The sequence below is a fragment of the Ailuropoda melanoleuca genome, chromosome 4 (genome assembly GCF_002007445.2).
Source record: "Ailuropoda melanoleuca isolate Jingjing chromosome 4, ASM200744v2, whole genome shotgun sequence".
In the NCBI taxonomy this organism is placed as follows: domain Eukaryota; kingdom Metazoa; phylum Chordata; class Mammalia; order Carnivora; family Ursidae; genus Ailuropoda; species Ailuropoda melanoleuca.
Window position 1 is genome coordinate 120,173,014 of NC_048221.1, and position 110,448 is coordinate 120,283,461.

General features: G+C 46.2%; 1 protein-coding gene across 1 annotated transcript; it reads left to right on the plus strand.

The window, feature by feature from the left end:
- The first annotated feature begins 22,981 nt into the window (after positions 1 to 22,981).
- CAPN13 (calpain 13) lies at positions 22,982 to 101,041 on the plus strand. Its single transcript, XM_034659684.1, has 23 exons — positions 22,982 to 23,135; positions 41,377 to 41,609; positions 51,010 to 51,088; positions 51,658 to 51,773; positions 57,912 to 58,045; positions 62,105 to 62,276; positions 63,200 to 63,274; positions 66,193 to 66,278; positions 69,882 to 69,956; positions 71,124 to 71,269; positions 72,921 to 73,060; positions 76,790 to 76,801; positions 78,978 to 79,180; positions 80,184 to 80,220; positions 80,579 to 80,635; positions 83,597 to 83,654; positions 83,740 to 83,798; positions 85,347 to 85,415; positions 87,287 to 87,362; positions 89,390 to 89,518; positions 90,657 to 90,712; positions 91,301 to 91,358; positions 100,013 to 101,041. The coding sequence occupies exons 2-22, from the start codon at positions 41,412 to 41,414 to the stop codon at positions 91,325 to 91,327; spliced, it is 2,004 nt and encodes a 667-aa protein (XP_034515575.1). The 5' UTR covers positions 22,982 to 23,135; positions 41,377 to 41,411; the 3' UTR covers positions 91,328 to 91,358; positions 100,013 to 101,041.
- Positions 101,042 to 110,448: the final 9,407 nt, after the last annotated feature.

The following is a 110,448-nucleotide window of genomic DNA, read 5'->3' on the forward strand; positions in this document are numbered from 1 at the left end:
GCAAAATCCTTTCAGTCTTTCAAAGCCCAACTCTACGGCACCTCTGCAGGAAGTTTCCTTGACTTCTCCGCCAGAAGGAATAAATTTTTCTTCCTTCAATCTACATCTCCTTTCTATACCTCATATATATACAGGTAGGTAGGTAGGTAGATAGATAGATAGATAGATAGATAGATAGATAGATAGATATCTCTATATAGATAGATAGATGTGTGTATATATTTGTGAGTGTGCATATAAATATTTTTTCCTTGATTCTAGGACATCATTCTTCCTGAGTGTGCATGCTGAATTTCTTCACTCATCCCCTCCATGAGTTTCATCAGTGTGGCTTAGTCTTCTTCATTCTTTTCTGAGTGGACTCATACATTTCCATGACTTCGGTTTATATCCCTGGATTGCCAATTCTCCTGGACTGACAATCACTACAATACCCTGGATTGACAATCACTAGCCCCAGCCTGGATGGTATGAGACCAAAGCTGACACTGCTAACTGGGAACTTACTAGCTGTCTCATAGGCACCTCCAATCCAAATGCATGGTTTTCCTTCTGTATTCTCTATCTTTGAGAATGGTATAAATAGTTCCCAAGTCACTCAGTCTGTAAATGGTACCAACTCCGCCTCGTTCTCATTCACTGCTCATGTCACCAGATCTTGTTTGTGCCTCTGAAATGCCTTTCAAATCTGTCTCCTTGTCTTCATTACCACAGCTATGGCCCTACGTCCATTCTCATCATCTTTCTCTTAGACTACAGTAATAACATTCTAATTGCTTTCTCGGCAGCCAGCCTCGTTCACGCTAATATATTCTTTGCTTGGTTTTAGTTCTTGTTTTAGTTCTAAAACATAAATCTGGTAGTGTTTCTCCACTAAAAAAAAAAAAAAAATCTTTGTTAGTTTCCTGCTACCTAAAGGACGAGCACAAGCTCCTAGGCACTGCGCGTAAGATCCTCCACAATCTTTTACGTTTGTATCTTATCAAGTTCATGTCCAGTTTTTCCTCACTATGCACCCCACACGTCGAGCACATGGGATTGTCCATTTCTTAAGACCACCTTATTCCCTGATATACTTGTCTGTTAATACCCGTCTCGCTACGCACTTGTCCGTAAGCTCCATGAAATCAGAGGCCGTCTTATTTACTATTGTCTCCTCAGTGCCCCAAACCATTTCGGGCACGTTGGAGGTGAATGAACACACTTCCACACTTCTTCACCTTTGCTGTTCCCTTTACCTGCCCTCCCTCCATTTTCTCCGTGGTGAATGTCTCTTCACCTATCTTCAAGGCCCAGCTCAAATACCAATGTCTCCATCAAGCCTGACCTAAACACATCCTTCCCCAACTCAAAATGAATGACTTTCCTTCTCTATGCTCCTAAAACGCTTTCTCAGAAATGCCAGTTCAGCATTTAACTCTCAAACTATAATTATTGAAGTCTGTGTCTCCTATTTTACTAGATTTGAACTCTTAGTGGGGAGGGGAATGAGTCTCATTCATGTGCAGTTTGGAATATTGAACTGCACATTGAATAGATAGGTATTCGATAAATGTTTGAACTGAAAGAAGGGAGATTCAGACTTCTGCCTTTGGACGATGTAAAGTCTTACCCCAATTCACAGGAATTCTCCTTTATAGAGCACCTCTTCTGACTGTCTCTCTTGTTCACCTGCCATCCTCTTTCACTGAAGCATTAAACCAGTGTCAGAACTGGAAGGGGAAACTGAGGCCCCACCACTGAGGTGACCAGTCCAATGCCGCACAATAAAGGTAAGGGCCAAGGCCAGGACCAGATCTGCTTTCTTTTAGGCTAGTATCTTTCCCATTTTGCATCACTTCCACCCAGTTCCCTCCCTAATGGGAGACAAGGCAAAGTGTCAGGGAATGAGAGGAAATCCATGGGCCAAGGGTAAGTAATGTCATGAACTGTGTATGTGTGTGTATGTGGTTTCTTATCACCATTTTAATCCACCCTCAGCTCTTTGTGTATTTGCACTGGGCTCCGAGAAGTGAGCAGAGAAGTCCCTGATCTTGACAGGAGCTACGAGGAAAGAAGTAGTCACTCCTGACTCTTCCCAAATCACTCACCTTCTAGAAGATGCCCAAAACTCACCCAGCATCGGCTGTGACATGCTGTACCACCCCAAGGTCAGAGGTAAGCCCTAAACAAGAAGCCAAATAGCCTTGTAATGTCACTGTCCCCAGGAACCTAGATCCCCAAACAGCATGGAAGATGACGAGCCTGTGTTCCATCTCACTCCACCAGCCTGGCAGACTCAAAATGGCAGCCTCTGACCTCTGCCTTGCCCCCTATGACCCAGACAGAGAGCAAAGAATAGCTGAAAGGGGTGTCAAGTACCAGCATCCTCCAGTATCAAATTAAAAAAAAAAACACCTACATTACCCTCAATAGACATGGTTTTATTGTAATTGCTTGGAATTTGAATAGCACGCCGTAGCCACCCCCATAAATTGGACGTCTTTAGATTTATTAAGCTATTTATTGAATGGTGGGTAATAAACATTCAGGATTAACAGCTCTGCAACTGCTCTGAGCCAGTTACATACAGAGTTGCTAAACTCCCATAAAATAATTATGAATCAGTTACCATGCTGACAAACCACAATTGTCAAAAGTTCAAGGCAGACTCAGGGCCTTATTTAAAAGTTTGTTCTTGTTTGCAGCTTCGAATCTCATCTTCTTGTCTCCTGCCATTCTCTTTCATCTCTCTTGCTCTCCATTCTTCCATTCCCTCTGTCTTCTTCCCATTCCCTCTCCCACCATTCCCCCTCCTTTCTTTCATTTATAATGGGTGAAGCTACCTCCTATCAGTGGAATCATATAGTATTTGCCCTTTTGTGACTAGCATAATGTCTAAGGCTCATTCATATAATTTGTGTCAGATTTGAAAGGCTGAAGAGTATTTCATTTTACATACACAACACATTTTGTATTTTCCTTTATGCATTGGGAGAAAATTGGGCTGCTTCCATTTTTTGACTTTTGTGAATAATGCTGCTATAAACGTGGAGATACAAATATCTGTTTGAGGGACACGTGGGTGGCTCAGTCAGTTAAGCGTCTGCCTTTGGCTTGGGTCGTGATCCTGGGATCCTGGGATCCTGGGATCAAGCCCATGTAGGGCTCCCTGCTCAGCAGGGAGCCTGCTTCTCCCTCTCCCTCTGCCCCTCCCCCCTGCTCAAGCTCCCTCTCTCTCACTCTGCTCTCTTTCTTTCAAATAAATAAATAAAATCTTTAAAAAAACAAAACAAAACAAATATCTGAGTCCCTGCTTTTAATTCTTTCAGGTATATGCCCAGAATGGAATTATTGGATCGTATAGTAATTTTATATTTAAGTTTTTGAGGAAATGCCATACTGCTTTCCATAGTGGTCAAAAATATTTTCTAAATATCTTTTCATTGACTTTAAGGATAATATACATGTTTTATCATTTATAAAATACAGAAATGACTACAGAAGAAAATAGAAGTTACTCATAGTATCACTGTTCAGAGATAAACAGTATTTACATTTTGAAATAATTCTGTCTAATCTTTGTTCTCTTTAACTTTACCCTCATGGGCTTAGCCTGATTTGATTTGTGTTTCTCAAACAGAATTATTTAGTTAATGCTATCTATGCAATTATAATTTTTTCTTTGACTCCACATTACACTGTGAGCATTTCCCAGTGTTGTTAAATGTTGTGCGTGTGTGCATTTGTGTGTGTATGTGTGAATGGCTATACAATATTTTATTGTATAAATGTTCTATTATTTATAGGCTATAGCTTAATTAGATCAATAAAAGCATCTCTTTAAAATGTGTTTTTGTATAAAATGTTTTAGCTTTATTAGGTTATAATTGACATATAAGATTGTGAAAGTTTAAGATTTACAAAGTGTTGATATGATACACTTATATTTTGTGAAACAATTACTACTGTAGCATTAGTTAACACTTTCATCAACTCACATAATTATCATTTCATTTTTGTGGCAAGAATATTTAAGATCTACTCTCCTAGCAACTTCCAAGTGTATAATACAGTATTGTTAACTATAATCACCATGCTGTATATTAGATCCCCAAAATTTATTTGGCTTATAACTTTATAACTGGCACTTTGTACCCTTTGACCAACATTTCCTCATTTCTTCCAGCCCCCAGCCCTTGATAGCCACCATTATACTCTCTGTTTCTATGAGTTCAGCTTTTTTAGTTTCCACATATAATATTTGTCTTTCTTTGATTTATTTCATTTTCCTTAATGGCCTTAAGGTCCATCCATTTTGTCACAAATGGCAGGATTTCCTTCTTTCCTGTGGTGGAATAATACTCCATTTTACATACATGTGTACGTGTGTGTGTGTGTGATATATATATATATATCTCACATCACTTTATATATATATATATGTATATATATATAAGATATATGTATCACATCTTCTTTATCCATTTATCCATTAATAGGAATTTGGGATGTTGCAATACCTTGGCTATTGTGAATAATGCTGCGNTGAACATGGGAATAGAGATAACTCTTCAGGATCCTGATTTCATTTCTTTTGGATCTATACCCAGAAGTGGGACCTCCGGATCACATGGTAATTCTCTTCATCATTTTCCGGGGAACCTCCATACTGTTTTCCATAGCGGCCAAACCAATTTACATTCCCACCAACAGTGCGCATTTCTCCACANATATATATATATATATCTCACATCACTTTATATATATATATATATATATATATGATATATGTATCACATCTTCTTTATCCGTTTATCCATTAATAGGAATTTGGGATGTTGCAATACCTTGGCTATTGTGAATAATGCTGCANTAGAAGAAAATAGAAGTTACTCATAGTATCACTGTTCAGAGATAAACAGTATTTACATTTTGAAATAATTCTGTCTAATCTTTGTTCTCTTTAACTTTACCCTCATGGGCTTAGCCTGATTTGATTTGTGTTTCTCAAACAGAATTATTTAGTTAATGCTATCTATGCAATTATAATTTTTTCTTTGACTCCACATTACACTGTGAGCATTTCCCAGTGTTGTTAAATGTTGTGCGTGTGTGCATTTGTGTGTGTATGTGTGAATGGCTATACAATATTCTATTGTATAAATGTTCTATTATTTATAGGCTATAGCTTAATTAGATCAATAAAAGCATCTCTTTAAAATGTGTTTTTGTATAAAATGTTTTAGCTTTATTAGGTTATAATTGACATATAAGATTGTGAAAGTTTAAGATTTACAAAGTGTTGATATGATACACTTATATTTTGTGAAACAATTACTACTGTAGCATTAGTTAACACTTTCATCAACTCACATAATTATCATTTCATTTTTGTGGCAAGAATATTTAAGATCTACTCTCCTAGCAACTTCCAAGTGTATAATACAGTATTGTTAACTATAATCACCATGCTGTATATTAGATCCCCAAAATTTATTTGGCTTATAACTTTATAACTGGCACTTTGTACCCTTTGACCAACATTTCCCCATTTCTTCCAGCCCCCAGCCCTTGATAGCCACCATTATACTCTCTGTTTCTATGAGTTCAGCTTTTTTAGTTTCCACATATAATATTTGTCTTTCTTTGACTTATTTCATTTTCCTTAATGGCCTTAAGGTCCATCCATTTTGTCACAAATGGCAGGATTTCCTTCTTTCCTGTGGTGGAATAATACTCCATTTTACATACATGTGTACGTGTGTGTGTGTGTGATATATATATATATATCTCACATCACTTTATATATATATATATGTATATATATATAAGATATATGTATCACATCTTCTTTATCCATTTATCCATTAATAGGAATTTGGGATGTTGCAATACCTTGGCTATTGTGAATAATGCTGCAATGAACATGGGAATAGAGATAACTCTTCAGGATCCTGATTTCATTTCTTTTGGATCTATACCCAGAAGTGGGACCTCCGGATCACATGGTAATTCTCTTCATCATTTTCCGGGGAACCTCCATACTGTTTTCCATAGCGGCCAAACCAATTTACATTCCCACCAACAGTGCGCATTTCTCCACATCCTCACCAACACTTATCTCTTGTGTTTTTGAGGATAGTCATTCTAACAGGTGTGACAGGATATCCCATTGTAGTTTGAATTTTCTTTTGCTGATGATTGGTGATACAGGACATCTTTTGATGTACCTGTTAGATGTTTCTTTGGAAAAATTTCTATTCAGTACTTCTGCCCCCTTTTAAATTGGGTGGTTTAGTTTTTTGCTATTGAGTTGTATTAGTTCTTTTTTTATATAATAATATATATATTTTTTATATTATGTTAGTTGCCATACAGTACCTGCACTGGGGAGTGGGTGGACTCGCGGACCGGCACCCGTGAGAGAGCAGACTGAGACCGTGAGTTGTATAAGTTCTTTAAATATTTTGGGTGTTAACCCTTATCAGATATATGATTTGCAGATATTTTTTCCTATGCAGTAGTTTGCCTTTTCATTTTGTTATTTCTTTTGCTGCATAGAAGCTTTTAGTTTGATATAGTTTCATTTATTAATTTTTGCTTTTATTGTTTGCATTTTTAGTATCACGGTCACATCCAAAAAATTGTTGCTAAGTCCAATGTCAAGGATCTTCCCCGCTATGTTTTCTGCTAGGAGTTTTATGATATCAGTTCTTATGTTTAAGTCCTTAATTCCATTTCAAGTTGGTTTTTGTGAATGGTGTTACAAATTTCATTATGCATGTGTTATTCAATTTTCCCAACACCATTTATTGAAGAANAGGATCTTCCCCGCTATGTTTTCTGCTAGGAGTTTTATGATATCAGTTCTTATGTTTAAGTCTTTAATTCCATTTCAAGTTGGTTTTTGTGAATGGTGTTACAAATTTCATTTTGCATGTGTTATTCAATTTTCCCAACACCATTTATTGAAGAAACTATCCTTTCCCCATTAAACATCCTTGACTCCCTTGTCAAATATTAGTTGATGATATTTGCATGGGTTTATTTCTGGGCTCTGGGTTCCATTGGTCTGTGTGTTTATTTTATACCAGGACCATACTTTTTTGATTTCTATAGCTTTGTAGTATGGTTTGAAATCAGGAAGTGTGATGTCTCCAGCTTTGTTCTTCTTTCTAGGATTTCTTTGGGTATTAGGTGTCTTTGTGGTTCCCTACAAATTTTAGGATTAGTTTTTCTATCTCTATGAAAAATGCCAGTGGAATTTTGGCAGGGACTGTACCAAATCTATAGATAGTTTTGGATAGTATGAACATTTTAACAATATTAACTCTTCTAAGTCATAAATACAGGGTATCTTTCCATTTATTTGTTTCTTCCCCAGTTTCTTTCATCAAAGTCTTAACAGTTTTCAGTATACATATCTCACGTCCTTGGTTAAATTTATTCTTAAGTATTTTATTGTTTTTTGATGCTATTATGTGTGAATGGCATTGTAGCTTTTTATTTCTTTTTTAGATATTTTGTTGTTAGTGTATAAAAATTCAAATGATTTCTATATGTTGATTTTGTATTCTGCAATTTTACTGAGTTCATTTATTCTAACAGTTCTGGGGTGTAGTCTTTAGGATTTTCTACATGAGATCCTATCCTATGCAAAGATAATTTTATATCCCTTCTGGTTGGATGTATTTGATTTCTTTTTCTTGCATGATTGCTCTGCCTAGGATTTCAGTGCTATGTTGAATAGGAGTGTGAGAGTAGGCACCTTTGTCTTGTTCCTCACCTTAGATGAAAAGGTTTCAACATTTCACCATTGAATATGATGTTAGCTGCAGGGTTATCATATACGGCCTTTATTATTTTGAGATGTGTTCCTTCTATGCTCAATTTGTGAGGAATTTTTAACATGAAAGGATGTTGCAGTTGTCAAATGCTTTTTCTGCATCTATGGAGATTATCGTATGATTTTTATCATTTATTCTCTTAATGTGGTGTATCACATTTATTGATTTACATGTATTGAGCCATCCTTGGATCCCAGGGATAAATTCTACTTTATCATGATATCTGATCCTCTTAATGTGCTGTTAAATTCAGTTTGCTAATATTTTATTGAGAATCTTCACATTTATATTCATGGCAGTTATTTGTCTGTAATTTTCTTTTTCTTTCTGTCTTTTTTTTTTTTTTGTAGTGTCTTTATCTATCTGACTTTGGTATCAGGATGATGCTGGCCTTGTGAAATTAGTTTGAAGTGTTCCTTCCCCTTCAGTTTTTTGGAAGAGTTAGAGAAGGACTGGCATTAATTCTTCTTTAAATGTTTGGTAGAATTCATCAGTGAAATAATCTAGTCCTGGGCTTTTCTTTGTTGAGTGGTTTTTAATTACTTCTTAAATCTCCTTAGTCATATTGGTCTGTACAGATTTTCTATTTCTTCATGGTTCATTCTTGGTAAGTTGTATGCTTCTAGGAGTATATCCATTTCTTCTAGGTTATCCAACTTATGGGTATATAATTGTTCATAGTAATCTCTTATGACCCTTTGTATTTTTGTGGTGTCAGTTATAATGTCTCTTTCATTTTTTTATTTTATTTATGTGATCCTCCTCTCTTTTTTTCATAGCCTAGCTAAACTTGTGTCAATTTTACTTATCTTAAAAAAAAAAAACTTTTAGTTTGGTTGATCTCTTCTATTTTTTTCCTGGTTTCTGTTTTCTTTTCTTTTTCTTTTTCTTTTCTTTTCTTTTTCCTGCTCTGATCTTTGTTATTTTCTTCCTTCTGCTAACTTTGGGCTTAGTTTGTTCTTGCTGTAATTCTTTAAGGTGTAAAATTAGGTTGTTTATTTTATGTTGTATTGTCTTGATGAATTGACCCCTCTATCATTATATAATGACTCTCTTTATCTCCTGTTACCATTTTTTGGCTTAATGTCTATTTTGTCTGATAAAAGTATAGCTAGCTACCTCTACTCTATTTTGATTTTCATTTGAATGGAATATCTTTTTCCATCCCCTCACTTTGAGCCTATGTGTGTCCTTAAAGCTAAAGTGAGTCTCTTGTAGACCACATATAATTTAATCTTTTTGTTTTTTAATCCATTAGCTGCTCTGCCTTTTCATTGGACAATGTAATCCATTTACATTTAGAGTAATTATTGATTGATAAGGATTTATTAATCCTATCTTATTAATTCTTTTCTAGCTTTTTATAGTTCCCTTGTTCCTTTCTTCCTCTGCTGCTGCCTTCCTTTATGAGTTGATGTTTTTCCATAGTAGTATGTTTGATTCCCTTCTCTTTACCTTTGGTGACTATTATGGGGTTTTTGGGGCAGTTACCATGAGCTTACATGAAACATGTTATAGACACATCAGTCTAGTTGACACTGATAATGACATAACCTCAACTGCCTTAAAAACACTATATTTTTGGTGTTGCAATTTACCTCTTTTTATGCTGTGTATCCACTAACAAATTATTGTAGCTATAGATATTTTTAATACTCTTGTCCTTTAATCCTTATGCTAGAGCTAAGGGGTAAATATAACACTGTTATTACAGTATTAGGATATTCTGAATTTGACTCATACTCATTTTTATCAGAGTGTTTTACATTTTCATAAATTTTCATGTTACTAATTAGTGTTCTTTCATTTTGGCTGGAAGAACTCTTTTCAGCATTTCTTGTAGCAGGTTTAGTGGTGATGAATTCCATCCTTTTGTTGTTGTTGTTGTTGTTGTTGTTGTTGTTGTTATTGCTGTCTTGACAAGTCTTTACTTCTTCATTCCTAAGGATAACTTTGCTGGATAGAACTTTTTGGTTGGCAGGTTGTTTTTGTTTTTTTTTTTTCCTCTCAGGACTTTGAATATATCATCCCACACTTTGCTAATCTGTATGGTTCCTAATAAGAAATCCACTGAAAGCCTAATGGGGCTTCCCTTGGAAGTTGCAAGTGTTTTTTTTTTTTTCTCTCTTGTTGCTTTAAGATTCTCTCTTTGTTTTTGATTTTTGTTGATTTTATTATAAAGTGGCTTGGAGAGGATCTCTTTAAGTTAATTTTGCTTGGTGACCTGTGAGTTTCGTAAGCTTGGATATCCAGATCTCTCCCCAGATTTGGAAAGTTTTCAGCCGTCATTTCTTTAAATAAGCTTTCTGCCTCTTCTACCTCTCTTCTTTTTTTGAAACTCCAGCAGTTTGCGAACTGGCTCACCTGAAGGTGTCCTACAGATCATGTAGTCTTACTTTACTCTTTTTATTCTTTTTCCTTCGTACCCCTTGGACTGGATAATTTCAAAGTCCCTGTCTTCTATCTCACAGATTCTTTTTTAGGCTTGACTCATTCTTCTGTTGGTGCCTGTCTATTGCACTTTCACATCATTCAGTGTATTCTTTTGTTCCAGAATTTCTGTTTCATCCCCTTCTGTGATTTTCATTTCTTTGTTTAACTTTTCATTTTGTTTGTTTATTGTTTTCCTGGTATTGTTGAATTGTCTTTCTGTGTTTTCTTGTAGACCATTGAATTTCCTTAAAGTAGCTCTTTTGAGTTCTATATCAGTTAAATCACAAATCTCTATGTTTTGGGCTAGGTTACTGGAATATTATTTTGATCTTTTGGTGTATCATGTATCCTTGAGTTTTCATGTTCCTTGAAATTTTGCATTGTTGCCTTCACATATGAAGTGTTTTCACTTCCTCCAGTCTTCACTAACTGCACTTTTCAATACAACCAACTCTTTCTTTCTCTCCTTCTTTTTCTTTCTTTTTCTTTCTTTCTTTCTTTCTTTCTTTCTTTCTTTCTTTCTTTCTTTCTTTCTTTCTTTCTTTCTTTCTTTCTTTCTTTCTTTCTCCCCTCCCCTCCCCTCCCCTCCTCTCCCCTCCTCTCCTCTCCTTTCCTCTCCTTTCCTTTCCTTTCCTTTCCTTTCCTTTCCTTTCCTTTCCTTTCCTTTCCTTTCCTCCAGTAGTGTCCTGGAGCTTCTCTTCTGGAAACCTGGACTTCCACAAAGTGTCTTGTCAGTGGATGCTTGCCTAAGACAGTGTTTACTAGGTTTGCAGGGGTTCCCAGACAGCAGCTGAGAGGGACTGGAGTCAGTTCATGGGCCACTAAAGGTACCACAGCCAGGACCAAGATCTGTATGCATATTACCTAACACACAGGTGGGCAAGACTCCTCCTAGTTTTCTTGGTGTATGGTGCTGGATCCCATAGCTCCCACAAGGCCATCTTTGTCCCAAGATAGATGCTGAATTATTTTTGTTTGGAGGGAGGACAAAAATGAGGGACATCTTATTCCACCATGATGCAAAACAAAGTTCTCTTTCACAGACTCTCCACCTAAGGGATTATACACGTATGAACAACCCCAAACACCTGAGATCATCCCAAGAAGATAATCTAACAGTTAGAAAGGGATTACCTGCATGTTAAGCAGTGCTGCATCTTAACTATCTGCATATTTGTCTCCCAAGGACCCAACTAGATTAAAAAACACATTTTTTAAATAAGGTGCAGAAATTGAATATTGGGAAATCTGCAAGCTTCCAACCTGTGCTCAAATTCAGTCTGGCAAAATCTTACCATATCTTATAAAATAAATAAAATGATATAAAACCAAATATAATAAAATAAAAATGATTAAAAATTTAAAAGTATAGTTTCTCTCCAAAAAGTTTAAATCAATAGATCATAGCTCTGTGAGTTGTCATGCTTACACTCAGTTCCACACTCCTTTTTTTTTTTAACAGAAAAATTCTTGATATGAAACCTTCGAGAAGCTTCATTCTCACATAAAATTTTGAAACCAAGAGAAATTCCTTTCATCTTATAGTCCATAGCCAATTTTATCCCAGTATCAGCCGGGAAAAAGCACACCTTTAAATTATACAGGTCCCTGAGGGGTCAAGATCAAACTGTTTGAAGGTCCTGCTGTGATCAGTCTGGTTAATTGGTTCACCTAAATGGTGAACCAGCCTCAAAAAGAAAAACATATTTACTGTTTATATAAGTATTTCTCAGAAGTAAGGTGGTTGCATGATCTTGTTTGCAAAGTAAGTTTAATCTTATGACACATTTTCACTTTTGATAGTGAATTTCTTGAGAAAGGGTGTTTTATTTCATTATAATTCTTTGTATGGACTTGTAGCTTGGAAAGCAGAAACACTGTATTTATTAACTAGAGAAGAGGAAGCAGAGAACAGCGTAGAGAAGGAAAGGTCTAGATTACAGTATTTGATGACATATACCAGAGACAAAGTGCTCCTGGAGGGGAAGGGTTGGGAGAGGTCATGAACTCTTGTGAGGTCAGAACCGGAATGAGCTTCTGGATCCTGGAGTCCAGGGTTTCTCAGATATATTCCCTTCAGGTCCTCCTGACGTGCTTCAAGGCCTTGCATCTAGGAAGGGGCACAAGGGGTGAAACTTATTTGGAAGCCCAAATATATAAACATAAATTCAATAGTTCCACGAGAACAGCTTGTGTGTGTGTATGTGTGTGTGTATGTTCACGCACGCACGTGTGTTAAAATTGACCACTCCGTGTACCTCATGCCAGTGAAATCATATTGTATTCGTCGTTTTGTGACTGGCTTATTTCACTTAGCATCATGTCTGTAAGGTTCATCTATGTTGTAGCATATGTCGGAATTTCCTTCCTTTTTAAGACTAAAGAATATTATGTTGTGTAGGTATCACATTTCTAAGATCTTTTCATTCATCATTAGACATTTGGGTTACTTCCTCCTTTGGCTCCTGTGGATAATGCTGCTGTGAAGAAATATCCATCTGAGTCCCTGGTTTCACTTCCTTGGATCTACACCCAGAAGTAGAAACCCTAGATTATGTGATAATTCTATATTTAATTTTTTTGAGGAATGGCTTTCTACAGTGTTTTCTGTACTGTTTTCTATGGTGGCTGCACCATTTTCCATTCCCACCAGCCATGTATAAGGCTTCTGATTTTTCCAAATCCTTGCCAATACATGGTATGTTCCTTTTTTATATATAATATCCACTGGAATGCATGTAAAGTGGTACCTTGTTATGGTTTTGATTTGCATTTCCCTGAAGACTAATGATGTTGAGTATCTTTTCTTGTGCTTATTAGCCATTCATATATCTTCTTTGGAGAAAGAGCTATTCAAGTCTTTTGCTCACTTTTCAAACAGAGCAACTCATTTAAAAAAAATTATTAATTTTTATTTATTTGGGCTTCCAATTAAAATTTGAAGAGACAGTTCCACTGATTTTATTTTAAAGAAAAAATATATTCAGAATGACTAATCTATTCCATCTTCCCTTGTATAGGCCAGGGCTCTTCAGGTGGGTTCAGATGTCAACTTTCAGAGTTGTGCTTTGCCTTACACACAGATGTGTGCCTTACACATCTCTGTAAAGACCATCTTTCCAAATAACATCACATTCTGAGGTACTGGGTGTTAGGACTCCAACATATGTTATTCTGGGGCAGATAATTCAACGCACAACACATTCCAGCAGCCATTGCAGAATGTTGGTCTTGATTCAGACAGAGGCCACTCCAGGCTCATTATTAACCTCTCTGGGGCTCAACTTCTCCCCTGTAATGGCTAAGACAAGGTGATCTTAGACCCTCTTCCAGCTCTAAAATCTCTCTTCCCTTCATCAACACGTACCCATGTGCCTGGCTCTCTGCTAAGGAATCTCTCAATAATGGGTTAAACATTTGAAAAACACTTGAAACCAGTGAAATGACACCTGTCTCTAAAGGTCCTAAGGCTCACAGTGTTGCCAGGTAAACTGGGGAGACCTCGGGCCCTGAAGTCTCAATCCAGCCTGTCTCAAAGATGTCATCAAAGGCTCGTGGTCTCATTTTGAGAAAGAATTCAAAAACAGACACAGCATGGTGGGTGAGCAGTACAAGCCAGAAAGTTTATTTCAGTGAAAGTACACACTTAAGATGTGAGAGTAGGTGTGGGGGGCAGGGAGAGAGAGAGAAAGATGGGGGAGGGGGGCTGCATGCACCAGAGTTCGGGTTTCTATATGGTTTCTATAAAAGTATTGATGTTAACAAGAGGGTGGAATATTCATTGCTTGCAGTGGGGATTTCTTGGAAGCAGGGTTTCATGCTTTTTCTTCCTTATTTGGTCAAGGGTTTCCTGTCATGGCACCCGCCATCTTGGGCCTGTCTGGTTTGATCTTGTTTCTCGCTGCTTTGTTTTTGCGGGCTGCCAGGACAGTCTTCTAACTTCCCCAATAGCCAGTCATGTCTTCCTCTTTGCTGACCTCCAGGTATCCTGGCAGTGGGCCATCAGAGGTGGGGTATATTCTGAGGACAGATGGGCTGACCAGGACCCATCTAAGCCCAGTTCCCATCATCCTGGGACTCCACATGCCCCTCAGCCCTACTTAACAGCTTCCCATCTCCTCACACATCTGGAATACCAGCCTTTTCACCTCAGCTCTGGTACCTGAGCCACAGCGGCCCCCTCAGCCTCACCAGGAGAGCTGCTGATGCAGAACTACAAATATTGTCCTTAGTGACAAAATTATCCAGTGACGGCGGGGAGACACACCCACACCGCAGGCACCTTGCAGCTGACAAGTCTCCCCCAAAACACCCAGCAGCCAAGCTCCCAAGGGCTTCTTAGCACCAGTGTCTGCTTCACTAACATCTCCTCACACAGACATCTTGAGCCCGGGGAAGTGAAATGGACACACAGGTTTGCAACACCCCTACAGGCGCATCGTGGTCCATGGGAAAAGCTGGTGGAAAACATTGGCATGTGCCTTCCCCCTGGTGGGAGTGCACGATCCATTTTCTTTTTCCTTTTCTTTCTCCACCCACTGCTCCTCATGAAAAAAATTTAAACTACAGAGACATGTAAAGAAGAAATGAATATAATCAGCCACAGTCTTACCATACAGAGGCAGTTATTGTGACATCTTGACATTTTTGCTTCCAGAATTTTCCTGAACCATTGTGAAACATAGTTGAAATCATATTGAATATATTATTTTGAGTTCCATTTTTTATTCATTTGATAGTTTCATAGCATTTTGCTAAAGTTGGTTATTAGTCAACTTCATCATGGATATCATGGGGGAGACTGGCAACCCCATTGATGAAGCAGAAATTCAGTGTGAGTCAGTTCTTTGGCTCCATTGGTGGTTGCCTTTCACGTTGACTTTAAGATTTCTTCAGACCCAGGGGGCCGTCGTTTACCATGACAACACTCCCCTCAGATTGCAAGCCCTCCCGCCAGGCCGCCAATTAAAGAAAAACCGGGCAAGGCACCTGTTGTTGGTTGGTACTTCAGTGAGAGAAGTGAGCAAGTCTGGGTCTAAACATGGGACAACCGTCGCCCCAGGAACAACGCCAGTGTTTTCTCAGTATCTTAGCTACCAGGACAATCCACATGAACTGGGGACAAGTCTTGTCCTACGTGTCCTGTGGGGTCAGAGATGGTGAGAGACAGCTCAGGTGGGCAAGGTCCAGCTTGCACAAACTCCACCACCCCAGATACGGCCCACCCACTGCATTTAGTGCTTAGTGACTCTGCACGGTCCTTACTGATCCGCTCCATTACAAAGACAAATTAACGGAGGCCTAGAGATTTTGACGACCAAGGGGCCAAGCTGAGATTCTAATCCAAATCCAGAGATTTTTACACCACAACCATATTGCCTCTGGAGGTCACTGAGAAGCCTCCCTTCCTCAAGTAAACTAATAAGATTTTCATTCCTACTGAAAATCTTCTCTCCAAAAATAAAGACCCCTAGTACGGTTGGTAGAGTGGATGAAGTGGTATGATAGGTAGGTCCTGGCTCAGGACTGGGACATGCAGTCTCTCTACTCGACTGAGAGCCACCTGCTGGCACGTTGAGAGCCGATGGTTCTGCCAAGTAAGGAGACTCCAGGCATTGCCCTGAATTGTCCTTGACTGAAGAGTCACGCCATCCAAGAGCACGCCACCTCCCCAAAGACAGCTTGCATTCAGTTACTGGGCCATGTGGGGGATATGAAAGGCTTGCCCTCATGCCTCAAAGTGGAACAATTCTGAAGGTCCATCCAGAGTCTAGACCAGCCATGGGGGTCCACCGAGACCTTTGTTGTGATAGCTTCTATCTGGGTCCTTCTGCCTAGCACCTCCCTCTTCCCTCATTGCCCTGCAGGCACTGATCCCAGCAACACTCCCCAGTAAAGCTTCTGCACATAAAGCTCCTTCTCGGAGTCTGTTTCTCAGGAAGTTGCCCTAAGACCTTAGACGATTAATCATTTGCATGCTATGAATGAAGGGGATATAGAGATACACATTTTCCTTCCACGACTACTGGAATCTAGCATACTCCCCTAGTACCACACTGAGGGAAGAGGGTCTTCTCTGCAAGAGAGGGCTGTGGTAGGGGGGATAGAGCACTCTGAGAAGGAGCAGGCTGGGTGGGGTGGCAGAGCTGGGGCCTTTCAGCTGCCAGAGGGGGTGGCGTGTGCACTGAGCAATTGGAAATGCCTCCACTCATGAGGGAGCAGGAGAGAGGGACCCAGGAGGTAAGAAAGAGATTAAACCCATGGCTCTCAATCCAAGCTACACATTACAATTGCTCAAGGACCTTTATTTTTTTTAATTATTTTTTTAATTACTATGATATGTTAGTCACCATACAGTACATCATTAGTTTTTGGTAGTGTTCCATGATTCATTGTTTGTGTATAACACCCAGTGCTCCATGCAATACGTGCCCTCCTTAATACCCATCACTGGGCTAACCCAACCCCCTCACCCCCTCCCCTCTATTACTGCCAGGAGTGCCGTTACTCAACCCCAGGTGTCCAACTTGACTGATCTGGGGAGGGTATTTTTTAAAAAATCTCCCCAGGTTGTTCTAATGCACAGCCAAGATCTCGAGAATCATCTGGCGAACAGAGGTGGGCAGAGGTGGCCTCTATTATCTACAAGTTTACTCTGACCACTGGGAGAACAGCCCTGACTTACCACGAAGATCCCCTCCAGGGCCCCTGGCATGTTCACAGACGGCAGCCCTGCCTCCGAACCCTCTGAAGGCCCCACGACCCTCTGACACCACCAGCATCCTGGCAGGGCCCATGCGTGCATGTGGGGCGGGGGGTGCCTTTCCTAAGCAGTGGGCCAGCGGCAACCAGGGCTGCTACAGAGATCCGTTCTCAGAGCAGTCTCCTGGGACGCCTGTTATCCTGTGGATTCTCGCACCCTACCCCAAACCTCCTAAATGGAAATCTCTAGATTTTGTAACAACCCCTCCCCCAGCGAACCTTAGGTATCTTAAGTTCGAGAAGCACTGCTGAGAACTCACCACCGGAGAGCTCTTTCTCGCATCTCGTACGCCAGTTCACTGGGGTGGAAGTTTCGTTTTTTATGCAGAAGAGAGGTCTCCCAACTCCTTCCTCGCGCGCACTTGAGTAGGCGTGAGTTCAAGTTCCCCGGTGAGCCGATCAGCTTGCCGATGAGTATCCGAGTGTCTGAGCCGAGCGGGAGAATCCTCTGCCGCGGAACCTTTAGGGTTAGTTTTTTTCCTTTTAGCAGCTACGGTAAACATCGCTACATCGCTGAGTGAATTGTCCCAAATATTTTTTTTTCACATTGTGCAGTTGAATTGACAGTTTTGCATAATAAAAGGTTAACATGATGAGCAAACAAGAAATGAATAAAGCTTGATTGTTCAGACGCAGAATTTGCAACGGAACACACTGTACTTATCTCTATGCTCGGTCCATGGTCGTGATTGTCCTCTCAAGATGTAAGTATGGCTCTAGGATGGATAAAAATAGATATTAATAGGCTTGTACACAACCTCCCAGTAGCATCGCCTTATCAAGGAGGCATGACTATTTCTCTGACCTCCCATCTTGGCTTTCTGTGATCATAACCGGCATATCTCTGTTCCTCATCCACGGTAGTGCTTGGCAGTTTCAGCTTCCTCATTTCATTACTTTTTGATGGCGCCAGCGTCCATATTAATGAAATTATTTTAATCATCTTTCGTAGCTAGTGTGTCAGTCGGCAGTTAGCCGCCCTGTCAAGGACCCCACAAGGATCTTCAGTGGCCTCAGACCCCAGGGTCTCCTCCTTTCTCTCTTCTCTAAGGCCCCTGCCTAATTTCCTCTTTCCTTTGGGGATTCATTTATTTGCCCTCTTGTAATATTTTTGTCACAGCCAAGACTGGCTTAGATGCAGACAGTCCCTTCGAGACACCCCCTTCTTTCGGTCCCCCCAACTGGGCTTCATTAGTTTTCTTGTTCAGTATGTTGGGGGACAGATGGAGAAGCCCAGAAATCCACAGGAGGAAGTTATACTAGTTTAACCAGACCCTCCAAGAACATTTTCTTCGAGGATCCCGGGGGTCTCTCCCATCGGGCAGGACGGGGACCTCTATTCAAGGCAACTGACTCAAAACTAAGAGCCCGATGTGAATTTGGTGATTTAGATCCGCTGGATTCTCAGTCCCTGCGAGAACCTGCTTGTGACTCCTTTGTTCTGGGCACGTCCCCTCTTCCTCCTCAAGGTCTGCTCACCCCAGAGATTGGTCACAGACTTTTCTGAGCAAGTGGGATATTCCCCCACGTGTTCACCAATGCCCTTCCCCTGTCTTCAAGCCATTCTGCACCAGCTTTGCACACTTATTATTTGTACTTGGCCCCACTCCACCCCATTTTTGTTTTCCTTTCAGGAGGAAGGATGGGTTTTCTGCAGGGCCCCAGCTTAGCTAAAGAATGAAAGTAAGCAATAAGGCTTATTCCAGCCCTTCCTCATCCACCCACATGCATTGACTTGCCTAAGCCTCGTTGCCTCAAATTCCTGAGAACTTGGTTCCTGGAGATAGAATCAAAGAAGGAAGCAGCCATGACAGTCCTCTCTCCTGGCCCCTCACCACGTGTCATCCCAGGACAGTCCTGGTCTGTGCGTTCTCCTCCGGTTACGGTGATGGTGACCACCCTTGGACTGTGCTTCCTCCCGCCCCGGGGGTCCACCCAAGGAGCTCACCCCGAGGGATGCTGGAACGTCGAAAGGGGCAGAGCAAGCGCCCAGCAACCCTGCCCTGACGTAGAGGCGCATCTCCCAGAGCGTTGCCTTCCTGCCTCTTCAGCACAAGCAGGACATGGTCTCTCCGGGCCCTCTCCAAGAGCACAGCAGAAGGCAGGGGAGGGGGGCGTTTCTCCCAGCGCACCCACGACTGAGGATTCTCCATCAGTAGCAGAGCTCGGCTCTCCTGGGCCAGACGCTTCTCTTTTTCAGTTCAGCAACACGCGGCAACACCAGAAACAAACCGCGTGCACCCGTCTCTGTTGGTTTCTTCAGGCAGGACTTACACGGTGCAGACTGACTTGCAGTTGAGACAGAGCTTCCACGCACACGCGCACACGCCTTCCTTCCCCTCTCTGGACCTTCTCTTTGTCTGCATTGGCTTTCCCTTTCCGGCCTGGGTTATCCCCTCTGTCTTTCCCGTACGTGTCCCTGGTTTCCAGCTGAGAAGTCCCAGCTCTCTTCTCACCTGGCTCTCCTGAACTTCCACCAGCCGGGTACTATGTCTGGTTGTACTAACTCGTAGCTGCCACTTACTGACTCGCTCCTGGGAACCGGACGGAGCATGAAGCACTCGAGCTGCCTTTGCTTGTTTTCATTCTCACGATGCCTGCTGAGTTCGAGTCTGTTATCGTCAGCATTTGGGGGTTGAGGAAACAGGTGTGGAGTTAAGTAGCTTGTCCGAAATTCCACAGGAAGTAAGTGTTGGGGCCCGGACACTATAATTTGAAAACTCGAGGGCGTATAATGCTTCTCTTGAAGATAATGCTGGATCTGTCACCTCTTGACCTGAGCCGAAGAACGTGACTGGGGCAGTTCATAACCCACCCAGAACACAATCCGTGGCCCAGCAAACTCAAGCTGGGTCAGCCTCTGGCCACTTCACACTTTTTGGCACTAACAAAAATCAACCCACTTTGTTGACTTGGTTTTTTCACCCACAGAGAAATGTAAAAATAATGAAATGGTTAGATGATCTTTTAACCATATGGCAAACTCTGCGTACCTGTCTGCCCTATCACAACAGTCCCCTGTCGTACTTTGAAGGGACATTTGATTTAATCCCCTAAATCAACACTGTATTTGTTATCTTATTTAAAAAAAAAAAAAGGATGGAACTTATCAAAATGAACAGGACTGGGGACAGCTTACCTTGAGGACGTCCTGGAGGAAGGTGATGGGAAAGGGCTACAAAGGGGTCTTTGGGGTAATAGTAATGGCCTGTCTCATCATCAGGGTGCTGGTAACTTGGGTTTCATGCCGTGAAATGTTCATCAAGCTGTCCTCTAGGATTTGTACTTTCTCACCACTCTGACCCCTGCCTGGACCACCTCCACCACTCTCTTCTCTTGGTAGGGTCCTCTTCCATCCGTCCCTCTTTAGGGGCCTCCCATGACTCCTCCGTCAAGATGAGGTGCCCCTGCTTTAGGTGCTCATAGATGCACATACCCCTCCACAGCTCTGATCACAAGTAAAATCCTCCAACTATTTTTGTCACACCTGGCTTCATGTACGTCTCTCTTGCTAGACTCTAAGCAGCCGGACTTGCTGTGTCTCCCAGGCCTGGCACAGTGCCTGGCACAGGTGGCCGTCATGGAGGCCTCTATAAAGGAATGATGGCGGGGGGAGGGAGGGAAGCGGGGGGAGGGAGGGAAGCGGGAGGAGAGCTAGAATAGAGGGGCGGAGGGAAGAAAGTGAGAGGAAGGAGAAGCCGCAGCAGGGCGGGGAAGAGCTGCGTTTCCCGGGACCTGGCATCTTGAGGTATGGCTAGAGATGGGCAAGAGGGAGCCCTTGGGAGTGTTTACTTGAATGGATGAAGACGCTTCCGAGGGTGAAGTCACCCCAAGGGAAGGCAGACTCACTGTGGGCGAGATTGGCTCCAGGACTGCAGCCTGGGTTCACCAAGGGAGGGCGGAGACCCTGAGCGCAGCCTGGCTCAGGGATTCTCCTGGCTCAGAGGAGGGGGCATGCTAGAGCAATTTCTCTGCCAGTTCTGTAGGACCCAGAGCAGGGGAGCAGGGGGAGTCAGCTACAGGGTGCAGATGGCAGCTTCTGGGATGGCCGTGACGCTGGCAGAGGTGACTGCAGCCCTGGGGTGATGCCTGCATTTCCTACATCCAGCGGCCCCAGCAGGGTCTGCGCATTGGATGTGATGGTGGAGGCCGGGGTGGGCCATCCTATGCCCTGAAGGCAGGCCTGACTCACTGGAAGAGGAGGCGGGTCCTACGTGGGGACCAGAGACTGCATCTCCAGGCAAATGCGAACTGCTCAGTGCGGGAAGAATGTGAGGGGCTTGCCACACTTCCTTCTCACCTGGAGGAAGACCAGCCAGAAAATTATGATAGAGGTCACCCAGTTTACAGCCCCAGGCTGGATTTCTCTGGAAAACTCATCCCTGAGGGCTGGCTTCCAAAGAGCACGTATGAACGAGGAAGGAGAACACCAAAAAACCAGTGAAGCCCCAAAAGAAAAGAGCCCCTTGGATTTGAAAAAGTCTTCTTTCCAGAATCCCCCACTCATCCCCAGTGACTTGTGTGTCTCCTGGCATCAAGAATGCGCCTTTGGGAGATAATTCTCCTCCCCCATTTTAAAAAGATTTTTATTTATTTATTTGTCAGAGACAGCACATAAGCAGGGGAAGCAGCAGGCTCCCCACTGAGCAAGGAGCCCAATGCCGGACTCGATCCCAGGACTCTGGGATCATGACCTGAGCCGAAGGCAGACACTTAACCAACTGAGCCAGACAGTTCCCCTTCTAACTCCATACTCCCAAATCTTGCCTGGGGCAACATCAAAAAAATATTTGATGACATGAGGGAAAACAAAATCATCACCAGTAAGCAGAAAAACTCCCAGTTTTCTTTAGGCACTGTCTCAAGATACACTTACGTGGGTAGGACCTTCTGAAGCATTTTTACACCGTATTTTTCTGAAACTCTGGATTTCAAGTGTTTTTGATCGCATGCCCTATTAGTAAAATCATTTTGCATGCACACCACAAATAGAGATCTATTTATTCATTAATTATATTCATACAATAGTGTGTTTATTGCTGCTGTATTTACAGTGAAAGTTCCAGCAGCGTGTATCCTCTGGGGTGCAGGCGTTCCAGTAAATAAATAGGAAGGAGACCAGGCAAGCCTCATAACCCTCCTATCACATAGTCAACCGTGACTCAGAGGACAAGGGACTAGCCCAAGTCAGACAGCTAGGAATTGTGGAAGTGGGATTAAAGCCACTTCCAATGGTTGAGGGACCCCTCCCCATCCACCGGGCTGCCTCCCTGGGGCTCGATCTCAGCCACACTGCGCAAGTGCTCCAATTCTTCCTTCCCTGTTCCAGATGCATCTTTTCCCCACCATCACAGTCTGAGGATGGACCCAGTCACATCAGTTCCTGGTGATTTCCACATTTTTTTTTTGCTTTCCCTATTTTATCATCCTCACCTGGAACACAGGGTGAGCCGTGCTATCGGGGTTCTCGTCTCTTTCCTTGGGATCTGTTAAGCAGCAAGGATGCAGACCTTGCCCTGGGGCTCACCAAGCCCAGGGGTTAACGTGTTCCTCCGCCTGTTTGTGGGAAGTAGATGCCCCCTCCAGCAGAAAGTCCGCGTGATATGACTTATTTGATACGCAGCACACGGTAACCGCCCTGCACTGAGAATGCTCTGAGAGGGCTTCTGTAGAAACACGCATTCTCCCATTCCTGACTCCTGGTGTCAATACTTGGAAACAATGAAAAAACACACCCCAGGCAGGCAAGAAATTGGCTGCTGCTCGGCTGGGGGCTCCAGGAAGTGAGCTGGGATTAGGAGGGGACGGGGAAGACCTTGCAGTTGAACACAATATCCTCTCTCCTGGAGGCCTGGAGGTCTGTTCCAGGAGTCATTGTTTAACTAAGGCGGGGCTCTCCCTGGTGAGCCCTATATAAGGAGGAGCCTGCTGCGGGGAGAAGCATGGACTCTGCCAACACTGCTGGCCTGTGTCTTCACCCGAGGCTGCGACCTTCCTCTGCCACCGACACTCACCATCCCACAAAGCTGCTGCTGCTGAACCTGGGGAACCTGGCCAGCCCTCACCTGGCTCCGAATACCGCTGACCTCAGATCGCCCATCCAGGAAGCAGGTAGGATGTGAGTGGTGACCTCCCGGGCTTTGGACCAAGGTAATGGTCCAAACTGCAGTAAGCATACGAATTCCCCAAGAGAGCGTCTTAATTACGTAGATTCTAAGTCTCCCCAGCAGAGAGATGTATGCAGAAGCTCCAAAAACTTGGGACTTCTGGTGCAAATGGTCCGAGGTTGGGCTTGAAGGAAAACTAGGGCGAAAGACGAGTTGACTCCCTAAGAGAAGATCACCTAAGCCTGTATATGCCTCTAACAGCCAGTCACCTTTGCTTTTGTGCTCCAAGTCCCAACCTCGAGGGCTACCCTGACCATAAGGGATACTCTGATGGGAATAATCCTGTCTCCTTGTTCACCTGTGTTCACTTTCTGACACGTAGTACATGTCTCATATTTGCGGAAGGAAGGAGTGGGACCCAGGCCTTGCCTTTTGTTTCCGAATGATCTAGCTTAATAATTACAAGAACAAAGGTGAAAAATCTGGGTTAACCATGAGCCTGATCTCTTCGGAGATTGAGACGGCTCCTGTGACCCTAAGAGCTCACAGTCAATGCCTGTGCCTCTGGGGCGGCTCTGGTGGGGTCATCCTGGAGATGTGATTTTGCGCTTAGGGAGACAGAGCTCTGGCTGTTGGGCTTGAACCCAAGCTAACCAGACTAGAGTAAGTGCAAACATTTTCCCTGTGCAGTTACAGTTGGGTTATGACCTGCCAACTGCCCTGCTTGTCCCGGGAAAGACACAGAACGTCGCTGATCCCCAGGTGGCATCAATAAGAGTGGTTTCAGCCTATCTTCTTGAATTGTTCCACCTGTCCCAGATGTCCCAGCTGGACCTAAACTTTTTTTTCCCCCTGGGTGATATCTTCAGGAGGACTCAATACTTAGCACATTGGGTGACAAGAATCTAACCCATCACAGGTGTTTGCGCCTCCTTCTCCCCCTTCCTTCCCCGGGACAGTCCTGACGCAGATTCGCATAGGAAGGCTCTGAAAAGGGCCAAAACAAAGAAACTGGTCCTACTGAGTAGGCCAGCACTTCCCCTCCCCACAGCCGGGCTGTAAGCACTGCTTCGGGCCCTGGCCATCCTGGGTGCCGTCTGGCTTCTGTCTTGATCCCCGAATTCTCAGGGAATTCTTCTTTACCATGCACTGCTTTCTGTTTTACACAAATCATTTTGAATAAAAAATTCTGTGATCTAATGGAAAGGCTGTGCACGCCCACCAGTCTGCAAAGCTGGTTCCTCCAGTAAACAACCAGGAGCCCTTGGGCTCTGGATTAATGTTCTCACTCTGCCAAAACAGCCACAAGGGAACTTTGATTCATTTCTCTCTGAAATGATGGCCCCTTGGGCAGTACTCTGCCTTCCAATCACTGGCTGGGTCAGCCCTGTGGTGTCCGCCTCTCATACCCATGGCTCAGGCCTGCCCAGGACCTCCTGAAGCTCCGAGAACTGAGCTGGACCCCATCACAGTGTGTGGACCACAGACCCCGAGAGGTGTGTCTCCATCGGAAGTGACCACACGCCTGCTTCAGGAGACATGGCCAGTGACCCACATCTGGATCAGTGCTGGGCACAGGAGACGTCCTAGGTTCTCCTCGCCCAACATCACGGCTTGTCCCCAGTCTAATCCTTCGCCAGAAGTGGCTGCCAACCTGTAGACTACATCATGATGCTGCATGTCCCAAATCCCCAGCATCCTGCCAAGTACTAAAGTTCAACTTTTAGATGGCCTTACCTTGGGGAGAAACTCGGGGCAGAGGCCTTCAGGAGGGGCTGGCTCCTAGGACCCTGGACCGCCGGCCACCACGGGCACATCCCTTCAACTCCGAGGCCTTCCTGATCCAGCACCGCCGTCTCGCTCTGACCCGGTCTGCAAACCCTGCCTTCTTCCTGTGACCACGTCACCTTCCCCAGATGGGCACGGGCCTTCCCACGGCTCCCTTGGGGCCTCGCCCGTTCTGGCACAGAGCCCAGGCAGCAGGAGGGAGGCGGAAGCTTCCTGGGGCGGCATCTCCTCCTGCCTCAAGCTGACGTTCTGAGGGCACGGGCCTCTCCCTCCTGGCCCGCCCTTCCCCTTCCCACCAGGGCCTCTTCACAGCCCTGGCAGGCAGGCTCCTAGACCCTCTGCTCCTCTTTCTCCCGTCTCCCCTGCCTACCCCTGCCCCCTTCCAATGCCCTGGCCTTCTTGGAATTTTTAAAGGGCGGAATGAGAAAGAATGAAGGAAGGAGCATGGGAACTCTCAGAGGCCTAAACTCCCCTCAGCCTGCTTTCCTCTGCCTCACTCACCTGCTCGCTTTCTCTCTCTCTCTCTCTCTCTCTCACATACACACACACACACACACACACACTCAGTTTATTTTCATTCATGGTCCTCTTTGACATACTTAATTCAGAAGATCTTTTCAAAAGACTTTTCCTCTCCCACTGACCCATGCCCTGTCCGTGTCCCCTCAAGTGTGACCCCATCCACCTGGGTGGATCCTTGATTTCAGAAAAGGCTCAGAGCAAGCAGCTCAGCCTGGGCCTTCTTGGGACATGCCACTGTCGCAAGTCCTGGAGCTGGCTGGCCAAGGGAGTCTCTCGCTTAGAGTACTTGGCTGCTGGTGCTACTAACCCTCTCTCTCCACCCCTGCCACCCCCACACCACGGTGGGGAACAGCCACGGGCAGAGTCAGCACCAGGCTCCCAGTCCCGCGCCCTGCCCCGTCGCCCCTGTGGCCTCCCCAGCCTGAGATGCCCAGAAATGCCAGGCGCACACTGGGATGCCCGAGCTCCAGCTGCTGGCGTCCCTGTGCTGTGGCCAGAGTCGTGCCCTGGATCTCGCCCTATGGACCTGTTGTCACAGGAGGGGACTTCAGAGTGCTCCCTCTGGGGAGTCCCTGCCATTGTACACCTAAGTGCTCACATCTGAGGGGTAAGAAAGCCAGCGATGTTTGGGCTCCGTTTCAACACCCCGGGATGCTGGGCTTGCGTGAGCAGGACTTTCCGTAGCAGGTTTTGGCCTTCTTGCTCTCCTGTTCTCCTCAGGATCTCCACCCCCACTGACCCACCGGCTGTCTCTGTCTTTCCGTCTCCCTGCACCTGTGTGCCGGGGCTCTCTGTCCCTCTCCCTGTGTCTCTGCCTCCTCTGTTTCCTTTACTTCTCTTTGCCTCTGCTGAAAGCCCAAGAAAACAGGCCAAGAGGAAATCATTTAAGAAGAAATTGATTACCTAACCGTGGTATCCACTTCCAAAGAAACTTAAAGAGAAAAGGTCCTAAACTCGGCCCACGGGGCCTGCCTACACCTTCTCTGGATCGTGCCTCTGGGAGGTGAGCAGTCTGGGGCCTGGGCTACCTGGGGAGGGTGGGTCAGAAATAGCAGCTCGTAAGACCCAGATTATATATGACAGGCCCCAATGTCCTAAGGCCCCCTAATTTGCTTAAGAAGGAGCTGGAATTAGCTAAGTAGAAAGTATATCTTCTCTTTTTGGGTGGGGAAAAAAATCCATGCCCTAAAATCCCAAGATCATACCAAATATTACACAGAGTTTCTGGGGCGCATATAATGACAGAGCCCAGATAGGACGCTCTACCTTTTCCTCAGAATATGTCACCGGTCTACAGAGGAACTTTCTAGGTTTCCTCTGTGATTAAATGACGCCTGTTGGAGAACTTCGGGGATGGGAAGGAGGGTCTTTTCATACAAAGGCAAGTTTCATTTTTTTGTATGTTTGCACATGATGAACCCAATTTAACTGAAAAGAACAGTATATTCAGTGGGTTCCTATTTCATTGTCTGCCCAGCAATATCAGGGTACATAAGAACCCACACTCTCCGTTCCAGAAACATAACATTATAGTTGGAAAGCAGCTACAAGAAAGTCCAATCTCCCCAGAGTTCCAGGGGGGGAAACAGGCAAGGGGAGGGGGGCAGCGTGGCCGCAGCTCACAGCCTCCGTGGAGCAGCACAGATCCCCTCTGCCTGGCAAGGGACCCTTCTGTTACCCCACGGGGGCTCCTGCAAGGTAAACATCGGCTGAGGTCTCTCAGCTTCTTGAGACCTAGGTCCTGGAAGAGGCTGAGTCCACCCAGAGAGGACACCAGGGAGCGAGGAGGATGGGGCTGCCCTGTCTGGGGCCCCAGAGCATGGTTTTGGCTTTCCGCCTCTCCCACACCAGGCCGCGCATCTCCTTGGCTGTCAGCCTGGGTACTGAACCCAGAGTCCCTGGAAGGCGAGGGGTGGTTCTGTTCGGAGCACTTACTCCTCTGCTACTGGCTCCAGGTCTGGGAGCTTTCCAAATCTGAAGCCATGCTAGAACCTTCTTCCATTTCTCTGGCTCCCATGGCACTTGGTGGGTTAGAGAGGACCTCAGACCCCTCCCAGCCCTAATGACACAGAAAAGAAGATGCCCCTTGGCAGGGACGGTGACCTGCTCGGCTCGCAGGCCAGATTGCCCGCCTTGAAGCTGGGGACTGGGTGGGAGTCTCCGCCAAGCACTGGCCAGACTCCTCTGACCAGAAGCCTCAGTTTCTCCTTCTGCACAGTGAGCCCACAGAGTCTTCCTCCGAGGCCTGCCTTTCTAGGAGCCACACACCCCACTCAATGGCTTTCAGGCCACAAAGGCCGGAAACTCACTGAGCTGGTTCTGAAGTCGGGGAAGCACGGGTCTAGGTGTTAAGTTCCTTTCTAAGCCCTAAAATTCATGTTCATGGTCACCTTTACGCCCCTCATACTAGGTCTGGAGAAAGAGTCATGTGCCTTCCCAACTCACAATTTGTATATGTAAAAAATTCCCTTTTTCTCCTTTTTTTAATCTACCTCTCCCCCTCTCACTCCTCTTCCCCTGTTTCCCACTGCCTTCATCTCTCCCTCTCCCCCTCCTCTCTCCTCCTTCCTCCGCCTCTTCCCCCCCATACTCTGTCTACCCCTCTCTCCGTCCCCCCTTCTCTTTCTCCAAAGCCCTGAGGTGTGCCTAGGTGTCAGAGAGCTGAAAGTGGTTTGCACGGGGCTTTTTTCCGCCAGAGAGCAGTTAAGTGCCTTACTCTCTCCACTCGGGTGGCTAAATTATTCTCAATGTGTTAAACAGTGTAATTAAACACATACACACGTGAGTGCGCCGGGCCCCTTCCCCCACCCTCCTTCCTCGCTCCTTGTCAGCAGAGAGAGTGTCAGCCCCAGCCTTCAAGCTCTGTTAGTTTTAATTTGAGTTGTGGAATTAGTAATGGGTTTTGCTGGAACACTGTTGTGGGAAATAGATCGCTGCTCGTGCAGGGTTTGGGCACCATTTCAAATGAGTATTTGTTAAGGGGAAAACCATCCCTTGTCATGTTCTGCTACATTACATCAGATTTATTTCCATTGTTCTGAAAAACACCAGCCAGGAGAGAGCTGTGTGCATCACTCCCGGGCAGGGAACAATTGAACTCGGGCTTCCTGTTTCTCAGCTGATTGAAAACAAAATGCAGACAGCATCAGCCTGTGTTGCTGGGACATGCTAAGCTCCTCCTGGGGCCGCAGACACCAGCTCAGGCCCTGCACCTGTCACTGTGAAGCCTGCGGAGCTGCTGGCCGGTCCTTTCGGACCCCTGGCACGAAGTGACCGGATGGTTTGGTGGCAAAACTTGGATGTGGAGGAGGAGTGGTTGAGGGGAACCCCAGCAGGTCAAAGTTGAAAGGATCCGCCCAAGGCATGGATTCTTCGGCGCCACCCCCCCCCTTAACATGATTCGACCTCAGCTTGACCATTGCCCCTGAAGAGTGCACGTGGGCATTCGTGCCTTCCACAGATTTTTGCTTCGGCACCATCCGATAAGGCAGCCACGGGCATGTGTGGATATTTACCTTTAAATATAAATTAATTAAAATAAGATAAAATTTAAAATTCACTTCCTTAGTTTTACTTGCCATATTTCCAGTGCTCTGTAGCCACGTGTGCTGGGCTATTGGGCACCATTCTGTGGATCTGGAGGGACTTACTGTGGGAAGTCCTGGAGGCAACTGGGCAATGGCTGGCATGCCCATCACCTGTTACAGGGACATGGCCCCTGGGCTCAGGTTCGGAGCTAGGGCAGTGGGCCCCTGGGGAGATCCTGACAGGCCAATCATCAGGAGACCTCCCGCATAGCTTTTCTTATGTCCCAGGCCAAGCGCTTTATAAGCATCATGTCCTTTAAGACTCACCTGGTGCTCTGAGGCTGGTTTCTTACCACCACCTCCAGCCCACTTCATTTGTAAGGAGAGGAGGCTCAGATAGTGGGAGCATTGCTCAAGATCACGCAGTCACTAAGCAGCATCTGAGGTCAAACTTAAGTTTAAAGTTTCAGGTTGATTCCCCATGCTCTTGACCACCGTCCTATGATGTCTTTTTTTTTTTTTAATTGTTAATTTTTAAAGGGACAAGGCAGAGTCCAGTTTTCTGAACAGGAACATAACCCTGGGAGGTCAGAAAAGCAGAAAGGGGGCCTCATTGTGGGACCAGGATGGCTAAATCCCCACTCTCTCAGACCAGGATTCTTCTGGAGGGCTGGCAACAGGACTCCCGGGCTGGGTCTGACACTCGCTATAAGTCCTTTGGTCTGTCTTTCTCCCAGTAAACATTTCTAGATTTTCACCTTGCCCGAAAGTAATCTCTTGTGTGTTTAGTTGATGGCATTTTTGTCCCGTTGGAAAAAAATTCCCACTTTTTCCCTGTGGATAGAACTGCTCACCAGGAAACCTTGTTTGCGCGCAAAGGGCTCCATCCTGGCCAGGTGCCCCGTGCTACCCTAACACCCTGCTTTGGCTACCATTGATGTGTGGCTTGCAGTGTGGCCCCAGAACTGAACAGTAGTGCACTGGGTGTCCAGCAGGCGTCAAAAGCTTCGTACGGGGGGGTTGGAGGGAGATACCGTGGTGTCTGCAGCAAAACCTTCCCGCAGCGGCAGCAGCTCGGAGCGAGCGGGGACATCTTTCACCACGGTGCCCCATTTACAACGGGAAGCCAAGTAAGCCGTACCAAATCTTCTCAAAATGAAACGGAGCCAAGGCAAATCCCACTCACTATTTACTTGCACAGTTAACTTTTAAATGAGAAGACAGATTCGCAGTTTCCTTGGGTAACTTCCATCCTCTTGGTTTTGAGGTCCTTCAGAATTTTAATGCTGCCACCTGCTTGGAGAATTGTTCTTCCTTTATATCATTAAAAATGATGAAAATGTTGAGACACATCTTTATTTTCATTTCAACATCTTCTTCCAGGATGAAGATAAAAATGTGAAACGGGACAGGACAAGGGACAGAGTTCTGTGGCTATTACAGTACAGTGATTTTGAGATAATCCAAAATTATTTATCCATAATCTCTGCCTCAAACTGTGAATTCTGTATACTCTTCGTGTACTATATATTACCTGTATTTCTACCGTACCGTAATATAGGATACAACCTACCCAGTCTTACAGTCTAGTCTGGTTTCACCATCTTATATATAGGGAATTAAAGGGAAATTTTATCAAATATTTTTTTAAAAATCAAGGTATGTTCTCTATATATCTCAGTACACAAGACCACATAGATGTGGCATTCTTCTGTTCCTTTAAAGTCAGAACTTCTTTATGGAAGGGTAAAAAGAAAAAGAGAAGGAAAGTTAAGTAATTGGTTTTAATAAGGTTATATTTGCTTCTAGAAACCCAAGCATTATTTCCTAAGTGTTCAAAGTGTTTCTTTGCAAGTCCATTTCAGAATGTTGCTGTGACTATCCTACTTCTTTAAAATATTTTTGTAGAATTATAAACAATTTTTAAATCAGTGCTTCAGGAAAATGACTGTGTTAATTACAATTAAACTTCCTGTTTCAAAAAGAGACTCTCTCCTGAAGTTTCTTATATTAAGTTCTCGAAAGAATTAACATTTGGCTCAATTTATAAAAAGTAACTTCCAAGCAAATAGTCGTAACACATTTCTATTTGTATAAAGTAAAAATATCTGTGTTCATCAAAAGATACTGTCAGGGAAGTAAAAAGATAAGCCACCAACTAGGAGAAGATCTTTGCAACACATATGACCAGCAAAAGTTGACTATCCAGAGTAAATAAAGAATTCCTGCAAATCAAAACAAAAAAGACAATGTTGTAGACAAATGGGCATAAGATATGGATACTCATTTCGCACAAGAGGGACTACGAGTGACAAATAAACATATTGAAAGATGCTCAATCTTACTAGTAATCAGGGAAACGTAAATTAAGACTGCAAGGAATTGGCATTTTACTCCCACCAGATGGGTACAAATAAGACGCTCGCCAATGCCAAGTGCTAGTAAGGAGATAGAGCTTTTACATTGCTGGTGAGATTAGAAATTGGTACAACATCGGACAATAACTTGGTATATTTAGTGAAGTTGAATGTATGCAGAGACGAAACCCAGAAATTCCACTCAGTGGTCCCACCACTTCACATACACACCAATACCATATGAAAGTTTCAATTGTTCCATCTCCCTATCAACACTTAGTATGGTCAGCATTTAAAATTTTAGCCTTCTCATTGTAGTAATAATTTGCCTTTCACTGGTGACTTAAGATGTAAAGCATTTTTTCATGTTGGTAATTGCCTGTTTTTGTTTTTTGGTAAAGTGTTCATATCTTTTGACCATTTTTAATGGGTTCTTTTTCTCTTATTGATTTAAAAGATTTCTTTATGTATTTTGGACATGAGTCATTTCCCTGATTTTTGTTTTACACATATTTTCTCCTGGTCTGTGATTTGCATTTTTGTTTTCCTAATGGTATCGTTCATGTTTTGGATGAAGTTTAATTGATCCTTTTTTTTTTCCTTGTAAGGCTCATATTTTTGCATCCTGTCAAAGACACATTTTCCTACACCTAAATTTGCAAACATTTGTCCTATGTCTTCCTCTATGTCAGTATTTTCTTCTGTTTTCTTCTAAGTGTTATAATTTTAAATTCTATTTTTAGATTGGTGATAATTTTGACTTGATTTCTACATGTGGTATGAAGTAAGGGTCCATTTTGTTGTTGTTGTTTTGTAACTTTTTCCATATGGAATTGATCCAGCATTGTTTTTTGAAAGGTGTTTCTATCTCCATTGAATCACCTTGGAAACTTTGTCAACAATAAATTGACCATTTATATGGTGGTCTGTTTCGGGATTCTCCACTCTGCACCATTGATTTAATTGTATATCTTTTTACGAATTGAAGTTGGGATGGCTAAGTCCTCCAACGTTTTCTCTTTTCTCTTCTCTTCTCCTCTTCTCTTCTCTTCTCTTCTCTTCTCTTCTCTTCTCTTCTCTTCTCTTCTCTTCTCTCTTTTTTTTTTAAGTAGGCTCCACACCAAGCATGGAGCTCAATGTGGGGCCTGAACCCATGACCATGAGATCAAGACCTGAGCCAAGATCAGGAGTCAGATGCTTAAACAACTGAGCCACCCAGGTACCCCAACATTTGCCTTTTTAAAAAAATTTCTTTGGTTATTCTAGGTCCCTTGTATTTAAGTTTAAATTTTAGAATAAGTTTGTCAATTTCTTTAAAAATGAAAAGGCATTCTATAATTTTGGTTGGAATTGTATTGAATCTATAGATATATTTGGAGAGAATTGCCATCTTGGCAATACTGAATCTTCCAATTAATTTAGGTCTTCTTCAGTTTTGCTCAGCAATGATTTGTAGTTTTTGATGTAAAGAGCTCAGATGTCTTTAGTGAGGTATTTTCCCCAAGTATTTGTAATAGAATGCTATTGTTTTCCTTTTGTTTGCTGCTGGTATATAATAGTATAACTGATTTTTATATTAACTTTGTATCTTGCTGAATATAAATATATAAAATAATTCTAGAATTATTTTCTTATCGAATTGTCTAGGACCTCCAGTACAATGTTAAATAAAAGTGCTAACACTTAAAAAAAAAAAAAAGGCGACAATGGGTATTCTTGCCTTAACTATGATTATAAAAGAGAAAAATACTCTTCCATCACTAAGGATTATTTTAGCTGTAGATTTTTTTATAGATGTCCTTCATTAGTTTGAGAACATTATTTACTTTTTCTAAGTAACTCTCCTTTGAGAGTTTTTACCATAAATATATGTTGAATTTTGTCAAAATAAGTTTAATTTAATTATTGGCTTTTTAGAAATCTTTTTTATATGGTTAATTACACTGCTGATTTTTTTTAATGTTAAACCAACCTATGTTCCCAAAATAAATCCCACTTAAACTTGATGTACTATTCTTTCTCTTCTTTTTTGCATTGTTGGATTTGATTTGCTGAAATTTTGTGAAGGATCTTTGCTATCTCTGTTCATGAGGGATAGTGATTCATAATATTTTTTTCCTGTGGTGTGGATTCTTTCATGAGACTTTGTTGTTAGTGTTATGTTGAACTGATAAAATAAGTTCAGCAGTGTTTCCCTTCTCCTCCAGTTTCTGAAGAAGTTTGTGCAAGATTGGTGCTATTTTGACCTAGAAAGAGTAAGAGAATCCACCAGTGAACCTCCCTGGGTCTGGGGGTTTCTTTTGGGGAAAGCTTTTACTAACAAATTCAATATCTTGATTAGACACAGGGTTATTCAGATTTTCTGTTTCTTCTTGTGTCAACTTTGATACATTGTATTTTTCAAGAAAGTCATCCATTTCATGTCACAGCAAATTTTTTGACATTAGTTTCTTCATAGTAGCCTCTTATGAATCCTTTAATATTTATAGGATTTGTGGTGATAAACCCTTCATCAATGATGATATTGGTGATTTGTGTTCACACTCTTTTGTCCTCAACTTACTTGATTCTGGATTTGTCCGTTTTGTTGATCATCTTAAAGGAGCAGTTCTTGCTTGCTGATTTTCTCTATTGGTTTTCTCTGTTATGATTTTCTTCTTTTGTCTGTATTATTTACTTCCTTCTACTTGTTTTACTTCCTTATTTACTTCCTGTATTATTTACTCCCTTCTACTTGGGTTTTCTTATTCCCCTCGTGATATCATCTTGGATTCATGAATTATTTAAAGGTGTGTTTAATTCCAGGTATTTGGGGGTTTCCTAACTATCCTATTGGTATTAACTTCTAATTTTAATTTTGTTGTGGTTAGAGAATCTGTGTGATTCAGTGCTTGGAAATATATGGTTTTATGGCCCCGTGTATTGTCTGTTTTGGTAACTATATCACATACATTTGAAAAGAATGTATACTCTGCAGTTTTTAGATACAGTACAGCATATGTACGAATTACATCAAAGTGATTGATAATGCCATTCAGATCTTTTATGTTTTCACTGATTTTTAAAATTTTTGTGTAGTTGGCCTATAAATTGCTGAAATGTGAGTGCTAAAATCTCCTACTATAATTGTGGAATTGTTTCTCACTTTAATTCTGTGAAGTTTTGGTTCACATATTTTCTGTTTCTATTTTTAGGTGCCTACACATTAGTGATTTTATTTCTTCCTGATAAAATTTTACCAATATTAAATGCCCCACTTTATCCCTGGAAGTCTATTTGATCAATCTATTAATATCCACCCCAGCCTTCTTATGCTTACTGTTTGTATGGTATATTCTTTTCATCCATTTATTGTCAAGTTATCTATGCCTTTATTTAGGGTGCCTCTTATAGGCAGCATATAGATGAGTTTCACAATTTTATCTCCTTTGCAAATCTCTGCCTTTCAGTTGAGGTTAACATGTAATTATTGATATAGTTGGATTTATGTCTATTTATTGTATGTTTATCCACCGTTCCCCCTTTATTGACTTCTTTTGATTACATGAATATGTCTTAGTATCCTATTTAAACTTCTCTATTATCTTTGGGCTACATCTCTTTTTATTATTTTGTTAGTGGTTGTCTAGGGATTAAATACACATACTCAGTCTTCCTAATTCTATTGTACCACTTGATGTAAAATACAGAACAGTTGCAGCCATATAGCTCCCTTTAATTCTCTTCTACTGTTCCTTATGTTATAGTTGTAGTATGAATTATATCTGCATACTTTGAAATCTCTCCAGACAATGTTGTAACTTTTGCTTTAAACACATATATGTATTTTAAAGAATTTAAGAGAAAAAAAAACTGTCTTACATATTTACTCATGTATTTACTGCTTTCCATTCCTGCAAATTCAGTTTTCCCTGTTATTATTGCCCCTCAAATTGAAGAACTTCCTTTATCATTTCTTCTGAAGCATGTCTTTGGATGATGGATTCCCTTAATTTTGTTCATCTGAAATCTTTATTTCACTATTATTCCTGAAATATATTTTCACTGGATACAGAATTCTGGTTTGGCATGTCATTCTTTCAGCAATTTTATTATTGTTTTAAAGGTTTATTTATTTATTTTTGAGAAAGCGCACAAGTAGGGGGAAAGGCAGAGAGAGAGAGAGAGAGAGAGAGAATCCTCAAGCAGACTCCCTGCTGAATGCAGAGCCCGACACGGGGCTCGATCTCATGCCCTGAGATCATGACCTGAGCTGAAATCAAGAGTTGGACACCCAACCGAGCCTGGGTAGGTGCCCCACTTTCAGCAATTTTAAAATTATTCCACTGTTTTCTGTCCTCCATGGCTTCTGGTGACAAATCTGTAGTTCTTTGCGTCATTGCTCCCTTGGATTTCACATGTCATTTTTCTCTAGCTTCTTTCAAGATTTTTTTCTCTTTATCTTGGGTTTTCAACAGCTTGATTGTGATGTGCCAGTCATGGTTTTCTTGACTTTTCAAGCTTCTTGAATTCATAAATCTGTCACCAAATTTGGGAAGTTTTTGACCACTTCTACAAATACTTTTCCTGCTCTAATATCTTTTTTTAATAATAATTTTTTTATTATATTATGTTAGTCACCATACAGTACATCCCTGGTTTTTGATGTAAAGTTCCATGATTCATTAGTTGCGTGTAACACCCAGTGCACCATGCAATACGTGCCCTCCTTACTACCCATCTGCTCTAATATCTTGATCCTCTCTTCCTGGGCCTGCAACTACATGTAAGTCACACCTTTTGGTATTGTATCACATGTCCGCCTAAGGCTTTTTTCTTTTCCATTGGATACTTTCTTATTCTTTCCTCTTATTTTACTTCATCTTTCCTCTCATCTTCACTCTTAAGCCCATCCAGTAAGTTTTGTTTTTTAAATTTTGTATTTTGCAACTCTAAAGTTTCTATTTGTTTCTTTTTTATAACTCCTATTTCTCCACTGAGACCATCTATCCTCTCATTCATTTCACGTGTATTTCTTTTGTTTTATGAAAGTGCCTTAAAATTTTTTTTCAGATAATTTCTACATCTAGATCATTGCAAAGCTGGCACCTGTCAATTGTGTTTTCTCTTGAGAATAGATCATAGTGTCATAGTTCTTTAATTTTGAGTAGTTTGTGATTGTATCCTGGGCAAAATGAGTGTTATGTTATCTAGAATCTGTGTTCTATTATAATCCTCTGGAGATCATTGATTTAAAAAAAAAACAGGAGTAAATCTAATCAAGTTCGGACTATGCATTCAAGTGCACCTTCTATGAGGTACTAAGTGCTTAGAAAACTTTCTCAGGATCATGTGGCTAATAAGGGGCAGAATGAGGTCTTGAGTTGGGGTCTTCTAAAGCCATTTAACTTTGGGGCTTCTCTTTTCTGAGTCATTTAACTTCTGTGCATCTTTCCCATATGTAAATAAGAATTTTTCAATAAATAACTTGCTGATTATATATGTGTGAAACCCTGAAAGCAAACTTATTTAAGTTGTTTTTTTTTTTTTGAGGACTTCTTGGAAGCTTTTGTGAATCTCCATAAAGACTATTTGATATGAAATATTTTCCAAACCATTTGACCTCATAATCTCTTATTTATGGAGGCTTCTCCTCCACAGAACATACTTGAAAATAGCTGATTTGAGGCATTCATCCCACCAACACTTGTAAGAATTTTATAGAATATCTACTATGTGCCAGGCCTGGCACTAGGTGCTAGCAGACCAAAGATACTATCATCTAAGACTTTTCTGCCATTTGGGAGCCCTCATCATCTTTCCATGTATTTCAATAATGTTTACATACTCAGCACTGTTGGGTCATTTTCACTTGTGTTTACTGACATCCTCCGCCTATCCCCTGAGGTCCTTATTGATATGCCCGCTTTCCCTTTTTTTTTTTTTAGTTTTCATCCATATTTTATTTATTTGTATTTTTTTTATTTTGTTTAGTTAGCCAGCATATAGTACATCATAAGTTTTTGTTGTAGTGTTCAACAATTCATTTTTGATTGCACACTGCTTAAAATATGCACCCAGGGCTAGGAGAGTTGTTGGGACAGCCTGAGGTTAGTCACTGCTATGGACTGAATTGTGTTCCCCTCCAAATTCATATTTTGAAGCTCTAACCCCCACTGTGACTGTTTCAGGTGATAGGGCCCAGAAAGGAGGTGATTAAGGTTAAATAAGGTCATAAGAGTAAAGCCCTAATCCAATAGGACTGTGGCCTTAGAAGAAGAGAAAGAGATCTCTTTCTCCCTCTCTTTCTCGCCGTCTCTCTCGCCCTCTCTGCCATAGGAGGACACATCAAAACAGCAGTTGTCTGTAAGGTTAGGGAGAGTCCTCACCAGAGCCTGACCAGGCTGGCCTCCTGATCTTAGACTTTCAGCCTCCAGAACTGTGAGGAGACACACGTCTGTTGCTTAAGCCCCCACTCTGTGGTATTTTGTTGTTTGCTGAACAGACTAAGACAGTCACCCAACTCAGCAGAGGACATGAGGAAGGACCGAATCAAACTCACTTTATAGACATGGTGGAGAGCAGAACAGGTTAAACCACCAAGTGCATCTCTTGCCTACTTCTCATCCTAGTTCTGAGGCATGATGCATCAGTTCACACAGTCTCTCACATTAGGAACTTTACACAAACTCTTTCTGCCATTTTTCCAGCTCCTCTTGTGCCATTTTTTCTTGTTCCTTTCAAGAGATACCCCCGTAGTAAGACAGCTTTTTATCCAGAATATCAGGAAGATCTTCCATCTCTCTCTCTCTTTTTTTCCCTAGGCAGTTGGGTCTTCTCTTGCCTTTGTTTACCTTTCACAGTGAAACAAAATGGAAAAATAAATAAGCCAAAAAGCCCTCCCTAAAATGACAAATAGGAGAATTGGTTGGCCTTCTTTGCTGCACACCAAAGTGAAATGTCAAGTTCTGTGGACACTTTCTTCTTGAGAAAGTGAGTCTGCAGGTGGTTTTCTGGCAAAGCCATAAGGAATCCGGGGGGCCACAGGGTGAACCTGATAGGTGTGAGGTCTGTGCCTGGAGTGGGGAGGCTCCCTCCCCTTCCTTCCTGCTTTCTCTTTTTCCCATCAAGATTCTCTTCTCTCCCAGAGCAGCAGACCACCTCCTCCACCAACAGACACCCAGACCTGCCACCTGTACCCCAGAGTCTTTCCTTTCCTTCCTGGGCGCTCAGTTAGCGAGTGCAAAGCAGTAGCAGAGCTGAGGACACGGGTGTGATACCTCACCCCTAGCCCTCACCCCGGCAGGCCCATTCGAGACTAGCTGTCAATCATAAGAGCAAGTCCTCATCTTAGAAGGTGTAGAGTTTTCTGCACAGTCCTTTCATAATCAAAATGATAATGCTGCTGATAACCATGATTTATTGACCACTTTCTGGGTTCCAGTCACAGTGCTAAGTACTTGACAAGCATGGATTCATCTGAGTCTCAGAACAGTTCTACCACGTACACATTGTTGTCATCATTTCACAAATGAGGAAAGCAAGTCTTAGGGATTCCTAACTGTCCACTGCGCAGTGGTGAGCAGTGAGGGCCCTACAGATGGCCTGGGAGCTGACTTCCAAATGTAAGTAAGGCCTTTGCAAGATTCTGAAGGAGAAGTCAAGCCAAATTCTTCAGACTCACTTGTACATACACACTCCCTCTTACATCCCATAATTGTGTTATTAAGAGTAAGTACTGTTTGGTTTTCCTAAACTAAAATGAGCTCATTGCTGGAGTTTATCACACACTCTAATTCAATATTTTACTGCGAGGTAGGTGGCTTGACAGTGCTGTATTGTTTCACCTATCCACGAGCATGTGCAGAGTTGGGAAACCCATAATTTTCACAACTCTCCATTATCAGGTGTCATTGCCTTTGTCTTGAATTGGCAATCAATTTCTATTACTGTTTTCTTGCTCTTGAATGATATCCTACTGTTATTTCAGCTTTCTATATAATTTGTTGTGGGCTCTCCTCTTAACCCTATAGCAAGTGGCGAGGTATATTGACATATTTTCACTCTTTTTCCAAGAATTAGATTAAAGAAATGCATATAACATATTGGACTAAACCAAATGAAATGGCCTACATTCAAACATTTTTACCTTAGCTGAAGCTATATGAAATGGACAATATTCAAGAGTTTTTGACCTAAAAAATGACAGTCTCATATGGTCCAACTGAGTAGTTCAAATATAAATTATTTTTACCTCATTTGCTAGACATTTGTATGTATAATTCCCTCCAAATATGTGTGTACAGTGACACTTTATAGATGATATTCTGCCTATGAATTTGTTATCTACATAATCAGCAACGTACTATTATTAAATGTTAACTGTAAGAACATTGCTAAATTATTTTAAGTTTGCATGTTTTTGTGTGATCCAAGATCTTGATTGTAAGCTCATTTTCTTTCTTCCTGAGTTGTTCGTTTGTGTCCCTCTTTTGTTCTTTATCATCACCTGATTCCTTTTTCACTGTGAAGTGGGAATGGATAGGACCTATGGATCTTGGGGTCTTCTGTGCCCGAGTCAAAGAAGCTTGAAATGTACTAATTTAAGGGCTAAGGAAGCTTTTCAAGTCCCACAGTCAGTAAGTGTGGATTCAGGATTCAAATGCAAGTCAGCTTGGAAGATATGGTACACATTTTGGTAAATGGCATCAGTACATCCCTATGGCTTCCTGAACAAGAAATTCCAGACTTCCTTGACATCTCTTTAAGGAAATTAGGATGCCAACTTTTATTGAGTGCCTGCTGTATGCCAGCCATTCTTCTCATTTAATTCCCAACAGACCCTACGAGGTTGGAATCATTAATCTGTACAGATGGAGAAGTAGGTTCACAGGCTTGAATACTACTCCATCTTGTGGAACCAGTAGGAAGGTGGTGAGAGCAGAAAGCAAACTTGAAAACTCATTTGATTGTTCACCACACTGCCTTTTTTTTTCCTGCCCCACATCTCCTTCCTCTGCCCACATATTCAATTCGTCATGGAATCCTATTAGTTTTACCTATAAAATGACACTAGGATCTGTTTTCCATCATTTTCACTACTAATGGTCTAACACTATCATGAACATGTGCAGCAACATCCTCACCTCCTCCCTGTCTCAGTCCCTACTCATTCCCTCCATGTGGCCTCCAACTCACTCCACAATCCTTTACACGGATCTGATCATGACCTACCTCTTCAGTGGCCCTGTAGTGCTTGCAGGGCATAAAACATACCACAGTCCAGTTTTCCAACCTACTTTCCTGGCCATCTCTGCCAACATTCCCTATCCCTAACCCTTACCCCACTGACCGTTCCAGACTGCCCCCCTATTCTCTCTAACACTCATGACCTTTCCAATCCAACTCCTGGACCTCCACACACTTGCTACTCAGGGAACCTGGACAGATTTTTATATATATATGGAATAATTTATACATATACACCCACCAGTTCCCCACCTGGCATAGTCTTCTTCCTTCAAGGCCCCATTCAAATGTCCTTGCCTGTGGGAGAGTCATCCCAGACTTTCCCTGGCAGTTGATAGCTCCTCCTTTTTATAGTCACAGGATTATGTACCAGTTTAATTAGACAGTTTCTGTTGAATGATAGCAAGTTGTTGAAATGTCTTATCTCTCTTTCCCACTTGATAATGAGCCCCTTAGGGATAAAGATCATGTCGTATTTATCTTTGGATTGCCAGCATTCAGAAAAGTGCCTGGCACAAGGTCAGCACTCAATAAATGTTCATTAATGTACAAATACCCCCCATAGTCTCTCATGCACATAACAGCATACTGAGTAGCTCTTTGGTACAGCAGATTGAAAATTGAACTGGGAGAAAGAATGCTTGAATTCTAGTCTGGGCTTACCCACTAACTGGCTGTGTCACTGGGACAGATGTGTTTTGGGTCTCAGTACCATCACTTGTAAAAGGGGGTGGGGGACATCCGAGTACCCTTCCAAGGCTCACATCTAATGATGCAAAGGTCTTGACAACTAATCCCTAAAAATATCTCTCTTTCTTACCAGAAGGAAAAGGCCTTAGACATCTTCTAAGGAGAGTCATGGCACACAACCAGGAGCCTCTAGCCAAGACTGCTGTCATCAAATTCAATGGCCAGGACTTTAACTCCTTGCGGGATCGTTGCCTAAGCAGAGGCCTACCATTTGAGGATGAGACATTCCCTGCAGAGACTTCTTCCATAGGTCTGAAGCTGCTCCAGGGAAAAGACCTATCCAGCCTGAGGTGGATGCGGCCAAAGGTGAGTGAGCCCCTCAGGAGCACACCCAGCTCCTGGGCCCTCTGAGCTGCCTGCCATGATACCTCCCACTGAAAGAAAGATGGGCCTGTGACCTGGCTTTCAAGGATGGCCCAAACCAAATGGGAAGGAGAATGAGATTTATCTGATCCCTCAGCTACAGTGTTGAATCCTTAGCAGAATGGAAGGACCCTGTACCAGGACCCAGGACCCCTGTGTTCTAACCCATTTGTATCACTGAGCATATCACTAGATTGCATGCCTCATGTTCTCATCTGAAAAATGGGAAACCATGGGTAGGAAGAATGTAGTAGTTGGTCTCATCTCCATAATTGAGCTCATCTGTCTCCATCACTCCTTATTCTCTTCCTTATCACTGTCCTTATTTTTTCTTTTTCTCTGTTGGAATTTACTCAACAGGAAGATATCATGTCAGTCACTTATACAATGAGATAAATTTAAATAATTGCCTCACCTCTCTCATTTATACTTGTATTTTCAATCTTGCAAAGACTAGATCACTTATAAAAGAATTTCAAATAGCTGTAAAATTAGGGAGCTATTTCAGGGCAACATTCAGAACCCCCTCCTCAACTACTGCAGCAGATGGCCACTAACTCAACTTTGTGGTGAGATAGAGTCATTTCTTCATCCATTCACACACTTATTCATTCATCCAGATCCTAACAGAGTACTTTTGGGCACACAATCCATGTGATTGTGTGCCCGAATCTCACTCTATTTGTTGGTTTTTCTAACTATATTCATCTCAAGGCATGAATCCCCAAGAAAAATTTCACAGCCCACTTAACATTCTTATAATCTCATCAGGGCTATTATTGATGCAAAGCACCCAGGTGAGGACCACTCTGGGGACCTTAATGCCCAACTTTCCTGTTCTTGCTTCCAAAAGCACCCAGCAGAACCAAGAACAAGAGAAAATAACATAATGTCTAGTAAGCTAATAATTACAGTATCAGCAAGAGTTACCAAGCACTGATTAAATGCCAAGCACTCTACTTTCAATAAACCAAGGTTAGATTACACAGAAGGGGCATTTTCTGATGACATACAATAAGACCTTGAACTCTGGAGATGACAAGTCTTGCCCTAACTTGGGACGGATTTGTAGTTTTGGGGAGTGGAGGGTGAGTGGGGGTCCAGTAGGGCTCAGGATCAGATGGTGGTACCTCAGGCTTCTAGGATCCATCTTACCAGCCAGAGGCATAAAGTCCCCAGCAATGATTCTCTTCTTCTGGCCTTCCCCTCCTACAGAGAGCTGAACAGAGAACTCTATTTAAAGTTTGGAAGGGTTATATTTTTTCCCTTTGTTATTTTTAGGAGCTGAGATCCTTTTAGAAAGTTTTTTTTTCCCCCAAGGTGCTGAGTAATAGATGTGGGACTCATATTTATAGTGTTAAAGAATTTATAACATTTCTATGTTGAAATGGAAGGCTTTCAGAGGAAGGGCTGAGAGTTTCTTATTATCTGATTCTAGCAGCATCTCAAATTTTGTATCTCAGAGGCAAGGAGAAGCTGAGGCAAACAGAAGTGAGATGACTTCCACAGAATTCTACCGGGAACCTGAAACAGGGGACTTCCGGGGCAGATATGTCTTATTCCCGTTCTTCTTCTCAACCAAAAGCTGAGACAAATGTCTTCACGTCCCTCATCACAGCATTTACATTCATATTTTCCTGAGTTTTCCATGTGTCTTCTCTTATTTTGTCTCTTGTCCTTTCCCAGTTATATTAAGAACACAGGTTCAGACAGGTGATGCAACTTGCGTAAGATGGCAGTTAGCGAGGGAAGGACCTGGGTTTTAAACTAAAATTCCTGACTCCACACGCTGCACTTTTCTTCACATGGTTTGTGTGCCCAGTAGGACTCTGTTAGGATTTGAATGAATGAATAACTATGTGAGTGGATGAAGAAATGACTCTATCTACAGGTCCTTGACGTGGGTTTCAAGCTCCACGTGTGCAACTGAGAATCCGTAGGTTGACTTGTTTAACAAGTAGGATGGTAGACGAGAAGGCCAGTGAACTCACCCTTTCAACATGGTGACTTCCTCAACTGCCAAAGCTTAAAGTTGTTCCTGAAAAGAGCCTTGGAGGAGGAGCCATGGCCAATGTGGCTCAATCCTAGTTGTAAAAGCCAATACTTACATACTGCTGACTATATGGCAGGCCTGGCTTTAGGGGCTTTGACTCATTGAATCCTCACATTAATACTATAAGGAGGTACTATTATTAGCCCCATTTTACAGATGTGAAATAGAAACAGACTTAAGTAACATACCCAGTGGTAGAGCTGGGATTTGAGTCCTGGACTCTGTCTCCAAGACCTGTTCTATCACTACACCATACTTTCTCCTGTCGGGCCTCATCATAAGCTCATGTTGTGTTCTGGGCTCCTGTTTTCCACAAATATTTTTTGCACCAATAGACTCCCAGCTTGTCTGGGTAACCAGGAATCAATGTCTATGTTGAGTCCTTCTTTCCATCTTTTAGGTGAAAATGAATGAGGGTAAAAATGAAATGTTGTATGTGTACCTCACATGATTATTTTAAGGAAAACATGAAGACAATACTCAGAAGAGTGTCTAGCACATTGTAAACACTTACTAAACACTAGCTCTTGTTACTACAATTAATTTGGGAGGGATGGCATAGGGTAGCAGCCTCAGGGGCTGTCCTTTTGGATCCCTTGGGCTTTCATAATCCAGTCAGCTTCAGCCCTCAACTAATTTCAACAGACACTTTTAGGGGAGAAATGTAGGTCAGATGAAACCATTTGAGGGCCTAAGGTGGCCTGGCAGGGAGTGTGGAGAGTGACTTTCTTCTCATGTTCTGCTGCCTCTCACTACTTTTACAAGGTTGCCTCCCAGTCTAGAGTTTGCCCAGTCACTGTCCAGAGGTCTGGCTGGCACTCTTTAAAGTTCAACTCTATAATGGCTGAGGTGTCACCTAGGCTTCTGAAGCCATCTTCACATCCTAAGCTTTTCCAGACAATGCAGACCCTCCATCCTCTAGGCAATTGTTACACCATTGTGGCTATCATTCTACCTTGAGTACTCACTTAGGCTTGGTAGAGTCACTAATAGCCCAAGAGTCAGGGGCATAAAACTAGACTCAGTTTTCTATGCCTGGTGCAGATAAGCTCTTTAATGTCCCATGATGTCTTCTCTCTCTCTTTCTCTCTCTCTCTCTCTGATTCTTTTTTTCTCTTTCCATTCCTCCCTCCTTCCGTCAACCTAATCCATTTTGCTGCTGGAACTTTGAAATAGAAGCTCCTTCATATCCTGCTTCATTTGCCTTCTCTTTGTTAAGAAATTTCCAACCCACCTGTCACACTCTCCCCATTGGCAGGCAATCAGGTTCTAGAACAGCCTGTGACCCTGCACTGGGCAAATAGTGATGATGAGACCCAACCCCTCATCAGCCTCAGCACTGCCTACAACCCCCACATGTCAGAAAGAGACAATGCTGAGAATTAGACTTGTGCATGGAGTATCTGTTATTTCCCTGAATGAAAGTTGATGTTAGAGTGACTTCATTTTGGAATTTTAATTTCATAAATAATAATAAATCCCCTTTATCAAGTATGTACATGCATTAAGTATTAATCTAAGCACTTTATATACAACATTTCATTTAATTACCATAATAGTCCTGTGAGGTAGATAATATTATTATCCTTATTCAATAGATAGCGCTGTCCAATAGAATTTCCATGATGGCAGGAAGAGTCTTTTGGTACCGTTCAGTACAGTAGCCACTAGTGATATGTGGCTATTGGGTACTTAGAATGTGGCTAGTGGAACTGAGGGACTAAAGTTTTAATCTAATTTAAAGTAGTCACAAAGGACTTGTGGCTGCCCTATTGGACGGCACACAATTATAGATACAGATCTTCATAGCAGAATCACCAGCATGTATCAGATGGAGAGACTGCAGTTTCATCTTTGCCCCCATTCTTTCGTGAAAAACATTTCACTTCTCAACTAAAGAAAGAGTTGTGGGCCCAAAACAGGATCTCCGATGGGTGCTTGGAGCTCCAAACCCAACACCATTGTGGCTTCTGGCCTGTGGTCATCCTAGAATGAAGTATTGCCTACCCAGGAAACAAATTTTCATCTTTTAATCAGCCAGAGTGGAGTTTCTAAAAGGATCATTCACTAGAAATGATCCACCTTGGGACCAAAATGAGTTCTTCAGAAAAGGAAGGGGTTAATAAAATGGACATATGAGTGTACGTTACAAAGGCAACAGGTAACAGAAGGTGACAAAGTGATCATGCCAGGACCGAATGCCATTGAGCCAAAGAACTTTGACACCAATAAAACAAAGTTCTCTAGCAAAAATAGAAAGGGAGTGACACTGCCACCTGCCCAGCCTGAACTCTGGCCACCCTCTGAAAGATATATTTAGTGTGTGTCTGAATGCCAAGATGCTAAACCTGGAGTTTCCTCATCCAAGAGGCAGCACACCATCCAGGAGAGTGCATTAGCAGCCTTTGATGAATGCAAGGATTCCTCCAAAATATACAAAGTCATGTTGCATTGGCAGAGATGTCTCCAGAGACGATTGCAGGAGAGTGCCTGGTTTGGTACCACTTAAGAGAGTATTTTCTAAGATTCCAGGGGTTCTCCCATTCCATGTGCTTCTGACATACCTAATATAACACAGAAGTCCACGGAAAGGACTTCCAAATGCAGAAGTAGCTAAAATTACTTAGTACGACTATTGATGATGGCTTCTGTATTAGCATTCTCCAAAGAAACAGAACTCATAGTTGTGCGTGTGTGTGTGTGTGTGTGTGTGCATACATCTATTATATATCTATATATCTGATAGAATATAACCAATAAGAAATACATAGATTTAGCCTTTGATGTTCTTACTGTGAGGAACTGACTCACGTGGTTATGGGGGCTGTGAGGCCCTCACCCCTGCCATCTGCCAGCTGGAGACCCAGTCAAGCCAGTGTTGTAGTTTAGTCTGACTGGGGGCTGATGGTGTCATTCCCAGTGCAAGGGCAGGAGAAGACTAACGTCCCTGCCTGCAGTCAGGCAGAGATGGGGCAGATTCTCCCTTCCTCTACCTTTTGTGTTATTCAGGTGCTCAACGGATTGGGTGGTGCCCATGCACACTGGGGATCGCAATCTGCTTTCCTAAGTTCCCGTTCAAATACATGCTAATCTCATCTGGAAACACAGACACACTTAGAAATCACGTCTAGCTGAATATCTGGGGACCGCATGATCCAGTCAAGTCCTAAAATTAACCATCGCAACTGCTTTCTGCACAAATGATGTTTCAGAACCCCCAAAGAGCCCATCTCACAGAATCAGCCAACACTGACACAGAGAAGCCCGGTGTGGACAGCGGGGAAGAGCTAGGCCTTATGGAGCCACGTTGCCTTCTTCACAGCCATTCCTGTGGAGTCTGGAACAAATTGCTCAGCTTCCCTGAACCTGCCCCCTTGCCATGGTGGGGCCTCAGAATCCTCGGCGTTGCTGTGTAAACCCTGAATGCCACCTCAGGCCGGCCCACTAAATCCAGGCTGTGGGAGGTGGCACCCAACGGTCTGCCCGTCTGCGAAGGTCCCAGGTGATTCTGAGTCATGTGCAGGGTGGCGACTGCTCCTTGCCAGTCTTGTCAGCCTTCACTGCCCTGGTGTGCTTGTCCCACCTGACCCCTGCAGAGCAGGGCGATCTGTCTTTTTTTTTTAGGTTTGAATTTAAATTCCAGCTAGTTAACACAGTGTAATAGTAATGACTCAACACTTGCAGACAACACCCCGTGCTCATCACAGCAAGTGCCCTCCTTCCTCCCCATCACTTGTTTCACCCATCGCTCCACCCCCCTCCCCTCTGGTGACCATCAGTTTGTTCTCTGTAGTTAAGAGTCTGTTTCTTGGTTTGCCTCTCTCTCTCTCTTTTACTCCCCCCTTATTTTTCCCTCTGACTGACTTGTTTTGCTTAGCATAATACTCTCAGGCTCCATCCAAGTTGTTGCAGATGGCAGGATTTCATTCTTTTTGATGGCTGAGTACTATTCCATTATATATATCTCACATCTTTTTTATCCATTCATCTTTACCTATTTTCTCAGCAAGTCAGCCCAGCAGACTAAAATACTTCTGGGTATAATTTCCATCTCTTCCTACTTCTCTTCAAAGAAAAAAAAAGATTTTATTTATTCATTTGTGAGAGAAAGAGAGAGCATGAGCAGAGGAAGGGGCAGAGGGAGAGGGACAGACTCCTCACCGAGCAGGAACCCAACGAGGGGCTCCATGCCGGAATCCTGAGATCACTACCTGAGCCGAAGTCAGGTGCTCAACCCACTGAGCCCCCCAGGGGCCTGTACCTTGGCTCTTGTCAGATCATCTAGCACCCCTCTAAAGGCCAGGCTGAGAAAGAAACAGGCAGCTCCGAGGACAGGAGACACAGATGCAGATCTTGGGCCCTACTTTGATGCAGACGATTCCAGTGTTTGCCCATAAACTTGATATTGACTATTGATTTGCAATAATTGACGTTTAATTTTCACACCATTATAATGTCTTTCTGTCCTTAATTAGCTACATTTTTTTTAATTTAATGTTTATCATTTTGGTAAATCAGAGATAGTTGTGCATTTGTTAGAGGGATATAAATTGTTTTTCCTTTGGCCCGTGTAAATGCTACTTTATTTTATTATATATCCTGATATGAAACCATCCTGGTATCCTTCATTTCGAGGGCAAACCCTGCTTGATTTTAAAGGGTTGGTCTTAACAATTTCTTGTTGGTTCATTTGCTGGGTATTTTATTTTGGTATATTTCCATAAGTGAAATCAGTCTCAATCAGTCGTGTGTGTGTGTGTGTGTGTGTGTGTGTGTGTGTGTGTGTGTGTTTTGTGCTCTGGCTGTCCCAGGCGATGCTGGCTTCTTAAAATAAGTGGTGGCAGTGTCTTTCTTTCCTCCTTTCTTTCTTTTACTGAAACTGTAAGGGACACAGGAATTGTCTTTTCTCTGAAAGTTTGAGAGAATTCCATAGGAGATCATGTGTCCTTAGAAGCCTTTACAGAGCTGTTAGGGAGATATTCTTTGATCATTTGAATATTGCAAGGTTATTGATTTTTTTTTTCATTTTCTTTACTAACTTGACCCATTTTGGGTCATATTAATTTTAGTCAGAAAATCCTCACTAATTTTAAATTGATTAATATAGAATTTTACATCATGTTTTTATATTGCTAAAACCTCATTTGTATTTCTAATTTTAGTTGGGTTTCTTTACCATATTTGCCAAAGGTGGGGTCTCTGTAAACCTTCTCCCCCAAATGGAATGAGTTATTTGCTTTATTGATCTTGCTGTTTTTCTATATTAGAGTTTGCTAATTGTCCTCTTTTATCATTTTTTTCTGCCTATGTTTGAGGCTCTTTTCGTCTTTCTAACATCTGTGAGTTGATTGTTTAATTCATGTTTTTATTCTATCATGTTTAATAATGAATGCATTTGAGGCTCTGGGTTTGTGAGTATGGCCTTTTTAATTTTGCAAATATTACAGAAGAAGGGAATCAATATTTATTGACCACGTACCTTGTCTGATGCTCTGCTAAGTATTCACATCCTTCCTCATTTGCAAAATGGGAAGACTCCTGCTTTGCAAGGCTAGTGGGAGGCAGTGGGCGAATAAAGCCCCCGGACCCCAGCAAGGCAGCCAGTGCCTCGATCGCTTTACCACCCACGTCTCCATTTTGCACACAAGGAAACTGAGTCTCAGCAAAGTCAAGGGAGTTGTTCGAGGTCTCGCAGGGAGAATGCACAGCATGGTGCCACACCAGGTCTGCGTGAATGCGTCTCAGCACACCCGCTCCCCCTCTGCGGTCACTGCAGGGAAACCAGGAGCAAACAGCAGAGGAGAGCTGGGGCTGCGGGCCGTCAGGGAAGCCGAGCAAAGCTGTCTTTGTTCCCAGTGTGGAGCCCACTGGCCTCCACTCTCTTTAATTCCTGTGAGTGGAGATCTTAAGCATCTGCTGGCTGACAGCAAACTCCAGTGAGACCTTCACTTCCTTTTTGCAGTAGAAAGGGTGGGGACAGCTAGTGGAAGTGCCCCAAATTGTGTGGAACTGGGCAAGTTGCTCCCTGTAAGGCCCTGCAGAGGTCTGCCCTGCTCACTTGTGTTGGGGGAGGTCCCGGCGTCTGCCAGACACGGGGACTCCCGGGGGCAGGGCTTGGAGCCCAGATGAGGGCACCTGGCGGGCACCCTGGCGCCTCTGCCTGGGGAGGGTCTGGGCCTGAGAGTGTTTGCAGAGAAGGCAGCGGGAGCAGGCCTAGTGAGGTGAGCAAGCTGGGCTGAGATGTTTGCAGACATGCACGCCTTTGTTTGCCTCGTGGCGTCTCCACCAGGAAACTGGCGGGTTATGAAGGGCTGGCAGGTGTCTCAAGGCACAGGGCTCTGTACATTCACGGCTGTTGAGCAAATAAATCCATTTCCACTTTTCGGCCCTGTTCTCTGGGGACTTATTTGTCAGTGTGAAAAGAAATGATACAGGAACAATGACCAAAGTATGCAAATGCAGATTTATGCAGTGGAAATGCAGGAAGAGCCCCAGGAGCAGACAGGATGCTGAGCGTAATCCTGCAGACTTCCAGTAGGGGAAAGCTGGGGAGTTCCTGGGGACCCTGGGCCCAGGGGAGCCCCTTCAGGAGCTCTCACAACCCTTGTGTCTGCTGAGAGTTCCCCACATTCTTCCCAGACATTACAGCCCTGCAGAACCCTCTAGCGAACCCCTTTCTGAGGCTGCCGGGAGCTCTGGGTGTTGGAGTTTGGGGCAGGACTGGGTGCTGCATAACAGCACTCAAGGCAAGGGGCCCGGGGTTTCCAGAATCAGTCTGTGAGTTAGCCGGGGAGTGGGTGAGGTCTGAGTAACACATCTGGCATCCTGTACAGTACGTGGCTGGACTCGAACCTGGAGCCCAGACGCCTATACTGACTTCTGAGAGAGGACGTTCCACAAGGAAAGCTTTATTATGCTTATAAAAGTGTCCTCTAATAAATGCATCTCTTTTTTTGCTTATTTATAACCTGTTACTGAAACACTGCTTATTGAGACTGGGATGACTATTTGATCTAAAGATCCCGAGTCCTTATTTATGTTTATCTCCTCATGCATTTTGCTAATGCGTGTCTTGCCTGTCTTGTCACTGACATACACAACCCTTTGACACCTGCCTTCCTGATAGCAATCAAACCTGAAGAATGGGGGGACCTTTCCTAACTCAGATTTTAAGCACCTATTTAAAAATTAACCTCTACACCTCAAAGACAAAATGAGTGATGTCTTGGGTACCACATGGGGACACAGAGGAATGAAAGATGCTCATGGCTTTTCTCCCTCTTGCCTAAGGATATATTAAAAGGTCGATCAGAGCCTCACTTCATCCTGGAAGGCGCAAGCAGATTTGACATCCAACAAGGAGACACCGGTAAGGACTCAACATCCTTCCTCCTGGCCCCGGAATAAGCGGGCTGTCTGAAGTCAGCCTCCAGGTAGGGACGGACAGAAGGTGATGCCCACCCAGACGCCCGAGTTCTGCCCCAGCTTCTGAGGAGGCATGGTCGGCATCCTTGGTGCTGCTGTGGATGGACTGTTCACACTGGCAAGAACATTTCCTGTAACTTCAGCTCTGGGCTCCTCTGGCACAATGAGAATGAGAGGCAGGTTGGCCCACCACCCCTGCTGAAGCCTGGCTGGGGCTCTCTTGATTTCCCTCACCATTGTCCTTGCTGATCCTCAAACCCCCTTCACCTTCATCCCAGCCACACCAACCCCCATAGCCCCCATCACCCCCACCCCACTAACCCCCATCACCACCGGCTCCTTCTCTGTCATGCTTGGAACTGGTCCTAGTGAATCCTTCCCTAGTTCTCACCTCTCAGACAGAAAAAAAATAAACACATTATTCAGAAGAAGGTGTACAGAGACCTGTGAAATGTGTGGGGGGGGCTTCCAGATGGGTTCGGTAGACCTCTCATGGCTTTCATCCCTTCCCAGGAGATTGCTGGTTCCTGGCAGCACTGGGCTCCTTGACACAGAACCCACAGCATCTGCGGAAGATCCTGATGGACCAAAGCTTTTCACACCAGTATGCGGGGATCTTCTGTTTCCGGGTATGTGTCCTGCTGGGGTGCTCCTCACATGGATGGGTTCTCTGAGAGCACGGGGGGGGGGCAGTGTCTTGAATGCCCTCAAGGTCTGCTAGGGTAAGGTGGAAGAGTCCCCTACGTGTTAAGTTCTTGGCATATCTCTATAAAAGGATTTGAGCTCAACATCTGGAAGCACATAGGAAACATGAGAGTCAAAATGTTTTCATGTAAATAAAAAGAAACGGCAGAAACAATTAGCAAAAAAACCAAAAAAAAAGTCGTTAATCAAGAACCCTGTACATCACTGAGCCTTTGTGCCATATCTTGCTATTTTGATTACAGTAGCTTTAGAATCAGTTGCAACATCTGGTAGAATAAGTTTTCCTCCGTTATTCTTTCCTCAAAAATATCTTGGTAATTCTTGCACGTTTATTTTTCCGTGAGAATATTAAAATCATTGTGTCTAATTAAAAAGAAAAGCCACTGTGATGCAGAGCGGAACAGCATTAAATTTATGTATTAATTTGGAAACATTACATTTTTATTATTTTAATTATTCCTTTCCAGAAACATGGTATATCTTTCTATCTACTCAGAACTTCAAGAAAATGGTTTTATGCCCTTCAATAAAATGTTATAGTTATGTTTCCATATTGGTGTGACACCCTTCTCGTTAAATGTATTCCCAAATATTTTACAGTTTTGTAGCTAATATGAATGAGATTTTCCCCCTCATTTCTAACTAGATGTTGCTGACAAGAGAAATCCAGTCCTTATTATATATTAAATTGTATCTAGCCACCTTACCAAATTCCTTGATTAGTTCCATTTTTTTAGTAGAGTATCTCAGTTTTTTAGTTAACTAATATTCTCTGCAAATAAAGATCATTTTGTCTCTTTTTTCAATATTTCTAGAGCTTACTTTGCTCTTTGTCACATTATAGAAGGTCACAATCTTAAATAAGAATGGCAAGAGCGAAGTCCTGCCTTCTCCTGATTTTAGTGATGTTCTCTCCTGCTGTGCCAATTTTTTTGATGCACTGTGGGATTCAATTTGACAAACATTTTATTAGAATTTTTGCATCAATATGGTATGTAGAATTGGTTTCTAGTTATTTTTGCCATGTTGGAGTTATGCTGGCTTTTTAAAATGAATCCACTGAGTTTTATATATCTTGATCTGAAATAATTTGAACAATGGTTATTAATCATTGATTATTCTTTGAAAGTAAAACAGACAATAGTTAAATCATCTGGAACTACTTTCTTTTTCAACATGATTTAACTCTTATTGTATGTTCAATAGCTATTGAAATGTTTGTGTCTCTTATTTCTTCTGGAGTTAATTCTTTTTTTTTCCCCCAATCCTTTTGTCCTTTTATTAATGGTTCTGAAACAGTATTGTTATTTACATTTTTTTAACTTCCTCAAAAAATGTTATTAAAGTATTGTATGGGAAAAGGCATTTAGTTAAAAAAAACCTACTTAGAAAATTTTGGAATATCTATAATTCAGGAAATTTTATACATTAAATCGCAAAATGCGATACTTTAAGCCTATTGAAAATTTTTAACTTAAGGAAGAAATGTTATACCAAATAGATATTCCAATTTTATAATTGGGGGTTTTCCAGATAAATTATGGTACCTTACATCAGGTTCAAATAGCCTTATCAATAACTTTCTCCCAAAGTAGATACACTATTTGCAAATGACAAATAGAAGATTTGGAAAAAGGGAGGAAAATGTTCTCTCACTTTTTTTTATAGTATTTTTTTATTATATTATGTTAGTCACCATACAGTACATCCCTAGTTTTTGACGTAAAGTTCCATGATTCATTACTTGCGTATAACACCCAGCGCACCATGCAATACGTGCCCTCCTTAATACCCATCACCATCTCTTGAAATTTATATTTTGCCAGGAAAACCAACTATTTCTTCTGTGGTTTCAGATTTACTGCCCAAAACTTGATTATGTGATTCTCTGAAAATTCTTTTGATTTCTTCTAATCTATGGTTAAATCCACTTTATCAATCCCTGCGATATGTTCTTATTTTTCCTTTTTTTCTTAAGCCAGGTTTTCTTAACCAAACCAAACTGTTTATTGGTTTTTTAACAAATCAACTTTTGGTTTTCATTATTCTTTCTATTTTTCGTTTGGGGTTTTGTGTTCTATATAATTGATTTCAATTGATTTTTATTAATTCCTGTTTACTTTCTTTAATTTTATTGTTTTTTGTTTTCTGAAACTCTTCACCTTTCTTGTTTAATAATAAAAACTTTCAAGACTATAAATTTTCTTTTTCTTTATATAGATCGTATCTATATCCATAGGGTTTTAGATTAAGACTATAAATTTTTCGGGGCGCCTGGGTGGCACAGCGGTTGAGCGTCTGCCTTCGGCTCAGGGCGTGATCCCAGCGTTATGGGATCGAGCCCCCACATCAGGCTCTTCTGCTATGAGCCTGCTTCTTCCTCTCCCATTCCCCCTGCTTGTGTTCCCTCTCTCGCTAGCTGTCTCTATCTCTGTCAAATAAATAAATAAAATCTAAAAAAAAAAAAAAAAGACTATAAATTTTTCTTTTCTTTTTATAGATCTTATCTATATCCATAGGGTTTGATATAAAATGTCTTGGATTTTTAAGATAATATACTTTCAGTTTGGGTTGTAAGAATTTTAGATTTATTAAATTATCAGAGAATATAGTCATAAAATCTCTATATTTGGCGGAATTATTAAAGTTTTATTTATGTCCAAGTCTACAACAGTTTTTGCAAATGCTTCATGGATATATGAGACTATCCAGTAGGCAAAAGTTTTCCATATGGAATCAGGCTTTCTGATTTGCAAATTGTTGTATCTGCAAGTAATTTTTTTTATCTTGGCTTACTTTTTGTTTGCTTGATTTATCAAATTCTAAAATAGGTGAATTAAAATTCTTCCCCAAAGTTATACCTTGGAGGATTCCTCTTATGTTTTCAGATATTCTAGCTTTAAACTTTTCCTATTATATTCTATGGCACCTAACGATTTATGTTCTTGCTATCTGGTTGTTGGAATAAAGTTCACACAATATCCCTCTTTTTTGTCTTTAATGTGTTGGGCTTTGAATTCCTCGTTATCTGATGTTCATATTGCTACTTCAGCTTCCTGTCATTTATGTTTTCCTCTTAATCTTCGGTCATCCTCTCATTATCAATTTCACTTTCACTATGTTTCTTGTACATAGCATATTTAAAACTCACTGCCCATCATTGTTGCTTTCACCCTTCATTTCCTCTTAAGGTTTTTGTTCTAATTTCATCCTCATTAGGTAAGTAGTTCCTTGAATAATTTCCTCCAATCACATGGGTGTTTTTCATTCACTCTTACTTAAGAATATGTCAGTGGAGCTTGGGATTCTTGGGTCACATTCCCTTTCCTCAAATACCTGTAAACTATTCCTTTGTCTCATAGCTTCCAATGTTACAGAAGAAAAATCCAATGCTCATCTATGCTCTTGGCTTTGTTTGCAACATATTCTTTCAAACTGCAATTTTAGGGAGAGGTACTCTGGCTCCTTCGTGTTCAGAAATTTCTCTGGAATACGCCCAGATGTGTGCCTTTTTGAAATTAATCTTGTCTAGAATTCAGTGAGCTCTTTCATTCTGAGAAAGCCCTTTTTCTGCTCAACTAAATTTCCCTTCATTATTTCTGGATGTCCTCCTTTATTTTGTTGTCTCTTCCTGAAGTCCAACTATTTGCATACTAGGTCTTCTAACAAGTTCCCAGGGGATGCTGATGTTGCTCGTCCAAGGATCTGACCAAAGAGTGAGCTAGAAGATGCAAGGTTTACTGTCTGAGCTCACCTCAGGCTGCAAATGTTGGTAGTAACACGTGGTTAGGAGAAACTGAGTCCTAGGCAGAATACTCTCTGACCTTCTAAACGGTGAGAAAGTTCCACAGTTCTCCAGAAAGAGCTGAGGTGTTGATCTCTGTACCTCTGTTCTCATCACTCTGTGCTTGGGCACTACTCTCTGGAAAGAGCCCAGTGCCCAAGCAATGTGGCTGCTTTGTGCAAAACACTTCTGGCTTCCCTCAGACACTTGGGTGCTGACAAAATGGCACCAGCATGCTTCTTAGAGGGTCCAGACATTATTCAGATGCCAGCCCTCCGCACCTAGTGAGGTGAACCGGGAAATGCAGATTGGTGGCCTCATTCTTGACTTCATTCTGGGAACAGTGATCTTATCTGGTGTTCCCTTTGTATGAGGATAGCAAGTTTGGTCAGCATTACTCATGTGGGAATATTGGGGTGAAGGTGACTTCTAGGTGGAAACCAACCAGAGGAGCTCATTTAAGTCAGGACTCACTCATTCCTGATGGTCTGCTCTGTACCAGGCTCTATCCTAGGTGCTGAACAAAAAAACTATAGAAAAATAGTTTCTGCTTTCATTTTTTTTAATAATAATTTTTTATTATGTTATGTTAGTCACGATACAGTATATCCTTAGTTTTTGATGTAAGGTTCCATGATTCATTATTTGCATATAATACCCAGTGCTCCATGCGATATGTGCCCTCCTGAATACCCATCACTGGCCTATCCCAATCCTCCACCCCGCTCCGCTCTGAAGCCCTCAGTTTGTTTCCCAGAGTTCACAGTCTGTCATGGTTTATTCCTCCTTCTGTTTACCTCCCCCCACTGTCTGCTTTCAAAACTGATCTCACTTTCACAATCTCGGCTGATCCCAATCACAGCCCTATGAGGAGGTTCTTATTTTATCACCATTTGACAGATGAGGAAGCTGAGACACAGAGAATTCAGTGTCTTACCCAGTGTCTGTTGTTCAGGTAACTAAAGGGAAAACCGGGGCTCAAGCGCAGTTCCAGTGACTGGCCACTGGCCACTGCACTTTGCTATCCAGATCAGGCTGTTTTTCCAGTACCCCACTTCTAGTTTCCCTTGGCTTGTCAAACGTGTTTCATGACCTCCCTCCTAGTAACACCTCCTAGTAACACCCCTATTGGCTCTTAAGCTCACCTGTCTACACATTTTACTGCAGTAGGAACACAAATCCACAGCTATGCCAGAACCAGCTGCAGTGCTCTGAGCTCATTAATGACCATGAAAACATGTTTGCTTTGTCTCCACTGACACCCGTCTCAGTCTCCATCTCTACTTGGAAAGCACATCCTTAGCTGGATGCAATGGCCCAACATCTGGGATATCCAGCTGTGGAAAAGGCCATGTGGATGGCTTCCCGTCACTCCCAGATGATAGATCACATCCACCCAGCTTTACTCTGAACCCGCCTGTCAGAGACCTGCCTTCATCAAGGCTCAGACCTGAAGCTGGAGGCCCTGCTGCTTATCCAACACGGCAGACCGATGAAGAAACTCCAAAAGGCTGGCTTTGTTATGAATTTTCCTCATTTGGTGATGTCCCCAGGTGAACCATTAAGAGTTGAACACCGAAGATTAAAGCAGTCTGTTTTGGATAGGAACATCTGGTTCATTTGTGCTCTTAGCGGTAGCAGTGCCGGCTTCATTTCTGCTGCTCTAATGGCAGGGCCAGCTTCACAGGGGCTGAAGATGGCCAGAGCGAGACCGTCAGTGCTCGGCCCTCCTGAACATTCCTCATCACTTGGCTTCAGGCCTTTGCCCACTCTGTCCCTGCCATCTGGGATGTCTTTCCCACCTGCTTGCCACCTATTTAAACCCTGCCCCCTCCCCCAAGCCTCCGGCTCCCGATAGGCGCTCCTGTTCCCCATTATAACACTCTGTATCTACCCTTCTCCTTGTCGTTCAGCATCTGTTCCCTCTATTGTCATTTCGTGCACAAGGTAAACCTGGAAAGTCCATGTGTGCGGAAGCTCTTAGAGGACTTGCCAAAGTGAGACCAGAGTTAGTAGCAAAGTCAAACTAAAACCCAAGTCTCTTTCCGCCCAGCCTATATTTTCTTTGGCTCACTTGATCTGTGACTCATCTGTCCGGTGCAGTTGACATGCCAGGCCCCTGTCCACTGACCTGGGCTGGGATTTTGTTCTGGATAGAGTTTGTTGTTACATTGATGAGGTCATGCCACGACAATGGTTATCATTTGGCATGGGTTGGGGGTCCAGAAGCTCCCTTCTGCCCCGGCTCTACTAAGGCATATATTCATCTCTCTTCCAGTTCTGGCAGTGTGGCCAGTGGGTGGAAGTGGTTGTTGATGATCGCCTACCTGTCCTGAAAAAGGAGTACCTCTTTGTGCATCCTCGCGACAATCAGGAGTTTTGGCCCTGCCTGCTGGAGAAAGCTTATGCCAAGTAAGAGTGGCCTGTCCTTCTGACCAGCGCCTCAGTGCTGGCCTTGCCTGCCCAGCGCTTGCCCTGATGGGTGCTGCACAGCAGTTAGCCCCAGGACTTTTGGCAGCTCTGCATGCAAGTGATGCCCTGGGAGCATCAGAGCCTTTGCCACCTGGCTGGGCATCCTCCATAAACAATCACTGTGTGCAAGGCTGTGTTGGGGCCAAGGGAGGAACCCGGAGATACATAGCAAGAGGTGGGCAGGGCAGGACTGAACAGAGGTATGTACTAATAATACTGTTGTTGCAAGAGCTGGGATAAGAGCCCAAATAAAATATAATATCATGGCTGATGGTCAAAGTCTGATGAGAGGACAGAGAGAGAGAGAACATTCTTGACTTTCTGACTCACAGAGAGTCAGTCTGAGGCTCTATAGAGGACATGGCATTGAGTGAGGCCTTGAAGGATGGGTAGAATTTCAGCAAGGAGAAAGGGGATATGTTGGACAGTTATTCCCAACCATGAGACTGATTCAAGTGCAGACCTAGGGGCAGGACAGTTCAAAGTGAGGTCGGGCAGTTGGGGGCCCGGTATGGCTACTATGAGATTGGATCTGTGTTGGAGACAAGGGGCGGGGGGCGGGGGGAGGCAGGGCAGGATTTTGCTGGTTATTATATGGCCCAAGCACCATGAGTCAAGGACAACCTTCTAGGGTTAACAAGCTCAAGGATTTATAAACACCCTAGTTCCTATGTTTGATTTAGACCCTTTCAGTCACCTCTATTCAGATGAGTGCTGAGCATGTGACCACAGGCCGGGCGTTGTGCTTGGCCCGGGGTAAGACTCGGAGACCAGCTTAAGTGGGTGTGAGCAGGAGTGTGTGCTATGTGGAACAGGTCCCTGTCACAGAAACCTACACAGGTACGGGGCACATCAGAGCTCAAGATCAAAGCTAGGAGATGAAGGGACCATCCCTTTCAGGAGACAGTGAGTTAGCAGAGTGTCACCAAATCAGGTTCCCTAAAGATCATCACCACCACCCGCATTTTACAGATTGGGAAGCCAAGACGCTAAGTAGTCATGTGACAGTCATCACTAGCCGGAATCTGGTGGGGTTTTCAGTTATTTGGCCCAGGGACAGCAGAAGACCCTGCTGGGTCCAGTCCTGGGCCCTGAGGATGCTAACAACCCCACAGATCACCCCAGCACCCCAGTCCCTGTCCTTCCAGAGGTCACACTCTGAACAGCCATGCATCTCAAGAGCTCTTTTTTTTTTTTTTGCATTCTGTCTTTTAAGCCTATTTGTGGAAAACGAAAGCTATTGCTCATTTCCAGTGTCAAGAAGAGCTGTTCGTTAGCATCTGAGAAGGAACCCCAGCTAACAGCCAAGGTTGTTGAACCGATCCATATGTTCGGGGAGGTTAATTTGCTTCTAAGCTACTTACTCAAACGCTGCCATCCCTTTCCAGTACGGAGTCAGCCCTCACTACTTCAGGGCTTCGTTTGTTCCTTCTGTGAAAGGGGGAGCGTGCCAGTTCACTTGGAGAATTAGAAACCGTGTGGAATGAAATGATGACTTTGACCCCATTTTGTTAACAGCCGACCTAAAGCAATCATTCAGCTTGAAAAGAAAATGGGAAACTGGACCCGGAATCCACGTTCCACCGCCTAAAGATATCTAGTGGAGGATAAAATGTTTCAAACTAGTAAGCTGTTTAAAAGCTTTCCCCTCTATCCGAAGAAGGGAATCATAGAACGCAGGAGTGAGTGCAATGGAATTAGAGCTATCAGGGCTGGAAGGGACCTCTGTCAGCCTCGAGTCCCACCTCCGTCTTTGAAAGATGGAGAAACTGATACGCAGAGCAGCCCAAGGTCATGTGGTGTTTGAGGCCAAGCTGTGATGAGAACTGTTCTTGTCGCAGGCTTTTCCATCATCCCTTGATGCTGTTTTTATAGGGAAAAGATTTGTCTATTTGCTTCTTTGGAACTCAGTATCGGGCACACAACTACCACAGCACAAATATGGAGAACCCATCCATCCCCATGGCGATGACCCTCCTACCCCCCCAAGAAGGTAGGCCAGTGAATGCATGCATCCCAAACTTTCAACTATCCTTGCAGCTGGCAAGTCTAGAAATGAACTGGTTGAGTCAGTCAGATCTACATTGGCAGGTTTCCCCCCCCAGAGGTCATAAAATAGGAGATCGCAGGACAAACTCCGTTAGGCTGCATATCATCCCATACGGAATCTGGGCAGTTAAGAATCCCAGCATTTTAGCAGCCTTTCAGATTCTGATTTAGATGTCTGAATTCTTCCCTCTTTCCTAGCATTGCTGGCCAGATAGACATCTCCCCCAAATAAAGCTGAAGCACAGAGATGAGAACAAGGCGCTCTCTGAATTCCTGGGCTCGGGTGACAGGTGTGGTGAACACAGTTCTATCTTTCCTTCCCTTTCTGTTTCCTGTCAGTAAAGGGGGCTAAGAATAGTTTCCATGTTCCTGAAGCATCAGCAGGATTTGTGAGCTTGTGTTTGTGAAGCAGAGAGATAGCTCCTTGTCAAAATACCCAGCTGCTGCTGAGACAGGCTTTGTGGGCACTGCGGAGAGACAGTAAGGGAGGGGCTGCTGGCCTTCCCCAGGCATTGGGTCTCTCTGTGGCAACTGCGAGGTGGTGTGAGTGCAAAGCCTCAGATGAGGCCCCTAGACACTGAGGCATTGGGCCGGAAGTGCCAGGAAAGGGCCTGGCTGCTTTTCTGGAATGGCTCTGGTGCAGCCCTGTTTACTGAGTGCCTCGCCAAGAAGGGGCTGTTGCAGTGTGGGAGGTCACACTGGTGGGCTCTAGAATGGGTTCCAGAACCCCAGTCTTCGTGAACTCCTAATCCAGGACTGGAGCCAGTACATATGTGGGAAATTGAGGGTCAGGCATTCAGAGCCGACCAGGCATGACCATTATCAGAGGCAGGCTTTGCCTTTGACTAAGTCAATACTCGAGAGATAAGAGTCTAGTACCAGGTATAACCCTGGGTCAGGGAGAGGGAGAGACAGAAGATAAGATTTAGAACCAGTTTTATAACAAGTTGAGATAATCTGTCACATGGCAGTTTCTACAGCATGGCCTTCTGTGTATCCTTAGCTTTCTGTTATGAAGGACTTTTAAGCCGTCCATGGCATTTGCGCCTGGGACATTGTCCTGCTTTGAGTGGTTGTTGGACATGTATTTGCTCAAGTAAATTTACGTGAATTCTGGGTGACGCTCGGGTGGAGAGAACGGCAGCAGCAGGAATATGGGAGAAGGGACTGAGGGGCCCCATGAGCCTACCTCGTCAACCTCACCGTTCCCAGGTGAAAGACCCAGAAGGGAGGGTTGCAGGCACTCTGGAGGAGCAGCAGGGAGGAGCTCAGGCCCAGAGCTCTGCGCTTGCTTTGAGGATGTGTTAGGTAGACTCGTCCTCGCCTATGCTCCCTTCAGTACAGTCGGCTAGCCTCCCTGATGATCCTGACACGCAGGGGTTCTGAGAGCGGGGATTCTGGACCACACTTCGCACGGCATGGGAACAGAGGCTGCTTGTGGCCGCCGCAGGCACCGGGGTTCTTGGCTGAGCTCTTGGAGGGCAGGTATTGCCCACCTTTGAACACTCGATGCGTAGCATGGCACCCCTCACACAGCAAGGACTTAACCACTATTGTTAAACTGAATAGAAAACAGTGGATACTCATCCTAATATCCAGTGTCCGTGCCGGGCTTGCCGTGTGCCGGCTTAAGTAACTTGTTATGGTCAAGCTGCTCGGTACGTGGAGAGGGCGGTCCTCGACCCGGGCCTGAGGCTCCAGCACCTGCCCGCCTAACCTCTGCACAATACGGCAGCTTGTGGGGCTGCCCAGCCCCGGGAGGCCAGGGGAAGGATAGTAGCACTTCACTGGAACCTTCATCCAGGCGAACAGAAGGCAGGTGGCCACAGTCCAGGGCTAGATCAGACAGTCCTTCGCTGGGCAACATGCAGAGGTCAGGCATGCAACCTCCCTCCTGGGAGCGTCTCGCCAAACTCACCACGGGAGTTGATGTGCCTTTCCCCCTTCCAGGTTTCATGGCTCCTATGCCAGCCTGCACTATGGCTTCCTTCCTGATGCCCTGGTGGACCTCACAGGAGGGGTGGTCACCAGCATCAACCTGCACTTTCCTTCTGACCTGGTGATGTTGGTGAAGACAGCGGCCAAGGCAGGCTCCCTTATGACCTGCGCCACCCCGGCCCAGGTAAATAGACTGCACGGGGTTGAACCTTTGCTCGCCTGGGGGTGTCTAGCCGCCGGCCCGTACAGCCAGTCAGGGGCATGGCCAAGGGGGCGCTACGGAGCACAGGTGCTGTGCCTCATGTCATCCTCACAGCAGCCCTCCGTCTGAGCGAGGGGCTGCAGAGCTCACTCACAGAAGAGGAAATGGGCTCAGAGAGGCTAAGCAAAGTGCCCAGCATCACACAGCCAGTAAGCGGCTGAGCTGGTTTCGAATGCTGCTGCCTGACTCTGAAGCCTGTGCCCAGCCCTGCCATGTGACCAGGCCCAGTGGGGTCCAGAGGGACCGGGCAGCCCTTTGATTCTCTCTGGCTCCAAAAGTGCTGTCCCAAGGTCAGTGTGTCCCATTTTGAAAAGCTTGGACAACCCTCCAAATTATTTTGGAGTCTACCCTGAGACAGCCAGCTCCCTATCCGTGAGGATATTTGCAGCACTCTGTAAACATGTTGGCTTTGAGTCACACACCCCTAATCTGAAACGCCACCCAAAAACTAATATGCACTTTAAACCCCAGTGGCTCACGGCACAGGGGTGGTGGGCATTCCTGCCTCCTTCAAGATGCCCAGCAGACACGTTTTGTGCCATGTGGTGTCATTGAGGAGCAGGGATTGGAGGAGGAAACAGTCCAGGTCAGCCCCAGGACTCAGTGGGGTTCTGTCAGTCATGGGGTAGTCTCCGGAGGTATGAAATGCCCAGGGCCTCAACCACCCGGCAGCCTTCAAACCCTGCCCCTCTAGAAAAGAGTTCTAAGAACAAGTGCCATTCCAGTCTGAGTCCGTGGGATGCTTCCCAACCCGCCACAGCTTAGCTGCTGATTGAATTGTGCTTTTCTGTTTCTCTGAAGAATCTGGGAACGTGTAATGCTTGGTCTGATTTCCTCCTTTGAAGCCAACAGGTGAGGCCAAGAGAATGGAGAGCGGCCTGGTGAGTCAGCATGCCTACACCGTGACTGGAGCGGAGCGGGTAAGGCTTCGCGGGATGTGCCCGGCTTTCTTGCTCCTTGAAACAGGAGTCGGCATCACATGCCTTCAGCAAGCCCACCACAGCCCCATCCCTTCTATTCATCCAGAAGTTCTGGTGCCCAGCAGCTTCATCCCCCAGGGAGCCACCAGAGCTCTTGCCATCCTTACACTGGTGTCAGGCTGAGCGTCCAGCTAGACTGTGGGGTTCGCCCAAAAGGAAAGGAGAAAGAACCGCCCAGTGGACCAGGGCAAGCCCGGACAGGATTTTACTGGTTATGCAGCAGCTAAACTGCTACCACAAAGGCACTCCGAAGTCCAGGGGCTCAAACAAAAGAAAGCTCATTGCTCTCAGCTAAGCGGGAAAATCCAGAGCTGATGGGGACTCTGCCGCGGCAACATGGGGCTTCTCCGTGGGAGCTCAGGGCAGCTGCTCCAAGGCCCTCATCTCCCGGCCAGGGAAAGAAAAAGAAGCCAGGGGACACTTACACATTCATATAGAAGGCTCCCCTCAGAAAACACACACGCCATTTCCTCTCAGAGCCCATTCGTCCGAACTTAATCACATGCCACACAGAGGCCTAAGGGAGTCTGGGAAACATTCTGTCTAGTGGGGCCGCCAAATGCCCAGCTAGACTTTATTCCCATGGAAGAGAGGAGGATGGCTCTTGGAGGGCAGTGTTTCCCCTTGATGCAGGAATGGACTTGCTTCCAGATTTGGGGAAAGAGCTGTGATCGATGAGTGATCTGTGCTGGACGTGGAACGAAGGAGCCATGGTACCGGCATGAGGCCTCCGCCATTCCTGTAAAAGGCCCTTTGTCTATTGAGACAGCCTTTGGTTTTCATCGGCCATGAGCCACGAAACCACTTCTTCTAGGACTAATTATTAACAGCTCGTGGGACTAGCATTTAAGAGAATACATTTGAGGAAATATTATCCTAGACTAGATCATCTGGATTACCCCTTGCCTGGGGGTACCCTTTCTGAGAGCTGACCAGAGCCAGGGGTACAGTGAGTAGCCAGGAGAGTGAAGCAAGTGCATGTTCTCAGAGGTCGTCGTGACCTTGGCCTTCAGTGTGACCCCTGAGCCTCTCTGCCAAGGCCCAGGAACTTGGTTAAAGATTTCTTCTCCAGAAAGAGGAGGTCACAACTGACCACAAGTGCTAAGATTAAACCAGCCCATAAATGCCGTGTGTTTTTTAATCTGCTCGTCCTCCTCTGGGCAGGACACAGTCAGGAAGATAAATGAAATTGGCATTTTTTATTACGCACCTAGCTCGGTCGGTGACTCCCCTGGGCAAGGGGGTGAGTGTTTATCTGCATGCCTCATTTAGCCCGGACTTCAGCTCCTTCACTCGCTGGCCGCTTTCCTCCTGTGCCCGTCTGAGCCCCAACTATGTGAGGCACTAAGGGTGGCTCATTAAGCTTTTTGGGCCACCGGGCAACCATTTCTCACATCCCTGCTCCGTGGGCTCCAGCAGCACTGATGGTTGATAAATACACCGTGTGCAAGACCTGGAGTGCCTAGCGGTGGGGGAGGGAGGGGCGGGGAGCCCGGGTCAGTGCCAGGAGCCCCCCATCCCATGTAGCATTAAAAGCCAAACACCTTCCCCTACAGGACCAGCCAGATAGAAGTGGATGGAAAAGAACCTTATCCAAGCCAAGTTCTTTGGCCCTTGTCTGACTGCGTTGTTGCTGCGTGGTATCGCCCTGTTGGTGATGACACGGGCCTTGGCCAGGTGGCCCAGGGGTGAGATGCAAGGTCAGGGTTGTAGCCATACCCGAGAGTGGTCAGGGCCCTGGAGCACCTGTATCTTTGTCTACTCCCATCCCCAAATCAAGAGCCTGGGTTTCAGAGACTGGCAGTGGCTGGGATGAGAATTCTTCTTCTGCCACTTATGCTGTGTCCTTGGGGAAACTTGCTTAGCCTCTCTGGTGGTCAGCTTCCTCCTGTGCAAGACAAGGGTTCTGTAAACATCCACTGGCAGTTGGAGCCCCACCCCTGCATGTGGAGTTCTTTTCCATATGGTGATACTGCACTTTAGGGCTTTCTCCGCTGCCTCTGACCTGGAACCACAGAACAAGTGGGCCCCTTCCCTCACCCCGGCAAGGCCTCCGCCTCCACAGACAACCTCAGTACCCATCAGTGTCACAGCTACAATGCAAACATGCTTTAAGGCCTCTCACCAGGCTGAGGGCTTCTGGATCTGGGAATGTGCGTTCAAAGGGTTGAGTTTGTTTTGTTGTAACTCATCAAGGGTCCTGGCCTCTGGCCTCCGTGGTCTGAAGGAGTCAGCCTCCATATCTGGGAACCAGGGAAGGAATAAAAATTCAGGCCGTCAGGTACCTGCTTGTCGACAGAGGTGCAGGTGGAGGAGGGCTAACCTGGGCTGTCTTGACCCCCAGCCTGTCCCACTCCTCAAATCAGCCTCCAACACATCCTTGCTCAGGACCACTTTGCGGGGACCGTGGCACTACTCCCAGTGGGCCGCAGGCAGGAGAGCAGCTGTGTGTGTGGAATAGAGATGCTGGTGGGGACAGAGCTTGCAGGAGGCCGGGGACCCATCACGATCCCCCGTCTGCAGCCCACAACGACGGTCCAGGCTATTTATCTGCCATTACGTCTCAGCTCGCCCACATTCCAGGAGGTGCTCGCCTGGAATGATGGAGCTGGGTCTGCCCTTCGAGGTGCTCAGCAGAAAGAGAGGCCGTTTTCTCTCCCTCATTCCAACCCCATGCAGGCAGCAGAGAGACATTGATTTTTTTTCTCCCTTCAATTTTTTCTTTTTTTCTTGCGGCAGCCAAATGAGGTCAGAAGTTAAATTAGTCCTTGGAGGTAAAAAGCAGCTGCATTCATATCCCCTCTTTCTGCTGACTTTTGCTGGAGTGCACTGACAGGTTCTTTTTCTGTTCTTTGCAGATTCAGTACGGGAGGAGCTGGGAAGATCTTATCCGCCTATGGAACCCCTGGGGCAAGACCGAATGGAGAGGACGGTGGAGTGATGGGTATGGCTTCTGAAAACCTCTCTCCAGCCTTCATGAAGGCCTAGTGTGCAGAGAGCACCTGCCCCAGGAGGGCGGCCCCTGTCTCACCTGCTGTGCATCTCACTGCAGGCCTGTCCAGTTCACACCTATGTGTGGCTGTCGGTCCATCTCCCATTCCCATGATGCCATTCAGCATGCATCTATTAGACCCCTCCTGTGTGCTCTCTGCACTGAGTGTACTGTGTTAGGTGGTGCTGTGGGATGTGTACGGATGACAAGACCCAATGTCCAGCCCCCAGAAGGCTACAGTCTAGCACTCTGAACCCACATACCCAGAATTAGCTGACATTTTAAAGGGTTAGGGAAGGAGTAGGACAGATGTTAAGTTCTACTTGGCAGAGAGAGATGGAGAGAAGGAGCATCATCCCATAAGGGACCCCATGGGATTTTGATCCTGATGACACCATCAGGAAAAGACTTCATTTTGGGGGGAGTTGGGGCGCTGAGGCAAAGATCTGGCCTCCTGAGTTGTCCGTCCTCCCTACAGATCTAGACTCCGATGTGTAACTGGTGTCTGGGCTCACACCTTGCCCATAGGAGGAGTGACCAGAGCTTAGCGAGTGTCAGAGCCCCCTTGGCCGTGTGCCACCCAGCTGCTCTCTGCCCCAGCTGGCCAGTGGGGACACGGCTCTGTGGTCAGTGGTTCACTGGAGCTGGGATCGCATTTTCCAGCTGCCAAGAAGACTGATCTTTCGTCCCCGTCCATGGCTAAGAATGAGATAGCTGTCCCTAGAGGGCCAGCCGGGGACAGGCTACCTGCTCCTCTGGCAGCCGGCAGGGCAGGGGGAGGCGATGGTGGGAAAGAGAACAAGACTGGAAAGGAAATGCAAAGTGTTCAGACAAACAGGTGAACAGCACCCAACAGCAGTGAAAATCAATACAGCAAGAAGTGAGTTCTGGAAGGCAAATGCAGAGTTGGCCAGCGTCCCTGCCCTACTTCCGGGCTGCCCAGAACCCAGCCTGATGTTTGAGCCCCAGTAGCCTGTGTGCCTGCTCGAGCGGGCACTCAGCAAACGGAAGATGCACGGACACTGGAGCTGGGGGCAGAGAAGGGGGAACAGGCGGAAGAGGGGGAGCAGGCAACATGGATTCATAGAAGAACCTGGTGGGACCTCAGATGCCCCCTGGAGCACAGAGCCGCTGAATCCCTTCCACAGAAGGGGCCCGAAATTGCAGAGCATGAATTGTGGGCAGTGTTGTGTTTTCACTCGCTGTTCCCCCTTCTCCTTTTATCTTGCCTCTATTCTTTCTTCCTTCCTGGGGATATCCTTTGCCTCTTCTGGTATAAATCTTAGCCACTTCTGGCCTTTGCCAGTTCCCTTTCTCAGTCATTACCCCAAGCTGCCAATATGGCCCAGGGGGGCGATGTGATTAACAGAAGCCCTGACTCAGGGTTGGCTGCTGGGGTTGGAGTGCAGGAAGGGCAAATGTCAATGACACATTTGCCCAGGGGAGGAGAAGAGGCAACAGATTCCACCACATCTCCTGTGCTAAATATCACGTGACTAGTGAAGGCAGCGGGGGCACCAGACATTAAGGAAGAGAAGCTTCCCATGGGCTGGCATGTTGAGGGCAAGCTTCATGGATAGAGTCGAACTTGAGTTCAAGCAGGAAAAAAAAGGTATCACCAGGAAGGTGGGGCCATGTAAACCACTGTGCTGAGCCAGGAATGCTTATAGTGCGTCCAGGGAGAGAAGTGCTGGGAGCTGGGGCCAGAGAGCCCAATGCCGGCTTGGGAATTTGGGTCTACACCCTACAGGCACGGGATTTCTGAAGGCCCTTCAATCGGGTGAGACACGTGCAGGGCAGGGAACGGCCAGGTGGGCCTGGCAGCGCTCTGCGGGTCACGCACCTGGCCGTGCTTAGGTTCACCACGTCCCTCCAGAAATGGGACTGGAAGAAAGTGACAGGGCCACACGATCACCATCTCCGTGCAGGTGGTCAGTGCCCTCCCTGCTTTCTAAGGAGTGGAGATGGATGGAGGGAGCCAGATGGTCTAATCTCGGCCATAATTGAAATTTCAGACGCACACACTTAAAGGCAAACTTGCATGAATCAATAGCACATTGATTTACACTACATTTATTTTCCCTTACACGCTGCAGAAAATGTAATCGTCACTTAATTATAAAATTGCCGCTTTACAATAACACATCTGACTGGCTCAGCCTGCTGCCCGAAGCCTGAGTGGTGGGCCCTGCCTTGCTCTCCCAGCACAGAGCTGACCCAGGCCCTCGATGCAGGACGCAAGCCACTCCTAGAGACAGAGCCATGACACGTTTGCGCCTCTGGGACCTGTTGCTTATGAGCATGTCTCTGCTACGAGGAGCGGGCTGAAGAAAGGACAGCTGCTCCCTTCTGCCTGTGAGGGCCTCCTCCTGCCCCACTAGGACTAGCTTCTGGAATACATTATCCCAGTGAACTGAGCAACTTTATGAATTAGGCAAGCAGAAAGCTATTGGATGCCCGTGTGCCAAGGTGGTGTGTTAACCCCTGTGATGATGTAATGGTGAGAGAGTCTCCCTGAGCTCGTGGAGCTCAGAGTCCAGTGAGGGATGGCAAGAAAGAAAGCAGCACTAGAAACGCGGGGTACTAAGTGCTGAGACGGGAGTGGTACAGGGCGCTCTGTGGGTTCGGTGGTGGGGGGGGCACTGACTCTCGAAGTAGAGTAGGGGCTCTACGGGGGCACAAGCAAGGTTTCCAACAGAGGTGGCTTTTAGGAGGAAAGATGAGTGACGTCCTTGGATTACAGGACTGAGAGGAGGAAGACTAGCCCAGGCAGAGGGAGCCTGGACGTGAGGCCAGGGCAAGGACAGGTATTTCCAAGGAGATGAAGACATTCATGTTCTGAGTGCAGAATTTAAGGGTGGCGTGTGGGGGGGCAGTAGGGAGCTGCTCGGTAAAGCCACGGAGGTACGCAGAGGCCAAGGTCCTGTTTCGGGAGCTTGAACTTCATCCTGAGAGGGAAAGGGAGCCCCTGATGTGTTATAAGCAGGGAGATGTCAGAAATCTGATTTCGGGTCTAGAAAGATCATTTTGATGGCAGTGTGGAGAGTGGATAGGGAAGTGGACACGACTGCGTGGTGGGAGACTAGTGGGAAGTCCAAGAAGGGGGTGAGGGGTCATGAACCAGGAGAGCTGCAGGAGGACTGGACATAAGTGGATGGCTTTGAGAAGAGTTTTGGAGGTGGAATCATAAATCATCACTATTTGGTGGTTGCTTGCACATGGGAGGTATAAGGACGTGGCTTCTCGCCTTCCCACGGCCCTGGGAGAAGAGCGGTGCAGTTTGGGATAGGTTGGTTTCCAGGTCACCCTGGGCTCAGGTGGAGACACGGCATGGCCCATAGCGTGTATCCATCTAATGCTCAGGGAAGAGGATCTGGCTGGAGACCATTTAGAAGCCACCAGCGTACAGAGAATGATAGAATTCTGTCCCTAGAGAGAATGAGACCCTCCACGTGCACCCCCAGAACTAACGGAGGCCAGGGCTCCTGCTGGGGCACATTTTGCTGAGATGCAGCGCTTCAGGAGCTCTCACCCCGTCTGTCTCTCCGCACTCAGGTCTCCAGAATGGCAGAAAGCCCACGACCAGCAAAAAAGACTGCTGTATGAGAATAAGGAAGATGGCGAGTTCTGGTATTTTTCTTTTAGCTTTACTTATTGCTCGCACCCTCAACCCCTACCCCTTTCGCTAAACTTCCGTGGGACTAGAGATTAGCTTTGCAGAGACCTATGTAGAAGGGGACTCTTTTTTTCCCACCAAGACACAAAAGCTGTGGTTGGGAGATTACTTGTGTGCTTTCTCTTTGTGTGAAAGGTGTTTCAGTTCCAAAATGTTGGAACTTCCAGGAAATGTTAACGGTAAAAGGGAATGCTGGCTCCAAAGCTTTGAAATCAGTAGTTTCCTGGAAGTCAGGATGCCTGATTATCACAGCTGTGCCTTCCACACCACCTTGTGAGGACCCAGTGTCCCCCTGGAGCTCCACAGTCTTCTGAAAAAGCAATTCAGTATTAATCTCCCAGCCCTGACTCTAGAGCTCTGGGTGAGACATCAGTGTCCTCACCCTGCAGCTATGTAGGACTAGATGTTTTAAAAACACATTCTCAGCCATGTGCTCACATCTTAAAGGATAATAAGGACATTTCCCTGAGAGGTTGTCTGGTTTACTTAGTAGAGTATTTAAGTTAATTTAGCATGTGTGAAAAGGAGGCTGGGTCTAAGGAATCAAGAAGCAGAGAGACAAATGTAAATTAGAAAGGAAAAATATTTCCAATATCTCCACTTTAATCACAGTACAAGGTGGGATTTTATTTTTTTCCTCTTCTCTGCCCTTTTTAAAAATTTAAATTCAATTAGCTGATAAAGTATATCATTAGTTGCAGATGTCGTGCCCAATGAGTTATCAGTTGCTTATAATGTGATAAGCACTGGGCGTTATACAAGGTGGGTTTTAGCTGTTGAAACTGTTCTGATAAGGATCTCAACAATGAATTTGGCGTAGAGTGTGAGGAAACAGCAGTTTTCCTAGCACCATGTAGGACCCAGAGCAGAGGGAGACGACAGTCATCCTTCATGGCCATGAGAGGGACATGCAGAACCCAGAATTTTATTCAGACCTGCCCTCCCAACAGGAGGGAGAAGTGTACCTGACTGTGAGTGAGCCAGAACGAGGCTCAGGTCTTTGGCTAGGACAGGGGTAAGTCCACAAATACTGGAACTGATGGACAAAGGTAGAGTGGAGAGATGGGAACCCTCACCCTAGGGACAAAACCGGTAATATGACTTGTATCTCTTTATAACAGGATGTCATGTCAAGATTTCCAAGACAACTTCTCCTGCCTGTATATATGTAACCAATTTCCAGTTGGTCTGAACGAAGGAAGCATGCCTCATGAAAGATGGTCCCAAATGATGTTTAAGAACCGTGCAACTCCAGGAGACACCACAGGTAGTTATGACGTTGGTAATCTTCTGCCAGGTGGAACAGCCAGCCCTAGCCCTGTCCTGGCTTCAAGTCTCAATGGCTTTTGATTCTAGACCATCAGCCTGAACTGAAAGGAGAGGAATCTGCTGGTCTAAAGGGACAGCTGTTCTTCTTCAAGGGAAACAGTTGCTGGTGGGCTGGGTGGGAGAATCTCAAGTGTGCCTCCCCTGCCCTGTCATGCTCCCCTACCATCCTACTAACTTCCATCTCCCAGGAGGAAGACAGCCTCACTGCTCTCCAGTAATTACCCAGGACGCTGGGGAGCTGTGGAAACAACACTAGACAAAAGTCAGGGCTTGGGTTACACTATCACTTTGCCCCAAAAAGCACCATCCAGACATAAGAGAATATGCCTGCCCCATGCTGGTTGGTGTATCCTGGAGCAGCACACTGAGATCCCAGAGGTGGGCACCTCAGAACCTGTCTTCGGGCTCCCCTGAGATGAATTTTGTTGAATGTGACCTTGGGAGGGTCACATATTCTCACCGCACCTCCAGCTCCCCATTTGCCACACAGATGAGTGAACTAGCTCCCCGTGAACACAAACCTGAGTATGCTTATGCATCCTCGAGAGGAGAAGCTGTGCAAACAAGTTTGTGTGTGTGAGTGTGTGTTTGCACCTAGATGTGACCATTCCCTCTCCTTGGCACCTGCCTGTTGAGAATGGCTTGCTTGAATGAGTCCCCAGGTGCCCCTCTTTTCAACCTCCAGGATCTTCACTCTGCCGGTCGGAGAACCTAGGCACCAGGAGGCCACGGGTGGACTCTAAGGAACTGCCAAGTCACACTTGGGCAGTAAATTTACTGATTCACCTTCCAGAGCCTCATCTGTCTGACTTTTGGGCCAAAGTCCCCTTCCCTGGATATAGCATATATCAATGAACTAAGCAAAATGTTACATTGGGGCTATTCTTAGCGATTCCTTGCATGGGAAGGAGGGAAGGGAGCCAGCAAGCAAGTACCTGCTGGGCACCGCTAGGTACACTCGAGTGCATCATCTTGTTCAACCCTCGCAAGGAGGAGCCTCCGTGTCTGTCCATTCCCCTCTCAGAGCTTCCCAGCCTGTGCCCTGACCCTGCTGATGGGTACTGATTCATCTCCATCCTGACTTACCTTCATTCTTCCATGTATTTGAATCTACCTTAATCACCTTACTTCTGCCTCCCAAAAGCGCCCCCAAGAGCTCCCAAAGCACTGGGCTCTGGCTCTGATGAGCACACCAGGGCAGTAGAGGCCTGTGAGTTGCCTCCTCTGTCTCCATTGGTGCTTGGGGACTGACATCATTTCAAGGCTCTGGTGGTTATCGCCAATGCACAGGCTCATACGTATCTGAGCACTTATTGTGATAAAAATAGCTCTCAACTTTACTGTTAAGGAAACATTTTCACCAAGGGGGGATATACTTCCCCTCCTTGCTTTTAAGAGGAAGAGACAGAGGCTTACAAAATGAAGAAGGTTGTGCCACAGCTAGTAACTGTGGGGACTGGGACCCGAGCCTTAGGTCTCCAAATCCAGAGTTTCCAACACAAGCCACCAGAGCTTTCTGAATCAGCATGCCTAGGTCTAGGAGTCATAGAAGCCAAGCTGAGCTCCGGTGACAGCTCTTTCTCATGCAGAAGGACTTCGGAGGGACACGCAGTACATCTTCTCTGTGCCAGAAGGCATGGAAAGCAACAATGTCATCATGTCCATCAACATCATGCTGCAGAATTTAAAGGCAAGAGAAAAATTTCCGCTAAGCTTCAAGGTGTTCAAGGTAAGGCAGCCTGTATCAGGGATTACCCTTTCAGGCATTTGTGCATTCTTTGGGCAGAGAGAGCAGCTGACCAGGCTGGGAGATTCCAGACACAAAGGGCTCAGAGATCAAACACAAAGTGCTCTAGAGTTCACCTAGTTCAATAAATAAAAACCTGGGCCTGACAGGAGATCAGGCTTGACCAGGCTTATAGTGGGACACACCTCCTTCCAGTGTCACTTGTCAGCGTTTCCTGGTATGCTGCAGGCTCAAATGCTTGTCACTCAAAAAGTAGTCTTGTCCAAGACCATCTGTTGCAACAATGCAGATTTCTGGGACCATCCCAAACCTTCTGAATCTGAACCTCCATGGACAGAGTCTGAAAATCCACATTGTAACAAGCTCCCTGGGTGCCACTTATGTGAATTAAAGTTTGACAATCATTGACTAAACTTTGGAAGGAGTTTAAGGGAAAAAACCAGTCCTGGGTATAAAACCAGGAGGTATGTTTTTCTCTTGTATTTAAACCAATATCCAGTCCTACAGCTTAGTGGTTGGCTTGCAAGCGTCTGCTTGGCTACTCATCCAAGGTCAGGTTTTCCTCTCCATCTGGCCTCCCATCCCACCATGGCACGCCCAACAAGCTTTGCAGTTCCTGAGGGACCATCCTCCCACCCGCAAGTCTGCACACACCCCACTGTGAGGAAGTAATCAGGGAGCTCATTTTTTAAAATACTATTTAAAAGTGCTACAAAAGAAAATCTGATACATCTGCTCCCACCTCCTTTACCAAATAATTTAAAGCACACCAAAGATAAAGTGAATGGTTCTTAAATCATATACTCCACACCCTCTCTGCACTGAGATAACTAAGACCACTGTCTTTATGGTAGAAATGAAGAAACTGAGGCCCAGCAAGTGAAGTGACATGGTCAGAGTTAATGGCAGAGCGGGGGATTGGGCGCAGATGTCCCCCAGGCCTTCAGTCAAACATAACCATCACCTGTGTGGCTGGGGCTCTGATTATAACATCTCTAGGAATAATCTTCATTCCTGTTCACTGAGCCTAGGGCAACAGTCAGAACCACAGGTCAGCGCATGTGTGACAGGCAGAGCTCCTGGGTACTCTGCGCACGCTGGGCAGTCCTGCGTCCTGGCTGTAGTTCAGTCTAATGAGAAGGCTTCACAGTGATACCGCACTTCAGACTTTGAAGCGTGTTCATATTCATTGCTTCAAAAACCATTTTATAGATGTGGAAGCCAAAGCTGAGAGAGCATAAGTGACCTGCCCAAGGTACAGCTAGGAGGTGACAGAAAAGTGCTTGATACCAGAGCTCCTGGTCCCAGGTCCCGGTCTCTCAGCGGGGCTTAGGCGCTTGCTTTCCTCGTGATGCTCACGGCTTGAAGGAAAACAGTGATTCTGGCTCTAGAAGGAGAGCCCTTTGGGTTCTGTTCTGAGCACATTTCTACTTCCCAGTTGTGTGATATCAATGGAGAAGCAATGGTTGGGGTTTGGCACAGTACTTCTGAGGTGCCTGAAACCTGCTGAGGCCATCAAAGAACATTGAAAGGTGCAGTGATAGGCAGTTGTCATTGTCCTCACCACCAGGCACCTGAACGCTCTTCCACTTGGTGGAAGGCAGGGCCTAATTTCCCACCGCAGCAACCAAAGAGGCCAAGTATTTCCTCTCCCCACCCCCTGGTTGTAAAGGGGTAGATGTGTGAGCCAGTCTTGTCCAGTTAAATGCTCCTTTCATGCCCGCTTCCCCCATCCCCACAATCTCAGTCACTTTGGGTTTGGACTCTTGAGGTAGGACCAGCCAAGGGATTATTCGTAGCAAATCCTGGGGCCCGGCAGCAGCAGTGCAGACAGATCCTGGGCTGGCATCCAGCTGCGTAGCTGTCCCCCCTGCTTCCCACCCACTTTCCCAGCTGCATTCTCTAGACTTCTTATAAATGGCTTTTTGCTCATCCCATCCTGGTTGGTTTCCTTTGCTTCCAACCAAGAATCCCCAGTGATTCAGATACCTTCTGAGAGGACTCTTGTCCTCAGAGTCTCCTAACTCATCTCTGAGAAGAACAAAGGAAAGGGACCGGGGAGGAATTGAGGCATCTGGTCTACCCAGCCAGGATTGACTAGTTCTATCTCTCATGAGGCGAGAGTAGCAGGAGAGGATAGTCCTGCTACTCTCTCCTGATGAGGACTACTGCCTCTTCTGATGAGAGACAGAAGCCCAAAGAGGGAAAGAGGGCTGCTTCAGCACACAACTGGGGAGGCTGTTCACATTGCCATCTATGAGGCATCATATCACAGCAGCCTTGTTTGTGTTAACTGATTTGCTCAAAATCTTTATAGTTCAGGAGCCCCGGCATGGTTGTAATCCTATCTGTTTTTAAATGCTGCTGAGCCCATTTATCTACTTTTCAGCCAGAGATGCATTTCTCAGCTGTACACTTTGCTAAAAAGACTCTCAGACCTGAGGTCTCCTCAGGCTCCCTGCAGGTCCCAATGGATCTTTTAGGATCCTGATTGAGTTAAACACCAAAAAACTGTCCAGACTATGGCAACTCAAGAGACACTTGGGCTCCTTTCCCAGTTCAGCTGAGAAATACACTATGTGCATGCCAGCCACCAGACTGTCAGAAGTCTGTAGGGCTCTGATGGTGTTTGTGGGTACACGCTGCTTGTATGATGGCTACGTACGGTTCTCTGGCCCTGGCGTGGTCCTGTGACCCCCAACTCCTACGGGAGCACTGCTCTGTCTTCCATCACAACAAACACGGGTGGTGTCTGAATAGGCAGAGGAAAAGGACAGGGGCGGACAAGCCATTTCATCTTCACCCCAAGGCTCCCCCTCCTCACAGGCCGGGACTTTCCACCTCCTTCCAGCTCACTCTTGGTCTCCAGAAAAGTCTCCCTGGGCAAATCAAGTGGTCTGTACACATGGTTGCAGGGGGCCGGGGGTAGTATCAGCAGGGGGAAAGAACCGAAACCCACAGTAACAGTGGAAGATGGTGTTGGGTGGTGGGTCTTAATCACCAAGGAAGCAAAGCAGCTTGCTTTATTCCCACCTCTGTTCCTTAGACTGCTGGGACTGTTTCCACATCCATAAAACAGGGTCCCAGCGTCTGCTTTCAGGGTTACAGGGAAGCACCTTGCGGATGGCAGAGTGGTTTAAAAATGGGGCTGCAATATTTCTAAAAAAAAAAAAAATGGGGCTGCATCCTCAGTGCTTCCTTTGCCACATGGAAAGACAGAATGTAGGCATTTCCCTAGTCAGATGCACACGTACATTCCCTACAAACACCGGGAGGCCTAGAACGAATTCCTGCCATATTTTACAGTGGCATGATGGAATAAAAGAAATTTCCTTGCATTGGAGCTCCTGATGCTGGGAAACTGACATTTGATCTAGGTTCTGTCTTACCCCCGCCCCCATCGACATCTCACTCTTCCTTTGATTTTCTCATCATTGTTATAAAGAGTAACCACATGTGGCTGAGCTGACGAAGGGAGAGACTCCTTCTCTGTTTCTTTCCCCCTTGAGCTCCCTACAACCTATAACAGGTTAGGGTTTTTTTCCACATCTCTGCATAGGAATGAGTCATGCTCCCATCCCATGGGGTGTGCAGGGAAGAGGCTGACCGCAGGAAGAAGGAACGTGGGGCCCTGAGCCAGGCTGCTGGGATCTGCTTGCCTTTGTGTTTTGGTTTAGTTCCTGAATCTGCCTTTCTTTTTCTTCCCTGCAGGTGGACCCTCAGGTATGACTCAGCACTTTCCCATGCCTCCGTAGCTGTGCACTGGCAAACTGCTGCATCTCTTCCAACACCCGGAACTCTGGCACATCTCCTGCTATTCGGTGGCTGCAAATTTAGTCTTGCTCTGTCCTGTAACAAACTTAGAATCTCCAAGTAGATCGACCGTGCAGGACATATTTTTGCCGTCCTGGTCTAAAGGCTGGACCCCTCGAGCTGTTCTTTGGTTTGAAATCTAAGAGGGGCTGCAACCGTGAAAGTATCCTCGAGAATTTGGCCTCCGATAGATAAGACTGATGCAGCCGGTTCTTTCCTATTTAAGATAAGAAGCAGAGCTCTCGGCATCTGAGGGGGACTTCAGCCTCATAGTCTTTGTCAGCCCCCGAATCCGCCTCCCAAAGGATGCACGCTCTGCAAATGCACCTTCAGGGCATACCTAGCTCCTCTTACAACCAAACTGCCACCTCTCCTGAGCGGATATGCTGGCTCGGCATTGGTACAGGGTGTTTAAGAGTAAGGATAGAGAGGGACAGATAGAGTTACGGGCACGCAGACCCCTTAAATGGATGTGGGCTCTAGGGGGCTGTGGCTGCCGGGGGAGGTGCGTGTGCTTGGGGACCAAGGATGTAGCCACAACCAACAGTACCTATAGCATGCTTCTGGGTCCAGGGAAACTCCTCCAGGCCTTTCAGGGGTGCCCCAATAGGTAAGCAAAGGCCAGGGCAGGGGCTCTCCAAGCAGAGGATACTCAGAAGCCCAGGCAGAAAGCGGGCAGCAAGGAGGCCACTGACACCAGTGGCCCAGCCACAGAGCGGGGTTTAGGATTTGATTTTCATTTCCAGCACCCTGGTCATGGGAGTAGAACTTCTGGAAGGGCTTCGAGGGAGGCACTCAGGTGCAAGGAACAAATCTCTAGAGCTGGAGCGAGAAGTGGGGATTTGACCCAGGAAAAGGCACAAGCCCCATCCCTAGAACTACAAGGTCAGGTCTGTGTGCAACTAGGCCTGCATTAATTTGATGCTGGGTCTCTGTGCCCTAGACCGAGAGCCTCCCGTCATGTCACAGACTCACACTTCTGGCTGCCGCTGAGCAAGTGTACCCCAGAGGCTAGGGAGCCTGGACGAGGCTGCGAGAGTCCAACAGAGAGAGGAGAGCAGGGAAGCAGGGAAATTCTGGATTGTAGGAGGCACACACACTTCTGCACATAGTGCCTCCCCACGTGCACATGCATGTGCTTACACACGTCCATACGCAGAGCCATAGGACAGTGCTGGCTTTCTGGAGAAGAACTGTTCTCATCATTGCTTTTGCCAGAAGGGCTCACACAAGTCAGGCTCCAAACCTGCTGGGGCCACTGTTAGCATCAGCAAAATCACTTTGGTGATTTTAGTTGCATCCAGCCCCTGGTGCCTACCTGGGACAGGGACCTGCCTCCTGTCTCATCCTGTAGCCCAGCCCTGCTCCCACCCTCTGAAAAGAAACTCTCCCTTTCTCCCTGTTTCTCCCCAAGGCAGAGCTCACAAATAATCATTTCACACTGCGTAACCATTCTAAATGGAGTCCCTGTGCTCGACTGTATTGGGGAAAATGTATTTAGTAAAGGGTTTTTATTATGTAATACGTATGTGACATCTGGTAATGGGAACTGCATCATATTTATTGTTTTATCTCTACAAAAATATTGAAATAAAAGGAAAATGATCAGAGCCTATTATTCTCCAATGAGAAGAAATTCCAGGGCTCTGCTGGGAAGACAAAATGAAGGGAATGGAGGCGTCCAGCTCTGCTGAGCTACACAGTCCAAAGAGGACTGTAAACAGTTCAGGAGAGAAGGGGCATCAGGGGTTCCAAAAGTAATTCAGTGCTGAAACAATTTCACTGGTTTCCACGGAAGTCTTTATAAGCAGAGAGATGAACCCCAAAACCCAGGATACTGTGGGATTTAATGAGATAAAACCATGTACAATATTTTTTTTTGCATTCATTGTGGTGTCAGTGTCTATATTAAATAACATTCTGAATGCTGTGGCATTTTGAAAATCCAGGTAAGCACAGTCTGTCTTTTCAGGGCCTGTAATACTGCTTTGGTGAATGGAAAGGGGTCTGGAAGGTGGTGGGTCTCTGCTGGGGGCTGGGTCCATGTGGACAAGGGGTTTCTGACCATCTTCATGTTTTCCTCCAGTTCCAGCCCTTCCGGAAGAGGTTGCCACCGACCTTCTTTTCTCAGTTCAGAAATGCTATCGAGGGCATAGTTTTTAAAACCAAGTGCAATGTCACAAAGTCCTTCAATCTGAGACCGGGGACCTACGTGGCGGTCATCTCTGCCCAAAGTGAAGCAGTTGAGTTTTTGCTCCGAATCTTCCTGAAGATGCCAGATGATGACAGGTACAGAAACACTGGGCTTCTGAATGTTTGATTCCACCTCATTTTATAAAAACACATTGTGTCATCCTGGGCTGCAGATACTGTGTCAGTAGGGGACACGGCACAGGCCTCATTTGCAAGAAGCTCACCACAAAGGGTGGCAAGAGAGTCTGAACCAACAAGCAGACCATGACCAGGATGGGGGGGCCATTGCTCACTGGATGTGCAGAGTTACATGGGAGGACAGAGGAGAGGGACCCACCTCGGGCAAGAGGGATTGAGGAAGGCCTCTTGGAGAAAATGGCATTTGAGCTAGTCCTTGATGGAAAACATTATCTACTGTTTAAAGGAAAAGGTAGTGCGGGTAGAAAAAAAGCATGAGCAGAAGCAGGGAAGTGGGTGAGCACAATGTCAGCCATATGCCCAGGATGATCATACATGGCATGCACGGCAATTGTCTGAAATATGACCAGAAAAGGGGGCGGGGTACGTCAGGGAGACAGTGAAATATGGGCCTGAAAGAAAGTCCAGTCATGGAGAGTCTTTAGTGCTAAGTCAGTGGTCAAGACTGGGAACAGCAAGTATACGTTCTGCTGGGCACCTTATCCCCTGTGGGGCCTGAGGCAGACGTCGCTATAATCACGGCCATCTTTACAGTTGAGCATGGATGCTGCCTCAGTCCCACATACCAGATGGCCACTGTACCACCAGAGCTGGAACATAAGACAAAGCGTATCTGCCATCTTGGCAATGGGGGTCACTGTACCTGTATCTGGTTGTGAGAGAAGCCATTTGTTCAATACTTTGAGGACCAGATGATGGCCAGTCAATAGACTGGACATGTGGTTATGATGCTTACCTGTCTGCTGTCATGGCTGCCCACGTCACATCCCAGTGTGCTGAGGGCCCTTCACTCAGATCCTTGTTGTAAATGTCCAGTGCCATCTAGGGTGTCCTCCATATGCAAGCTTCCTTTAAATAGTGAGCCATTCATCCTTGTCACACTGTTTCCCTGGTTTTCTAGGACTCTGGACGGCAATTTCAACCTTACAGCACCAAAGGTAGGTATGCGAAGGTTTGATTGGCAAGCTTCATTGGCCACATCCTAGTCCTAGGAAAATCTGTCTCCTTCTTACCTCAGCACTGACCAATGAAAACAGAGACACCATAATGGGCTGATGATGGATCAAAGGGGCAGGGCAGAGGGGAAAAGACCAAGCCTCCAAGGTCAGGCTGGAACTGATCATCTTCCTTCCACAAATTTTGGTGCTCTCATTCCCCTACAAGTTTTATCTGATTGCTGGATGAAGTCTCTGTCTCAGATGCAGGCGTGGGGAGTGGTTCTTGTGCCTTTGCTGTACCAGACAGATAGCTTCATTGCCCAGAAATTTGATATTGACTGTTTTCCCTTTGATCCAGGCAAGTCTTCTGGAAAATGACTCCCAAGAAAGCATCTTCCGCAAATACGCTCAACAGGTATAGTACTTTGCCCGGGGACGAGTGATGGCGGGACCCCAGGCCCTTGTCAGGATACAGGGAAGAAAAGTGACTTGGTGGGTCATTTTATCAAACTCTCTCCCTGGATGTCTCCAGAACTGATCTGGCTACCAAGCCCTGGAGAGAAATAGCACCCTACCTGGGCGACATCTGGGCTGGAATGCAGAGCTTGGTGAGGGTGGGGCTAATGATGGAAGGGGGGGTATTTTAAATTCTTTAAACAAGTAATTGGCATTACCCTCTGAAATCTTTCCTTCTGCTCTGCCACCTCCCTTGGCATCATTCCTCCCAGGAGCTAGCCAGCTTCAGAAAACACCAACGGTGTCTTTCCTGCCAAGCCACCTATGTGCACAGAGGATTTTCTTAATGGTTTAATAAACCGTTATAAAGAACTCCTTGACTTGCCAGGATAAAAACAGCTGCCAAGGGCTCTGCACAATGGGCTTTTTGCCAATAATAGTCATGTTGGTTTGGGAAGTGCGAAGTGATAGATATGACCATGTGTACCATGCCAGTCTTGGGCCAGGCGGAGGCCAAGGACAGGAAGGATGCCAGGCATTCAGAGGGCTAATAGGGTAACTAGGAAGCAGCTTAAAGGGAAATGATTCAGGCAGCCTGGGCCCAGAGGGAAAAGCAAGGAGAAATGAAGAATGTGCCTGTCGTGAGGGGAATGTGTTTCAAGGAGTCGCTCAATATGGACCTCTTTGAAATCAATATGGGCCCAGGATTCAGGTCCACATCCAGGCTGATTCAGAAGGCACTTCACTTGATGCAAAACAAGGTTTGCCCAGATGATTATCCCCAGTCTGTGAGCTCCCAAAGGCAAGGATGGTATCATATGCATTCCTTGTCCCCAATACGTCATTGTCCTTGGCCCAGAGAAGGTGCTCGATCTGCATTGAATTAAGACAGATTAGCTCCCCCAGAGCAGATGTCCAAACTCAGTTTACTGCCCCGAGGCAATCAGCAGGACCTAATCAGGATACCTGACACCAGGCTTCGTTCAGGGGCAGATGGCAAAATCCTCAACGTGGTTCATGCACCTGCCCATCTGAAATAAAAAATACAGTTTGTCATATGACAAATGGTACAGATTCCCTCTAATCAGGGTTTTTCCAAACAACCACCAAATGTCTCCTCATAGAGGGTAACTGGTAGTCCAGATGGGGCCTTTGTAGGAATTAAAATAAAAGACATATGCAGCTTTGTGCCAAGGTGCAGAGCTCAGAAGTGAAATAGACTGACCTTCACCCCCTTTTCACCCCCTGGCTGAGCACCCTTGAACAGGGCCAACCTGGCATCATTCTGCACAGCCTATGAACTATCCTCAGAGGTTGTAGCCTCAAAGGAAAGGTGAAAGCAAAATGTGTGCGCATGCACTCACTGAGTCCTCTCTTAATCTCTTGTATCTGTTTAACCAGCCTTAAGCAAACGCAATGACACGTTACCACTACTGTGAGTTACCTTCATCAGCCATGACAGTGGTGATGGTGCTACAACCCAGCCTCTCAGTCAGGTCGTGTCCATCTATCCATTTATTCAGTTGGCAAACAGGTACCAAATACCTAGGATGATTCCAAGTACCACACTAAGCTTTGGGAATGCGCAGCATCAGTCCTCAGGGCCCCTGTGCTGAGGTGGTGGAGACCAACGTGCAATTCTTTGGGTATTCGGTTAAGGCAATCTTCATCTCCATTCCTATCCTCATCTCCTCAAACATTTTGGTGCAGGTCAGGGACTGTCCTAGGGTAGAGACATGCAGAAGGAAGGAGACAGGGCCCACGTCCTAAAGCTGCCCTCTGCTCTGGAAGTTAGGTGCCATGATTCTTTTGAGGAAAAAACTCTGTTGATAGTGGGCACACAGCTGAATTTCCTGACATAACCCAGCCAATGAGACGTGGGAGGGATGGCCCGAGGGCCAACTTCAAACACTGGCAGCATGTTTTTCTCAGGGGCGTTAAAAGGGGTTCTCCCCTGAGGACAGGCTGTAGAGCTGCTTCTGCTTTTAGTTAGGTGGTGAGGCCAACCCTGGGGACAGCATGTGTGTGGGTCTGTGGGGTGCCAGTTCTCTGGAGAACCTGAGACACCTTCTTCACCTGACCCAGTCCCACTCTGCAAAGCCCCCTGCTGAGGGACCTCACTCTGGCACTTCCCCCGTGTGCAGCTCTCCCACAGTGCTGAGGTCCCATCACCCCCGCCCCCCGCTTTTACCAACCTGCCTGTGGGAAATGGCCCTGCGCAGCACTGCTCTGCCTCTCTGTGGAGTCACCGTGAACGATGACCCCCATACAGCCGCTCAGTGTCCCTAGGAGAAAATGGAATGCAGGTAACAGCTTCAGAAGTTCAGGCTGAGAAAAGTGTCTCTCCCCTCAGCCTCCTTTGCTTCCTGTTTTTAATCCAAGGAAAACCATGTCTTCCTTTTTGCTTCAGTGGCGAGGAAGACTAATGCTCAGTAATGCACTCAATTAGAGCAGTTTCTCTTAGCCTAGATCCTGGCACTTTCATTTCTGTCTGCGCACGCGTGCACACACATGCTCACACTCACACACTCAACAGTCCTCTTTTCTCTCCATCCCTTTCTGGAAGCAGACGGGGAAACACACCTATAGGGCTGAGTTGATTCACTCAACAACACTTCTCCTGAGGGGCTCCCAAGTGCCAGGTATGGGGGGAGGAAGCAACTACGACTTTCCATCCCATGATGAAGGAAGAGCGAAATGTAAGGTGACCGCCACGTGGTATCAAACGTCCGGAGTGATGAGCACTACAGACGTTCAGGGAGGGAACGTCACCATGCCGTGGAGCAAGTGGGAACGGCTTCAAGACAGGCTAGATGTGCTCTGGGTGGGCACAAGGGCTTGGAAGTCAGAGTCAGGCAGGTGTGCCCCTCAGCTCCTGGGCACTGATGGGATTCCTGCCTTCTGCTCTTGTTTGGTGCAGGGACTGAACATGGATGCCACCCAGCTTCAGAGCCTTCTCAACCAGGAGCTCCTGAAAGGTAAGGTCAGACCCACAGGCCTACTGGCCCCACCCTCACCCCCACTGCTGAGTCAGCCACACCCCCAACATTTCCATCCTTCTAGGAACTCCAGGGGACACGTTCTCTTTGGACGAGTGCCGGAGCATTGTGGCTCTGATGGATGTATCCTTTGCAGTCCCTCCTCCCCTCCTCTGGCAACTCTAAGAGCCCATCTGCTCTGTGGGCTTCCCTGGGGGTCTCATTAGGACATTAGGAATGCTTTTCACTCGCAGTGTTTTCTCTTCTTCAGTTCTAAGGGCTCACCGAAGAGCCCAGGTTCCTGTGGATTCTATGCTAACTCGCTACCTCTCCCGAACAACCACAGCAACAATGTCGGTGGTTATCATTTGTCAAGCATCTTGGCTTGCTGAGAATAGAACTGGGATACCCTTTTCCTTGTAGTCCTTGCAGTATAACCCCTGTGACGTAAGAAGTGTGATCCATCACACAGAGAGGAGTTCAGAGAGGCTAAGCAGTGTGTTAAGTAATCCCACAGCCAGTCAGAAGTCGTGCCTGGATTTGACGTTTGCAGCCTCCAAATCTGTTTCCTAGCGTCATTCTGCATGGCCTCCTGGCAGCACCAGTGGGGGCTGTGTTCCACCCACCCATCCCCTTTCCACTGGCTGAGTCTTCCCTCAATCCCTTGTTCAACAAGCCCCAACTCAGTCAAGAGAACCACCCCGAAACTTGGAGAAAACGCCTCAGTCTACACAGCAGCCGTACCCCATTAGTGCTACCATGCCCCAGCTACGTCTGTGGGGGCCGGGGTGGGAGGAGTCCGTGGGCACCAGTGGCCGGGCTGGGAATCAAACCCCGGGGCTCCTGACTCCTGTCCTGACTGCCACCTCCAAGGAGTCATCCCCTGCCCGCCCCCAGAGAGACTGGCTCCCAGTTGCACCCTGTGACCCTCCCCTCAGTGTGTGCAGCCTCCCTGGAGTGAGACCGATCCGGCTCCTTCACTGTTAACAAGGCCCGACCGGGAATGGGAGGCTGGCCACTGTTGAACAAGAGCGCTTTTCGATGAAATCATAAATCAAGCCCTGTCTCTGCTGGCCCTCGTTTGGAGTCACTTGGGGACACTGCCCATCCCCCGCAGATGAATCAGAAGGGCCCCATGGCCCCCCCACAGCCCCAGGGTAACCCTGGGGGAGGTGGTGTCCACCAGAGCCCTGCAAAGCAGACAGGTCTGTTCTACCCCTCCTCCAGCCCACCCACCGCTCCCCTCCAGCAGCTCAGAGATAGATTCCTTTCCTCGCGTTGGCTCTCGTAAACCCATCGTACTGCTATAGGGTGACCAGGGCTGGCTCAGGTGCATCCTCGTGCTGCTTTGGGGGTTGCAATGACCCCTCATGGTCCTCCTCACTCTCCCCTGCTAGGGGCCCCACTCCACCCTGTGCAGGCTGTGTTCTGGGCTCTCTCTTCCCCTGAATGCACGTGATGTTGGCCCCCTTTGCTCAGGGCATCTTTCTCCTTCCAGTTGTCCATTTCCCTCTGTAAAATGAAGCTAAGCCAGGTCCCTCCAGACACAGTGGGGGCTGGCTGGGGTGCGGCCACACCCAGGTGACACTGGGCTGACGGTGCTGCTAGTTGATGGATGGAAGTGCCCCTGGCTCTGTGGGCGGGGCCTCTGCTCCCCACGCGCTGCACGGTCCACTCTTAACTCCCCACCAGCTGAAAGTGAACGGACGGCTTGAGCAAGAGGAGTTTGCAAGGCTGTGGGGCCGGCTTGTCCACTGCCAGGTACCAGCATGTTCTCTTTGTGTCCCGTTTAGCAAATTTCTACTGGGTGCCCCATGTGCACAGAGTTGAGGGCACTAAAGAAGAGAAACCCAGCCCTGCCCTCAAGAGGACTCACATTTTGTGCAGGGAGACCACACTCACCACTAGAAGACACGAGGCAATGCCCGAGCACGTGGCAGGGTGAGGGGTGCTCTAAGAGACTGAAGGAGAGAGGGGTCACGGTGGACAGTAGCTAAGACTGCCAGCCAGCATTGCCCCTCCTTGTCCCTCCTTCACCCCCGGCTCCTTGAGACATTCCCCCAGGGCTCTGGTTCATCTCGTTCCCTTCCTGTCATCTGCCAGATACGACAAGATCACCCATGTGGCCTGTGGCCTCAGTGTGGCCTCCCCATTGTTCTCAGGACAAGGTCTAAGCTTATCAGAGCTGTACACAAGACCCTGGAGCTGGAACCTGCTTTGGGGTCCAGGAGGAGTCCTTGGACTCCTCCCACTCGCTCCTGCAGCCCCCAGCTGTGGCACTCAGAGCCTGGCCAGGACCGAACTCCCTGATGGTCCAGCCTCAGGAATCTCTTCCCTGGGAGGCCTCGCCTGCCCCCAGGCCCGGTTACATCCCCTCAGCTCCTAACACTTGAACCCACAATAATAAGGGTTCTCGTGGGGCTATCCCCTGATGTATCACCTAGTCCCTGACTTGGGGGATGCACAGGGCATTATAATGGCTGATATGTCCCCCCCACCCCATTAGATTGCAGAGCAGGGGCGCCCTCACGTTCATCTGTTTCCCCAGCACCTATTTAGTGTCTCGTACACAGCAGGCAAGCAAAAATGCCCAACAAAGGACCAAACTAATGAATTAGTGAATGAGTGAGTGACTCCCAATTGAGGGCTTTCTATATACTCACCAAAAGCCGCATAAGGCCGGAAAACGTTCTTGGGCTGCTATTTCACAGTAATCGTTGCCCCTGTGGGCCTGGGTCGCGCACCTGCTGGGGGTTTTTGCCTTGGAACAACTCCTGTGGAGTGGCTGAGCAGAGGCTCAGACGGGAGCCCGAGTCCAGCCAGGGGGCAGCTGCATGCTTCCTTCCAGCAGGTCACCTGCCCGAGCTTCCATTTCCCACCTGGGGAGGGCCGGGCTGATCAGGGCTCAGGTGAGAACCAGGGAGAGGTAGAAAAGTCTGGGGTGCACAGAGAGCCGCGCTGGACAAGGCTGTGTTAGGGCTGCTACGTCCCACAGCTGGGCCAGGACCCGGGACGTGGTCTCCACCTGCCTGCTACACACACTCACGACCGTGCAAGGCGCCCTCCTGAGCTTTTCCTAAGGACGTGCTCATTGACCCCTAGCAGCCATCCTGTGAGGCAGGTACTGCATTTGGCGCTGTGCTGCAAGTGGGGAAACTGAGGTCTGGAAAGATGAAGTCACTTGCCCACGGTCACACAGCTGGTAAATAGTCGAGCCAGCATTTAAACCCAGTGGTTTGGTGGCAAAACCCGCACTTTTAACCACCAGCCTCTGCAGAGTCTTGAGAGAGCTCTATCCCTTCCGGACGCAGCAAGGTGCCACGTGTCAGGAGCCCAGTCTAGGAGGTGGCGAAGGACAGAAAGGAGGTTGGGAGAGAGGAAGGTACGGGCCTGGGAGAGGAACCCACAGCCCCACCGTGGGTGGCCAGGGTGGTCGGCGTCACCAGGTGGCGCCCACTGCTGCCTCCCCGGGGCCTTAGCGGAGCTGCCTCCGAGTTGGGCCCACTCAAGGTTTATTAAAGCAGCCTCCAGGGATGGGAAAGGGATTTCCAGGATCTCTGTCTTCCCAGGACATCCTCTGCAAGGTGGGCGAGGGCACTCACATGCACTTTTTGCTTCCTTTCTCAAATCAGAATGTTTTCCGGAACACCCAGCAGCGCTCTGGAGTTTTCCTGAGTTTGGATTTGCGGAAGGCTATAAAGGATACAGGTAAAGCAAGGGGCCCCTCGGAGCCATCATGACTGGGGCCATGGTGATGGTGGGGTGTGTGTGTGTGTGTGTGTGTGTGAGAGAGAGAGAGAGAGAGAGCGAGGTGCACGTCGCTCCCATGCCGTCGGCAAGGCTGGCGTGTCAGAGCTGGGTGCTCAGGAGAGAGCAGGGCGGCAGCCTCCATGTCCTCCCCTGGTTTACCCCAGCCTCTGTGGGCCTCCAGGCTCACAGCTCAGACGCCGTCCTTCCCAATCTGGGTTCTCGTGTGCCAGTAAATTTTCCCAATTGCCTTTTGTCTCTCGACAGCTGTGCGTGGCAATAACCCCAGGTCACTGAGCCCCTCCCAGAACTGGAGCTGGCCTTAGGGACCTTCCATCTCAACCTCCGGGCTGTCAGGGTTAACCCCTGAGAGCAGGTGGATGTGCTCTCCTCACAGAGGGTTTGGAGCTAAGTGAAGTCAGATGCCATCTGTCTGCTTCAAGAAGGCAGGAGCTTTCAGTCCTGGGATGGTGATAGGGATACCGTAGGGCGCCTGAGAGCTTCAGGGTTCGGGGAGAGCTCGTGCTCAGGTCATCTCACTTGATTGTCTCCACTACGCTCTGATCAGGAGTCCTGACCCGCCCTGTGCCAGCGGCGGAAGTGGATCGCAAGCAGGTTAAGTCAGAAATCTGCCACCTTCCTTGAAAAAAAATGTAAGATCAGAGTCCCCCAGGTAAATGCTGGAAGGAGAGGCTCCACAGTTCTCTCTCCCGGGGCCCCCGGCCCGGAGAGCAGGGAGAAGCCTCTTCCTGCCTTAGCGCCTGTCCTCCCCTTAATTCTTCCTACCAGAGAGCAGGGGTTCTCAAACTTGGGTGTACTGGAATCCCCTGAAAGCTTGTTAAAGCAAAAATTGATGAGCCTCGTCCCTCATCCAAAACTTCTGATTCAGGACGGCTTGGGTGGGGCTCAAGAATTTGTATTTCTAAGAGGTTTCTACGTGAGGCTGATGCTCTTCGTCTGTGGACCACACTCTCAGAACCCGTGAATAGCTACAGCAAAAAAATGAAATCTTTCAGGAGACCACACTAATGACACCGGAACAATAAAAGGGAGGCAGAGAATAGTTGGAATCCAACTAAAAAGTCTTTAAGGACCAAGCAGATAACGGAAAGGGGCCATGGAGCTGAGCATAAGAAAAGGGTGATTTTTTGAATGTGGTGAGCTGGAGAGTGCATGACCTATGTAACGGCATTTCAAATTCATATTTTATTAATGCTGCTGGAGAAACAGAATGTGTCTGGTGCACAGGGCCCATAGGCCACCAGGCTCACCCCCTTGACTGACGGTTTGGCTTGCAAGGTTCTGCTGGCCCCCAAGGCTTGCAGGCATGGCCGTTCGCCAGTTAGCTGTTGTCCACTATGGGGTTGGTGCCTCCCGGAGCTCATAGCTAAACACGCAGGACAGCCAGGCCCAAAGAGAGCAAGGTGCCTGTGTCTCGCCCACCTGTGGCCACCTTCTGACTGTGGTCTCCTCTCTGAGGACCTGCCTCTTTCCTGACCCGCCAACTTAGGACTGAATCTCCCACTTCCAGGGACCATACTTGCTCACACTGGCAGCGTTCACATTGTAGACGCACAGGCAGTCATGGGGTCGGGGAACGAGGTGGTTTCATGAGGTCACCAATGGAGAGAGGCCTGACAGAGGCAGGGCTGGGAGCAAACTCCAGGGGTCCTGGAAGCCCCCCGTACACATGGAAATTATCCGATGGTGGCAAAGGCTAACGTGTCCCCAGAACAGTCAGTGTCTTGAGTATCTTGAGTTGGTATCTGGCCAAACTCCAGAACAATGTCACCAGGGCCCAGCAGCCAAGAAGGAGGCAACTCTAAAGCCATTAAAAATAGGAAGTGGAGTGAACTGGACCCTGAGCCAGACTGAATAAGAAAGAGTGTTGGAAGGCACCACTCCGGGCAGGCTTCTCAGACTTCGCATGTCAGAGGACCGGACCTGCTCCCAGCTCCTCCCACTCACTAACGCACCCCGCGGCCCAGACTTCCTTGCAGGGACCTCCGTCAGCGACGAGCTGCTGGAGCTCATGACCCTCCGGTACGGTGACAGCAGCGGCAGGGTCAGCTTGCCTAGCCTGGTCTGCCTCCTGTTGCGGCTTGAAGCCATGGCAAGTAAGTGTCACCTGGGTGACATCCTGGAGACCTTCTCAGTGACCAAGAAACGTAGGAGAGGATCAGGAATGCCCTCCTGCCCCAGGCCCAGATGGCCTCAGTAGCAGGGTGGGCTGGAGTCGTGCATGAGGAGCCCTTGCTCCAAGACGCAGAGCCAACCTCAGCCTGTGTAATGGTATAGTCGGTCTGGGTCCCCTGGGTCCCTTTTGTACTCTTTCTGTCCAGGACATTCCCCTATCCCAGGTCTCTCATTTCCTCATCGCCCTATTTAGTGCGTCTTTTAGGAACAAGCTTAATTTAACTCACTGTGTCCCCTCTCCATGTTGTTTACAGTTTAAACCTACACTGTAGTCTTGCAATGAATGATTGGGGTCTCTGCTGAAGGAATTCACACACGAGTGAATAGGTGGGGCAAGGGGGGTTCCCAAGGCTCCAGAAATTCAACTATGTAGGTCAGACATTTGGACACTTCTTAACAGCCTACCCCTTTTCTTCAGTGAAATCCTATATGAAACCTCAAGCCATAATATAGCCCAAGAGTTGTGTTTGGGTAGAAGTGGGGCCTGGCCTTATCTTAATCCTCACCCCGTCCCTGGCATGAGTCTGTAAACCCCACAGCTCTGAGCCAGGCGGTTAATAAAGACTGAGAGAACAGAGTCAGGGGAGCATAAAAGAGAAGGGTGAGGTATAAACCTCCAGAGAATTCTCAGTTGGACAAGGGAGGTTCCCCAAACTGTGCCCATAGAATACTTTATTTTTTTTTAATTTTATTTGAAAGAAAGCACAAGCAAGGGGAGCCGCAGGCAGAGAGAGAGGGAGAAGCAGGATCCCCACAGAGCAGGGAGCCTGATGCGGGGCTCCATCCCAGGACCCTAGGATCATGACCTGAGCTGAAGACTGAGCCACCCAGGTGTCCTACAGTATGCAGAAGGGTGCAGAGTGCAAGGACTTGAGAAGAGGGAGAAGCGTGTGTGGGCCAGAGCGGTCCGAGAGCTGCCCCACAGGTGTGGGATTTGGCTGGGAAGAGACAAGGAGGAGGGCTGGGCACACTGCAGAGAGTGAAAGAGTACTTTACGTAGAATCACCATATTTGCTTTTATGTCTCTTGACCTGTCCTGATTTCTCTCCTCCTCTTTAGAGACTTTCCAGAACCTCTCCAAGGATGGAAGAGGACTCTACCTGACAGAAATGGAGGTGAGGTACCTTCCTCTCCCAGACACAGGGCACAGTCCCAGGCCACCTCTCCTCTCCTGATTCCAGGGGGCATTTTTCTCCCTGAGGATATTGGATGGTCTGTCAAAGGCCAGCCAAGCTGCCGGCCCCCCTGCCTCCAATTACTGCCTTTATATATTGCTGGCTGCCAAGGCTGCTTTAGGATCTTGGCAGACAGATTTTATTTTTTTCCAATAGCTTAATAAAGCAGAGGATTATGTGGGAGTCATAAATCCAAGAGGGAACTGAAAAACACCTGCTGAGCTCACTGTACATTAAACTTACTCCCAGTGAGCTTTAGAAAGAGCCTCCTGGCCCAGCCAGCTGGTCAACCTCGGCTGGCTCAGCCAGCTGGTCAACCTTGGCTATCCCTCTCACTGCCTAGCTACTCAGGGAGTAGTGAAAGATAGGCTGTGATGGGGGCTTGAGACCTCCTGCTGGGTTGGAATTAGCCAAAGGTTTGATAAGACTAGACTCAGATCTTTCAAGGGAGGAGGGTATCATTTGCCTTGCTCTGTATTAAGCGAACAAATTTTAAACTATGTTATAATGATGATGTTTGTTTTTCAGTGGATGAACCTGGTCATGTACAACTGAAGCAAGGAGTGGAGCAAACCCCAGAGTGCAGGTAAGACATGGCAGCTCTAGAATCCTTTCCTTGTGATGAGAACTTTTACAATTTACTCTCTTAGCAACTTTCAAATACATACACAAAACAGTATTGTTAACTCTAGCCACAGTGCTGTACATTACACCCCCAGGACTTAATTATCTCATAACTGGAAGTTTGTGCCTTTGGATCATCTTCACCCATTTTGCCCACCACCCCCACCCCCAACTTCCGGCAACCATTCAATCTGTTCTCTGTATCTATGAGTTTTGTTTTGTTGTGTTTTTAGATTCCACATATAAATAAGATCATACAGTATTTGTCTTTCTCTGATTTATTTCACTTAGCATAATACCCTCCAGTTCTCTCCATGTTGTCACAAATGGCAGGATGTCCTTGTTTTCTATGGCTGAGTAATATTCCTTTGTATTTAAAATGTATTTTCATTATCCATCCATCTACTGATGGACACTTAGGTTGTTCCCATTTCTTGATTCTTGTAAGTAATGCTGCATGAACATGGGTACATATAACTTTTCGAGTTAGTGTTTTGTTTCCTTCAATAAATACACCGAAGCAGATAGTTGCTGGATCATATGATGGTTCTATTGTTAATTTTTTGAGGAAACTCCATACTATTTTCCACAGCGGCTGCACCAATTTATATTCCCACCAACAGTGCACAAGTGTTCCCTTTTCTCTACATCCTCACCAACACATGTTATCTCTCATCTCCTCTGTAATAGCCATTCTAACAGGTGTGAGATGATATCTCATTGGGGTTTGGGTTTGTCCTTCCCTGATGACTAATGATGTTCCATACCTTTTCATGTACCTGTTAGCTATTTGTATGTATTCTTTGGGAAAATGTCTATCAGTCCTACTTGACTACTTTGCTTTTGTCGCTTTTGCTTTTGGTATCAAATCTAAAAAGTTATTGCCAAGATCCATGTCAAGGAGCTTATCCCCAGTGTTTTCTTCTAGGAGTTTTAGGGTTTCAGGTCTTATATTCAAGTCTTGAATGCTTTTTTAGTTGATTTTTGTATGTGGTATAAAATAGTGGCCCAGTTTCTTTTTTTATTATTATTATTATATTATTATTATTATTTTATGTTAGTCACCACACAGTACATCATTAGTTTTTTACATGATGTTCCATGTTTCGTTATTTGCGTACAACACCCAGTGCTCATTACAACACGTGCCGTTCTTAATACCCATCACCAAGCTAACCCATTCCCCACCCCCCTCCCCTCTGAAACCCTCAGATTGTTTCCCAGAGTCCACAGTCTCTCATGGTTCCTCTCCCCCTCTGACTCCCCCCTTCAGTTTTCCCTTCCTTCCCCTAATGTCCTCTGTGCTATTCCTTATGTTCCATATATAAGTGAAACCATAGGATAATTGTCTTTCTCTGCTTGACTTATTTCACTTAGCATAATCCCCTCCAGTTCCATCCATGTCATTGCAAATGGTGGGTGTTCATCCTTTCTGATGGCTGAGTAATATTCCATTGTATATATGAACCACATCTTCTTTAGTCATTCATCTGTTGAAGAGGGTCTCAGCTCCTTCCATAGTTTGGCTATTGTGGACATTTCTGCTATGAACATTGGGGTGCATGTGCCTCTTCTTTTCACTACATCTGTATCTTTGGGGTAAATACCCAGTAGTGCAATTGCTGGATCATAGGGTAGCTCTATTTTTAACTTTTTGAGGAACCTCCATACTGTTTTCCAAAGTGGCTGTACCAGCTTGCATTCCCACCAACAGTGTAAGAGGGTTCTCCTTTCTCTGCATCCTCTCCAACATTTGTTGTTTCCTGCCTTGTTAATTTTTGCCATTCTAACTGGTGTAAGGTGGTATCTCAGTGTGGTTTTGATTTGAATTTCCCTGATGGCTAGTGATGTTGAACATTTTTTCATGTGTCAGCTATTTTTATGTCTTCTTTGGAAAAGTGTCTGTTCATGTCTTATACCCATTTTTTTACTTGATTATTTGTTTTTTGGGTGTTGAGTTTGAGAAATTCTTTATAGATCTTGGATACCAGCCCTTTATCTGAAGCGTCATTTGCTAATATCTTCTCCCATTTTCTGTCCGTTATCTTTTGGTTTTTGACTGTTTCCTTTGCTGTGCAGAAGCTTTTTATCTTGATGAAGTCCCAAAAGTTCATTTTTGCTTTTGTTTCCCTCGCCTTTGGAGACATGTCATGAAAGAAGTTGCTGTGGCCAGTGTCAAAGAGGTTACTGCCTATGTTCTCCTCTAGGATTTTGATGGATTCCTGGCTCACATTGAGGCCCAATTTCATTCTAGAATTCTTAACTTGAAATTCCAGAGAGGAAAGGCAATCACTCATCGCAGGAAAGGCTAATGTGTGGAGCAACAGAAATGATCAGACCCTGGGGAGATGAGAGCTGGGTCCAGCTGTGCTCTACCATTACCTCACTATGCAGCTGTTCACACATCTGTAGGCATTAGCATCTATACCTCTAGCAGGAGTGTGCTGAAAAATTAATGCCTATGTCACATTTCTTCTATGTGTTTATTTTCAGGGAATAGACCTTAGAGATACATAGCCCACACCTCACGCTACTATAGCAGAAACCCCAACTGTGTACCTTGAAATCAAGACACAGTCATTCTCTCCATAAAGAAATGCTATTTTAGCATAAATATTTCCCGATGAACTCTTGGTGCATCTTAACGAACACAAGTTAACAAACATTGCAAAGATCAAAGTTAATTAGATTCACCTGTATTTTGTTGAATTCCCCTTTCATTTCTTTTTAAAAATAGGGCATGTGAATATTTCCCATTTCCAGTCTGCCTGATTCCTATTCCAATCGGCATGATTTCTAACGTCAGGAATGATTCTTCAATTGTATCTTTAAGCGAATTCAACATGCAGGACCTAAAGCCTGAACTTTTGAAATAACTGGACTATTTCTCATTCTTTCTCCTATACAGGGTCCCAATCCACTCTTAACTAATTTTTCTACACTTCCTGTTCTGAACATTAGGTAAGAAGGAAGTATAATATAAGATGCAAGGTTATGTGTGTTTCAATCTCTTTCACTAATGCCTGTCATCATCCCTAAGAGTACTCCCCTGTCTTCCTCATCAATCATGGCCCTCTGACATCATACTCTTAAAGTAAATCCATTCACTCTTGGCTGATGGGTTGCTGTGCAGAATTGGAGGCAGGAGAGTGAAGAAGTTCTGCATCCAAATCTACAAACTCACTTTCATCTATAACCACCTCCCACCTTCCTCCTGTTACGCTAGAGGGCATCTGTCTCTGAGGGTGTTCTGGATCTCATTACCTTCCCCCTTCACAAGAACCCGATGGAATGAATTCTCTCCTCTGTGTTCTGAATACTAAATCTTCCTCTCTCTCTCTCTTCTGGAGTCTTCCAGTTCCCATCAAAACATGCTTATCTTTTAAATTTCCTCCCTCTCCTATTCCCTTGCAGCCACAACTCCATCTCCCCCCTTTACAGCCAAACTTCGTGCAAGAGCTAATTGTCTCCACATCCTCACCTCCCACTTTCCCCTCGAACTATTTCAATTTGGATTTCTCAGACACCGTCTCTTTCCCTGACTTTTGCATTGGCTCCCTATCTGACTTTCCTATATCCACCCGCTTCACTTGAGTCAATTTCCTGCAGTCCAAGCACACTTTTTAAAAATTCACATCCAATCACTGTACTCCCCAGGTTAAAACCCTCGATGTCTTCCTGTTACTATTTGAGAAAAATCTAAAGTCACGAACGCGGCCTGTATCATCTGGCTGCTGCCCACTTACCTAACCATAACTTATGTCTCTCCTTCTTCCTGTGCTCTATTCCCACCACCCCAGCATTGCCTCTATTCCCTCCAGTGTTTCATTCTTTTCACAACCTCAGGTCCTTTTCCCCTATTGTCTGCTCAGCCCTGGGGTTAGTTACATAAGTCCTGATCCTTTGGGTCTTAACCCCATTGGGTTCTCATATTATTTACTCACTATCACACTACCCTGATCATAACATTCAAAACTCTTTATCGTTGTTGCCCACTCCTAACATTTTTTAGGGTGTTATTGAAATGTGATTCACACATCATAAAGGTTATCCATTTGAGATGCAGAGTTCAGTGGTTTTCAGTGTAGTCACAGAGCTGTGCAACCATCACCACAATATAATTTTAGAACATTTTTCATCACCACACAAAGAAACCCCATGCCCAATAGCAGTCGCTTCCTATGTTTGCCCCACCCCTCTAGTCCTGGGAAACCACTCATCTGCTTTCTGAATCTATATTGCCTATTCTGGACAGTTTATGTAATTGGACTCATGCAACATGTGGTCTTTTGTAACTGATTTCTTTCATCCACATGGTAGTATGTATCAAGACTTCATTTTTTTTAGTGCTAAATAATATTTCATTTTGTAAATATACCATCTTTTATTCATCCATTCATCCATTGATGGACATTTATTCAGGTTGTTTCTACTTTCTGCATATCGGGGAGAATTTTGCTGTGAATGTTTGTATACAGGTTTTGGCATGGATGTGAGCTTTCATTTCACTTGTGTGTATAACTAGGAGTGGAATTGCTGGATCATATGGTAACAATGTTAACATTTTCAGGGCCTGTTTTCCAGAGCCACTGCACCATTTTTCATTCCCACCAGCAGTGAATGAGAGTTCTGACTTGTCCACATCCTTGCCAACACTTATGATTGTCTGTCATTTTTATTATAGCCATCCTAGATGGTGTGAAGTGATACCTCGCTGTGGTTTTGGTTTGCAGTTCCCTGACTACTCGTGATGTTGAGCCTCTTTTCAGTGCTTACTGGCCATTTGTGTATCTTCTTTGGAGAAATGTCTAGTCAGGTCCTTTGTTCATTTTTAAATTGGCTTATTTAACTTTTTGTTACCCACTTGTGAGAGTTCTTTATATATATATTACATATTCATTCTAGTTACAAGTCCGTTATCACCTATGTGACTTGCAAACATTTTCTTCCATACTACAGGTTGTCTGTTAAGATTCTTGGTTGTATCATTTATAGAACACAAATTTTTAATTTTGACAAAGTCCAATTTACCTACTTTTTTCTTGTGTCACTTACGCTTTTAATGTTGTATACAAGAAATCATTGCCTCATCTAAGATCATGAATATTACTCTTGTGTTTTTCTCCTAAAAGTTTTTATACTTTAGCTTTTACATTTAGGTCTTTGATCCTGTCTGAGGTAATTTTTGTATGTGGTGTGATGTAACATCTTCGTTCTTTTGCAAGGATATATCCAATTGTCCCATTGCCACTTGTTGAAAAGACTATTCTTTGCCCCATTTTATTGTCTTAGCACCCTTTTCAAAAGTCCACTTATCATAATCTAAGGATTTATTTCTGAATTTTCCATTCTGTCCCAGTGATCTATATGTCTGTCCTTGTGCCAGTACCACACTCTATTGGTTGCTACAGTTTCGTAGTAAGTCTTGAAATCAGAAAGCATGAGTCTTCCAGCTTGGTTTTCTTTTTCAAGTTTGCTCTGATACTTCTGGGTTCCTTGCATTTACATATGAATTTTAGGATCAGCTTGACAAATTCTGCAGGAAAAAAAGAGGGGGATTTTGATAGCAATTACATAAATCTGTAGCTCAATTTGGGGAATATTGCCAGCTTCACAATCTAAAGCTTTTTGATCCATGAACATGAGATTTCTCTCCATTGTTTTAGATCTTCTTTAATGTCTTCCAGCAAAGTTTTATTGTTTTCAATGTAGGAGTCCTGCACTTTTTTTGTTAAATTTATTCCTAAATATTATATATTTGATGCAATTATAAATAATTTCATTTTCGGATTTTTCATTGCTAATGTATAGAAATAAAATTGACTTTCATACATTGATCTTATATTCTGCCACCATGCTGAACTCATTTATGAGTTCTGATGGTTCTCAGGGGATTCCTTAAGATTTTATACCTACAGAGTCATGTCATCTGTAGAACTACAAGTAGTTTTATTTCTTCCATTCCAATCTGGATGCCTTTTTTATTTTTCTTACCTAATTTCCTTGGCTAGAACTTCTAGGACAATGCTGACTAAAGGTGAAGGAAGCAGACACCCTTGTCTCCTTGGTGTTCCTGATCTTGGGAGAAAACAGTCAGTGTTTTACCGAATATAATGTTAGCTGTGGGATTTTCATAGATACTGTTTGTCAAGCTGAGGAAGTTCCCCTCTATTTGTAGTTGGCTGATTCAACACGCTTTTAATTACCTGCTTGATGTCTCTATTCCCTGCTGGACTGTAAGCTTAGAAATGTCTTTTTGTTGCTATCTCCTTAGCACATAGCAAAAAGCATAGCACAGAGGAACCACTCAATAACAGTTTCCCAAATGACTGAGAGAAATTGCCCTTTCAGGTTTGTGTCTTCCTTTGTTTGTTCTTGTCCCAATTTTTGTAAATGTTGTCTTCAACCCAGTTCTTCCTGTTATCGGCTATTTGTCTAGTTTCTTACCCATCAGGATTACTGGAAAGCAGATAATTAACATTATCTTGTTATAATCTCTAGTACATCATGACCTATATTTTTTATAGAAGGCTTATTGTCTGACCTGTTGATCCTCTTACCCTTTTGAAATCTGCTTTCCTGAGTCCAGGGCACATTTCTTTTTCCGTTTTTGTGTTTTGTTTTTTTAAGATTTTATTTATTTATTTGAGAAAGCGAAAATGAGAAAGTGAGAGAGAGAGAGAGAGCAAGCAGCAGAGGGGTAAGGGGCAGAGGGAGAAGAGAAGCAGACCCACCGCTGAGCAAGGGAGCCCAATATAGGGCTTGATCCCAGGCCCCTGGGATCATGACCTGAGCCAAAGGCAGACATTTAACCAACTGAGCCACCCTGGCACCACCCCACCAGGGCACATTTCAACTCTGCCCAACATTCTCTTATTTTGCTACTACAAAGTCAAAGTTACTTTCTTCCAGGATTTCCATCACTCCCAGGTTAGCAAAGAGACTCTCACTATTGGCCAACATCCAACCAAGAGGAAAATTCCCTCCCCTTGTTCATTTGGCCTCTCTGGGAAATGAGGCTGTCACTAGAACAAGCAAAGGCCTTGTCAGATGAGCTAAGTGAGCTTCTCCCCAGAGGTTAGGGTTGCTAAAGCCCCCTCATCAGTCTGCTTGGACCCATCGGGCAAGCTGGCATGTACTCCCATTGGGAGAACACTTCTGTTCCTCTCTCTCATCTTCAACCCATCTGTTCTGCTCTCACTTAGTAAAGTAGGATATAGACATATGCAACCAGACAACTCTTCTTCCTCCCCTCCCATCATACCTATTTCTTTTGAATGAAGCATGTACCCTCGTTGTCCTCTTGCAGGCCATGTTTATGTTAAAATTGTTTTAAAGTATCAAGCTCATGCTTTAAAAAATGCTAACACCCAGTGTATTGGTATATGGTGCTTGGAGAATTAAGGCTGTGTTGATCTTAACTGATTTCAAGTCTAGAGGTTTAATGTACTGTAAGTCACACTCTGCTGAGAGTTTGTCTAATGCCTTCCACATTCATGTTGGTCTACTCTCAATATGGTAGCAAAGTGCCTCAGTGTAACAAAGTTATTATTTATAACAATTTACCACTATATGGAAGTAAACTATCCTGGGGAATGGGCCACTTTCTCCTACTCTGCATGAAGGTGGCAGTGGTCTTAATCTTGCTGATCTACCAACAGCAGTTTTCTCCTATCCTAGTAAATCCATCTCTCCTGTCCTGTAGACCAAAGACATTCTTTTTGAGAGTTGGGAGTCTGGATTTGCCTCTAGAGAGGTGAAACTCCCTACCTGCTCTGGCCAACATACACTTGGTGATTACTGTAGAACCCAGGGTGTCCAGCCTTCCAGATCAGGCATTTAAAGAGAACTGTATCCAACTAGAAAAAATGACTTGCATACTCCAAGGGCATAAACCACAAGAGAGGAAAAGTTGGCATCCAGGAAACAAGATCCAGCCCTGGTCCTTCACTAGCTAGGAAAGTCCTGCAGAAAGAGAGCAGAAGAAGACCAACGAGGAGGAAGAGTGATCTTTGGGAAAAATGGAACCCGTAGTTTATCTGATTGCTTAATCCTGGGTAAAATTGTGCTCAGAAGGATTTTAAAATTTTGCTGGAGAGTTTTGGAAGAATTATTAGGATAATGACATAGACTAAGCAGATTTTTTAAATGAGGCAATTATTAACTCCTGGAAGAATAAAGAGTTATAGAAAGAAAGAAAAAAAAAAAAGAAGTGATCCTAGAGTATTTTTTTCACTCAGCAGTGAACAGTACATACATAATTGTAATAAACTAAAACTTGAATATTGATTTAACAAAAAAAGATGTGACATAAATTTATTGAAGAAAGGAGGGGAGAAGTGCAGGTATGGAGTGGCTCAGGCACATGCCAGCCCAATATTCCAGCATAAGAAGTTAGGCATTTAACATTGACAAGTCCAGGGATAACCGTGCGGGCATATCACTTGGAAATATGGAGGTACGCATCAAAGAACGAGTCTGGAGAGGGGAATTTAAGGCACGAATGGGACAGGGAACTGCCGTTTTTCTTCCTGCCTTGTTATACTATTGGAGTTTTTAAATTATATATATTAGGCTGGACTTTTCTAGTTTGCTTATTTATTTTTCATTAAACAGACTGAGACAAGAGTTTAAGACTCAAGAGAAGAGGAGGGAGATAGAGAAGAAGAATCAAGTCTTTACCACGTGGCCAGGAAAGTTGGCTGACTATAGTTGTAGAAGAAATATCCATACAAGAATATCACTTGAATCCAAGAGATGTGCACATGAGAAAAGCCACCCTTCTACGGGAATCCACAGCCAGCAGACCAGCATTCTGCCGGCCCAGAGGACAGGGCTGTTGTCATCCTAGCTGCTCCTGGTCTCAGCCCCTCCAGCTTGCTCACTCCAGCCCTTGCCCGCCACTCTGCCCCAGGCACTCAGGCGCTCAACGGGCTGCAGTGTGGACTAAGGGCAGAGCACCTGCAGTGGCTGCCTCCAAGGAATTTTGGAGAATGAGGTGGAGATACTCCTGTCCACTGGGTGGCCATGGGTGTGATGGAACAGGTCCAGCCTCAGCAGCACGGGGTCCATGTGCTTCCTCCATTGTCTGCTGGTCCCACACAGTATCTGTGGGAGCGGGTCCAGGCCTCTGTGTTCCCTCAAGGGAAGGAAAAGCTTCTTTACTCTCCCCTGGCCCATCTGCATTTGAACATCTGTGTCTTTCTCTAGGACAAGCTCCCAGTGCTCGCTCAAGAATCTGGCTGTCCTTGCAGTGGGCGGTGCCGCCCCCATGAATGTGATGCGTTGAAACCTGCCCTGCCTGAAATATAGTCAAAGCTGCCTTCGAGGAACCTGGGCCACGAAGGGGTCAGGCTCTAGTAAGGCCGAGGTCACAGAGCAGGTCCTCTGACTACGTCGGGACACCAGCCTGGGATGCCCTGGTTGATGAAGCAGATGTTCTGGGAAAAAAGGGGGAGAAGATTCATCTCAGCCCCTTCCCTCCGGTCCAATTCATTTCTAGGAAAAGCCAGAATGAGCCAGTCTGCCCACCCACAGGGTGCTGGGGGGTGACCTGGGAGCGGTCCGCGGGGTGTTACAGAACGATCATACTTCTCGCTGTCTGTATCCTGATTGTTTCGCAGCCAAATGGCAAAATAAAACACAGTTCCCATAAAGGTCTTGGACTCTGTGACAAGCAGGATCATAATTCTGGATTAAAAAAAAATGGGAAAGGAAAAACCCAGCCAGCAAGGCAGGTATCTCCCTCCCTCTTCATCTATAAAAGTGTCTCCAGAAGAGCGTGGCCCCCTACAGCAGAGAAGTTTCCAGAGAGTGACCAGGCCAGACCCCACTCAGGGGAATTTGCGGTTTGAGAACGCATTTCCGGAGGCATTGCCCAGTGGCAGAATCCTTACAAATACGTGTGTCAAGGGGGCAGGAGGGTGGAGACCTTCTGAGCGGACCCCATCAGAAGGCAGGTGGTATGGGGCAGAGGTACGCCACGGCAAGCACCCACGCTCAGAACAAGGTCAGCATTTGGAAGTGGGCACATCCTGGCACGGAGAACAAAGGCAGCCAACTAACCTGTTGCAAAGAGTTCGTGATCATTTCAGCAACTATGGCAGGACAGACACACAGCAAAGCTTGGGCCAGGTCATTTTGCCTCCAGGCCCCCTGCTTAGGTAACCAGGATAGACGGCAATGGTGCTCGGCATGGGCTTAGGAGGCAGGCAGAGCTAATGCCTGAGGCCCCGGAGTCCAGGGCTCTCATGTAAGATCGCTGCATGCAGAGCACTGGTGCCCACTAGTCAACACAGACTGTGCTAACAAAGGAGTGGGGTGGGGGGCTGGTGCCCGAAAGAATGAATGAGCCACCTCTGTCAGGACTTCACCTGAACGCCCAGGTGGAAAACCCAACAGACCTGCGTACTTTGCTGCCCCTAATACATGTCACTCCAGACTTCTGGAAGGAATTTTGCAGACCTAGGCTCGGCAGCACGCAGCCCAGGGACGGCCATGCTCCCTCGGCACCCCCTGGACTGGTGCCCAGAGGACACAGAGTAGTTTCCTCCCTCACAGCGCTTTGCTCAAGAACCAGTCTTTCCTTTTCTCTTTAAACTAACAGGATATAAGGGGAACGTTTACTCAATTGATTAATTGAAAAGCTGACTCTCAGAGCCACACCAGGGCTGGGGAGCTTGCGTAGCCCTGGGGGAGAGGCCTGGCTTCTCTGCGTGGGACTGGGGGGAGTTTGCCCCCATCTCCGCATTGGAGGGAAGGGCCTGGACCCTTAACCCTGGCACAGGGCAGACCAGGCCGCTTGTCCCCAGGCTCTACCTTCTCAGGGCTCCCCACATCCTTCAGCCAAGGTCAAGAATGTCCCCCTGAAGCAGGTTAGGTTGTACCTGGAAATGCAGTGGGCACAGGGCACAGCTGGCACCGGGCAGAGGGATGGCGTGGGAGCCCTCGAGGACCAAATGGGGTGGCCTCAGACTCCCAGAGCCTCCACCCCTGTAGCCACTCACTCCATGGGGAAGCAGGGTGGCCAGGCTCCCCTCGGCATTCTATAGATGAGACCCTCCAGGCCCCAAGAAGAGGTGGCTGCCCCATTACAGGAGGCCGATACCAGACTGAAACCCACATCCCTCCACTCCGTGGCTGGGCCCGCTGCAGCCGTGGGACCTAGGCCGGCCCTGCCTGCAGGAGAGGACAGGCCTGCTCCTCGGCGCTGGGGCTTACCCCCCAGCGAGGGGGAACATCTGACAGTGGGTACGCACATACACACACCCACACACACACAGCCCAGCCCTAGAAAGCAGTTCAACACAGTGGCGTGGGGTGATGTCAGCCTTGCTTCTTTCTTGAGCAGAAGTGGGCCCCTTTGCTGACTTGATTCTTGCCACCTCCAGGCCCAAGGGGGGCAGAGGCAGGGTTTACAGTGGGAACTCACAGGGGACCTGTCATGACTGTGTCCTGCCTCTTCCCTCAGCTGCTCCTTCCCCGTTGCTCCTGAAAGGCCCCTGAGCTCCTCCCCTGACAGAATCCTTGGAGAAGCTCAGATACCGCAGCTCAGTTCCACGGGGAGTTCTCGACCTTGAATGGTCAACTCACCGACGCTGGACATTAAGACTAGAGATGATACAGCTTATCCAGAGCTAAGCATTTTAAACTTTCCATTCTCTAGACCAGCCGGTTGGGGGGAGGGGTGGGAATAGGTAAAGGGGCGGGCCCTGCAATAGGGAGGTTAAATGGGAAGAACAGAGTGTTTCAGGTGGTGTCAGGCAGGAAAAGAGGAACCACTCTGTTCCTGTTTTAACAGGATTTAACACAGGGCTGCTGGAGTGGCCAGAGGAGCAAAGGCCAGAGAAGGTGGCCAATGACTCCCAGGCTGACCACTAGCTTTCAGGGAATGAGGAGCTGCTGCTGCCCCCTAACCAGACCCTGCAGGGAATGGCAGCTGTGGTCACGGCTGCCCGCCTCAACCCTAAGAGGGAGAGGGGAGAATCTCAAGGAGACTGTGCTGAGCACAGAGCCCAATGCAGGGCTTAATCCCACAACGGTGCAAGCGCTCTTGGCCGCAGCAATCGCAGTGGCTGTAAGATGCCTCACGAATTCCAGCTCCCACCGGCACCAGCGCAGCCACACTCTGCGCCCGGGCTCTGTCCTGGAGTCCTCCAACCCCGCTCCCAGCTGCCTCCGTCCCTTCCTCCCCGCTCGCAGAGAACTGATGTCCTGGTTTATTTTTACCTCCAAACAAGCTAATTAAGCAATAATCCTAGAAGAATCCATCACTCTGACAAGGTTGTTGATTAACCATCCCCCAGCTAAGCCAAAAGTGCTTAATATCCCAGCAGAATGGTCAATAACGATACAGCAGCCCTGGGCTGCAGCGGAGAGGGCGATGGCTGTATCCAAGACAGAGGCAGACGGGTCATTGGGCCCGACTTTGCAGGCTGGAGAAGCTCAGAGGAGAGGCGGGGGGCTGGCTTGACGCTCCACGGGCTGGGGGAGATTCCACAACATTCTTTCTGAGACCACCAAGTGCCCCCAACTCCGGACCACAGGAGAAGAGCCGGTGGAAAGGGGGTTGGACACCAAGACACAATTCTCCAGCTTTACAGCGGTGTCAAGTATAAAGCTGCTGGCGTGAGAGCAGAGACAGACAGAATGATGAAATCACTGCCTTTGAGAGATCATTTCAAATCCAGACAATGTATCTTTCTCTTTTCCATGCTCAGACTCTTTTTTTTAATGATTTTTTTATTATATTATGTTAGTCACCATACAGTACATCCCCGGTTTCTGATGTAAAGTTCGATGATTCAATTAGTTGCGTTTAACACCCAGTGCACCATGCAATACGTGCCCTCCTTACTACCCATCACCAGTCTATCCCATTCCCCCACCCCCCTCCCCTCTGAGGCCCTCAGTTTGTTTCTCAGAGTCCATAGTCTCTCATGTTTCATTCCCCCTTCTGATTACCCCCCCTTTCTTTATCCCTTTCTTCCCCTACCGATCATCCTAGTTCTTATGTTCCATAGATGAGAGAAATCATATGATAATTGTCTTTCTCTGCTTGACTTATTTCACTTAGCATTATCTCCTCCAGTGCCGTCCATGTTGCAGCAAATGTTGAGAATTCGTTCTTTCTGATAGCTGAGTAATATTCCATTGTATATATGGACCACAGCTTCTTAATCCAGTCATCTGTTGAAGGGCATCTCGGCTCCTTCCATGATTTGGCTATTGTGGACAATGCAGCTATGAACATTGGGGTGCATATGGCCCTTCTCTTTACTACGTCTGTATCTTTGGGGTAAACACCCAGTAGTGCAATGGCTGGGTCATAGGGTAGTTCAATTTTTAACTTTTTAAGGGACCTCCACACTGTTTTCCAGAGTGGCTGTACCAACTTGCATTCCCACCAACAATGTAGGAGGGATCCCCTTTCTCCACATCCTCTCCAACAATTGTTGTTTCTTGCCTTGTCTATCTTTGCCATTCTAACTGGCGTAAGGTGGTATCTCAGTGTGGTTTTGATTTGAATTTCCCTGATGGCTAATGATTTTGAACATTTTTTCATGTGTCTGTTAGCCATTTGTATGTCTTCATTGGAAAAGTGTCTGTTCATATCTTCTGCCCATTTTATGATTTGTTTATTTGTTTCTCGTGTATTGAGTTTGAGAAGTTCTTTGTAGATCTTGGATACCAGTCCTTTATCTGTGGTGTCCTTTGCAAATATATTCTCCCATTCCGTGGGCTGTCTCTTAGTTTTTTTGACTGTTTCCTTGGCTGTGCAGAAGCTCTTTATCCTGATAAAGTCCCATAAGTTCATTTTATCTTTTATTTCTCTTGCCTTTGGAGATGTGTCGTGAAAAAGGTTGCTCTGGCCGATGTCATAGAAGTTGTTGCCTATGTTCTCCTCTAGAATTTTGATGGATTCCTGTCTCACATTGAGGTCTTTCATCCATTTGGAGTTTATTTTTGTGTATGGTGTGAGAGAGTGGTCAAGTTTCATTCTTTTGCATGTAGCTGTCCAATTTTCCCAGCACCATTTATTGAAGAGACTGTCTTTTTTCCACCGGATGTTTTTTCCTGCTTTATCAAAGATTAGTTGCCCAAAGAGCCGAGGGTCCATTTCTGGGTTCTCTATTCTGTTCCATTGGTCGGTGTCTGTTTTTGTGCCAGTACCATGCTGTCTTTGTGATCACAGCTTTGTAGTACAGCTCGAAATCTGGCATTGTGATGCCCCCAGCTTTGTTTTTCCTTTTCAACAGTTCCTTGGAGATTCGTGGCCTTTTCTGGTTCCATACAAATTTAAGGACTATTTGTTCCAGTTCTTTGAAAAATGTCCTCGGTATTTTAATCGGGATAGCACTGAAAGTGTAGATTCTCTGGGTAGCATGAACATTTTAACTATGTTAATTCTTCCGATCCATGAGCGTGGAATATTTTTCCATCTTTTTATGTCTTCCTCAACGTCTTTCAAGAGTGATTTATAGTTTCTAGAACATAGGTCCTTTACGTCTCTGGTTAAGTTAATTCCAAGGTAACATGGTTTTTGGTGCTATTTTAAATGGGATGGATTCACTAATTTCTCTTTCTTCAGTCTCGTTATTTGTATATAGAAATGCAACTGATTTCTGAGCATTGATTTTGTATCCCGCCACCTTACTGAATTGCTCTATAACTTCTAATAGTTTGGGAGTGGATTCTTTTGGGTTTTCCATATAGAGTATCATGTCATCTGCGAAGAGAGACATTTTGACTTCTTCTCTGCCGATTTGGATACCTTTGATCCCTTTTTGTTGTCTGATTGCTGTTGCAAGGACTTCTAGTACTATGTTGAATAATAGTGGCGAGAGTGGGCATCCATGCTCAGACTCTTATTATAAACACCCCTCTATTCCCCTAAAAGATTGACTTTCTTCAGTACTGGGAAAAATCGTCTCTCTGACCGCCCAGGAGGTGATGAAACACTGCCCCCTAGCGGCCACAACGGTTGCAGCCTCAAAGCGTCCACCTTCCAAAGGCTCTTTACCGCTCAGGTGGCCCCGCGGAGACTGCAGCCACCGCGGCCCAAGCAGGCGTCCCCTGACTGAGCTGCCTCATCTGTGGAATTGTCCTGTCGTCTGTCCGACTCCATTATTGTCTGAATTCTGGTTTCCTTTTGGCCGTGTTTTGCATGAAGAGTAGATGATATTGGCAAATTCTCTGGACCAAGGGGAAGGAAACGGACCCCCAGCGGGGCCACCCTGCTTTGGTCCCTGGCATGCCAGGTTATCTTACATCTTAAGGGTATCCAGTTCTGTCCAGCCACAAAAAAATAAAAATAAAAAAGCATCTAGTAGGTGCTCAGTAAATGCTCAAGAGAATGAATGAGTGAAGGAGGGACCAGAGCACTGGACAAGGACTCCGGCGTGTAAGGCTCCCGGTTCGTCCTCCAGCCAGCTGTGTGTGCGCTTCCGGAAGTAGCCTTCTCTTTCTGGGCCTCCTTCTCTAAAGTGAAGGGGCTGGAGTTGGAGGTCTCTAAGGTACCTTCCACATCGCAAACTCCAGGAGCCAGGTCCTAAGGATTCCAATCCGTCAGCATCATTCAGGGGCAGCCACTAGCCAGGAAAAAAGAGCCCACAGCCTCAGCCTCTCTTACTGGGACCCACTCTCTGGAGAAATAAACCCAACAGTGCTCTCCTCCGTCGGCCTGGGAGCCACTGCTCCTCTGACAACTTTGTGAGCGTGGACGTTCAAAAGCGCCTTCACTCACCCCGCATTGGCCATTCGCCACGGTATTGCCCGGGTCAAGTGGAATCAGGCCCCACTGGGGCCGCTGATGGCGGTGCGATGGTGACACCTAGTGGCCATCATCGGGAGTCACAGCCCGGGTCTGCAGTTCAACCCTTGCCAAATCCCCACCTCTAAACGGGCAGCAGTGACCCCCAGCGTGAGTACAGCAGTGCCCTGGAACCGTCTCTCCATCTGACCTTAGTCAGGAGTTTGGCCTTCGGCTTATGGTTCACAGGTGGGGATCCCCGCCGCCGTGATGGACAGGACATCCCCCACGGGGAAGGCACAGCCCAGACTTCACCACTGGAACCCTGGGGCTCTATCCGCAGGGTCATGCCTAGTCCTGCCACACACCCACCTCCACCCAGCCACAAGCCGGGGTCGCACACCAGGCTGCAGGGGCTCCATGCCGAGGACCGCTCCAGCCCAACCGTCCGCAGCTGAGATGGGGAAAGTGACAGAACCAGCCAGAAGGAAGCTTCATTGAGTTAACCTTCTGCTAGGGGTACAGGGGGCACTTCAGCTGGCTTTGCCCATTTTGGGTGCCAGAATCTTGCCCTATTGGTGGGGTCCATAGGGGTCATGTATCCCCAAAGAACAATGCAGATGGGTTCTTGCTAACACACCTTCCTCCCTACGCTGATTCCACAAACCACCGAGAGCAGGAAGTGGGTCATGTGCAGTGGCTTCAGCAGCTCCCCATGGGCCCAGGTGTCTCCCCAGGGGCACAGCTGAGGACAACAAGGCTGAGCTGGTCGGGTCTTTCCTGAGTCCCACATCATCTGGGCCTGGAAGAGCTAGGCTCCCTGCCTCTTGGGTCACGGCCCTTATCACCTGTTTTTGGTCTTTGGTCTATTAGTTTTTCTCAAAGTATAATCTTTGAGCGGTGCGTGATTGCCACGGAAGACCTTGGTTTTTTTCTGATATGCAAACTGCAAAAATGCTAGACGAGGCTGTCCCTTCACTCCTCGTGACTTCCCCCACGCCATCCTGGGAAGTGTAACGGGTAGCACTCCGCAGTCCTTTGAAGAAGGAAGTGACTAGTTCACTTTGGGGATGCAACTTCCAGGGCTGTCGCAGCTTCTGGTGGTGTGTGGTAATCGTCCCTTGTCATGTGAAAACGCTTTGCTGGAGATGGAGAGCAGGCGAACTGTCGTTGTACAACACCAACTAGATATCAGGGTCCAGTCAGGAGACAAAAATCACACCAGCTGTTTGAATAGGGAAAACTTAATACAGACAATTATTAGCTAGTGAAAGGTGGTTAACTACTAACAGAGACCATGGAGGACTATAAGGGAGACAGGAGCCGAAGGTGCAGGAAGCAGCTGCCCCCTCTAGGGCTGAGGGACAGGACCTGAAGAAGGAATGAAGAAGTTGGATGAGATTCAGACCACGTTGGAGACAGTGCAGCCCACTGGGTGGTGGAGAAGTTCACTGGGGCACCAGCGGGCCGGAGTGGAGCGCAGGATCACCCCCACCCCCACCCCACCAGGAAAACACCATGGAGAGAGCACCCCTGCGTGCGGGAGCCCAGATGCCACGTGCAGTCACCCTGGAGGAGGAGAAATGCACCCCCGGGCCAGGAGGGGGAGCGCTTGCTCTGTATGCCTTACAGTGTCCTTCTAGCACCCTCTTCTGGCCATGCCTGGTATTGCACTAGCTGAGTCCAGAGTTACAAAGTAGGGCCAAGAAGCTGGGATTTGAAGTTAAACGTCTACTCTGTGCCCCAGGCCCTGTGTTGTGCATTCCCCTCAGGAATTCCTTGAAATAGATATTAGCGTTCCCATCTTAATGTTGAGAAGGCACTAAAAACTAGAAGTTATGGGAGAAGGATCTGCCGCTAGCATCAGCATGGGAGCTGGTGTTTCCCCTGATGTGTGTGGGACTCTGGAGTCTGTGTTTCTCCGCCGCGCTAGTAGGGCCCCTTTGTAAGGATAACGGACTGTAAGATCCTGTTCTCTCCTCCGTGAGCTCACGTCACCACCATTGCTTCTTGGACTGTCTCCCTAGGGAGGCAGCAGGTGTCCCGTGGATGCTCTAAGGCAGAGATTCCCAAACCAGAGACACGGGGAGGCTGCTGACAAAGAAGGCTCCTGGACCTACGTCTGCACTTTCCAACCAAAGAGACTGGGGGAGGCTGGACTACAGCCAACAAACTCCCTAGAAGTCCGATACAGTCCAACAGAGGAGCTCCGCCTCCACTGGGCTGGAGGCAGAAAGTGGGGACCCGCCTGGCCTTTGATGCGGGAGGGGGGCCTTCATGCTAACAAGCTCCTTGCAGCCACAGCACCCCGTGGAGAGGTCACTATTGATCCTGGTTCCTGAATGAAAATCAAATAGGGTGCATGGGTCCCCGGCGTGGGTGATGGAGTTGTCATTGGCCGTAGCGGAGCCGGAATTGATCCCTACTTGTCAGCTGGATAATTGAAGGCTGGGTTCCAGACCCCCTTGACCCCCTTGAGTAGCAGCCCCTTTCGGCATCTTTTCTAGACAGGAGGTATTTCAGAACTAGAGCCGGCCAGCGGCAATCCCATCCGGCTCGGGAACAGGACCACCTGCTTTGGAGCACCTGCCGCTGCCCAGGTGCCTGCGCCACCAGCCCGTCTTTATGCCTCGTTGGGAGAAACAATGCCACAACTGTGGGCTGAGAAGCCAGAGGGTCTCGCCCAGGGCCACACGGACACAAGACGCAGGGCTGAGAAGCCGACGCCGGGGGTGGCACTCCAGAGCCTTGCGCTTTCCGTAGGTCCACATGGCCTCGGGAGAAGAGGCAGCTCCAGGGTCGGGGCACTGCCAGGAGCCAGGCCAGTCCCGAGAGAGGCTGAGCGTTTGCTGCCCCGGGAGGGCTGGTTCTGCACAGCCTGGAGGAGGCCCGGAAGTACCCCAGTGGGGAGAAGGGGGACCTACCCAGACACCCCGACTGTGAGAGACATGCAGAGGAAGCTGGGGACGGAGGCTCCTTAAGGAACTAACTCAGTTCAGCAGTAAGTGGAGCCCCGTGGATGTTCCGACATCTGGTCAGTCCTTCCGAGTCACCGTAGAAATGGCCACCTGTCGAATCACCTCCAGGAAGGGGGACAATTCAGACAGGTCTCAGGTGCCAGCCTGTTGAATCCCACAAAGGGGGGAGAACGGCTCAAACCCTTCCACATCACACGGCCCGACCAGTGAGATGCAAGAAAGTCAGTATGGGCTGACCAAGGCCTTGTAACTGCAAGGAAGACTATGGTGCCTCTGGGGAGCCCCCCACCCTTTCCTTCCCCCCACCCTTCCCTCCCCCCACC

What these genes read in the sequence shown, in the direction of transcription:
- CAPN13 (XM_034659684.1), top strand. Translation starts at nt 41,412, where the DNA reads ATGGCACACAACCAGGAGCCTCTAGCCAAGACTGCTGTCATCAAATTC. An exon ending in AACTCCAGGAGACACCACAG is followed by an intron (nt 71,270 to 72,920) that starts GTAGTTATGACG and finishes TTTCTCATGCAG; the next exon opens with AAGGACTTCGGAGGGACACG. An exon ending in TCAACCTTACAGCACCAAAG is followed by an intron (nt 80,221 to 80,578) that starts GTAGGTATGCGA and finishes CCTTTGATCCAG; the next exon opens with GCAAGTCTTCTGGAAAATGA.